Source organism: Halichoerus grypus, chromosome 10 (genome assembly GCF_964656455.1).
Source record: "Halichoerus grypus chromosome 10, mHalGry1.hap1.1, whole genome shotgun sequence".
Taxonomy (NCBI): Eukaryota; Metazoa; Chordata; class Mammalia; order Carnivora; family Phocidae; genus Halichoerus; species Halichoerus grypus.
In genome coordinates, this window is record NC_135721.1 from 113,808,298 (window position 1) to 113,950,271 (window position 141,974).

The 141,974-nt window shown below is 47.0% G+C and overlaps 4 protein-coding genes, 2 long non-coding RNA genes and 1 pseudogene across 13 annotated transcripts; 3 read left to right on the forward strand and 4 right to left on the reverse strand.

Annotated features, from left to right (window-relative positions):
- Positions 1-1,647: 1,647 nt before the first annotated feature.
- FKBP1A (FKBP prolyl isomerase 1A) lies at positions 1,648-23,550 on the reverse strand. Of its 4 annotated transcripts, none has more exons than XM_078057082.1 (5): positions 23,365-23,527; positions 23,218-23,265; positions 7,643-7,755; positions 4,627-4,799; positions 1,648-2,741 (listed from the first exon to the last, which is right to left on the reverse strand). In XM_078057082.1, the coding sequence occupies exons 1-4, from the start codon at positions 23,399-23,401 to the stop codon at positions 4,671-4,673; spliced, it is 327 nt and encodes a 108-aa protein (XP_077913208.1). In that variant the 5' UTR covers positions 23,402-23,527; the 3' UTR covers positions 1,648-2,741; positions 4,627-4,670. The 4 variants fall into 4 exon arrangements, with proteins under 4 accessions (XP_077913208.1, XP_035980388.1, XP_035980386.1 ...); XM_036124495.2 differs by having other exon boundaries at positions 4,635-4,799; positions 23,365-23,516; XM_036124494.2 differs by lacking the exon at positions 1,648-2,741 and adding an exon at positions 7,305-7,404 and having other exon boundaries at positions 4,665-4,799; positions 23,365-23,550.
- A 28-nt stretch (positions 23,551-23,578) lies between these two features.
- LOC118555968 (uncharacterized) lies at positions 23,579-42,067 on the forward strand. The gene is made up of 4 exons (XR_004927237.2): positions 23,579-23,929; positions 30,798-30,909; positions 38,145-38,261; positions 40,863-42,067. It is a non-coding gene; the product is annotated as an uncharacterized LOC118555968 (long non-coding RNA).
- Positions 42,068-42,069: 2 nt separating this feature from the next.
- NSFL1C (NSFL1 cofactor) lies at positions 42,070-64,598 on the reverse strand. 2 transcript variants are annotated; one of them, XM_036082398.2, is made up of 9 exons: positions 64,425-64,598; positions 61,931-62,028; positions 56,237-56,311; positions 53,608-53,773; positions 52,884-52,976; positions 51,734-51,843; positions 50,765-50,902; positions 44,844-45,008; positions 42,070-43,768 (listed from the first exon to the last, which is right to left on the reverse strand). In XM_036082398.2, the coding sequence occupies exons 1-9, from the start codon at positions 64,527-64,529 to the stop codon at positions 43,606-43,608; spliced, it is 1,113 nt and encodes a 370-aa protein (XP_035938291.1). In that variant the 5' UTR covers positions 64,530-64,598; the 3' UTR covers positions 42,070-43,605. The 2 variants fall into 2 exon arrangements, with proteins under 2 accessions (XP_035938291.1, XP_077913206.1); XM_078057080.1 differs by lacking the exon at positions 64,425-64,598 and adding an exon at positions 63,090-63,894.
- Positions 64,599-70,707: 6,109 nt separating this feature from the next.
- On the reverse strand, positions 70,708-73,043 carry SIRPB2 (signal regulatory protein beta 2). Its single transcript, XM_036082402.2, has 3 exons — positions 72,529-73,043; positions 71,926-71,991; positions 70,708-70,853 (listed from the first exon to the last, which is right to left on the reverse strand). Exons 1-3 carry the CDS (start codon positions 72,941-72,943, stop codon positions 70,708-70,710), a joined length of 627 nt encoding a protein of 208 aa, XP_035938295.1. The 5' UTR covers positions 72,944-73,043.
- Positions 73,044-78,366: 5,323 nt separating this feature from the next.
- LOC118529555 (signal-regulatory protein beta-1-like) lies at positions 78,367-113,896 on the reverse strand. 4 transcript variants are annotated; one of them, XM_078057084.1, is made up of 7 exons: positions 113,738-113,896; positions 111,994-112,347; positions 99,867-100,181; positions 95,286-95,597; positions 94,603-94,714; positions 81,121-81,251; positions 78,367-80,376 (listed from the first exon to the last, which is right to left on the reverse strand). In XM_078057084.1, exons 1-6 carry the CDS (start codon positions 113,808-113,810, stop codon positions 81,170-81,172), a joined length of 1,248 nt encoding a protein of 415 aa, XP_077913210.1. In that variant the 5' UTR covers positions 113,811-113,896; the 3' UTR covers positions 78,367-80,376; positions 81,121-81,169. The 4 variants fall into 4 exon arrangements, with proteins under 4 accessions (XP_077913210.1, XP_077913209.1, XP_077913212.1 ...); XM_078057083.1 differs by having other exon boundaries at positions 78,367-81,251; XM_078057086.1 differs by lacking the exons at positions 78,367-80,376; positions 81,121-81,251 and adding an exon at positions 83,636-84,129.
- Positions 113,897-113,978: 82 nt separating this feature from the next.
- LOC144379279 (uncharacterized) lies at positions 113,979-118,403 on the forward strand. Its single transcript, XR_013442005.1, has 2 exons — positions 113,979-114,129; positions 114,449-118,403. It is a non-coding gene; the product is annotated as an uncharacterized LOC144379279 (long non-coding RNA).
- A 5,926-nt stretch (positions 118,404-124,329) lies between these two features.
- LOC118529562 (ubiquitin-conjugating enzyme E2 D3-like) lies at positions 124,330-124,948 on the forward strand (annotated as a pseudogene).
- Positions 124,949-141,974: the final 17,026 nt, after the last annotated feature.

Genomic DNA, 141,974 nt, shown 5'->3' on the forward strand with positions numbered 1-141,974 from the left:
AATCTTACGCACGCTCCACGCTGAGCACAGAGCCCAATGCGGGGCTCAATCCCAGGACCCTAATAAGATCATGACCTGAGCTGAAATCAAGAGTCAGACGCTTAACCAACTGAGCCACCCAGGTGCCCCTTAAAAATCTTTAAAAAAAAAAAAAAGAAAAGAAACAAAGGCTCCCTATTAGTTTCCCCTTGTTGCTGTAACAAATTACCACAAAGTTAGTGGCTTAAAAACGACACACATTTATCATCTTAGTTCTGGAGATTGATTAGAAGTCCAAAATGGGTCTCACTGGGCCCCAGGGGAGAGAAGTTTCCTTGTGTTTTCCAGCTTTGAGAGGCCACCACAGTTCTTGGCTTCTAGTCTCTTCTTCCATCCTCAAAGCCAGCAAGCAAGGCATCTTCAGATGTTTTTCCTCGGACTCCTAAGGACTCTTGTGATTATACTGGACCCACCCACACAAACCACGATAATCTCCCCACCTCAGGGTTCATAGCATAATCCATCTGCAAAGTCCCTTTCACCTTGTAACTAGTCACAGTCCTAACTTTAAGTTCAGTGCGAACTAACAGCATCCCTGTGTTTCTGAATGAAGGTCTCATCACACTGAGTGCTGAATGCAAGAGCACCTAGTACAGGATCTCATTTAAATTTAATGCAGAAGTAACAGGCAATACTAGAGTAGGAAAATAAAACGAATGTTGCCTCTGGGGGTAGAGTGGGGACTGAGAAAGGGCATAAAGGACTTTTCTGAGATGGTGGTCACAGTGTGTATCTTGACAGTGTTGTCGGGTACAAGAGTATAAACAAATACGAAATTCTAGTATGTATTTAGAGGGAATTGCAGTGATGTCTGCCATTCTGAAATGTGATATAAAAGGATGGATTCATAGAGGGATGGATAAGTATGTGATAAATAGGTACAATAACATGTTTACGGTAGAATCTAGGTGGTGGGTATACAAGTGTTCACTATAAAAATCTTTCAATCGTTGTTTGACAATTTTTATACGGGAGTTTTGCAAAAAAACAAGCCATGACCCTGAAATATGGCTCCAGTGACTTAAATTAATAAAGGGATGGGCTGTGTTTCGACAGGTGCGGGAGTATTACTGATGGTCCCCATCACAAGGGAGGAGGGGAGTATTACTAGCACACACAGGGTGGGGGCCAGAGAAGCTACTGGAACCAACTAGCCTGCCCACACGACAAAGAACTTTTACACCAATGTCACCAAGGAACACTGATTTAAAACCCCAATCTTCCCTTCATAACCCTCCATCAATTTGCTGTAGCACCTCTCCAGCTGGGTGGTAGCTCATTTCCTGAGAGCCGCTTGCATCTCCCACTTCTTGGTAACTCCAGAGAACCCAGCAGAACGCTCTACCCAGAACACATATTTAAAAAAACATCTGATGATGGGGGGGCGGGGGGGCTCCTCGACAGTTCTTCCACCAGTGAAGATGCAAACCTACAACCCCCCCACCCCCCAGAGGGGCCCACAGGGAAGGATGTTCCTGCTACAGTTCTTTTGCCAAGCCGCAATCTCCAACATGACACCCCCACCGGCAGGGCCCCTACCCCACCCCCCTGTACCAAATGGCCCAGGAGGCACCTGAAAGTAATCACCATCACACGGAGCTGAGAAAAGCCAGCATAAAGCACTTTTATTGCAATAATAAAACTTGAAACTCATACGTAGTGCGGGGAGGTGGGGGTGGGGGGTAGGCAGCAAAAATCTCTCTCACCAAATCACTACACAGGACAGCAAAGGGGTGAGAGGGGGAGGAGAAAAAGCCAGGAAACTCCGGTAAGAGCAGGGGGAGCCGAACATCAAAAACCAGGAGATGCTGAAGCTGTGATGACCAGCATCATTTTCTCAAGACAACACTCAAGGGTTTGTCATGATGGCTGGGCTTTCATCGGGTGTTAAGTGTCTACAAACAGCACCTTCAATTTAAACTTTCGATTAAAATTCTTAAAATTTGGGAAGTGGAGCTTGGATAGCTATGCGATTACAAAAAGTCCTGAATATCCGTTAGAAAAACCACAGGATGGAAAAAAACCAACCAAAACGCCAGGCGGCGAAGAAGGCCTCGGAGGCCCCCGCCGGCCTGGGGACAGGTACCTGTAGTGTCCTACATCGCAGGGAGAGCGTCTGCTTTCGAAAGGCAGAGGCTTTAAGGGGAGGCTGAGGCGGGGCAGTGCAGGCAGAGGCTCTCCCCGCCCCGCTTCCGCTTCAGGCAGGGCTTTTAATTCAACCCAAGGACATCTCTCAGCTGGGAGAGTAATCCGGCCCCCGAGAGCACCTCAAACCTGCTATGGCTTTGCAGCGAAGCAGCGAGAATATTTAATATATCATAGATACAAATTTCATCCAAAAAAATAAAATAAAATAAAGATTCTTGCATCCCACCCCCCCCACACCAATTCCTATTCTAAAGTTAACCCATTACTTGTGCTGTTAATACTTGACTAATTCTTAAGTGGAAACCTAGATCCAAAAGACTGAAACTGAACCTTCACCCCAAAACAAAAACGAAATAAAATGAGTAACTTGAGGTTTATGGCATATAGTTTAGGTCAACACACATACGAGGAGAAAGGGAAAGAGCAAAGCCGGGTGACAGAACACATTCAGTCGGGGTCGATGTTTATACAAAGAGTGTAGTGGAACATCAGGAAAAGCTCCGTACGGATTCGCGCGTGCGCGTCTGGAGGCGCCACATCCCTCCATGGCACATCTGTGGGGAACAGAAAATCTGTCAGTCCCAGCAACATGGTCCTCTGTGTGTGCGGTGGGGGCAGACGCGGGCTGTCTGCCACATCAAGTCCCTTCCCCAGGAGCTGCAAGGTCTCACCTGGAACCAGCCACTTCTGCTCCAGCTGGGGAGAGCCTGCTGGGCTTGGGCTGGCTTCCCAGGTGAGCAGTCTCCTTCCTGCCTAAATTGGTAGTGTTTTTTTAAACCTAAGGTGACATCTACCTTGCTGAGGAGAGCCGGAACAGTTCCCCATTATCACTGGGTCTCCCAACTTGGCTGCACATAGGAATCGCTTGGGGGCTTTAGAAACGTGCCATGCTTGGCTCCCACTCCCAGTAATTGTGGTTAACTGGTCCAAGGTGTGGCCCGGGCATCAGGAGAGTCTTCGAATAGGCTTCCTATGTGACTTTCGTGTGCGCAGCACTAAGTTGGTACATCCCTCAGGTTGAAGAGATTTAGGAAGTGTCTGTGGTCTTTATTCATTTACTCAAACCTACAACTTTCTAGGTGTGCTCTTGGGCTTTCCTTTAAGACCTGTGCAAGAGCTCTGAGATGTTCTTTGGTGGTGTGGGGGGAGGCTTAGGCCAGGGTGACTCGTAGCCCTCTCTCCCTTCATCCTACCAGATTTACAGAAAGCCTGTACCCAAATCAGCGTAATTCCAAGGCTCCCTTCAAATACTTTTATGTCCGGAGGGTTCAGCTCTCAAAGAACAGGAAAGAGGGTTTGGACTAAGTGTAGACCTTCGGGCAGACAGAGGCTCTGTAAAATGTTAAGAGTTCCCTCTGGGTGAGAAGGACAAGTAGAGAAGCCAGGGTCGCCAAACCTGACCCAGGTATGTAGGGCTCAAACCACACAGAGAGAAAATAGCTAAGAATTTAAAAAGCCCTTGTACTTAAAGAAGTCCACAGCAGGACAAGGTTAGACCATAAGAGACAGGCTGGCAGCCACTTGTGACAGCTTTTGAACAAAAGCATTCTCACCTAGCTCCTGGCTGTGGTCCTCTGGTTCCAGGGCCAGGAGGGGGGCAAACCTAGAGCTCTGGGGCCAAGTGGAAAGAAGATGGTAGCATTCGTGTGTTTTATGATTCTGATACCCACATGAAAAGTTATGAGCCATTAAGACACTGAGTTTGGTTTCCTAGAGACGAGGGTAAATGGAAGGAAAACAAGTCCAGGAAGGAGAAGCAGGAGAGTCCTAGTCTGCCACTGCCTGGAAGTGACCCTGAGTAAGGTCCTTCTCTCTGGACCTCAGTTCCCTCACCTGTTACACAGGAAGGCTGATCAACTCCTCGGATCCCTTCTTAGGACTGAGAGCCCCGCTGTGCTTCACAAGCAGCCCCCGGCCTCACCTTTCCAGCCACAGAAAGTAAGCGGGCCTGTGTGCTCCAGTATCCCGGGCTTGGCCCCGAGGCAGCCAGCCCAGGGGGACAGTGCCTCTCTCACACCCCCTCCCGGGCAGTGGCCTCGCTCTACACGGCGAGGGGGCTGCACGCACTAGGACACGGTAAGCAGTCTTCAACAGTCTTCCTTCTAAAGAACTAAAATGCTGGCATTGTAATTTGGCCACATTTCTGGTTCCCAACTCAGTTTTAGTTTCTAAGTTAAATATAAAAGCATCCTTCATTTAAACAGCTACTATCAGCTGCCCCATCCCAATGAGTTTGTTGGAGAGCATATGCCATCCCTTTCCACAGGGTGACAAACTTTTGCATTCAAGGTGTATACTAATAACTAAAACTGAAATGCTACCCAATAGAGCAAGAATGTAGGGGGAGAAGAAACCCTGGCATTTTTGGTTCTGCTACCCACCAAGCACTGGGTGTAACATGGGAGGTACAAAGGCAGGAAAAGACCCTTCAGCACTCACTTCCTTACCCAAGAATGGGGAGCTCAGGGCGGAGGCCATTCCTGTCATTCCAGTTTCAGAAGCTCCACGTCAAAGACGAGAGTGGCATTGGGCGGGATGATGCCCGGGTGCCCGGTGGCACCATAGGCGTAGTCTGGGGAGATGGTTAGTTTGGCTCTCTGACCCACACTCATCTGTGAGAAGAACAAAAAGACAGACTCAAGCGGACGCACTCCCCAACGGTCTCTGTTAGCAGCAGGGCTGTTTACTGGGGTGTCCCTTAGCGAGCATCACGGGACTTGGACACACTAGGGACCATGTGGGGGCCCGGGGCCCGGGCACCTCCTGGTGCAGAACCTGGAGGATGGCCATCAGGCTGCACGATCCCTGCATCTGGCTCTGAGGGGCCCAATACAGATGACATGCACCTTTCTGCGCAGGCCTCGCTGACCTGACTCTGGGCAGCCAGCACTGTGCCAGGGCTGCCACTTGGGCCTTCACGTGGTGAGTGGCATCTATGCTCTTAAAAAAGGAGTACTTTGACCAAAACTCTGCTTTAAAAGAAAACACGTACACAGAAAGTAGTATTTGGGGTAGTCTGCTTTTCTGTACTTTCTGTATTTTATACTTAAACTCATATAGAAAAACTTTAACAAAGACATTTTACAAAGTAGCATGTATAGTAGGCAAAAGAGGGAAGTATTTGTATATTTGCACCTTACCTCTATGAACAGAAAACATCTTTGGAAGGACACAAATAATACCAGCATTTTTCCATGGGGAGAACAGAGTACAGTGGCCAGGGTGGAGGGAAATTTTTCACTTTTTAAAAATACGTTTGTACTTTTTCATTTCCTAATCAAATATATAAATAAGTTTCACTATATATTTTCGGAACGGTGAGCAGGCTCTCCGCTGTCTGTCCATCCGTTCGGCACTCTGTGCTCAGCCTCCCGGCAGGGGCTCCCAGCTCTCTGACCCGGCCCCAGACACAGCGCCTAAGATGAAGCCGCAGGCTGCGCTCAGACTCGAATGTGACTCAGAACCCGTGCTCCTCACGTCTCCTTTGGGAAACCGGGACATGCTGGACCAGGGTGGTAAGGGCAGTTAAAAGCATATGGCTTAATCTAATGAAATTCAAAACAGTCATGTCCTTTTACCCAGCAATTCCACTTCCAGAATCTTCTGCTAACAACCCAAATGCCCATTTGAAGGGGGGCGGTTTCACAGACCCATCCGCACCAGGGGTCAGCCACTAGAAAGAACACAGTGGCCTTAAGAGCACGGAAAGATGGTGAAGACACAGAGGGGAAAAAAGCAAGCTGCCCAAACAGTACCTGTGGCAGGCCCGCGTACTTGTAAACACGTTAAGAGCAAAACAACAATATCAAAAGAAAGGGAAAAGGGGCATAAGACAACCCCCCCCCCCCCACCCTTCTTCCTGTGCTTTTAACTCAAAGAAATATCCTGTGGAGTTTCAAAGATGCTCTGTGCAGGTCTCAGACCACCCAGACTTCTCACAAGTGACGGGCCTGTGACTGACCCCCAAGCACAGTGGGTCCGGGAGGAGACTGGGCATCTCCCCAACACCCAGTCAGGCCTCGCCAAGCCTGGAATGTCAAACAGGCTGATAACACTATCTCCGTGGCAGCCATGGCTCTTGGAACACAACACAGTTATTGTTCCAGTGCCGGAAGAGCCACAGAAGATGGCTGTGGTGTGGACAATGGCTGGCACGGTCGTGGGGGATGGGCTACGGACCCAGAGCCAGCCAGACACGGGCAGCAGGGACAGAGGTTTCCAAAGGGAAGTGAACCACAAGGATCCTCTCCTTCATTCTTGCACTGCCAACCCTGTACTCTGCAGGAACAGAAATCTAGACCCTTGGGGGTGGGATGGCTTAAAGTTTCTGCAAGTTGAGCAGTCACTTGGAGATAACTCGGTGATGGTTTCTAGAGGAAGTAGAGCAATGTGTATTCTGGAAAGAGAAAGACATCTTTCTCTCCACTTTGGTTACATCTCAATTCTCTTCCGTGAGAGGGAAACAGACAAATTACCCATCACGCAGAGCTGACTCTAAAGCTCCCTGAGTCTCAGGACGCTGGAACCTGGTTAGTGCCGGGAAAAAACCTGCTGAGCTTGATGGAAGGCTAGCACCCAACTGAAATTTGGCACCCCTGAGTCCCCTGTTGTCCACTGGGAATTCTGTCGTGTCGGCAGAACAAAAGCTGTTTACACAAATGGGGAGGGAGGGCTGAGGAAACAGACTCAAGACAAACAAAATGACTCCATGAGTATGACCTCTCAGAAGGGGTCTGACACAACATGGCCAATAATAAGACAAACGCAAATTAAAACCACACCAAGATAACGTTTTTCACTCATTGTATTGTCCTGAATCCAAAAGTTGAACGACACACTGCTGGCGGGGCTGGGAGGAGACAGGCACCCTCCCAGCCCACTGGTGGCGGCTCAGTGTAATCCCTACGGATGGCAACTTGGCACTAGGTCAAAATACAGTGCACACAGCCAGTGAACCACTCACCCCTCCTTCTGAGAATCTGCCTATGGCAACACTGACACAATGTAAAATTAAGTCCACACGAGATTAATCACTGCAGCATTGTTTATAATAGCACAATACTGGAAATGACCATCAACAGGGTACTGTACTGATGAAATAAATAAAATACACCCACCTAAGGGAATGTGGGAAGAGAGCTTCCTCCTCTTTTATGTCCGGATATATACAGTGTGAAAGATTAAATGAAAAAGCAAAGTGCAGAACACTGTGTGTGTCTACAGCAAAAAAAAGAGAAAAAGTATGTTTTCGTACAATGCTTAAGGAAACTCTACCAAAAAAAATACCATGAGTTGCTGGGGGTGAGGGGACTGGCAAGACGGGGTGGGATGGAAGTGAAATAAATTTTCCACTCACACCTTTTTTTTTGATTTTTGAACCATATGAATGTCCTACCCAGAAGCATCATTTAAAAGGTAGACACTAGGAAACAAAACAAAACAAACGAGAGCATACCTGGGCAACCCCTTCTTCCCAGCCTCGGATCACCTCCTGCTTGCCTAGCATAAACTTAAAGGGCTTGTTTCTGTCCCGGGAGGAATCAAATTTCTTTCCATCTTCAAGCATCCCTGTGAAAAAGGGCAGTGGTAACATGAGCAACAAGGAGTGATGACATGAGGCGAGTCAGAAACCGGCAGCAGAGTGCCCATCCCGGACGCCGGCGCTGAAGGGCCTGGTGGGGCTGCCGGGGGCCTGAGGAGGAAGTGTGGCATCCAGGGAGGATTTCCTGCATCCTCAGTGGGCCTCTACGGAGTTGGGATAGTCCCCTCCCCAGGGGCTGTGAATGTTCTTCCCAACTCCAAGCAGTAAGCTGACCACCAGAGGCAGGCAGCTGTCTGCCCTGGCCTGTGAATGGGAAAGTGTCCACGCTCCCGACATGAATTTCCATCATACGTGAACCTACTCAATCCTCCCCCAGCACTGCCCCCATTTCACAGAGGAAGGAAGTGAGGCAGAGGGAAGTGTGAAGCAACCTGCCAAAGCAGTCAATCCCAAAGCCATGTTCATTCAACTACTCCAGTGTCCCAGAAGCCAGACAAACCACAGTGGCAGCCTCTACCAAAAGGGGGACTTCCAGAGACGGAGAGGCCACGAGAGGAACAGATACCTGCCACTCCTCGTTCAAAAAGGACCATCGCAGTGGTTTCTCTGGAAGCCAGAGTCAGCCAATGAGATAGCCATCACTGAGGTCCTGAATTGTCAAACCACCATCCCAGACTGGAGGGGGTAAGCCAGCTGTTGACCTTCAACTAACGCAAGGCAGATTTCATTGGAGGCCGAGGGTGGGTGCCCATGATCGTTCTAAGTATCACTCAGAAGACCCAGCAAAACACAGAATGCTGTTGTGTTCGGATGTTTTCAGAGAAGGAGGGAAATCCTAACATAAACCCCAATGTAAAAAACAATGTCAACCCTTGTAAGTGGGATGGGGAAGCAGAGATCAATTGAGAGCTTTATCAGAGCCACCAGACTAGCTGAACTTTGACAAAATAGGAAATGGGCAATGGCGGGGACAGGAACTGCTGTCCTAACAGAGCAGGAAGGCAGATAGATGTCTTGAGCAGAGTGGGTGCTGCTGCCGCCTGAAGTCTGGAGCTGGGGGCTGAGGACTGAGAGGTAGATAGGAGGGTGGGGATCCACCCCTGCCAAGTCAGTGCAGGGCCAGGAACTGCGGCCCCAGAACTAGCAAGCTGGGGTGTCCACGGAGCCCATCTCTTCCCCAGAATACAATCATGGCTGATAGAAGAAATGACAAATGGCCGGACTTGAGTAGTTTCCTATAAATGAGCAGCTGGGAGAAAAATAGATGTCCGCCCTCCAGAACTCTCACGGTAGTCCGTCCCTTCTGAGCTCTACTGCACACACTGAACCCGACCTACTCGAACCCTGCATTAAGGGTGAGAGTAGGCAATGAGCAGTATGGAGTCTCAGAATCCTTTGACCAGGCAGAAAGCCCTTCCATCCACCCACCCGAGCCTGCTTAAAACAAAAATAAGGAAACCAACTCCAAGGCTTAGTTAACCTACCCATGGTCAGAGTCAGTGGGTAGTGGGGCCTGGCTCCAGAAAAGGCAAAAACAAAAAATAAAAAAGCACCAAATAAAACACAAAACAAAACCCCCACATAAAAAGAGAGCGAGAGGGGCGCCTGGGTGGCTCAGTCGTTAAGCGTCTGCCTTCGGCTCAGGTCATGATCCCAGGGTCCTGGGATCGAGCCCCGCATCGGGCTCCCTGCTCCGCGGGAAGCCTGCTTCTCCCTCTCCCACTCCCCCTGCTTGTGTTCCCTCTCTCGCTGTGTCTCTCTCTGTCAAATAAATAAATAAAATCTTAAAAAAAAAAAAAAAGAGAGCGAGAGACAGAGAAGCAACACAGACAATAGCTAAAATGTGGTTTTTAAAACACGGGACACAGCAATAAAGGAGAGTAATCCCTGAGGGGAAACTAACAAGGCAAACCCGTGGACTGCCCAGCTAATACCCTTGGGCGTTTCCAGGGAGAGGAACCTGGATGGAGCTCAAGGCAGCTCCGACTCCAAAGGACACAAACCAGGAAGGAGAGAGGTATAGAGTGAAATCCCTAGAGATTTGCAGAGGGTCCCTCTTGAGTCTTCAGCAGAATTCTAATCAGTGTGTGTGTTTGAGGAAACTACTTAAGGTCAGGAAAAGAACTACCCCAAATTGGAAAGAACAGTGCCCAGCGCTTACACAGAGGTGGCATCAATGACTGCTCCCCGAGGCAGACTGGAGAAAATCCTGGTTTATGAGGCACTGGGTAGGATACCCAGAAGTCTCATCTCAGTAGTGGGGAATAATCAGCCCCAAACTGAACACTGCTCCAGACCCCCGTAACAAATCATTAAAGCAAGACACAAAAGGATCAAACTGTTTCCAAGTAACTTAAGTGTTTCCCAGTACAAAGCTCAAGAAGATTTATAGGAATAAAAATATCCAACACCCCAAAAAGGTAAAATTCACAATGTCAAGCATCCACAATTACCAAGCCTGCAAACAGGAGGGAAAACACGACCCACAATGAGGAGATTGATCAATCAACTGAAACCACCCGAAACTGACAGAGATGTAAGGACAGTAAGAGTCAAACCAAACTTCCAGACATGAAAACTACATTGGGCTGGACCTGGATACCCACAGGCAAAAAGAAAAACCTTGGACCTATACTTCACATCATAACGAAATATCAACCCAAAATGGATAATAGACCTAAGCGTAAACCTAAACCTATAAAACTTCTAGAAGAAAACACAGGGAAATAATCTCTGTTACTGTGGGTTAGGCAAAGATTTTTTTTTTTTTTTTAAAGATTTTATTTATTTATTTGACAGAGAGAGACACAGCGAGAGAGGGAACACAAGCAGGGGGAGTGGGAGAGGGAGAAGCAGGCTTCCCACCGAGCAGGGAGCCCGATGTGGGGCTCGATCCCAGGACTCTGGGATCATGACCTGAGCTGAAGGCAGACGCTTAACGACTGAGCCACCCAGGCGCCCCTAGGCAAAGATTTCTTAAGATATGAGGCCAAAAAGCACAATCCATAAAAGGATAAACTGAACTTCATCAAAACTAAAAACTTCTGCCCTTTTTTTTAAGAGAATGAAAACTCAAACCACAGACTAGGAGAAAATCTTTGCAAAGCACATGTCTGATAAAGAACTTTGTATCCAGAATATATAAAGAGCTCACAAAACTCAACGATAAGAAAACAAATAGCTCAATTAAAAAAGGGCGAAAGATTTGAACAGACACTTCACTGAAAAAAAAAAATACAAGTGGCAAGTAAGCACGTGAAAAGATGCTCAACATGATTAGTCATTATAAAAACACGTATTAAAACCACGAGGAGATACAACTACTACTTATTAGAATGGCTACAACTAAAAAGACTGATCATATCATACACTGGGGTAAGGATGTGGAGGAACTGGAATTCTCACACACTGCTGAAGGGAATATAGAAAGGAACGGCCACTCTGGAAAACAGCTGGCCATCTAAGTTAAACATATACCTCCCATATGATCTGACCATTCCATTTATCCTGGATAAATACCCAGGAGAAACGACAGCCATACAAAAACACATATAAAGATGTTCATAGCAGACTCACTTGGAATAGCCAAAAACTGGAACAACCCAAACATCTGCCAACTGGTGAATGGATAAACAAGTACATCCATACAATAGGTAACTATTCAGCAATAAAAAAGAATGAACTACTGATAACACAGAACATAATAATCTCAATTATGCTGAGCAAAAGAAGCCAGACACTGGTCTATACACTGTACAATTCCATATATACAAAATTTTAGAAAATGTAAACTCTGCTGACAGAAAAGCAGGCCAGGGGGTTGCTGGGGATAGAAAGAGGAGGTTTCAAAGCATAACAAAGAAACATATCAAAACTTATGAAATTGTACCCATTAAACATGAGCGGCCTACTGGATGTCAATTATGCCTCTACAAAACTGGGTTTTTTTTAAAGGGAAAAAAGTGAGATTCACTAAAATCTTACATGTGTTCCCCTCCTACAGCCAACTTGGCAGCCAGTGGCGAGGTACTTCCTCCATAAAGGGAGGGAGCAAGTAAAGCAGGCGGCCCGTCAAGTCTCAGCCGCTGCTCCCATTTTAACTCTGGACATCTGTGTGCCGGGACCTGGAGCCCCTGAACAGCAAAACCACCTGCCAAGCTAGTGCCATAATTTCCTAGAATTTCCCAACAAAGCACGCTCTGATGAGAGAAGGCAACTGAGGTTACAGTTCAGACATGACAGCTGACACTCTGAGCTCCAGAGGCCACTCTTAGCAAAACCCATCCCTGGCACGGCCCTCTATTTGCAGCACTGACGGATTTCATTTCTGGCTGCACACAAACCTATGCCTCACGCCCCACAGACTGCCTGGGACAGCTCCGTATTCTCCATTTCGAGAATGACTTTTTTGTCTCTCCTGACTGAACACGGCTTGGGGTCACAAACGGGGCCTCAGAGTCCTACGTCCCTGCGGGGGTCAGCTCAGCCCCTGGCACCCGCCATGCTGGCAGCACTCGTGCCCACTTTAAGACTGGCTCTGCCTGCACAATTTTTAAGAACCAGCAGGACAAGCACAAGGCCTCCATATTTAGACCTCTTCCCTGTGTGGTAGGAAGAATTTGAGGGGTAATCCCAGAATGACAGTTTTTACTTTTAGCACCTTTAAATGACTAATCAGTGAGGGAAAAAAATGGGAAAACCTGGGGATCTCCAGCTAAAAGCACAAGGACCGTGAAAGGAGCAAAAGCTATGGTTGCATGAGGGACCGTGAAGCAGCCTCTGGCTGCTTGTCACCTTCATCTGAGCTGCCTCACAAACGATTCAGCTGTTCTTATGGGGAAGAATCAGACTCCAATCCTTGGAGAGGGAGCAGGAGGGCTTAAAAAAAAAAAAAAAAAAAAGATGTGGAGAAGAATCTCAAGTTCACCTCCCCCACAGCAGCCTGCTGGTTCCTGCTGCTCACCTGTTTCAGGGTGTGCTCGCTCAGAAGGAACCAGCAAAGGCTGACCTGGCCAGCAGCTGCTGAGCAAAGTGCCCTTGGACTATGCTCTTGGTACTTGGCCCAAGTCACAGAAGCAGTGGTGAAGACCCAGGGCCAGGATCTGGAGAGTCAAGAGGACCACGGGGTTATTATTTCACTAATAACGCAACAGCGCGTCATGGAAGGCAGAGCCCCCTGGCCCTCGCCAGGGTGGGGAGGGGGACCACCGAAGGACCTGAAGGGACGGCTTCACACCCGTGGCACTTAAGGCTCATGGCTCACCATGTGGTTCTCAGGGGCTGCTGGCCTCTTTGCAGGGGGTTTCATAGGCAGCATTTTACAGGGTTCAAACTAGAGAGTCTTAAAATTAAAGACGAAAAGCCCAAACCTAAATCCAACAATGATAACAACAAAACAGAACATCCCACACTCCAAACTTGCCAAACAAAATAAAGCTCTTGCCATTTACAGATGGAAGAGGAAGAAAGGACTTCTGCTTTCAACTCAACAGGTATTTTTTTTTTTTTAAGATTTTATTTATTTATTCATGAGAGACAGAGAGAGAGAGAGAGGCAGAGGGAGAAGCAGGCTCCCCAAAGTGCAGGAAGCCTGATTCAGGACTCGATTCCAAGACCCGGCGATCATGACCTGAGCCGAAGGCCATCGCTTAACCATCTGAGCCACCCAGGCGCCCTCAACAGATATTTTCTTAAGTACAAAAGTACAGTGGTTGAATGGAGGAGGGAAAACCAAAGTGAAAGTCACCAATTTTTCTGCAGATATGCATTTGAAGCCCCTTGGAACATTCCCAAATGGATGTACTGACCCAGGTGCAGACGGGCATACTGACCCAGGCTGGGCAGTTTCCCTTCCTCCTCATTACATACAGAAGCTCCCTCAACCGCCTTTCACCTAACTGCCTCGCCAAAGACTACAAACCACAGCTTGCACAGCCCCAGCACAGCCAAGGAGCCTTCAGCCACCAGTCTCTAGTCACCCCTCATTCTTCTTCCCCACGTGTGTTTTATGCTTATTACCAATGGCCCGTCAGCTATGTTTACTCTCAGGCTCATTTATGTCAGTTACACTTACTGAGTATAGAAAACAAACAGTATGCAAAGAAAAAAGAGTGGTCCTAGCTGACCCGTTGGAAAGACTCAACAAAGGCAACTCACAAAAAATACTGCTAGTGAATAAGTGAGTGTGAATGAGACTAACGTATGATTGAAGAAAGAAATCTTAAAAACCTAGAAAGCTTTTTGGGGCGCCTGGGTGGCTCAGTCGGTTGAGCGTCTGACTTGATTTCGGCTCTTAGAGTCCTGGGATTGAGCCCCACGTCAGGCTCCGTGCTCAGCAGGGAGTCTACCTGAGGATTTTCTCTCCCTCTCCCTCTTCCTCCGATCTCACTCTAAAGTAAATAAATAAATCTTAAAAAAAACAAAATCTAGGAAGGTTTGGCACTGATATGACCTCACAATAGTCCTCACTGTTCTGACTTTAAAAGAATCCAAAATTCAGATTTTTGTAAGAACTTTGATGGGAAACTCTACCAGAAGAGCCATCCTAAAAGAAAGATGTGGACCTTTAGCAAATGATTTATGTCTGGATTTGAAATAAAATGAAATAAAATGTTTAGAGAAGCCATGTCACTTTAATGATCGATCAGATATCCACTTGTCCCCGTCATGATGAGTGAAAAGAGATTCTCCACCCTGCGGTAGCTAAGAGGTATGAATCCAAAGCTTATGTCTTTGCTCCATTTCCAGGCCTCTGTGGTTGCATTCCCTGGGCAACCTTCCCGAATTGGGAGTTCTGAGAACTCCATGCACGTGGTATGATCAAAGGTCAAGTGCCTACCCAAAGAGGCAGCCAGCTTCTTCCTCCCCATCACACAAACCCAGTGCAAGAACGTATCCCATCTCTTATCTGGAAATGCTCCTAACCTTTTGCTAAATCTTTTTCGATTCTATGACCAAAAGTGTATTTTCAAAGGAGGTCCCATGATAGGAAGAACACATAGGATCTCAGAACACGAACCAGAATGCATGACCTTGTGGGCATGCCTTTCCATTGCCCACTTTATCACAATACAAATAAAAGGACTGCCACATTATATGTCATGGGGCTGGGGCGGGGCAGCGGGGAGACGCACAGAAGGAAAACAATACTTAACAGTGGCTATTTGGTAATGGTAGAAATATGTGTGATCTTTAGCTTTTCTTTTTTTCTGTTTTCCAGAAAACACAGAGGCGGGAAGCCGTAGGGTATAATGGGCAAAGGCATGAGTTCTGGGGCTTGGCTCCAGATGATTATAGTAATCCCCTACCCGGTGTCCCTGCTTCTGCCCTCTTTCTCCTACAGTTTAAACTTGGCACAGCAGCTAGAAGGACATTCTCCTAAAATACAAGTCAGACCCTATTACTCCTCTGCTCCAGACCCTTGCATGGCTCCACATCTTACTCAGAATAGAATCCAAAGTCCTAAAAATGGCCTAGAAGCCCTGCAAGGGCTGCCACCCCATGCTGGCATCCCGCTGACTTCATCTCTGATGACTCTCACGCTTTTCCACTCCAAGCACATGGGTTCCTTCTGTTCTCTCTAGACACCAGGGATACTCCCACCCCAGGGCCTTTGTCCCTGTTGCTCCCTCTGCCTAAAATGCTCTTACCGGACAGTCACATGGATTATTCCCTTACCTCCTTCAGGTCTTGTCTCAAATGTTAACTTTCTCATCGAAGTCTTCCCAGGTCTAGCTAAAATCTCAACCTTCTCTTGTCCCCTCCTTTGTGCTTACTGGCTAATGTACAATATATTTTTGCTTATTAATCATATTTGTTATGTCTTTCCTACTACAGCGTAAGACCTATGAGGACAGGGACTGTGTTATGTCTTCTTCATTTCTGTATTCTTGGTGCTTAGAACAGTGCCTTGCACAAAACATCTGTTTTGTCAGTAAGTACTTGTAGAAAAGTACTTTCCCCTTCCAGGCCTTTGCATTCACTTGGCCAGCTCTTTTCTCCTACCAGCCTGAGCCATACACGTCCAAGACCAGGGGCACTTCTACCCCAGGTGTGGGCTGCTAAGTCATCTCTCTTGTAAAAGTAGGCACAGGGGAAGGCACTCCCTCAAGATAAGCACCTCAAGGGCAAGGCCGAGGCTTTCCCCAGCTCCTAACACATTTGATGAATGACTGAGGGAAGGGCTTGCTGTGCTGACCTGTGTGTCGCAGGTGTGAGAGGAAGTAGTCACAATTTTATTAATCCACAGGAATGGGGCAAAGTCCAAAACATAATTTTCTCATTCTTATTCTAACTTAAAGGAAACAGAAATATTATACCAAACATAACAGGAATGTGGGCTTTGTTCACCTCTGCTAGAGTCCTAAATGACCGGAGTGACTCCATGCCAGGCACTGATGGGGAGAGACCCTGGAGACCACCACCAGTGTGGGTCTGGTCTCCTGAGGCCTGCAGTCCACTGGGGAAAGAGGGGAGGCAACTGTACACAGCCTGACTGTGAGCAAGGCCATGAAGGAGATGGACGGGCACTTTGCTGGAGAATCAGAGGCGCATGCTGTATGCATGTGTGAAGAACCACTTTAGCCAAGGGTCAGTCAGGGGAGACTCAATGAGGGGTGCCCCGTAAACTGTGATTGATAAGAGCCTGCCTGTGGCGGGGAGTGGTGGCAGTGTGGTGGCACCTAAGCGCAGGGCCAGAGAGCTCCCTGGACGGGACAGGCTTGGTGGGTCAGGAAGTGAAGGCAGGCCAGGGCTGTCTGAGCTCCTGGGAGGGGAGGAGTAAAGGCAGGGAGAGCAGAGATGGCAGCACCCAGGAGCGGATTATTTGTCCCTACGCCCCACTCCCTTTCCTCCTCCTCCTCCCCCTCCTCCTCAGTGTCTTTGCACTGCTAGAATTTATCCAGCTGAAGTTAAAGGGAGCTGGGGGAAGGAAGGAATACAAGGACTCAGTTGAGTTCTTCAGCAGGTAAAAGAACAGGAGAAGAAAAAGAGAAAAATGAACATCACCATGAGCACCAAAGGGAGAACTGCACAGTACACACCTAAGTTACCCAAAATACCCCTGGCCTTTTCCATGAGAAATAGCAGGTGACAAGACTATTTTTAGAGAAAATCCCAAGGCAGACAAGTGATCCCTAGTTTATAGATACAATGAACCCATCAGCACTTCATAAAATCAGTTTAAGTAGGCTCCACACCCAACATGGGACTTGAACTCACGACCCCAAGATCAAGTCACATGCTCTACTGCCACAAAATCAGTTTTTAACCACCAAAAACGTTCAAGTTAAAAAGCCTATGGATGAATGGGTAAATTTCATGGTACATAAATTATATCCAATAGAGCTGTTAATGGAAAAAAAAAAAAGTTTATGAGACCCACTGAAAGGAACCAGAGCTCTCTGGAGAGATGACTGAGGCCAGGACCAGAGAAGGGGAACCAAGGAAGTGATTAAGGAATAAGCGGAGCATATCAAAAAGGTACCGGGGAGGCAGCCCAAGGGGCTCCGACTGGCCAAATCTGGGACAATGTATCAAAAAGAATACTGAATATCAATGATTTTAAGCCCTGAGGAAATTTATGAGTCCACAGTATACTGACAACAAAAAAACAAGTCAATGGGGGTGGGGGGAGTCATTTGTCACCACTGGGGAAGATGACAAAACAAATGCCTCACTTTAAAATTTGGTAATTAAAGGAGAAGAATTAAGCTTTACCCTATTTTATGGAACGGCAGCTGATAAACGTAGAAGGTATAAAGGAATTTTAAAACTGCCACTCCATAAATGCCAATGAAATGCTGTCTTCCAGCAGGAATGATCAGCGGTGCAATGCCACAGGCAGAGGGTGGGTGAGGACCAGGCACAGGCAAGCTGCCCGAGAGCCCCAGAGATTGTCTGCCAACTGCAAAGGGGAAAATGTACCTTTACAGAAGAGATCAAATTCGGCAGCACAAGCAGGGGGGTGCCCCACGGTGTGCTGAGCATGGAGTACAGGGTGTCACGTGTGAAGTGATGGAAGACGGCCCCAGGCGGGGGCGGGAGTCGGACAACACCGGAGCAAACCGGGGACCGGCGCAGGGCATTCAGAAGGGAATAAGCCTGCTCTCTCTGAAAACCCAGGGTCATTAGGAAAAAAACCAGTGTGAGGACTCATCTAGGTTGAGACTAGACACAATATCCAACTGCAGTGAGTAAACCTTCAAAGAATTCTGGTTTCAAAAAACTAACACTTTAATGACATCTGGGGTGGTTTCAAGATGAATTTGGCTTTAGGTACATTTAAATCATTTTAAGTTTTCTTAGATGTGACCGGTAGGAGGATAAGGAGAATATTCTCATTCTTAGAGCACTCTTGAGTATTCAGAGGTGAAGTGCCGTGCTGTGTGCAGCTCAAGTGACTATGAACAACCCATAGATTACACATACATGTGTGTCTATTCTCTAAGGAGAGAGAAAACGGCAAACATGACGAAATGTCAACCATCACAGAATCTAGGTCGTGGGCACAGGGGTATTTATTTTGATTTTTCTCTATGTCTGAAAACTTCACAAATAAGAGTTACACATACACACAAGTATGCTACAGGGCCTTCAGCTCACTTAAGACAAGCGAGCCTTCTGCTCTTACCTGTGCAAGGAGAGAACAGGACACCTGCGTGACTGTGTATGCTGGTAATCACAATCCCAGAGGAAAGAAAATAATGCTTCCAGAGCAAGGTCTATTTCCAAAATGTTAAAACGCCATTACGTTCAGGAAATGTGAGGAGAAAACGAACGGACGCCCTCGGACGGCAGCTATGCCGGTGGAGGGCACAGCGTAATGCACAGACTTGCTGGACCGCTGGGCTGTACACCCGAAACCAACGAAATGTTGTGTATCAGCTATACTTCAACCAAAAAAAAAAAAAAAAAAAAAAGGACTGGCACCTTGAATTACACAGCCAGGCTGGTATAGCCCAACCCTGCCTCTCTTGTGTCCACCAAGAAACAAGGAAAGGGAAACAGAAGCTAACAACCTCCCTCGGTACGTACAATTAGCAGATCGGCTGCACTTTCTTAGCCAGTATGTTCTATTCGGTAGGTAATGTGTAGGCCTGTTTGAACATGAACCCTCACTCAGACCTGTCTCTCTGATCAGTGCCTACTTCCCTATGTGTAAAGGAATGGAGGCCGGGGTCTGGGCCACTCTGAGGGCTGACACCTCTCTCTCACTCTAGGCATGCCAGGTGGTGCTGGCTGGCTGAAGGAGCGGCGGGGATACATCACCCAGTGCCTGGGACACAGGCAGTCCCGTGAACTCGCCCCCAGCAGGCTATTACTCCCATTTACAGAGGGCACACGGAAGCTGACACAAGTGGGACAATTTGCCCACGCGCTCATAATATGTTACATGGCAGAGGCAAGGTCCGAAACCCAGCAAAGGACCTCACATCCCCTTTGGGGCTCACCGTCCACCTGGCACCACCTCTTCCCTCCTGCTCAGGCTGGCGCACGGCGCTCAGGATACAACCAGAACCCTGTTTCTGACCCTGCCCTCAAGAGTTCAATGCTCACACAGTAGCCAGAAGGGAGTGGGCCTGTTAAAATCCAAGTCAGCTCATGACCCTCTGATGGCAGCCACCTCACTCGGAGAGAAAGCCAACAAGGCCCCACCATCACCTCCTCCTCCCACCACCCAGTCCAGCCACACCGGTCTCCTTGCTGTTCCCCAAACACAGCAAGCATGCCCCAGCCTCAGGCCCTCTGCCTGGAAGACTCTAGCCCTGGGCAGCACTCTGCCAGCTCCCCAACCTCCTTTGGGTAAATACTAAAATGTCATTTTGTCCGAGGCCTTTGCCAACCACCCTCACCAAAAGCAGCACCCCCTCCCCAAGCCCGCACTCTGCCTTCATCTCTCCACAGTGCTTCTCGCCACCTGACATTGACACCGGCCTCGTCACCCCAGGGAAGGCCCACCAGATCAAGTCTTTGCCTATGTAGCTCACTGGCCATGTCCCCAGTGCCTGGCTTGCTGCCACTGCTCGATAAGCACCGGCTGCAGGAAGGAAAAGGGTCCTGTCGCAGCCCCCCTTAACAGTACAGCCCACCTGACTGAAGACACCATGCGGTGGGGGTGGTACCGGACCCGCCTGCGGAGCCTCTGGGGGTGAGCCTTCCTCCCAACATCAGAGCAACCAAGAAACACCAGTAGGCGGGTGGGTGGACGAAAGCAGAGAGAAGGGGGGAGGCAGAGGTGAAAGAAAAGCAATGGGCTGGAGGCAGGGCTGCAGGAGAGTGGCCACCTCAGCTGCCCTCCAAGTGGACCTTCTGAGGAGGTGGGGCTGAGGGACCCCTGGTTTTTCTCATTTAGAAAGCCAGGTTACTGACAACTTAAACCCAATCCCAAGGGTGAGATGTCAACTAGTTTTTAAGAGGATAAAAAAAGAATTCCTTCAATCCACTTGAGGTTGCTCTGACCATGGCAGGCATGTGGCTCACTGATACGAGCAAAAGGGACATAAGCCTAGCTGTGTGTCAGGACAAGCTCAACAATAAAGATGACGAAGCTATCGGAGGCAAGGAGGGCGCTGTGAGAATCCACTTGATCCTCAAGGCACATACTTGGCAGGTTATCCTTCCACCTCCTTCCTCCCACCTCAATGCCTGTCATGCCACTAGGAGGTGCTTGGCTGGTGACAGCAGAGTTTTCATTTTCCCTTCTGGCACCACAAAGAGGTGACGCAGGCTTTTCTTTGAAGCCATGTGCGTGCTGTGCTCTGCTAGAGGCCACAGAAGGCACCAGAGGGAGCCTTGAGAATGGCCTCAAGGCTAGGACTGGCAGCCACCAGCAGCACTTAGAATGTCCATGTGGTGAAAGTCAGTCTGTGCTCTGCCTATCTCCGGCGGCCGAGAGGGGAGTCTGGCCACCTTCCTTCCACTGCTGTTTCTCTGGACCTGCCCCCAGAATCAGCAGCAGCGGACAGCACGCCAGAGCAGGCTGGACCAAGTGTTTGCCTGACCCGAACCTGGGTCAGAGTCTCCTTCCTAGGAACTGTAATCACTGGAGTCACACAGCCAAGCAATGTGAGAAACTGGGCACGGGGGTGGAAGGGCACGCAGGGGACTTCCAGCATCCCCCACTTGGGAAAGGCGGAGAAAAAGAAATCTGACAAGGGAATACTGACGCAGCCAGGCAGAGAAAAACAGGGATGGAAACCAGGAGTATTATGCAAATTTCTTCTCCCTTCTTGAGGCCCAGTGGGCTTTCTGCCTTTGAAGACCCTCAAGTCCTTATGGTACTCCCCCACCCCCATCATGTTCCCTCAAGATGAATTCTGTTCCCATAGGCTTGAAAGCCTTTGCTGCTACAGATGAAATCTCAGAGCGCCTACCCATTCCTCTCACGCCCCCACAGGTCTCAAACAGGTTCTTCCTGGGAAGCTGGTGGCAAAGACCCGCAGGAACAAAGCTGCCTGCCCAAGAGCAGCCTATTCTGTGAGCAAGAGGCAGAGCTGGCTTCCCACTAAGGCGCCTTTGTAGAGCTTATCAAAAATGAAATGAAAAAGAAAGCTTTTGTCCCAATGCATGCCAGGGCCCTGCTGCTGTGCTGGGAGCGTGTGGGTGGGTGCCACCCTCAAGGAAAACACAGACTTGGAGAAGAGGCACTGGGAGCCCTGATGGTGTTCTGGGTCCCACGACCATCTGTTCTCTTAGGAAAGGCTCCAGACATGCTGTGTGGGGGCGTTTCACCAAAAGGCACAGTGAAACATGGTTCTGCCTACATGCTGTAGATCCAATCCTGCCATTAGCACCATAAGATGGGTAAGCCATGGCTGAGGGGCAGAGACTTGGGAGTGAGACAGATATAGCCAATCATCCTAATATGGCTACTTATCAAATGGGGGTGGGAGAAGTCACTTCATCACCTGAGTCCCAGTGTCTGCCCCAGTTGGCTGTGGGAACCGAATGAACTGCCCACTCACCCCAGCACTGTAAAACGCAATGCTTACTCTTTACATCCCACGGATCAAAAGCAACCAAACTGACAAGCTTTCCTCCATTAGAGCTCCTAGGCTCAGGTGCTGACCGTGGCCTACAAAGACAGCCATTTAAAATGTCAAAAGCACTTTCCAGTTTCATTTCACAGGCATGAGAAAGTTCCCTATGAAGATGGGTTTCAATACTTCCTCCTTGGGTGGCCTTTTAAAAGGTTCTAGTTCTTAACTCCCTCCACCCCCTGCCCCCATTTCTGCCCCTGGAGAAGGGCCAGAGAAACAAAACAGCCAAGTAAGTAAAAGGGCATGGGAAGGGAGATGTTAGGTGCCTTTCTCTTCCTTCCCTACAGAGAGTCATTTCCCTTAACAGAGGGCTCCCCCCATAATCTGGGAGAGAAGGGTAGAGCTCATCCCTGAGCAGCTTAGTCCTAACTGCCTACAGCCTACTACCCAGGAGGAGGAGGAGAAAGAGGAAAAGGGAGGGAAGGAGAAGAAACAGAGGAAGGGGGAGGAGAAACAGAGGAAAGGGTGGGAAGGGGGAGAAAGGGGAAGGAGGAGGGGGAGGGAAGGTTATTCATATCAACAACTGTGGCTACACCAATCACCTCCCCCCCCCACTCCAGCCCACAGCCATGGAGTCTCCGCCTGCTCAGCCTCCACCCCCCTCCCCAATACAACCCAGGAGGACCTTGTAAGGGCATGGAGTAAAAGATGGTCTCAAGGCATCCACTCTGAAGTCTGAATTCTGGCAGAGTCTAATTCTGGCTGAAGGTCTACAATCTCCGTCGGCTTACATTACTGTTTGTTACTCTAACTGGGCCTCAGTTTCCTTCTCTTTAAAATGGGGGGGAGAGAGTTTCTACTCCTAGGAGGGTTGGGAGTGGGGGGCTAAATTACACGTTCAGTCAGCCTGGGCCGTCGCTGCCACTGAGGCTTGGATTTCTAAGTGGCTCAAAAGTAAAAAGAGGAAAAGGACTGTGCGGATTAAGCTCCTCCAAGGCCAGGCTGAACCAAAGCAGCGCCTTAGGCACCCGGGCGCTTCTCCAGCCGTGGCGGAGGGATGAATCCCGACTTCGGAAGAGGCAGCTCCGAAGACTGGAAATTACCTCGCCCTTATCTCCATCCAAAGAAGGGCCGGAAGGGGAGGCAGGGTGTCACCCGGGACACAGATATGGTACAAATCCTTTCTGATGGTTCCTGGCCAGGGCGCTGCCCGTTCCGGAGCATATGACCTTGCGCCAGCAACTTCATCTCCCTCCCCAAGCCTCAGTTTCCTCATCCGTGCAGCGGGCACAGAATTGCTCTGGAAGCGCGAAAGCGCCGGCCCAGACCGTCCCGGGTTCGGCAGGCCAGAGGTCGCCCCCTCGGGGGCGCTGCCACCGCCTAGGCCTCCGCCTTGGGCCACGCGGGCCCCGCCGCCACCACGCCCCGGGCCTTTGCCCCCAAGCCGCCTTGGCCAGCCGCCCGGAGCCGAGACCCCTACCCCCCCACCCCGCGAGCCCGCCAACTCACCCGTGTAGTGCACCACGCATGTCTGGCCGCGCTTCGGGAAGGTGCGCCCTGAGGAGGGAGACAGACAGACAGACAGACAGACGGGAGCGGTGAGCGGATGCGCGCGGCAGCGGGGGCACTCCGGGCCCGCCGAGCGCGCCTACTCACCGTCTCCGGGGGAGATGGTTTCCACCTGCACTCCCATGGCGGCGGCGGCGGCGGCGGGGGACGCTGGGCGCGCGGGCGGGCGGGCGGCGCGGCGGGTGGCGTGGACCGACAGCGGACCTGGCGGCGATCCCCCGGCTCTGCCTCGGCCCTCGGAGGCTCGCCTGCGCAGGCGCGCGCCCCCGCACGCCCCGCCCTGCGTGCGCGCCCCACACGGCGCGCACGTCCCCGCAGCCCGGGCAGCGGGCTGGGGGACCGGAAGCTCGGCGGCCCCGAGGCCTCCGGATGCAGCCGTCTGGGGGGCCGTCCTGCTTCCCCCACCCTTCCTTTCCCGTGGTCCCGGCCGGGCGGGCGTCTCTTTCCCCAAGTTTCCGCATCTGGGAAATGGGAGTAATGACGGGGCCGGCCGCTTACCGGCTGGGTGACTGTGAGCAGGTTCACACTTTGAAGTACGCACTTGCTTAAGAAGGATGGTCGTGGGAGGTCAGCGCATATGTGCGTTCATGTTAGCGTTCACCAAATGGTTCAAGATTCTGAGCTCTGCTTTTCTTCGTTGGAAGAGGAGTCGGTATTTACACTGCCCTGCATGAAACCTGTCATGTCGTGTCGGGATTTCACTCATTCATTCGTTCATTCGTTCGTCCGTTCGTTCATTCGTTGCTTACAGACTAAGGTTCTTACTGAGCCCCTCCCATATGCGGTGCACTGTGCTAGGCGCTGGGGAAACAACAGCGAAGGAGACGGATTCAGTCCCTGACCTCGCAGAACTTAGAGTCTGGTGAGGGAGAGACCATCAAATTGCCACAGAGATAAATGTAAAGTTTCAGATTTGTTAGTACCGTGAGTGATACATGTTGTTATGCTCTGAGGCGCGTGTAACAGAGACGCCTAACTTAGTCTGGGGTGTGTGGATCGCTTCCCTGAGGTAGCCAGGTTTAGCCAAGGTCTGAAGGAGTTGACCCGCTGTGTGTATGCTGGTATAGAAGGAACACACAGAGGTACTGTGGCCCCAGGGAACACTGTGACACAGCGCAGGACCGGAGGGAGGCGGATGTGGATAATCCTTCTCTGGGTCTTCCTGTATGTGCTCTTGAGATATTTTAAACATGACCTCAAAGTTCTTGGACACTCTTCCCATCATCTATGTCCCCTTCCCTAGAACCTCAGGAAGAGGGATGCCTGGGTGGCTCAGTTGGTTAAGTGCCTGCCTTTGGCTCTGGTCATGATGCCACCATCGTGGGATTGAGTCCTGCGTCAGAGCCCGCTTCTCCCTCCGCCTTCCACTTCCCCTACTTGTGTGCTCTCTTTGATAAATAAGGTCTTTAAAAAAAGAAGAAGAAGAAGGAGAAGAAGAAGAAGAAGAATCATCATCTCAGGAAGCTTGTGACAGCTCTGGTATTTTTATATTATTTCGGATGCGGGCTGTAACAGAAACCAAAGTAACAGTGGCTGAAAGGAGACTGAAGTTGTTGTCTCTCTCTTAAAACAGTCCAGAGGCAGATAGGGCAGGCAGTTCGTCTTCACAGGCTGATCCTTCTACTTGTGCCTCTCCATCCCTAGGATCCTACTCTCCTGTGCATGACCCAAGTTGGCTCTCCAGAATGTTTGCATTCCCAACCAGCGGAAAGGGGGAAAGAGGGGATGTGAGGGCATATCTCCATCCCTGTAAGTGCATGACCTAGAAGTTGCATGCATCTCTTCCCCTCACATCTCATTCGCTACTACATAGTTGTGTGGCCAAATTGAGCCACACAGGAAGCTGGGATATATAGTCTTCATTCTGGATGTCCCTGTGCCCAACTAAAAATAGGGGTTCTGTGCCTACAGAAGAAGGGGAAATGGATATTAAGAGACAAAATTAGGGGCGCCTGGGTGGCTCAGTTGGTTAAGCACCGACTCTTGATCTCAGCTCAGGTCTTGATCTCAGGGTCCTGAGTTAAAGCCCTGTGTTGGGCTCCACCTACTTAAAAAAAAAGACAAAATTAAAAAGGGAGAGCTCCCCAGTGGGCAGGACTGCCACCCCACCCCATCCTGCCTCCTCCACCACCACCTGAGGAAAGTCAGACTGCAGAGTTCCTGGCCCAGCCCATCCTGTGGCTTCCCTCATTTTCATTCTGTGATCTGGTGGTTCTCTTATGGCTCTGGACTGGGCATCAGTTCAGAATATAGACGGGTGTTTGAAACAACGTCCATCCCGATCCACAGATATAAGATTTTGTTTACCTTTCCGTTGGGAGATTTGCCAAGAACCTCAGGTTTGCACCCCCTCTTCTTCACTGCTTTGGGGAATGGAAGCATGTGACTACATTTCGGCTATCAGTAGTGAGATGTAGGGCGGGCCTGAGATGAATTGGCCCCCAGGACGGATGTGCGCTCTATAACATGAGGGACACTTATTAGATATTTGTAAGACTTTTTAAGTAACTGGGAGAGTTCCTTTCCAACCTGGCTTTTTTTTTCTTTTTCATTGAAGTATAGTTGACATACAATGTTACTTGAGTTTCAGGTGTACAACATAGTGATTCGACCACATTATGCTGTGCTCACCCCAGGTGTAGCCACCCACTGGTCACCATACGACACTGTTACAGTACTGTTGTTTATATTCCCTATGCTGTAGCTGTCATCCCCATGACCTGTTCATTCCATAACTGGAAGCCTGTACCTCCCACTCCTCTTCACCCATTTTCCATTCTCCTGCTCCCCTCCCCTCTGGCAACAATCAGAATGTTCTCTGTATGGGACTATTGTCGCTGTTTTTTGTTTATTCATTTGTTTTGTTTTTTAGATTCCACAGTGAAATCATATGGTATTTGTCTTCCTCAATCTGACTTACATCACTCAGCATAATACCCTCTAGGTCCATCCATGTTGTCGCAAATGGCAAGATCTCATACTTTTTTATGGCTGAGTAATATTCCACCGTATATGTATATTGCATCTTCTTTATCCATTCATCTATTGATAGACACTTGCTTCTATATCTTGACTAGGGCATATAATGCTGCAATAAACATAAGGATACATATATATTTTCACATTAGTTTTTGGTTTTCTTTGGGTAAAAAAATACCCAGTAGTGGAATTACTGGATGGTATGGTATTTCTATTTTTAATTTTTTGAGGAACCTCCATACTGTTTTCCACAGTGGCTGCACCAATTTACATTCCCAACAAAAGCACAAGCTGGTTCCTTTTTCTCCACATTTTTGACAATACTTGTAATTTCTTGTCTTTTTTATTCTAGTCATTCTGACAGGTGTAAGATGATACCTCATTATGGTTTTATTTACAATTCCCTGATGACTACTGATATTGAGCATCTTTTCATGTGTCTATTGGATGTCTTCTTTGGAAAAATGTCTATTCATGTCATCTGCCTGTTTTTAATCAGATTTTTTTTTTGTGTGTGTTGAGTTCCAAGTTGGTTTTGGTTCTATGTTCATACATAGCCTAGTTATTAATTTTTTTTACAAAATTATTATTTATTTTCTTGTAAGACTTAATTGGTTAGCTTAAGACTAATTATTCATTGATAAAAATGTTGTGTTCAAATCTTTTATTTTTTTAATTTTTAAACAAGATTTATTTATTTATTTATTTATTTATTTATTTATTTATTTATTTTAGAGAGAGTTGGAAGGAGGGGCAGAGGGAGAGGGAGAGAGAGAGAATTTCTAGCAAACTCCCTGCTGAGCGCCAAGCCGAGCACGGGGCTTGATCCCATGACCCTGAGATCATGACCCGAGCCAAAATCAAGAATCAAATGCTTAACCAACTGAACCACCCAGGTGCCCCAGTGTTCGAATCTTTTAAAAATCAAACTTTAGCAACCAGAAGAACTTAAAACAGAAATAGTGAATGACTCTAAGAGAGGAGACAAGGAGAAAGGAAGATTAGACTTTTCATTTAATATCATTCTGAACTGATTGAATTTACTTTTACTCTCTGTGTGTATTATTTTCATGGTTTATAAAGGACACATGATGTCATTTGAGTCTCAAGTTAGAAGCATCCCTGATGACAGGGGAAGTGATTGCTTCCTTACAACTCCAAAATCTGAAAAATGGGGCTTAGATTTCTTTGGGTTTATCCTGTTTGTGTTTCATTCAGCTTCTTGAATGTGTATGTTTATATCTTTCACCACACATGGGAAGTTTTCAGCCATTAGTTTTTCAAATATTTTTTCTGCACCATTGTTTCTCCTGTTCTTCCCAGATTCTGATGACATAAACATTCATTCTTTTGGAATTGTCCCACCAGTTCCTGAAGTTCTGTTCATTTCCTCCAAATCTTTCTCTGTGTTGTTCAGATCGGATGATTTCTTTCTTTCTTTTGAGAGAAAGAGAGGGTGTGCACACACAAGCTGGAGGGAGGGGCAGAGGTAAAGGGAGAGGGAGAATCATAAATAGACTCCATGCCCAGTGTGGAGCCTGGCACGCGGCTTGATCTCATGACCCTGAGATCATGATCTGAGCTGAAATCAAGAGTAGGAAGCTTAACCAACTGAGCCACCCAGATGCCCCCAGATTGGATAATTTCTATTTTTCTATCTTCAAGATCACTGACTTGTTTCTCTGCCATCTCCATTCTGCTAGGCACCCATCCAAAGAGTTTTTAAGTTTTTGCTTATTTTATTTTTCAATTCTAAGATTTTCATTTTGTTCTTTATATGTTCTATTTATTTGCTTAAAATTTCTATCTGTCCATTTGTTTCTAGATGGCTTGCCCTTATTTGCTGGAGCATTTTTATAGTAGCTGCTTTATTTTTACTTTTTTTTTTTTAAAGATTTTATTTATTTGAGAGAAAGAGAGAGAGAGAGAGAGAGCGCGCACAAGCTGGGGGAGGGGCAGAAGGAGAAGCAGGCTCCCCACTAAGCAGGGAGCCTGACACAGGGCTTGATCCCAGGAACCCAGGATCAGGACCTGAGCCGAAGACAGATGTTTAACTGACTGAGCCACCGAGGCGCCCCTAGAGTAGCTGCTTTAAAGACTGTCAGATAGGGGGGCGCCTGGGTGGCTCAGTTGGTTAAGCAACTGCCTTCGGCTCAGGTCATGATCCTGGAGTCCCTGGATCGAGTCCCGCATCGGGCTCCCTGCTCGGCAGGGAGTCTGCTTCTCCCTCTGACCCTCCCCCTTCTCATGTACTCGCTCTCTCTCATTCTCTCTCTCTCAAATAAATAAATAAAATCTTTAAAAAAAAAAAAAATTGGGGCGCCTGGGTGGCTCAGTCGTTAAGCGTCTGCCTTCGGCTCAGGTCATGATCCCAGGGTCCTGGGATCGAGCCCCGCATTGGGCTCCCTGCTCAGCGGGAAGCCTGCTTCTCCCTCTCCCACTCCCCCTGCTTGGGTTCCCTCTCTCGCTGTGTCTCTCTCTGTCAAATAAATAAATAAAATCTTTAAAAAAAAAAAAAATAAAGACTGTCAGATAGGGGCGCCTGGGTGGCTCAGTCGTTAAGCGTCTGCCTTCGGTTCAGGTCATGATCCCAGGGTCCTGGAATCGAGCCCCACATTGGGCTCCTTGCTCAGTGGGGAATCTGCTTCTGCTTCTCCCTCTCCCTCTGCCTGCTGCTCTGCCTACCTGTGCTCTCTCTCTCTGTCAAATAAATAAATAAAATCTTTAAAAAAAAAAAAAAGACTGTCAGATAATTCCAACATCTGTGCCACCTCAACATTGGCATCTGTGGATTGTCTTCTCCCACGTGAGTTGAGATTTTCAGGTTTCTTCCTATGTCAGGTCATTTTGGAATGTATCTGGACATTCTGAATATCATAATACTCAGAGTCTTTTAAAAATCCTATGGAGAATGTTGATATTTTGTTCTAGCAGGCAATTGATCAGATTGGCTCAGGCTGTGAGTTCCAACCAGACTTCTGTGGGTTATGACTTCGAGGTCATTTCTATTTTCAAAGCCTCTCCCATGCCATTTGAATCCATCCTGTGTGTGCACCACTCAGTGATCTGTCTAGGACCTGGGGAGTAGTCAATCCTATAGTAAATTCTCAAAGTCTATGTCAACTGTTTAGTGTTTAATTTACCTATACGAAACAGGGTGTTGGGCCCAGAAGTTTATAAGCAACTTTTTAGGTTGCTCTCCTGAGCTCTTCCCTCTCTGTGATTGCCTCAATAAATTTCTGGTTTGCCAGTGCTCCTCTTTTTGGTCCTCCAATCAGAAATCTGGGAACTTATTTGCTTAATTCATACTTACATGTGGCCTCTCCGAAGGCTGTTTGGCTTCCTTACAGTGTGGTGGCTGGATTCCAATAGGGAGTGTCCCAAGACAACCAGGTGGAAGCTCTATCACAGTTTAGGACCTAATCTTGAAAGTCACATCACATTACTTATTCCATAGTTAGCCCCACCCCCACCCTAGGTTAAAGGAAAGGAAACTTAGGCCTCACTTCTCAGTGGGAGGAGGGTAAAAGTCAAATCACTGAGAAGAGTAGGTGGGATGGGAAACTTTGGTATAGCCATTTCTGGGACATACAATCCACCTCAAAGATCTCAGTGATTATTAAAATACTAAAATACCTCCAAAACAGTTACTAGACAGCAGTGCTCCCTGTCCCCTATTGCCTTTCTCCCTACTCGTCTCTGGGGCACCGCCTTCTCAGACCGCTCTGTGACCTAGCAATCGGAGAGCTGATAACCTGGCACAGCAGGGACCCCCAGGAACCTGTTCCAACCTAGGGCCAGTCTTGTGATCAGCATCATCCTGCCAGTTGTTAACTCTTTTGAGTATCACCTCTGGCACTGAGGTGCCCCACGCTAGCAGCTTCCCCAGCCTGATCTAGAAGTGTGGGGAACTTCAGGGAACTTTGTAAGCCTCACCTAAGACGTGGGGTTTTACCTTCGGGTGTGACCTTCTCCAGTACTTTTGACTTTCCCCTTATCCTAGCTAACTCTGCCTTTGGCAGGATTGTGCCCTCAGTGGGAAGCCAGAACACGGAGACTTCTACCCACCTGCCTCCCACCCTTTGTGACCCCATCCTTCTCCCATGGTGGAATCTTTTTTCCCATCTGGCAAGGCAACGGGTGGCTGACCTGAATATACGAAATGCAGTGATGGGTGTTTTGTATATAGTGGTTTATCGAACCCTCACCCCAACATCACTGTTACTAACACCCTTTTACAGAAAAGAAAGCTGAGGTGTAGTGACGTGGGGTAAGTTGTCTACACTTGGTAGACTGAAAAATGGTCTCCCAAAGAAGTCAGGTCCTAATCCCTGGGACCTGTAAATGTTACTTTACATGGGTATAGGACCTTTACAGATATGATTAAGTTGAGGATCTTGAGATGGGGAGATTATCCAGGATTATCAGGGGGCCCTAAATGCAATTGCATGTATATAAGAGGAAAGCCGAAGGAGATTTCTCTGTCTCTCTCTCCTTCTCCTTCTCCCTCTCCCCACCACCCCCCACGCCCCTGCCAAAAGAAAGTGATGTGACCACAGAGCTGAGACATTTGAAGATGCTGGCGTTAAAAACCAGAGTGATGTAGCCACAAACCAAGGAAAAAGAGATGACACCAGAAGCTGGAAGACTCAGGTAACAGTTTCTCCCCTAGAGCCCCCAGAAGGAGTGTGGTCCTGCCGACACCTCGGTGTGCCTAAGAGATACCGATTTTGGACTTCTGTCCCCCAGAACTGAGAGAGTAAATTCTGTTGTTTTAAGCCACCAAGTCTGTGGTAATTTGCCACAAGAGCCTTAGGAAACGAGTACCACATAAAACCAGAACTGTGCCCGGGTCCGTCTGGCTCAGGTAGGCAGCCCTGGATGGAAGGGAGCCTCAGGTGAGCCCAACAGCACTAAGAGTAAGCATGCGGAGCACTCACCTTCCCCACAGGGAGACCCGGGGCTGAGCAGGTGGAACAGGCAGGACGGACCCTGGCCAAACAAACAACCACAGTAGGTCTGATGCTTCCCTCCCTACCAAGAGACACAGGGCAGCCAGGCCTGGGGAAACCCCTTCCACCCTCCTGGGAGCTTGAGCAGCAGCCAGCAGGAGACCCAATAATACCAGATAAACCAAACTGACCAAAATCATATAGCAAAGGCTCTAAAAACTAAACTGTCATTGGAATCGCAGCCCACAAAAATGATCCAGGACCTGGATGTCAGACCTAAATAGGGTGCCTGCCTGCTAAAATATGCCGGAGTCCAGCTCCAGCCGGGGTGGGTCTCTCATAGGAAAGGACGGCGTCGGCGAATGAGGAGACACAGACACAGGGTCAGGGTGCAAGCATCTCCTCCTGACAGCCTCAGAGGAACTTTATTTATATGTTAGGATATTTTTGTTTTTCCAAATCTTAGATCATTTTCTGGATTACAGCCATAGCCTTCTTTCATTTTTCCTTTGTAATGATTAACATGACCTTTATTGATTTCTGCTTATTGGCTTTCGCTAAAACTAAAAAACAGTACGCAAAGAGAAAGGTGCTAGACAGAGCGTGACCGTCTTGTTATTTTGTTCTATAGAAACTAATTCTTCGTGGAATTAGTTTCATTATGATTGCTTAGATAGGCGTAACTAAGATGAGTAGTCACTTTATCATGAAACCCCAGAAATATTCCCACAATTATAAAGATTGCCATAAATAAAATGAAAAAGAATAGCAGGAGCCAGCCCAGAAATATTCCCACAATTATAAAGATTGCCATAAACAAAATGAAAGACAATAGCAGGAGCCAGCCGTGGAGTCTCCTGTTTTCAGGATCGTCCCCCATACTTGGACTTTGTCAAACAGCATGAGTAGCTTGGCTCACGCCAAAAATAAAGGGCTTAGGTAGGACCTGGCATTTCCAAACATGATAGACAAAATGCTCGGGATACAACTGAAAATCACCCATCCTAATAAGACCCAAGAAAATCACAACTCGAATGAGAAAAAAATCAACTGACTCCAGCATTGAGATGAATCTGATATTAGAATTATCCAAGGAGGTCTGAAAGCAGCCATCATAAAAATGCTTCGACAATCAATTACAAATTCCCAGGAAATGAAGGAAAAAAATAGATAATCTCAGCAATGAAATAGACATTATAAAAAAGAGCTGTAAAAAGAGCCATCAGTAAGAACTATGTTAAATTTAATATAGATACAGATGGTTACACACAGAAATATTTATGGATATGTGTATATTACAGATTAGTATACACACATATATTTCTTTGCTCTGTTGGCTGTCAGGGCCTAAAAGAAAGACATGCAAAGAGCAAGGAGCCCCCTTAGCACCCAGATCTCGGTTTCTAATACCATTCTCCAATAAAAGGAACCAGGGCTCCTTGAAGAAATACCCAGTCCAGGATTGGGGTAGGAAATATACAAGATGATCCTGGAGCATCTTGTAGTGATAGGAAGTAAGAAAGTGCTCAAAACCAACCTACTGGCCGGCTGACCGACTGACAGACTGACCAACCGACCAACCAACCAACTGACCGATCAAGGATCCTGCCAAGGAGTCTGGGAGGGGCAGGTACGTGAGAGCAGGGTCTCTGTGAGTGCTGAGGGGCCGGTGGACACTCTATGGAGGCTACTGGGAGGACAAGGGGCCAGAGCAGTGGCCATTGGCCTTGGCGGTGTGGAGATGTTGGAGGCCTTGACAGAGCAAAAAGGCAGGAGAAAAACAATTGTCACATCTGGGCTGCTCCCTCCGCACCAGGGCCAAGTGGCTCTGGCCAGGCTGGTCTCCGCTCTGCCAACCCTCCTGGGGTCTGGCCAAGTTCAGTGTAGGATTGAGCCTCACTTAAGTGTTCTGCTGACATTTCTTGTTTGTCTGGGTGTCCCCACAGTCTCGTGCTTACAGTCCCTGGGGCATGAGACCACTCCCACCCTCTTAAACCCATTAGCCGCCTTACCTGCTTCCTGCTTCCTTACCAGGCTGTCCCTTGACCCCCAGAACTGGCAACAGAGGGCGCCCAGCCAGCATGCGTGCTCTCCGAGAGGGAACAAAAACAGAGAAGCACACTTAGCCCCTGTGCTCAGTCCCACCTCCCTACCTCTGTGCAGTGAGTCCTACCTGGACAGCCTTCTCTCCCCAACTCCCACCTCTCCAAATCCCACCCGTTCTTTGAGTCCTGGCTCCAGGCCTGCTTCCTCTTTCAGGCCTTCTCTGCCTCCCACTGATCTCTGTCTGCTCTGAGAAACTTTGGGGCCGTGGGGTCATTGTGGAAAGAGTGACCACTTCTGCCTCCCTACGGGACCTAATGATGACAATCACAACCATAATAATAAGTGCTAATAATTACTGAACAGTCGCTATTAGGTTAGCTCATTTCAATTTAAAAAAATGAATCTCTACACTCAACATGGGGCTCAAACTCGAACTTGAGATCAAGAGTCTGATGCTCTACCGACTGAGCCAGCCAGGCGCCCCTAGCTCATTTCATTTTTCCAAGAGCCCACATGGTGGGCTCTATGATCAGCCCAGTTTTACAGATGGGAGGAGGACCGAGGCTCAGAAAGGTTAAGGACTGAGCCACAGAGCTCATAAATGGAGCCAGGATATAGGCCAGCTGTTAGGAGTCAATGGAATAAAGTCTGTTTCCCCGAGGATGTCGGTTCCGTGAGGGTGGAGCTCGCGTCTCTTTTCCTTGCTGCAGCCCCAGTACTCAGAACAGTACCGGGCACACCCGAGGGCCTTGCTAAATATGTGCTGAGTTGGGTGAATGAATATGGCTGGTAGTAAAAATCGTCATGAAGCAAAAAAAGCTGGTTGAAGGGGGTGGGGGGTCAGGGGAGGCCTTCAAGGAGGGGCATTTAATCAGACACCTGCATTTAGTGTGTGTGTGTGTGGTTGGGCCATGTAAAGATCTGGAAGTGTGTTCCAGGTAGACGGAAAAGCACGTGCAAAGGCGGGGAGGTGGGGCGTGCCAGGCAGGCCTGAGGACCAGCAAGGAGCCCCATGTGGGGAGAAGGGTGGGAGATGAGGGAGCAGGACAACTCATCTTACTCTCCGTGCCTCGGTTTCTTCACCTGTAAAATGGAGGAAAAATGATACACGCTTCATAAGGTTGTTTTGAGAATTACATTTATAATTCTGTCGTGGAAAGTTTTCACTCGAAGCGCTCGAAACTGTGTTTGGCAGGAAGTAAGCACTCGGTGAGTCTTAACTGTCATCCTAGAAGAGAAGTCAGGAAGGCTCGGCATTCGGTGACGTCGTTATCTTGGGTGGTGATGGTGGATCATGGAGGACAGTAACTTTTGTTGGTTTAGATGTTTCAAATCATCAGGTATAACCAGAAAAAATTACTGTTAATAGCTTTCCTTTAAAAAAAAAAATGTTTCGGGGCGCCTGGGTGGCTCAGTCGTTAAAGCGTCTGCCTTCGGCTCGGGTCATGATCCCAGGGTCCTGGGATCGAGCCCCGCATCTGGCTCCCTGCTCAGCGGGAAGCCTGCTTCTCCCCCTCCCACTCCCCCTGCTTGTGTTCCCTCTCTCGCTGTGTCTCTCTCTGTCAAATAAATAAATAAAATCTTTAAAAAAAAAAAAAGTTTCCCTGTGCAGTGTGGGCCTTCTCAGATAGCTTGAGTTTGGAAGAAGCAGGGGTGAAGGTCCTAGAGATGGAGAGACTGGAGGGGGAGGAGGAGGGGGGCACAGAGGCAAGGAAGCCCATGCTGCTGGAATTGGTGGTGGAGACTGCAGCGGTGGGCGTGGAGGGGCAGGACGTAGAGGGCGGGTAACTGTGGGCACGTGCAGGGGCAGGAGGTGGAGGAGTGGATGCTAGGGCAGTGGGGGGTAGAACAGCAGAGAGATGGTGGAGGAGAGGGGGTGCGGGCAGTCTGGCACGTGGTTAGGTGCATTGCATCTCGTGCCCCTGGGGAACAGACACCTTGTTATGGGAACCTCTGACTAAGAAGGGAGCATATTTGAGGCTCTGTAATAAGACTACATGAAGCTTCTTTGTGAAACTTCAGTTTCCTTGTGTCCACCACCTTGAGTATGGCACAGACCAGCCCCAGTGACCTTCACTGGGACCACCTGGCAGTGGCCAGTGGACTTACTGTTAACTCAGCCCGTGACCTATCTCCCCCTCAGGCTCAGGCCTTGGGGAACATCTACTCCACCCCTTCTCATTCACTGAGCTTCCTGAGCACCTGGCCCCAGAGCCCTGGCCTCCCCTCGGACCCCAAGCAGCTAGACCTGCCAGCTTCCCTCAAGGCCCCAGGGCTCTGGGGATAAAGCTTAGAGGGAACAAAGCTGTTTTTCCTGACCAGATAGGTTCCCAGTGAGTAGGATTCCTCCTGGAAGGAGCTCCAAGTTGGACTTTGCAAAATCAAAGATTCTAGATCTTTCGTCTGAACCCAGACACAGCCAAGCATTTCTTGTAATGCCATCTGTCTGGCACATCCCCCAGGCACCACAAAAGCCACGCTCCTCATACTCCCGCAGGCCTGTGCCTACTCCCAGATCTCTCTGGCTGCACCATAAGCAGCCGGCCAGAAGCGGGGCGCCCTCCTGGCTTCTCAGGCTTCCTCACTGCCCCTCTCCTCAGCCCCCTCTCCACCCCACCGTAGCTCCAGACAGGGCCCGGCTCTCTCATCTCTCACCTTGACAGTTGCAAATGCCTCCCGGCTACTTTTTCATTCTTGAAGCCTTTATTCATGGGTGACATACATACAGATAATTCAAAGTCAAAAGTGTGATCTTGATGACTTCTCACGGACTGAACACACTTGAGAAACCATCATCCGATTCAAGGACCAGTCCCCGAGAAGTCCCACTGAGCCCTTCCATTTGCTCCTTTCCCCTCTCCCGGATGGTACCCTTGATCCTGACTTCTGACACCACAGATTCGTTTTGTATCAATGGAATCAGGTGGTATGTGCTTATTTTTGTGTCTGGATTCTTTGGATGAACATTATGTCAGTGAAATTCATCAGTGTGTTTGTGCAGTGGTCCCCTGTTCGTTTGCCTTGCGGTGTGGTAGTCCACTGTGTAACTAGACACATTGATTTGTATATTCAACCATTCATGGGAACTTCAGTTGTTTCTCGTTTGGGGCTATATTGAAATGCCTCTTTTGGACATAGGCACTCATTTCACTTGGGTTTACATCTAGGAAAATTCATTTTCCAAGTTGGTCCTAGCAAGTTGCACTCCCATACAAAGCATATGTGTTGTGAATCCATCCTCTTCCCCCAGTCAGCAGGATCTTTAATAGGCATTAAAAGTGCATGATACAAAATTCTAAAGCAAAAAAAAAAAAAGGCAGTGTAAAATAATCCCCGTCCCACGCCATCCCTCAGCCCCCCAGATGCCCCAGCTCCTGGCACCCACAATTACTGTTTGGTGTGTCTTTCCAGAGTGGAGGGGTCTCTATAGATATAATCAAGTACGTATTTATAACCATTTTATTTTATATGAATGGAAGTGAAGGAAACCAGAATATGTCATCCCAAAATATGCCTCTTTGACATAGAAATTATTTTGAGCTGAAGGCAATTAAGAAGTAGCAAGCCCAGAAAAAGCTCCCTCTTTTCTGCCTCAAGGCAGGATATAAATTCTCCTTTTATTGGAGACAGATATAAATCTAGAGATGACACTGGAGGAATTTGCAAACAAACCTCCCTCCGTTCGTTCTCTCCCGTGTACTTACCTTTCCACAGTCTGCTGCCCTCAGAAGCCTTAAGTCATTTCGCTTTGTCCTGTCATTTTTCTGCAAATGTGTTGTTCTTTGTAGAAGATATTGCACTGTCTAGGTTGGAATTCTAAGCTGCTATTTTGAGTTGCTTTTCATTAGGTTTCTCCGAGTAATGTGCGCGGCGTGAATTAATACAAGTGTTTTCTCTTGTTAATCTGATTTTTGTTAGAGTCCCAGGTGAAAACCTAAGATGGGTAGCGGGGACATTTTGCCTTCCCTACAGAAGCAAACTACACAAGTCTGAAGGAGGGAGGGAACATGGTCCAGCATAGATGCTGGATGCAGGCCCCAAGTTCAAATTCTGCCTCCCCCACCTGCTGGCTGAGTGACTTGGCACAAGGAACCTACGTTCCATGTTTCTCTTTTCTTTCTCCCGAGGGGGGCTGGTGTGAGGATCACGAGTTAAGTTTCATCAAGTGCTTAGAACAGTGTCTGGCACATGGTGAGCCCTATTCCTGGAAATGACTTATCAGGTATCTTGGAGAACATCCATTTTCATGCAGGGAGAAACTCATTCTTTACAAATGGCTGCGCTGTATTTACTATGTGACTGTATCCAGAATTTACTTAACCATCTGGGTGGATGGACATTTAAAATTCATTTGGAAAGGTCTTATATTACAAAGAGTGATCCAAAGCTATTCATTCATTCATTCATTTATGTGTGCATGTCTCACTCCCAGAATGCACCACACCCTCTTGAGCTAACCGGCCTTTGTGCCTTCTGTCCTTCCTCCCACAACATTTTCCACCTACTCTCTGACCACCTGGTAGATATCTGTGCAACATCCAGTTCTCGGCTCCAAAGTCCCCTCCTTGGAGAAGGCTCCCTGGCCCCCTGACAGGCCACATCCACCTGTGACAAGCTCCCGGGGTCGGTCTCTCCCCCACCATCCTCACTGTCCTTTAGCTACCACCCTTCTCTGCAGACTGGACATGGGGTGGGACCCTGGATGAACCTGGCGGCTCACCATGAACCCTGGGGCCTTGGCTCACCATGAACCCTGGGGCCTTGCACCAAGCAGGTGTTTACCAACTCTTGTTGGCTGATGGATACCATGGGCTACATTTCTTTCACTTGTTTTAATTTTTTTTAATTTTGATTTATTTTTAAAAAAGATTTTATCTATTTATTTGACAGAGACAGAGAGAGTATAAGCAGGGGGAGCAGCGAGCAGAAAGAGAGGGAGAAGCCAAGCAGGGGGCCCGATGCGGGGCTCGATCCCAGGACCCAGAGATCATGGGAACCGAGCCGGAGGTAGGTGCTTAACCAACTGAGCCACCCAGGCGCCCCCCTCTCACTTGTTTTAATATTTAACTCTTCGAGAGGCCTGGATTTTAGAAAGTGCATTTTCTTGTGCTCAAGATCTCAGCTGCCCCTGTGAAAACAGAGGGCTCTTAGCAAGCTCACTGGTCTACCTCTTGCCCTGGCCAAGTAACACTGGATGCTCAAGTGTGAGCCTCTATGGGTTATCTCACTGAATTCTCACAGTAACCATCTGAGGAAGTTATAATCACGTCTTCCTTTAGAAATGAGGGCATTAAGGCTCAGAGAAGGGAGCAGCTGGTCCAAGGACACACAGCCAGTTAAGGGGTGGGGTGAAATTCAAATCCAGGTCCAGCTCAGGGCCCTGGGAAAATTGCCTCTTGGTTACTTCCACCTGAGCCCTTGGGGCTTCAAGGACTTAGTTTAGATAATTGTCAGGCCTTCGTGATAACTCTTATCCCCAGGAACTCCCCCCGCCCCCCCCCGCCCGACCCCACTACAGATCTCTGTCATCTGGCTGGAGAGCTGAGAGTGTTCAGAGTTCAAAGTCTCTCTCGAAATCTGGCCACCACTGGGGATTTGGGCACCTGTCTGGTCTGCCTGGAGGGGAAGCTGTCTCATTTATTGGGTTTGAGGATCATTGATAAGCCACCTGTTCAGAGCCTTCTGGGTCTCAGCTGATTGGGACCTTGACTTTCAGGTTCTTGGCTGAAAAATCAAGCCAGAAAGGAGAGACCCTGGACCCAGGGAGAGATGGTGCAAGAGTCACTCAAGCTGACCAGCCACCTTATCAGTCTGAAATCTTCTGATAAACCCTATCACCCGTGGGGAATTAGTTGTCCCAAATCTGCCCTGGAGGCTGGAGCGTGGTTTTCCAAATCAACAGTACTGGCTGATCTGGGGACACAGGAACTCAGAGGTTTGGGAAACAGTGTTACTGACAACTCGGGTCACTGGGCTAAGAGCATTAGGTGTGTTGATTCCTTTAATTCTGCAGACGAACCACTCTAAAAATGGGAAAACTGCAGAGCAGAGAGAGGGGAGTTGAGGAGAAAGGGCTTGGGCCCCAGCTTCTGGGGTCCATCTTGGTTTCATCAGTTTGCTCTCATCTCACAAGTCTGACTGGGGACTTACTCTTGTCCCTCAGTAGGGAACCAGATGCTGTCCCTGGCACTGGACCCCTCTCAGAGCCCAAAGGTCAGCCAGAGCTGCCTGCCCCACACCTTCACACATCCTTTGGGTTGGTCTCCGAAGGAAGGGAAATCTTTTTGCCTCTTTGTCAAAGAACCAACCCTCCAGCTCGAGGGTGCCCTCTTCTGAGAAGCCCTCCCTGATTTCCCCCGCCCCAGTCACCTCTGCTGCCTCTGTCCTTGGGCCTTGCCTTTTTCACAGCAATAGTTTGGTGGTCAAGGGCTGTGGCTCTGGGCAGGCAGCTGGGATTCAAACGTTGGTTCTGCCTCTTTCTCAGGGTGGGACTTCAGGTTAGTCCCTTTACCATGCTAAGACTCAGGGTCTTCCTCCATTAAATGAGCTAACCATAGTGCCTCTGGTTTCTGTCAGACTACGTGAGGTCAGGTACATGCAGGGCCTGGCACAAAGTATTGGATGCAGCTGTTATCATCAGTCGTAGCTAAAGACCTGGTCTTGACATCGAAGGTCTCAGGTGCTCAATATGGAGGGTAATTGGCCCTTAATAAACGTCCTAGTCCAGCTCAGGCAGGGCAGGGAAAGGGCGAGGGGGCATTCCCTTCACACCCTGCTCCCCCTCCCTAATACACCAGTTTTTAGCTCCACCTTCTTAGTGTCTTTGCTGGAAGCAACAGGTGCCCTTTGGGATGATGCCCCCCTGTGGCTGAATGAGAACCTGCTCTGGGGAGAAGGGAGGGGCTGCAGTTACCGAAGCACGACCATAGGGGGCATGCCGGACAGCGCAGTCGTCCCCCTTGAGCTGAGAGAGGGAAGTCTTTCTCCCAGGTTCATCCAACCAGTTATTTGTTGAGGACCTGCTATGCTCAGGGTGCACGAGTGAAGAACACAAAAGCCCTGCCTTCATGGAGCTTATCATCTAGCGGAGGGATGAAGGAAACAAACACATAGATAGAATACATAATGCACCAGAGGGAGGTCAGAGAAGGAAAATAAAGGACACAGGAATATCAGTGACGGGCAGGGGCCAGAGCTCTCCAGGCCTCAGTGAGCAGTTTCCAGCGATAAGCAGGGCAGGGGCGGGGGGCGGGGGGCCACGGGATAACGCATGAGGGCTTTGAAGGAAGCGATGGGTGTGGTGCCTGTTTGTGAACAGACTGCCAGGGCAAGGGCAGAAGCAGGGATCAGTGAGGTCAGTGCAGTTGTCGCCAGCGAGACGATGGAGGCTGGGCTGGGAGACCCCAGGGGAGGGACAATGGCTTGATCTGGGATGCACGTGCAGCTGAGCCCAGAGGACTTGCTGATGGACTGGATGTGGGGTGAGGCTCGGGGCCATGGGGGGGGCGGAGAGACAGAGAGAGAGAGGTCACAGGTGCATGAGCTGCTCAGCCGGGGAACAGGTTGGACAGCAGAAGTCAACAGCGTGGTATCTGCTCTGCTTCCCAGCCCTGGCCCGAGAAGAGTGGACCCAGCAAGAAGGCGAGGAGGCCACAGCTACCATCCGGGAACAGGAGCAAAACGCATTTAAAGAAGACCTGCCTTTACTTGGCCCTGGGAGGGAGAAGTCCTGAAGCAGTCCCCTCTGAACATGCTGGTGCAAAGCAGTGAACCCACCTTTCTGCACCAGCTGCTTTCCCCAGTGAGCTCCAAGTCAGCTTTAAGGGGCTCCTTTAAGGTGGGCATGGAAAGGGGCGCTGTTGGCCTGGAGGGCACTTTGGCAATGCCATCCAAAGCCATAGAGCTATGCCCGGCTTCCGCCCCACATGCTTGCTTCCTCCCGTGGTCACCTCCTGAGGAAGCGACCAGATGTATCCCAAACTGTACCTACAGGGTTTGGCATGGTGGAGTTTGCAAGACCAACTAAAACAATACACATGCTGCACGGTAGAGAACAGTTTAAACTGAACTTGATGAGGCATCATCATCACAGTTAACTTGTGTTTTTCACTCAGCGCTGAATTTTAAATATCGTTCCATCAGGACAGGTCCCATGTTTTGCAATATTTCCCTGGCCCATGCAATGCCAGGAGGTTCCCTTACCAACCAACCAATTTGGGGGATGACTCAAATTCCTCCCCCCAGATGAATGGAATGTCTAGTTGAGAACAACTGCCCTGAATTCAGAAGCCCCAGAAGCAGTGGTTGTAATTTTTTTAAAAACCTGTGATGGACCTTTCATCTGAGCCACCCAGGACAGAAAGCTAGGGCCCAAAACATCCTGGCCTGGCCTGGATCCAGACCAGTGTGATCTCTGGCTCGGTGGCTGGCAATCCCTCTGACCTGGGGCTAGACATCCAGTCCGTCTGAACTGCGGTGGGTGCGGCAGTTAGATCAGGGCCTCACCCACCTCCCCGGGCTAGGTGGGAACGTGGAGAGCCCTTTGTGAATTCTTCCAGATGATGCAGGTTCTAAGTGGTGTTTTTATGCTCTCTCTGGGTGTGTACTAATTAACGTAAGCAGAGCGTACGCACACAGGGCCGGGGGCTGGGGTGTATACAGCTACAAGGCACAGCGGTGAAGGGCACGAGCCTTGGAAGCAGACAGACAGTACCGTGCCACTTACCAGCTGTGACCTGGGCTTTAGGTTTTGCACTGTAGTAACTACTGTTATTACAGTCCTTCAGAACAACCCATTAAAAAGTACAAAACTCTGTTGTCCTCATTCTGGTTTTTAATGGTCAAGGTGACAACAATTTACAAAGTTTTTCCAGACCCGCATTTAGTTTCCATGGTCACCTCTGCCTGCCCGACACACCGTGGACCCTGCCCTGGCAGGCCCCCGCCAGTTGGGGATCAGACACCCCAAGCCACATCCCTTTCTCGGGATGGGTACCGGGTGAAAGCCCAAGCCCTTCCCTAGCTCTGGGGGAAGCAATATTCTTGTCTCGCCGCACGGGTGAAGCAGGAAAGACAAAGTGTGTGGTGAGGAGTGCCTGGGAAGAGGGCTGAGGCACATTATTATGATTCAAAACCAGGAGACTGAGTCAGTGCTGATTTGCAGTCTGTGGTTCAGCTGATAGGGTGGTGGAAGGACTTCTATCCAAGACCCCTGTGATCCTCCTCTGCCAAACTCGCATAGGAAGCACACTTCTGGGGGGAGGCCACTATCAGGGGGAGCTCCTGCCGGGGCTGCTGCCAGTCAGAAGGCAGCAGGGCAGAGAACTGCGCACAGGACCTGCACACTAGAGCCGTGGACACCGCACTCGCCCTCAAAACGGACTCAGCAGGAGCCTCTTGCAAACGCTCACACAGTGGAAGCGGCTTGTGGCTCAGGGAACCCACCTCCTCTTCACCATTTGATTTGCCCCACACCGTGAGTGGACAGCTCAGGGACACCTCAATTCCGTTCCTCTTCTCGGCCAAGATGCCCTACTCTGCCCTAATTTGGGCTGGCAGGAGCTGTCTGTCTCCCAGGTACAGATCTCTGCACGTGGAGTAAATAAGGCAATGGCAGAGCGGCTGAGAAGATCAGGGTGCAAGTAGCCCAGATGAGGGAGGAAAGGGCTGGGGCAGGCGGGTGTCATCAGAACCCCAACTGACCCAGGCCCAGGGAGCTCGAATTTCCCAGAGTTTGAGTGAAAGGAGCACAGGGAAGTATTTACTTTCACTTGAAGGGCTCGTGTGCATCTAGATCTGACCTCACACTTCAGGCACTCCTGCTGCTGCCATCTGATCCAGTCAAGAGGTTTGTTCTTGTGGGAGGAGGTGGCTACAAAGCCTCTTTCTTCAAGTGCCTGACTCCCTTCCCAACAAAGGGGGAAACCCTCCACTAGTCATCTCAGGGATGGTGGGTGGACACTAGTGGATGGGTGTTGTGGGCCACAAGCAAGTTTTAAGCAGAGATGATGGAAGGGAGGCTCCTCCCCACACACCCTGGAAATTAATGTGATTTTAAAGCAATCAAAGCCGGCTTCAGTGGGAGAGGTTCCGTACAACATGCTGGTGATAGTCCTTCAATTTTTTTTGGTTATTTTTATTTTTTTCTTTAAAGTCCATTGATCGTCACAAAAACCCAGGAAATGCAACTAAGGAGAAAACAAATGTCCAACCAAGATCTAAGAACCCAGAGCTACGGAGACGTGGCACTGGACTGCTGGGTGTGAGGGAGGGGGCGGGAGGGGTGGTCCCCACGGGGCAGCTGGCCATGGGAGACGCAGGAGGGAGATGAGGCTGCCGGCCAGGCGGGCGGTTATGTTAATCGCTGCACGATGACGGCGTTGAGCAGGTTGGCTTCCTTCAGGGTCTGACTCTCGTCAGCCAGCTCTTTGTTCGGGAAGGTAGTCATGAGGACAAAGCTGGTGGCAGCCATGGCCGGCCGGGCGTCCACGATGAAGAGTCGGATGTCGCTGATCCTGGTGGAGTGGGGGTGAGTGGGGAGGTGGGTGAGCAGGGCCCTTCTCTGCTGTCCACGACCCCTGGCCATCCTTCTCCACAGGGCAGCCAAAACACTCATTTGGAAGCACATCAGATCTTGTCACTCCCTTGCCTAAAAACCTTCAGGGCTGCTCGCCGTCTCTTGGGATAAACACCAACCGCCTGACTGTGATCCCAAGCCCTACCTACTTTGACACCACCCTCCTTCCCATTGTTCTCTATCTTCCTCCTCCTAGATTTTCGTCATGCTGGGCTTTCTGCCCACACCGGGGTCCCTCCTCCTAGAGGCTCCCCTGCCTGACCCATCTCCTGTAATCCTAATCACACTCGTTTCACAACTTAGCCCGTATGACACCCCTGTCAGCACTCAAGGACTGTCAAGCCATTCCCTAGGCCCCACATGCGCTTCCAGTTTAGTTGGCCTGTGACTGATGAAATTTAGATACTGCTATTCTAGAAAAAGGAGTTGCCAAATACCTATAATACCAGTAACAGTCCTCCCCTGCTAATCTCTTCAATCTCTCTGTGCCTCAGTTTCCCCATCTTTAAAATGGGGTTGGCACAGTTAGCTTTGATCCAGCCCAGATGATCTGAAACAGTAGAGCAGGTATTCTAGTATTCTCAAAGGGCAGATCTAGAAGAGACTTTCACAGCCCAGTGGTTTTCAAAGACCCCCTGGAGGGCGCTGGGTGGAGGAAGCCAGTTGGAGGGGATGCCGGCACTGTGCCCCCCTCCCCCTCCATCAAGCACGGCAGTTCAGATTTTATTCTGCTGCACCTGGGCTTTACCATGAAAGTTCCTGTGAACAAATACTGGGGGTGCTAAAAAGACCCTGAGAATTCCAATCCCCTAATTTTACAGGTGAGAAACGAGACCCAGAGCAGGGAAGCGAGCAGTTACTGGCCACACTTAATGCAAGAGCAGGGACTAGAACCAAAGGCTTCAGACCTGCAGACCTTCCCCTCCCACTGCCTCCTTCGGGGACAGCATGGCGTGCCTGCTGGTGTTTAGGGGGCCCTCCCAGAATAAGCGAGGCCAGACGGCGCAAGGCACCTGTGGCTGTGGTTGAATTTCTGCACCAGCCTCCCGCCGTCGGCGAGCCGAATCTGGATGTTTGTGGTGGGCTGGGACTCGTCGATTGAGACGGAAGAGCTGGCTTTGGCTTCGTTTTCCGCCTGCTGCGCTGGAGAGCTGGTATTCAACACCTGGGGGGCCGTGCTGAGGAGAGAGAGCACGTCAGGCCGCACAGAGGAACAAGGGCCCTGCAGGAGGGCAGTCCCGCCTCGGAGTCAGCCTGAGCACTCGCTGTGTCCGGGACTACGTGTGCCGTTGCCGCCACAGGGAGCGACCGAGACAAGCCCTGCCCTTGTGGCACCTACCTACGGGCCCAGCAGAATGCGCTCAGGCCCTGAGCTGCTGCTAGCTTCCTCACTCCTGAGCAACCTGGGGCAAGTGACTCACCCCCATCTTCCTGGGTGTCCTCACCTGAACAAAGGCTGAAAGGGAGGAAAGCAGCATGCATGACAGCCTGCAGCGGGACCAGACCAGGCTGAGTTTTAGCCTCAACGAGAGAGGGCAGTCCAAGTCTGTAGCCGAGGAGGGCCCGACACAGCCTGGCAGGTGACCGCCGAGACGCAGGGACCAGTCCAGACTCCTTTCCTGTCACAGAATCTTCAGGCCTGCACTCCCTAGTGCAACCGTACTCATGTGCACATTTATTCTCCTACGTCAACTATCAGAAGGGGGCAGAGATTTCCCACAGGCCAACCAAGTACCCGGCACCGTAGGGATCATTTACACAGTAGGAACAGGACATGGTGTCTGCTGCACTGTTTAGAGCTCAGACCTTAGATCAGATGGACCGGGGTCTAAATTCACCCACTAGCTCTGTGGTGCTGGGCAAGTTACTCAAAACGACCTTAGTTTCAACAAGAGTAGTAACGAGGATCTTGAACAAGGGTTAAGGCTATGGTGCCTTACTCAGTTTCTATGAGAGATAAAGGAGAGAGCTACATACAGCACTGACGTATACAAAATGAACCCCCAATTCTCGGGGTGCCTTGGCTGGCTCAGTCAGTTCAGTGTCCTACTCCTGATTTCTGCTCTGGTCATGATCTCAGGGTTCTGGGATTGAGCCCCACATGGGGCTCTGTGCTCAGCGTGGAGTCTTCTTGTCCCTCTCCCTTTGTCCCTCCCTGCTAGTGCACACGCTCGCTCTCAAATAAATAAAGTCTTAAAACAAAAACAAAAATTCCCAATTCTCCACAACTGTTGGGAGGTTTCATTCCTCTCCTGTAAACGCCCATGCATCTCACTCCCAGCCTTTCTCTTAGCAGACACCTGAGCCCAGACCCATGCAGAGAAAAGGCCATGAGATGCCAGCTTGTTTGCTTCCGAAGCCTCTAATTACATCAGTTCTTAAACCTCTCCCTTCCCCCTGGATCTTTACAAGCTAAAAACGGTACCTGTAGCAAATCCAACAGAAAGTGCTTTCCCAAGTCTGTTTTCTGGGACCCTAGTCCCTCCACAACCCAGGAAGGTTGTGGAAATGCCACATAACAAACTGGAAGCATCAGAAGCCACTTGCATATTAAACGTCTTGAGAGACTGTGCAGTTAAGGCAAACTTATTTAACCACCACATCCTTTTTTCATGGGACACTTGTTAATCCTCCTGCACACAGTGTGCATGTGAAACACTGCCCCAGAACACACAACTAGCTTATTCTGTTCTGTAAATGTGCAAATGAGGACTCAGAGAATCACCAAGTAGAATTCAGGAGAGAAGCCTGGCCACACTTACCAGCCGTGAGAGGAGCTGCTTCTACGCATCAGCCTCCCAGCACGTGGGCCAGGGCACACAGAGAAATCACAATACCACAGACTCCAAGAGATGCTCAGGAACAGTGGGAAGTCCAACGTCACGCCTATAAATGCCTAAGACTGACTCTGTTTTGCTCAGGAGTTTCATGGGCATTAGGTCAATTGTCTAATTAGACTGTAGGTGGCCTGTCCCTCGTGGGACTCAAACGTGGGCCAGGGCACACAGAGAAATCACAACACCACAGACTTCAAGAGATGCTCAGGAACAGTGGGAAGTCCAACGTTACCCCTGTAAATGCCTAAGACTGACTCTGTTTTGCTCAGGAGTTTCATGGGCGTTAGGTCAACCGTCTAATTAGACTGTAGGTGGCCTGTTCTTCAACTGTTTTATGTAACATTTCCAAGGACGGAACAGGTACTCAGTGAAGCTACTGCCTGCCAGAAAGGGAACTCTCACATCTTCGGTCAGGCCTACAATGAGAAAGAAGCTATTCCAAGAGAGCCCAGAGTATCCCTTTGGGCAAGGGTGGGGAAGGCAGGGACACGGGAACGGCGTTCATTTTGCTCACGCACTGTCTGGGGGGGTTTGATAGCCGCAGCCTCATGACTCATCACAACCGTCCTTTGAGATGGGTATGGTCTCCATTTGATGGATGAGAAAATAGCAGTGCATGTTGTAGGGCAGTTTCTCAATTTTTAAGAACTTACGTGACGAACAAGCTTTCTCCCTCTACATTCTGTGTGTTCCTACCAGCCAGGACTTTGTCAAGCTTCACAGTCTATGGTTTACTTTAAGAACAAAAATCCTTTCTCAAACTCGTCCCCTGCTCCCAGAAAATCTGATATACCCCTCACTCATGAGCTGGGTGACCCTCAGCTAGTTAGTGAACATCTGGGCTTCTCAATTTCCTTTTCTGTAAAAGGGGAACACTATCCCTATCCCACCTCTATACCCCTTAGTGCAGGCAGTCCACTACATGGCAGCCATTCCTCTGAAGGAGAGTCAGTGTGATGGCTGGGGAAACAGCACAGGACCGGCCATCACCAAGCTGGGCCCCAGGCTGAGTATTTCACGCGCAGTGGTTCATTTAATCCTCAACGGCATGTGAGGTAGGAATTCATCATTTCTACTTTATAGGTGAGGAAACTGAGGCACAGTGGGATTAAGCAATGTACCCAAGATCTCAGTGTTGGTTTGAGGTGAAGCCAGGACACAATCCAAGCTGCCTGGCTCTTGTCCTGTGCTCTAACCCCTGCCATACTCTCCTGCCAAGCCTTGGAGTCAGGCAGACCTAGACCTGGACTTACGGAACACTGCCCCCAAGACACAGTTTGCTCTCCATAAAATGGGAGTTAAATGAAATTTCTGGTTGAGATAATAGCTAAAAATAATGCACCGTATCCAGCATATACTAGGAACACAAACAAATGCCTATGTGGCTATGTAAGAACATCCCAGATGCAATGCACCATGGCAGGTAAGAGCAGAGACTGGAGGGAACCTATCTCTGCAATGACCAGCAGTGTGACCTTGGGTGTGACCTGACCTCTTCAAGGCTCAGAGTCTTTATTTGTAGACTAGGGATTGAAACAGGATTAAAGGTGATAACACATATGAAATGCTTACTCCAGTGCTTCGCTAACAGCAGAAAAACACTCTAAAAGCTAATTACTATCATTCCTCAAGGTCTTGCCCCACTTATATTATCTATATTCTGGACCCAAATCAGCTGGAGAGGTTACTGCCTAGCCATGGGCTGCAACTGGAAGGTCACCTAAGGGGTACTCCCAACCTACACAGCCCTCAAGGAGGGTGAGGACTGGAGTAGGAGGAACCTCTATACCAGATTTTATGGTTCTTATTTGTAGCAAGACACTCAAAAACTAGTAGGTCCAAATTGCTCTAGTTGTGCATGGTAGCCACGTGCATTGGTTCAAGGGAACTCAGCCTTGGGTCTGGTGTTTCCGGAGAGCTAACACTTGAGCCATTCCTCGCAAGGAGCGGCTGAGTCATCTGAGGCAGTGAAGGCACTTCACCCAGGAACAGGAATGGTCAGATCAGACATCCAAAAGTTTCTTTACTATCTTACTGCAAATATCATCCAACTCACAGGGCAACAGAGCCTCATCCAGATCAAGAGCCGGAATCACCCAATTGCTCATTTCCTTTGTAGTCGGGAATTAACTGGGCACTAAGGTGCTTTGTTGTCACAACTGTTAAGTGCTGACACCTTGCCATCTCTTTACAAAATGACCACTGCAGAAAGCATGGTGAGCAGCCAAAACTCAATCCAGGTAGCAGCAAACCCACACCCCCCAGGGCGTTCTTGGTGTTTGCTACTCATAATCAAATAAATGCAGTCTTTCTGGACCTTCAAATTAGTTCCCATCCAAACAGATGTAAAACCTAAAACAACAAAGTTTAATACAACCCTAAGAATTTTCTCAAATTTTTGAACTGGTAACAGTTTATTCATTCAGATAATTGGAGGAAAAAAACCCAGGACTGACTGATTTTTGAGGCAAACCTGAGAACATTTTCTTAAACTTTTGGCTCTTGATCATTTTAGTTGACAAGATGACAATGGAAAATGTTGCAAAATTTATGGGAAAAACTAGAAAACGCTGCCCATCTGGTTTAGACTGAAAAGCTAAAACCTTACTTAACTTATAAAATCTCATTTAGCTGTATAAAACATGTCTTTTGTTCATTTTTCATGGAAAGCCAAACTGAAATAAAATGAAAGTGGCACTGGCAAAGAATATTTAGCCAGCAAAATCAAGCTCGTCAAGCACCTGATTAACAAGATTTGTCTCAACTTGTTGGATTCATCCTCCACAGCCGCAGAGAGGACCACTCTGAGGACAGCTGTCTTGGGACTAACCCGCAGGCCCAATGCGGTAGACGAAATGAGAGCAGGCTAGACTTACTATTTGGGTCCTGGGAAATCAGTCTATTGGTCTCTCTAATGTCCCGAGCTATTATTTTGCTCCTGATAAGGCATGAATGGCCAACAGGGAGGTCAGGGATTCCAGGAGGGCCCGGCTGAAGCTCAAAGGGCACAGCTGCTGGCAGACTACACTCTGATCCTTGCAGATGGTGGTGAGGTGAGCATGGGCAGTGCCTAGCTCCAGAGCTGCCAGATCTAGGTCAGAGAGGGCGCTTGCTGTGTAGGTGTGGGAAGAAATGCCAGTCAGAAGGCCTGGGTTCCAATCCTGGTTCCACCACATACCAGTCATGCACCCAAGCATGACCCTGAGAGTCCAACAATCTCAGTGTTCCTTCTGGAAAATGATTGTACCAGCAGGGAGGGTCACGATTCCCTGAGTGCCTCTTCTGTGCACAGTTCTCCCTGAAGAATACTGACCAAGTGACCCCATGGACAGAGCTGAGTGGGCCTCTGAGAGAAGGGAGCCTGAGTATGGGCTGGCCAAGGTCTGGTGGGAGAACTCTGCCTATCAAAGGCAAGAGTGACTTCGACCAATCAGATCATACCAGGGGTCTGAACGCAAGATGGAGGCAGCGGCAGAGGACACAGGCAGAAAAAGTCACAGGAAGTGACAATGAGTGTCAGGCAGGGCCAAAAGAGGAGAGATAAGCGCCACCATAACGGTGGAGCATCAACCTGCACAGGGCAATAATGTCCCTGAGCTTCCCTGGATCCTGAACAAAGCTGCTGTGAGGCTGGGTTGGGTGACAGAGTCCAAGATTTCTCATCCCTCCAAACCCCCATTTCAGGTGACCCAGGAAAATGTGTCTGTTTCAGCCATAAGCCATGAAGGAGACTACTGCCATGAACATGCTAGATTACGGAATCTAAGCAGCAATGTATGACCCTTCCTGCTCACAGTGACTAACTGCTCACTGTGGGGCAGCACTCTGTGCTCCTCACAGTGACTAAGGAGGGAAGCACTCATTTTATCAGTCACATTTTAGCACTCGAAGGTCATATGGCTAGAAAGTGAAGAAGAAATTTTAAACTCAGGTCTTTTAACACCAAAGTCCACGTTCTCCACACTCTTCCTCCCATACAAATGAAATATGCAGTACTCTGTAACAGTGACGAGCTACATGTCAAGTGAGTGAGATACAGGGTCTGCGGGTCTGGTAGAGGTACCAGCATGTCCCGCTTCCGCCCGTGCTGCTCCTACCTGCCCAGTTTCTGACCCTCTCCAGTGAAGGCTTTGAAGGCTCCCTTGGGTTTCACAAAATCCTCATCCCGATGGTCTTCCATGTCCAAATTCACCTGCCCACCGTGAGCTAACCTCCGTAGCTCGGCTGGCACCTCCCTGCAGAAGAAAAGACAACGCTGGGGTCCACACAGAGCAGCACAGGAATGGCAGTGATGGGGGCAAAGGGAGGAGAAACGTCCCAGTTCCAAATGTGAAAATCGCTGGGCCTCCATAGGAAGCGGCTACTTTAGTGGCTACTGTCTGCCTCCCACTTGTCTCTCGCCTGTTCAAAGTCACAGTTGAGACCTCTATCTTAGTCGGTCACTTGCTTCTGTCCCAGGCCCAGAAGGGAAAAACAGACACACAAGGTTTTAGATCTGTGACTCTGTATTTCAACTGTGTTAAATCTGCTTAAAATTTTTTACTTCTTGGGGCGCCTGGGTGGCTCAGTCAGTTGAGTATCCAACTCTTGATTTTGGCTCAGATCATGATCTCAGGGTCCTAAGACTGAATCTTGTGTCGGGCTTTGCATGGGCGTGAACCTGCTTGATAGTCTCTCTCTCCCTCTGCCTCTCCCCATGCTCACGTATGCGTACACGTGTGTTCTCTCAAAATAAATAAATAAAATTTTTAAAAAATGGGGGCGGGGGGCAGTGTGCCTGGGTGGCAGAGCCAGTTAAGCATCCAAGTCTTGGTTTTGGCTTGAGTCATGATCTAAGGGTCATGGGATGGAGCCCTGCGTCAGGCTTCGTGCTCAGTACAGAGTCTGCTTGAGATTCTCCCTGTCCCTCTGCCCCCCCGCCTGTACTCTCCCGCTCTAAAATAAATAAATAAATCTTAATTTTTTTTTAAAACTTCTTAAATAATAAACATTTCAATCAGCCTCTTCTTTTCCATCTGCCATTCCATTCACTGACATGGAACCCAGAGGAAGGCTTCTCTGCTCACCCTCTGCGAATCGACTCCAGAAACTGGGCATTGGATGGGTCTTGGTAGCTTCTGAGTTCACCATTGTCCAGGCTGAACCCACTCTTCCAGAGCTTCAACACTACATGAACCTGTGACAGTAAGAGGTAGCAGTCCATACATTGTCAGGAAACTGGCAAGCACACCAATGTGACCCTGTAAATTAGCAGGTTCTTACTATTTTCTTGTGTCATTATCAAAACACAGACAGACACACCACACACACACATGCACGCGGAAATCTATCAACCACCAAGTATTAATTTAAATAAGGTGATATGGCAAGAGGTTAAGAGCATGGACTTAGATTTAAGCAGACCTGGGTCTACATCTCAATTTTGCACTCACCAGACTAAGTGGCTCTGAGCAAGTGACCAAGTCAAAGCTGTGGCTTATCTGTAGGGTTGCCAGTGTGCTTGGCATGTAGCTCGTGCTCAACCAAGCTGCCATGGCAAATTTACTCATGGGACTATTTTGCAGTCATTACAAATGCTATCTACAATCTCTGTTAACTCCCCATACATATTCACAGGAAAGGGTTGAGGCTACAAACCAACATATTAGCAGCTGCTGCCTCAGGTGCATAGTTTTTATTTTCTTCTTGTTTGACTTTATTTTGGAATAAAACCCAAAATGATTAAAAACAAATACATAATAGAAACTAATGGTCACAAGGCCAAACATTTGTTTATGACACAATATTAAATTCACAAACTTCACAATTATCGATATAATATGAGACACTTATTGGTGAGGGGACCCTATACAGAGAAAAAAGGACTGAACAATAGTAAGGAAAATTTTTTCAAAGTTGTGTTTTAGGTCTCCTTGGATGGACTGAAGACTAAGTTCTTTAACCATGTCCGCAGCACCAGAAAACCCCAGAATCATGATCCCTCTGCACAAGCTTCGTGGAATGCTCAGACAACGCCTTCATTTGTCCATCTCCTCTGCTCAGCCCTTCTTACGAGTACCCCGCCCAGTCAGGTAAATCCTCTCCATCCAAGGACCACAGTAAGGTGGCCTCTTCCCTCTCAGAGGCTGCTGGTGCACACGTAACATGTGACCAATCGCCTCTGAAAAACGGCAGAACAGTCTATGAGCTTCCCAAAGAATGGAGACGCACACTCACATCCTGGCCGGAATGCCGCCTCCTTTCTCCTGCCACGTAAGCAGACTCTTCTTCTGGTGCTGCCCCAAGGCGATAGCCACCCCCTGCAAACGGCTATAAAACACAAGTTCATAAACACTGAGGAGACAGGCAATGGTGGTGGGTCACTCAGATACAATGACATACCTCAAGCTTGTTACCTACTAGGTGCACTTGCTCTGGTACTGAACTCGGAGCCACAGAGCCAGGCAGTATGGGAGATGAATGAAGTGACCTGGACTGGTGAAAACTGGTGGGGGGGGGGGGGCAGGCAGAGGGCACTGCTTGGCTAAAGGGAAGAGCTGCTACTAAGCTCTAGTTAATTATGGTCATGCAGGAATCTGAGGGCAAGATAATACCAAAGACTTTGACTTTCCCAAAAATGACAGAAATCTAGAATTTATGTAACACAGGTGGCTACTAATTTAATTAAAACAAAATAAAGTAAAACACTGAGTAAATAAAGTTGGCCAAATACAACATGTGTATAGGACCTGTTCCAACCCACAGGCCTAGATTTGAAAACTGCCTCAAATCTTGATTTCATGTTAAAAGGTGAAACAAACCGCATTGCTCTTGCACCTATAAGAACAAGTGAGCAATGAAAGACAAAACAAATTCAGTCACTACTAGGGTGAGAAAGGGCTCCCCCCAGCCCCCAAAAACCAGAGTCCAGTGGCCACAGACAACAACCCCCTATGCTTACTCTCGGTTTACTGGCTTCTCCAGGGCTCTTGGTCACTCGCTCCACAGCTACAGCTCCATGTTCCTTGGCACCTTTAAAGAGATCATCCACCAGCTCGTTGGGACTTTTCTTCCTGGGAGGGCCGACAATCTGCTGTCCACTTCTCTCTGAGCCCCCGGCATAAAACCTGTACAGAAAACATGTGTCTTACGCTAAACGCACTTGGAAAACATGAATACAGCATGTGCCAGGCTCTGGGCTAGGTGCTAGGAACACTGAGGTAAAGGGCGCAATGCCCATCTTTAAGGAATTTACTGTCTAACCGGGGAAACAGGTTAAGTAGGCAGGCAGGCATAATGCAGTGTGAACAGCAATGGAGGTCAGTAAGGGGTACTCTGGAGCACTGAGCTGGGGAGGATCTTCTGGGCTGAGTCTTGAGGATGAGGGTATGTTTATCATGTGAAGAAACCAGGGAAGGGCATTCCAGGCATGCATGACAACATGCCAGCTCCAGAAAGAGTCCCAACTGGGAATTATCCATCCGCTGGCCAGCACCCTTCTCGGAGATGGCAACTATGGTCACGGTCAGAAGCAGCTGCGACTAGCAGCTCTAGGTTAATAGTGGCAGCGGTGTGGTTAGTACAAGCAGCTAGGCTCCAGTGTTGGCTCTGCCGCTGAGTGACCCTGGGCAAACTGGTGCAGTGCCCTGTATCTCATTTTCCTTATCTTTAAAATGGGAGAGAAGGACCACATGCCCTACCTACCTGCTCCTTAAGTCAGGGCCATGAGGTTCAAATCAGCGGATGTATGCAAAAGAACAAGCACAGAGTAATGCACACATGTAAGGTGGTGTGATAAAGCACAGAGAGCTCACTCAAGCTTCACCTCACCTTGCTATTCTGGTGATATCCACTGGGGGCAATGAGAAGATGGTACTGAAGGAGGTCAGGGAAAGCCAAATACAAGCCCCAAGATACCCACACCAGGCTCTGCAATGGGCCACGTATGGCTTGAGATTAAGTTAGCAGTTTTTAACCTGGTTCTGAAAACCAGTACTCACGTAGCCTGGCTAGCCACCTGCTTGTCGCTCCTATTCACTGCTAGGTCAATGGCATGTCTCTCAGTGGGGAGAGTTGAGAACCTATAAAATTAGTCTCAGCCTTCTATTTCCCGACATTCCACTGAATGCAAGGCAAGCCACAGGCCTAGACAAGGACAACAGCACCAATGTCATCAGGTCTGAAATGCTGAGGGGCTGAGGATGTAATCAGGATGTGAAATAAAGGAAGGTCATCACCTGGAGGATGTGACAGGACAGGAAAAGGAGGCAGCGGCCATTTAGAAGTTGGGCATTCACATACTTGATGGCATTGCCTTTCACTCAAGGAGTGTAAAACTCTGAACCTGGAATGTATCTAAAAAGAAGGCTGTGAGGCAGCGTAAAGGTCACTATATGGATGAAAACAGAGAATAGAACACATGTAATTTCTCAGCCCGCTTCCCAAAGAGTGACCATGATGAGATAATTATATTTCCCTAAGAGTTACTATAATGATCGTTAAGAACGTCTCACAGACCGAGGCAGGGCCCATGGGGAACTAAAACCCGTGAAATGAGGCTGCAGATGAAGTTCTGCTCAGTGGACTGAAAGGTCTTTATTATGGAATCTCAAAGCCTTGGCTTGTGAACTAAGAGCCTGTGATCAAGTGCTTAAGAATATTCATTCCTTTCACCTGCACTTTCATTTCTACAAACTACCGTAAGAAAATAACCTGAAATGTAGCCAAAGATTAATATACAGAGATGGTCACAGCACTGATATTTACGATAGTAAAAAAACTGTCAAAAACCTAAATATTGGACAATCCATATGATGAATTATTATTATAGTTGTTGAAAGGAAACACTAATGAATCTTAATGGCATGGAGAAGTACTGAAGAAATAGCATTAATCCAATAAAAACAAGAAACAAAATTATCTGACCGTCACCATGTAAAATATAATACCAAACAAAATACATTTATATACAGAGCAAAGACTGAATAAAAATATGCCAAAACATTAACTCTAGTTACCAAGGGGTGCATGAGTGTTACATTTTTTCAGTATACTATTCTGTATCTTCCACAATGGACACTATTTTTATTACAGTATTCCTAGCTGTTAAAAACAAACAGACAAACAGTATGTATATGTGTGTATATTGGGGGAATACGCACTGATAAGCTTTTTATTTTGTTTATTATGTAATGTATTGTCTTTTTAATTAAAAAGAAAAACCTGGAAAGAGAAACACCCAAAATATTGATACCTGGTGACCACTGGGTGACCAGGTATTATGAATAACTTTCTTTTCCTTCTTATTGGTTCCCTTCCCCTAACACTCCTTAACAAATACATATTCTTTTAATAATTAAAAAAAGAAAAACCCAGAATACCCCAAAAGAAAAAAATAGTAACAGAGGAAAGGGATGACTTCTAAGCTACAGGGAGTGGGAGACTGTTTCTAGAATATAACCACCCAGACTAGCCCACAGTAGTAATGGCTAATGATAACCGAGCACGTTATCCTTCTAGGTCCTTCTAGATGGTTTACACATTATCATGGACTTTCCTGTGGACTGTATACCCCACCAACAAAGACTCACCTCTGGCCCTCTTCCTCCTCTTCCTCCTCATCTTGGTCATGAATGAGGTCTCTGAAGGATGTCACCCTATTATCGCTGGAGACACAGAAAGGAGCAAAATGATATCGGGGAGAGTTAAACAAAAGTAACCCCCATTATCAGCTGCTAAGGAGTTGAGGACATAGGGGTTAGATTTTTTTCTTTTTTTGGTGGATCTACGTGAAAGAGGGTTAGCCTTTCTATCAAAATAATGTGGCATTTTTCTTCACGGTAACGCAGGACTGCAAACAAATCAGGAAGGACTATTGTGAAATAAGATGGAGTCCAATTTCAGCTCTCCTAGAGGGAGAAGAGGGAACAGTATGGGGTGTATGGAGATATGGGGTATGTACTACTTTAAAAACTTACAACTGGATAGCTGTTTTTAACATTTAATTCTTATTACTTTTTTTAACAGATTTTTATTATTTTTAAATAATTTCCACACCCAACGTGGGGCTCGAACCTACAACCCCGAGAGCAAGAGTCACATGCTCCATTGACTGAGCCAGTCAGGCACCCCTCATCATTTAATTTTAAATACTGAACTGGAGGGGCGCCTGGGTGGCTCAGTTGGTTAAGCGACTGCCTTCGGCTCAGGTCATGATCCTGGAGTCCCTGGATCGAGTCCCACATCGGGCTCCCTGCTCAGCAAGGAGCCTGCTTCTCCCTCTGACCCTCCCCTCTCATGTGCTCTCTCTCTCTCATTCTCTCTGTCTCAAATAAATAAATAAAATCTTTAAAAAATAAATAAATAAATAAATAAATAAATACTGAACTGGATACTAGGTCTACAAAGATGATCAGACACAGTTCTTATTCTTGAGTTGCTTATAGGCTCATGGCCCCTGAGCCGGGAAACCATCTGTTATATACTGTGCGGTATGGGCTGTGGCAGAGGGAAGCACACGGGACACGTGGGTACAAAACGTCTTGCCCCTCGTGGGGTGGGGATGGGGGAATACCAAGAAAGGTTTCCTTGGAAAATGCAACATTTGGACTGTGTGCCAAAGAATGAATGGACCATCAGTCAGGTGAATAGAGGGCAGGAGGCTGGTGGGGGAGGGAGGCACGCAGGGCAGTGGTACATGCACATATACAAAGTACCACGTTCCAGGAAGGACAAGCTATCAGGAAGTGAAAAGGAAATGAGTATGTGGCTCAGGACACCTCTGCTTCTGCTGCAGGTTAGTCAAGAGAAAGTCTTTATTGGTGTTTAGGAAAAAAGCAGAGCTGTCTGTGGGGCTGGAGAGGGCACAATAAAAATGGGTGTGAGAAGAGTCACCTTCCTCCTCTGACTTTGTTTTACACTGTCACTTTTTCTCTAGTTTAGAGTGTCCTCAAGGAACTTAGGAATCATGAGACACATTTTATAAAAACATTTTCTGTATTTCTTAGGGCAACAGGTAAGTTTTATAAAATGGTGGGGGGGGATAACACAGGTTTACTGAGGCTAGACTGAGAAGCCTCAAGGAGTTATTTTCTAGGGAGAAAGCTCCAGTTCAATCTTGAAGATTTATATCAAGGAGACAATCAGAGGACAGAACAGGCTTTGAAGTGCCATCAACTAGAAAGGAGAGAACAAAGACCAATTAATGTAGCAAATGCAGTCCCTGCTTGAGTTAGCTGAGAGCAACCTCCTGGGCATTCCTGGATGCTCTATATGACATAGTTCAAAAGGATCCAAGTGATAGATGTGCCCTATGGCCCTGAAAGGCTAATTTCACTCATTAATCTTCCCAGGGGGTTTTCCACAGATGTTCAGGCTAGCATCCATGGGAAAAAAGCCCTCTCTCTGTTGTTAAACACCTTCAAATACCACATGTACACGTGCTTGAGCAAACCACTTACTCTGGCAGCAGGTTTCATTCTTTCTCCGAAAGTTCTCACATCCAGACTCTGACACTATCTGACACAGACTCTGGTGTCCATATACCTGCTTCTAATCCCAAGTGAGCCCACCTGGGGATCTGGGGCATGCTAATGAAGTTCTCGAAGTCTTCGTGTTCTCATGTGCCAACAGGGCCAATCACAGCACCAACCCCTTGGGCTTTCTGTGAGCTGTCAGGGCACTGAGCCTGGTGCAGCACATTGCAAGTGCCCCTCTCAAGCAGTGGTTCTCAAAGTGCTGGTCCTTAGACTGAGAGCATCAGCAGTATCTGTGAGACTGTGAGAAATGCCAGTCCCCAGGCCTGCCTCAGAGCTCGAGTCAGAAACTTTGGGAGGAGTGCCCAGCACCCTGCATTTGAGAAGCTCTCCAAGTAATTGTGACACACGCTTAGAGCTGAGAGCTGCTCTGGGGTAGTGTTCTGAGAGTTACCTCAGGCATGGACGTCCAGGGGACACCATCAATTTTAGAACACTTTGTCCTTTGTCCTCCACAAAGTGGCAAAATGTCTCAGAAATTTCAATTTTTCAGCATCAAAGCTCTATCTCCCAGGTACCCTGGCACCCTGAGTACACAAAAGTCCTTTGTCAGATCCATTTTTCATAGTGATGGAAATGTTGTACCTATGCTGTCCAGTACGGAAGTCAAAGTCACATGTGACTACTGAGTATGTGAAATGTGATCAGTATGGATAACTGAATGTTTGTTTTATTTAATTTTAACTAATGTAAACAGCCACATGAGGCTATAGGTTCCTACACTGGATAGTATAATTTTAGAGAATCAGAAAATGGCAGTCCCTGGCATCCTAAGCAAGTATAGGTAAGTTGGATGAAAGAAAAAAAGGAAGAAACTCACCGCTACCTCTTGCTCTACCCTGTGCTAGGTACAGGGGTGGGAGGTGCTGGACAAGGAGGTAGTATGTGGCAGAAGCAGCTCCGTATATACACAGACTTGGACTTGAATCTGCCATAACAGCAGCTGTGAGTTACTCAATCTTTCTAAGACCCAGCACCTTACCTACTTCCAAAGTTGTTGAGGCATAACAACATAGGTTAAGACTATCTGGCAGAGCTGGACAGATGGTGGCTGCTCCTGAAATCCTAGCCCTCCCACTTCCAGGAACTTAAAATTTACTGAGAGAGAAAAAGCGAAGTTAAAGATCAGGAGAAGAGTTCAAGACGACCCACAAGAGGTGTCACCAAGAAGTACCTGGATATGGGTCAAGAAGCGAATGAATTATAGGTGACTGGATTTCTGAGTAACAAGACCATGGCATGCTGCCTATAGGTTGGGGATAATGCACTCAAAAGAGAAGGTAGGGACAAAGCTAAACTTGGAAGGACCCATGGGAGCTGGACAGGAAAGGGAGCAGGTATGTCCAGTTAGGTGAAGGCTCAAACAAAAGCAGGAGAGCAAAAATGAGGCAAAATTGAGATACCAATGAAATCAGTTTGGTTGGAATAAAGATTCGAGAAACAAAGAAAAGGCGGTAAGATTAGGATGGTAGGTTCAGGGCCAGCTCTGGAGGACCCTGAATGTCCATGAAGGGAGGCAGTACATCATTCTGGCTGAGAGCTGAAAACCGGAAACACAAACAGATCTGCATTTAAATCCCTGTTTTACTAACTGTGCATCTTGGGAAGACACCCAGCTTCAGTATCTTCATCTGTAAAATGGGTAGAGTAATAGTACCCATACATAGGGTTGTAGTGAGGACTGAAGAGATGTACATGTAAAGGCTTAACCTAGGGCCTGGCACCTGGCAAGTGCTCAATAAATGACAGCTGTTATTACTGAGGAGTTTAGACTATCTTATAGCAATGGTTACCGTTTTTATGTCCCAAAGATCTTGGAAAATCTGTTAGAAGCTATGGATTTTCTTGCCAGAAAAGATAAAACATACACACAAAATTCTGCCTGTAACTTCAGGTCATTTATAAACCTTCTCGCATCCATTCCAGATTCTAGAATCAAAGGAGGACCTCACTAACGGAGTGCTGCCCCACAGCAACAGCGAGGACATGAGAGAGTAGTCGAGGAGAGAACGGCAGGGGCGGGGCGAGCCAGCAGCAGGCTAAGTGTCCTGCAACAGTCTGGTCCCTCGGGGTGGGGGCAGAGGCAGGTCGCACACACAACTCCTCAAAGGTGCTAGTACAAGCGTGGCTTCTCCGGTCCTTCCGGACAAGGACAATGACATAACAGACTGTGTCCTCCCTCTCCGTTTGTCTTGGCTTCACCCAACTGAGTACCATGTTTGAGGCTTACCCGAAGCAACAAAGCAAGGCCTTTAGGCCTGCACATGTGTTCAGTCCCCCTTGGTCTTAACATTGAACTCTGTTTCTTTGATTCTTTTACTTAATAGATCTATTTTTTATCTTTGTGGAAAGAGAAAGGGGACACATAGAAAAAGAATGGGGATGATGAAAACCAATGCTGATGATGATAATAATAAAAGGACAATGGCTAACATGTACTGTGTTCTACATGCTTCGTAAGTTAAAAACTCATTTAATCTTCCACGTGGTAGGCACTGCTACCATGTCCATTTGACAGGCAAGGAAAACCGAGGCACTGAGATGTTCAGTAAACTGTCAAGGTCACAAAGCTCCCAAGTAGCAGAGTTGGGATCTGAATGTAGGGAGTTGGGCTTGTAGGCTTCTGCTCCAATAAACCACTGCCTTGATATGACTTTAAGGCTACTAGAGGAGAGAGGTACGAACATGTGACTGATACCAGAGGCTACATTTCAACTTCTCCCCCTGTGTGTCTGACACGCCAACATCCCAACAGTAACCTGGGGTACCCGTGAAAGACTCACACGCAGGAAATCAGCCGTCTCCCTAACAACCATGTTCCAGATAGTAACATCCAGATGAGCCATCACCCATACCTCTGGACATGGGAGATAGGGAAAGAAGTTGAGGAGGAACAAAATCTGGGGTTAGAGCTCCTTCTTCAAAGGGAGGAAATGTAATTTAAAGCTTGGATGCCCTTAGAGAGAAACACAATTTACCACTCCACTGGCAAAGAAACATTCTATCTGTATTCTGGGGTTGATTTAAAAACCAAACAAATTTTTCTGGTGAAAACATATACCAGAGAGTAGAAACAAATCAGGCTAGAGCACAGAGGGGAGCTGTAGTTCAGACACCTTTGTAGGAAGAGGCCCTGCTTGTCTCCTGGAGGACCAGCACTGTCTCGCTCTGCAGATCACAGCAGTGATCTGCCATGGGAACCTTGGAGTTAGGTGGCTGGGACAGGGGATGCAAATGGGATCATAAAGGTTAACTCTGTTTCACCTAATCAATCTGGGAAGGAGTGGGTTACACAGGTTTATTTTCTCTTAGACTTCTAAATAGGGTAATGGGCATCCTAAAATATCAAAAGAGCCTTTCTAAAGTCATCTAGTCTAATCTTTTACATCTACAGCCCCCAGAAAGGAAGTCGTTTGGTTTCTACTTAAAAACTTCCAGAGATGAAGAGATCACTCCTCACATTCATAAATAAAAGACCCTCAAACAACTTAAAAGTAGGTTCTGTGGTTTCCCCCAGGACTGGGCCATAAACCACACTCAGGTAAGAGTCTCCACCTGAGTGTGTTGTGCCTCTCTCTACAGGAAAGGAACATGTCATGCGAGGAACTAGTATCCACCAATTAATCTAACTTTCTTACTCCAACCCACTGGTCCGTATGTCCAGGCCTGAATCCTCCATTAAGTCAGGAAATTGCTCTTCATCACTGTTGGAAGTGCACCCAAGTAGCAATAATTGAAGTTGGCCCTTACCTGGGGGCTGTGCCTCTGGACACTGAACTGGGGGTTGCCTGCGAAATGGTCACAATGTCTTCGTCCCCTCCATCCTCATAAAAGCTCGCTAGGGCGATCTGAAACAGAGAGGCAGTAACTTGGGATTCTTAAACAGGCCTTCATCTAACACATATTTCCTTTGAGTGCAAAAAAGCAAAATCACAAAGATATGGCCCACACTTATAAGGTGGTCTCTATCTGGGGACCACAGAAAATGAGATGAAAAGATAGCAAGCAGACCAACTGTTTCTCTTCATATCACCTGAAACAAATTCCACCCACTAAGGTGAATAGAAGGCAAGAAGGAAGGCTGGGATGGAGTCACTCCTCATTCTCATTTTACTAGGAAACGTGCTCCAGTAAAAGCAGTGTACATTTATTGAGCATTTATTTATGTGCCACGTTGTTCTGAGCATAACTCTACATGTGTTAACTCATTTAATCCTCAAAGAACCATATGTAATTGGTGTTACTGTCGTCTCATTCTATAGTTGATACAGAAACATTGAGAAATTAAGAATATTGCCCAAAGTTAAGCAGTTGGTAAGGAGTAGAGCCAGGTCCCATCCCAGGCAGTCTGCTCAGGCCCTTACTCTCAGCTTTTATGTGACAGCCAGGAGTCAGGAACAGAGAGACTGGTCCAGATTGCTAGGTTTACTTTCTCACTAAGGCCCAGTTTCATCATCTATGCAATGTAGACACTTGTCCCACCAACCCCACACAATGAATGAGAGGAGCCATCAACACTCCTGCACAGTCATGCCTTAGCTCTCTATATCCAGAAGGTATACGGGAGTCTTTTGGCCGTTTGTGTTTGGTTGTTTCTCTCACTGACTTAACGGTTAGGTATTTACTAACCACATACTTTGCACAAAGAAATAAGAAAGAGCACTGAGGTCTACGGAGATGAAAAAGATATGGTTCCTGTCCTCAAAATCACCAGCTTTATAGTAGGCAGTGAGCCCGTGTGGGACGTAATCAGCCTGTTAGGAGTGTGCCTTCATGGGATATAACCAGTCCCCTGGAGGCAGTGTGCTGTCATAGGACACACACTGAACTGGTATTGAGGGGGCCCTACATTCAAGTCCTGGCCCTGCCAGGCAAGTCATGTTTCAAGCACGAGCCTCAGTTTCCCTACCTGTAGTGTGAGGAGACTGGGACTGATGACCTGGCAACTGTGTAACATTGGGAGCTTCTAGGTTTTCCAGGCCGTGGCTGCATTTTGTCTCTCTGCCCTGCACAGGGGCTTCACAGTGTGTGTGTGTACAGGCGTGATGCTATACCTCTTTTACTCTGTGGAAGCAATTTAAATGGTGGAGTCAGCAGACCCAGTTCAAATCCCAACCTCACTATTTAATGGCTGTGGGATCTGACATGTATCACTTGCCTTCTGACCTTCCAACTGCTCACCTATACAGTGGAGCTAAGTCTTCTTTACCTCAGTGTTGCTAGGATTAAACAAATCATCACCTGTAAAGTGCCTGGCACTTGGTGGTTCAGAGCCTGGGCTCTGGAATCAGACAGAACTGAGTTCTAAAGCTATCTTTTCCACTTGGTAACTAGTGATGCCTTGAGCAAGTTACCTAACCTCCCTAAACCTCAGCTGCAAAATGCAAAGATTAAGTAATTTAAGACACGTAAAGCAATTAGAACAGCACCTGGCTCATGGCAGGGAATCAAGAACTACTAATCTTCGTCATCCACCCAAGACGCAGGCTAACCAAGACCATTTACGCAATTCTTTCTACAATTAATTACTCGAGTGCCCATTATAAGCCAGGAGCAGTTCCAGGTACGGGGGATTCAACAATTTACAAAAATCCCTCCCTCGTGTAGCTCATCTTAATGCCTTAATTAACAACTATTTAATGAATACGTAATATGTGCCAGTACACTAGACGATAAATTCCACGAGACTCCCATTTTACAGATGACTTAACTAGGAAAGACGAATAGGCTCCAAGGTTGCGCCACCACCCTGGAGATATTCTCCCAGGAACTGGGTAGGAGGGGGCGTGGGCCAACTCCTGGGCCGGGCTGCTCCCTCCACCTGCGGCACGGGCGGCGTAAAGGGAAATAAACGATCACCTCGTCGCCGGCGCAGCTCCACCCCGGACCGAGTCATTCCCGCCGGCCCGGCTCCAGTCGAGCCTCGGCGCGGCCGCCACGCCCCCAGGCTCCCCTCTCCACGCGGGTCGCGGCAGTGCCCAAAGTCTCGCTGACCCCACCAGCGGGCGAGGCGGAGCGGGGAACCGAGGCCCGGCAGAGCAGGGCCGGGCCGCGGCTGGCCCGCGTTTCCCCACGCCCAACCGAGCTGGCGACGCGTGGCAAGCGGCCTCAGAACTCTGAGGCCTGGGTCGGGCCGCAGCCCGGCGGGATGACTGTGCGCTTCGGCCACCGCGGGCTTGATGCGCCAGACGCCCGCCTCCCGCAGCCCCTGGCCGGCCCGACGCAGCCGGCTCCGCGCCGCTACCTGCAGGTCCCAGCCGGCCGACTCGAGGAAGAAGCGGGCCCGGTCCTCCTCGGCCCCAGTCACCGCCACGAACTCCCTCACCGCGTCCTGTCGCTCCGCCGCCATCTTCGCCCTGTGCGCCGCCTGAACCGCTCCGGCCGCCGCCGCACAGCCTCAGCCCCGCAGCCGCGTTCCGCCCGCTGGTCGACCCGGCCCAGCCGAGCGGCGCCCGCCCGCAGGCCCCGCCCCATGCGGTGCCTCACGCAAAGCCCTCCGTGCGGGAAACGCTCCCTGCTCCGCGCCCTCTGGCGGCCGCGGCGCGGACCCCCAGCCTTAGGGCGGGGGTGGAAGCCGGGCGGAGGAGGAGAGGCGGGGCAGATCGTCCCCGCACCTGTAGGATGAAGAATCTCTGAAGGAGTCAGATCCACAGTTCTTCATTGATTCGTTCCTTCATTTCATTCATTTATTTATTCGTTCATTCACTTCCTTGTTCACATATTTACTGAATGCGATCAAAGGGCCTGGTGCTCTTCCAGGGATGGGGACAGGTAAAGAGCAAAACAAAGTCCCTGCCCTCACATTCTAGGGGAAATAAAAGAGACCTGGAACAACAGGTCCCTCCTCCGCTCCCAACACGAACGTGCCTCCCGGTCTCACACCGCGTAGCAGACAAAATCTCCTGGCCTGCAAGACCGGTGTGAAATACGCCAGCCCGTCCCTCTCATCTCCTAGGCTTCCCACTAAGTTCCTCTGCCCCAGGCACACTCCCTTCTTGCTGCCAGGCGCGCATTTGCTTCAGAGCCTTGCCAGCGGCGGCGATTCCCTTTTCCTTTACTGGTGGGCAAGGTGTTCCCCCACTTTCTTCAGGCTCCTGCTCCAAGGGCACCTTCTGAGACCCAATCCCGTCTTTTAGGTCCTCAGCTTCTTTGCCCTCTTGTCTCTTGCCATCCTGCCTGGGATTCTCTTCTCTTCCTCTTTCCTTTGTCAGCTTCTGCACACCTCCTCCCCTCAGTTTAGGTATTCCCTCTTCAAGGAGGCCTTCCTACGTCCCTGGGCTCTCTATCAGACATCCTTGTGCATGCCCTGTGACACCTTAAGTGTTAGCCTTCCCCAAGGGCCACCATCCTTGTGACAGAAGAGGCTGTGGCTGTCTCTGGCACAATATGGCTTATCAGCACTCACTCTGGACTCAGCCTGGGGTTGAAGCCCAGACATTACTGCTTGTAGGATCTTGAGTGGATTACCTCTAGCTTCAGGGTCCTGATGGGTAAATGGGGCTCCTTACAGTACTTCAGAGGGATGTGTGAGGATCCAGCGTGAACTGCTCTGCTTGACACTTACTAAGCCCTCTGCAAATGTTAGGGGTCATTTTATCTCCTGGGACCTGCAGTCACTGGTATTAAATAGCCACTTGATGATCCTTTGCTGAATTAATGAAGGAATGAATGAATGAAACCAAGTGTCTGAGCATCCAGAGGAGAAATTCAAGGTCAGAATCTGAGGACAAGGATGCAGGGCAGGTACCTGGACCCTTGATGAGTGGTGAGCTGACTCTGGGATGTGATCCAATTTCAATAAATACAACTTTTCCTTTTCCATAAAACAGATGGTGGGGAGAAGTGGCCTGAGCCCTCCGACCCATAAATGTGCCTTTCCCAAGTGAGGTTGCTGCAAAGACATTGCCCTCAGTATTCATCATGGCTGCAGGCTGGACTCTCAGGGACAAGCTGGGTGGTGAGGGCAGGCCTCAAAGGCGTTGGAACACAACTTGGCAAACCTAGTGGAGCTGAAGAATCATGAAACCTAGATCCCCTGCCAAATCCACCTGTGGGTGTTCACCCCACGTAAATGCTGGCCTGCGCACACCAGGAGACACGACGACATTGTTTCTGTGGGTGATAGTGAGAGAATAGAACAACTCAGGTCTCCAACCTCAAGAGAATCACAAATGTGATGTTTTGCTACAGTGGAATACCATATAGCCGTGAAGATGCATGACTTAGACCTACAGGTAACCAACCTGGATAAATCTCGAATGTGGAGCCAAAAAAGCAAGGTTGGGAATGGCGTGTGGAGTAAAGTGCCATTATATAGTACCATCTAGATAGTTTAGAAACATGTAACACCATGCTTGGCTAGGCCTGGCACCCCCTACCGCCCCACTCCCAGCCCAGGGACCCAGATGCACTCTGAGCTGTGTGTGTGTGTGTCTTATGGGCGGTAGTGGGGTATACTTGACCAGGCCAGGCACCCCCTCTTGCCCCACTCCAGCACAGAACCCTCAAGGCTGTCATCCTCAGGGTGGCAGGATGCAGGAAACCTCTGTCTGTCCTCCTCTTCCTCTGGCTCTAGGCCTTCTCTGCAGGAGCAAGTGGGAAGCCTTAGAGGCCCAAGGAGAATAATGTGAACAGACCCATCTCTCTCATTAGGAGCTGCCATGGAGGCCAGGCCTGGGCAGGCTTGATAGGGGTTTTCTGGGAAACACAGAGGAGAGGGCAAGAACTATCAGTGGGGAAGGAAGGAAAGAAAGAAGAGGAGCAGGAAAGGAGAAAACAGAATAGGTGGGAAGAAACCGATGCTTTGATTCAGGGAGACTTGGAGGACAACCACTGACCTCAAGAGGTCTAGATCCTGACGCTCAAGCAGGATGAGCCTCTGGTGGGAGCTGTGGACCTGGGGCCCACCCCCTTCTCTGTCTTTGGTCGGTCATCTTGCCTGTGTAGGGCTCCAGGCCTCAAAGCGGGGGCTGGGGGGAGAGGGCTGAGCAGCTCTGACTCCAGTTCCTTCCCCACTCTTTCAATCTGTCAACTGCAGGTTTTCCTGAGTGCCCACGAAGGGCCCTGAGTTATCCATGGTTTGTTTTATTTGCCAGCACCCTCTCCACCCCTTCTGGGGACTGCTCCTGCCCACAAATCCACTGGGCCTGGCACAATTAATGCCTTACGTGCACCAATGCATTTCAGCCTCAAAATGACCTAAGAAGGGAGATGCTGATGTCATTACCAGTTTATGGATAAGGAAACCGAGACACTCTGAGAGAACTCACCCAAGAGATGAATAGGAGAACTGGAATTTGAATCTGGGTTGATTCCCAAGACTGTGGATTTTACCTCTACCTATACCCCCTCAGATGTTACGGGGGTCTAACATGTGCCAAGCACCTGCTTGGTGCTCATGATTCCTGTGCCATGTCAAGCACACTCCTGCCTCAGGGCCTTTGCCCTTGCTGTTCCTTATCCTATTACGCTTTCCCCTCAGATATCTATAAGGCTCTCTACCCACTCCCTTCAGGTCTTTGCTCAATTGTCACTTTACCTGTAAGGACCCTTCCAACCACCCTAAATAAAATGTATCTCCTCTCCCTTGCTCTGGTACCCCCCTCCCCCGCTTCTGCCTTATTATTCCTTTAGCACTCACCACCATGTGACATGTTGCTTACCTACATTTACTTGCTCATTGTCTGTCTTCCCCCAGTAGTAGGTATGCCCTGAGAGAACAGACTTTTCTCTTTAATTCTCAGCACACTGATGGGTGCCTGGCTCATTGTTGGCCTTCAACCACTCTTTACGACTGAGTGGCAGGGGCTACAATGGTGAAAAGTGAGGCCCCTGCCCTCAGTAAGCTCAAATTCTAGAGGAGACAACTGGCCCTCCTAAAGGAAATACACACACGTTTGTTTCAGGCAGCAGTAAGTGCCCTGAAAGACACATCCACTGCATGAGGGCAATGAGAGGGATGGAGATGTCCTGGTGGACGGAGCCGTCTGGGAGCCCTCATGAAGGAAACAGTTGAGCAGGGAGACTTGGATGAGTTACCGAATGTGGCATGGCTAACGCCCAGGGGGGGTGTCAGGGCGGAGTCAGTTTAGGGGGTGGTGGTGGGAGATGCGACTGGGGAGGGGGGTGGTTTGCAGGGACCGGATGGTGCAGGGCCCAGCAAGTCCCGGAGGTTTCGGGAGCAGAGCAGTTCTTCCAGAGGCTCGGTTCCATGCTTCCTTCCCTGCTGTTATTTTCTGGGGCTGCTGTGACAAATGACCACAAACCTGGTGCTTTCGAACAACAGAAATTTATTGTTTCATCGTTCTGAAGGCCAGAAGTCTGAAAGCAGCATCACTGGGCAGGAGTCAAGGTGTCAGTGGGCCCTGCTCCCTCTGGAGGCTCTGGGAGAGAAGCTGTTCTGGCTTCTTCCAGCTTCTGGGTATTCCCGGCATTCTTTAACTTGTGGCCACATCACTCCAATCTCCGCCTCTGTGGTCACATTGCTGTCTTCTCCTCGGTGTCAAATCTCCCTCCGTCTCTCCCTCGTCAGGACACTCGTGAAAGCATTTAGGGCCCACCTGGATAATCTAACTCCCATCTCAAGATCTTTAATTCCAGCTGCAAAGTCCCTTTTTGGCCATGTGAGGTCGTAGTCATGGGTTCCAGAGATTAGGACGTGGATCATCTGGCAGGCGGCTATTATTCTGATGTCTGGTCACTCAATGATTTATGCAATTCTCAGGCTACACTAGTGTCCCCTGCTGTTTTTCTGTTGTCATAATGAAAAACAGCCAGGCTAATACACTTCCCCATAGAGTGGGTGCTAGTAAGTGTTCACGTGGAAAGCAAAAAGGGAGCTCACAGGTACTGAGTGTCCCCGGAGCACACAGCATATAGGAAGCCCTCAATAAATGAATCCAATTAGTTCTTAGACAACGCAGAGAAGTCCATGTTATGATCTGTGTCCACATTATTATCCATGAGGGTCCAAGAGATGAAGCGACTGATTAGTCACTAAAGGCATACGGGGAGGGAGTGGGGGCTTCGGGATTGCAAGCCAGGCATGTCACACTTTCCCCTACATTGGGCTTCTCAGCCCCAGCACCACTGATGCTTTGGACCAGAAAATTCTTTGTTGTGGGGGCTGCCCCTGTGCATTTTAGGATGTTTAGCGGCATCCCTGACCTCTACTCACTAGACGGTGATAGGCAGTTGTGACAACCCCAAGTTGTGACAACCAAAAGTGTCTCTAGACATTGCCAAATGTACACTGGGGGAGAAAACCTCCTCTTCTTGAGAACTACTGCTCTCGATTATACTCCCTAGTGGAGGTGGTGGTACAAAGAGGTGCTGTTTCAGCTGGGAATTGAACTCAGAGCGAGGAAACAGCTTCTCCTTGCCACCGAGGTAGACATTACTGGTTATCTACTGACATTTGCCTTCTGGTTCTTTTAGTGAAAAATTATAGCTGGGCACACTGCTGCCAGAATAAAGACTACATTTCCCAGCCTTCCTTACAGCGAGGTGTGACCATGTGACCACATTCCAGCCAATTAGAGGTGATGTGGGCCAGTTCCCAGCTGTGCCCTTGAAGGGGAGGGTCATACTTCCCTTCACTTTTGCCTTCTTCCCTAGTCTTACTCCCTGGGATGTGGATGCGGCAGCAACAAGATGAAGGAATCCCCTATTGCCTGGCCTGCTTATGCTCGGTTATTACTAGAGAAATCAATTTTCTTCTGGCTTAAGCCACTGTGATTTAAGAGTTTTGTTAGGGGCGCCTGGGTGGCTCAGTCGTTAAGCGTCTGCCTTCGGCTCAGGTCATGATCCCAGGGTCCTGGGATCGAGCCCCGCATCAGGCTCTCTGCTCAGCGGGAAACCTGCTTCTCCCTCTCCGACTCCCCCTGCTTGTGTTCCCTCTCTTGCTGTGTCTCTCTCTGTCAAATAACTAAATAAAATCTAAAAAAAGAAAGAGAGAGTTTTGTTAAAGTTGCCAAACCTGCATTTACCTATTACAGCCACCCAAGCCAGCCATGGTGGGGAAGGAAATAAGGCGGGAAATGGGGAGGGAAGGATGTAAATGGAGGGACCTGGGCAGTCTGGCTCTGCAAGCTCAGAGATGCTTGGAAAACATTCCGGAAGGGAAACCTTCCAGAAAGGACTCTGAGTTGGATTTTGAAGGATGAGAAAATGTGGAGAGTGGAGGAAGGGAGCAGCACTCCAGACGGGGCTGTAGCAGGAACAAGGGCCCCAAGAAGAGAGCCGGGCCAAGCCCTGAAGGACCAGGAGGGCTTGCACGGGCTGTGAGGGGAGAGCACGCACGGCACACCAGAAGGGAGCCCAGTCAGTGCCCGGTGGGGAACTTCACCGGGTGAGTGGAAACCAGGTATGGGGATCCCGGAGTTTGGCACAAGGCCTGGGGAACATCTGGAGGTTGAGATCAGAGGCAGAGAAGTGGCTGGGGAGCCCTGGTCTCTCTCCGACTCAGAGGACCAACTCTGGGGCTCACCCCTCACCCATGCCCCATGCCCCATGCTCTATGCCCAATGCTAAGGGGGGCCCAGTCCTGCTGGGCCTGGGGTCTTGATGTCTTCTTGCTGACGCCTCCTCCAGTATGCAGCCAGGGCCAGCAGGAGTGCGGCCAAGGTCATTGTCTTCAGCCCCAGGACCACAAGTGTGAACACAGACAGGAGGTCTGGAGGACACAGGGGAGAGCTCAGGAAGGACCCTGGGTGATTCCCCAATAGTCCCAGACCTCAGTGTCCCCACAAGGAAGATGGCCCAGTGGCTGTAAACCTCTGGAGCCACATTCTTTCTACGCTGAGAGAGGAGATCTAAGACCTCCCCTCCCTCTGTCCTGGGCCTGAAGAGGCTTTGCCCAATATCCTACCTGTACGTTTTGTCATCTTGGCAGCATTCCTGACAGCTGACAGTAATAGAAAACTGTGTTCATTTATGGGCTGCTCAGCTCCTCTGCCCCAGACCTTGAGCTAAGCACTTCCTAATTGCCTAATATAGTCCTTAAACTTATCTTGCAAGGTAGGATAATAATGCAATTGGTACAGATGAGGAGGCAGACTCCGAGAGGGGGCATGATTTGCTCAGGGACATGTATGTCAGAGAAGTGATGGGACCACGTGGTCTGGCTCCCAAGAATGGCAGGGACAGGGCTGAGCAACAGGGAGCATCTGGGGTTGCTACCCCAAGTCTTACCCCCAACCCCACCCCAGTCCCAAGCACCCCTGAGGTGATGTGGCATGCACAGTTCTGGGCACTTGGCACGCGTAAATCTTATCGGATCTACATCCAACTTCATGAGGTAGGCTCTCCGATTCTTATCTCTTCTCCCCTCTAGTTCACAGAGCAGGACAACAGCCATTTAAGGAGCAAGGCTACCTGCCCGCAATCACACAGCTAGAAGGGGGCTCAATCCAGGATGCCTGGCTACAAAGCCATGTTCTCCAGCGCCGTGATGTACAGTTTCATGGGTGTGTCCTTGCACTGGCTCATGGGGAGCTCACTACCTCTCAAGCAAGACTGCCCACTGAACAGTCAGCACCGGCTGTTAGAGAGTCCTTTCTCTGATTGAGCTTCAACATGGTTCTCTGGCTTCAACATGGTTCTGCAGTTGAGATGAAGTCCGGGGGACTTTCTTGGTGGCAGATGGCCCTAGAAGTCAGAAACTGCTCCCTTCCCATGGCCAAGCCATGTTTGGCCGCCCTTGCCTGTGGGGACTGGGTACCTTCACAGGAGGTAAGTACACTCACCTGATGGAAAGAGCCTGTCTACATGTTCATTGGTGAATTCTGTCTCCTGGGGAGAAGTGCGGTTTGCTGCAAGGAAGAGAGACAGTCTCACATTCCCCTTTTCTTTCTGTCCTGCCACTTCCCGAGCCCCTGTGCTAGCACCTGGGGTCATCGAGATGGGTCTGCCTGGGATGGGGGCTAGAAGTCAAACTCTGCAACTAAGAGGGACTAGCTAGACCTGTGGGAGCATCTCTGGGGTAGGGACAATGTCTGATTCATTGCAGTATCTACAGCACCTAGTGTAATGCAAGGCAGTAAACAGGCACTCAACAGACGCTGTTAAATCATTGATGGTCTATACAAGGTTCTGTGGAGCCCAGAATGGGGAGAAATTAACTCTGCCTGGGAAAAACGGAAGGTTTCACAGAGGAGGAGCTATTTGTGCTGGGCCTTGAAGGACGAGTAGGAGTTCTCCAGAGAGAAGGAAAAAGAATTCCAGGCAGAGGGAACGGCCTGTGGAAAGGCTGGAGGCTGAGAACAGCTGGTTTATTTGGGACACGATGGAAAGTTCCTTGTAGACCACCTCCCTCTCGCCCTCAATGCCTCCTAGACCACCTGTCTCACCTTTTACTCTCAGCCTGGTGCCCGGTCCGGACAGGTATTGTCTGTTGAGTTTCCTCTGAAACTTGACACAGTAGTAGTAGGTGCCTGCCCACTCAGCAGAGGCACCTTGCAGAAGAATGCTAAAATCCCCGCTGGAGGCCCGGGCTGCTGTCACGTTGGGATGGGAGATGCCTTCAAAGTTGTAAATGGCCTCCCAGCTCAGACCAGCCCCCCGAAACCACCTCCTGGGGCCTGAGGGACCATCTCCAAGCACTGTGCAGTTCAGGAATACAGTGTCTCCGGTGGTTGCCAATACCAACTCCTGGGGCTGGATGATCCAGAGGTCTGGCTCTGGGTCCCCAGCTCCTGAAGCCAAAGAGAGGGGCCTTGGTGTATTCCGTTTCTTCCTCCGCTGTCTGCTCATGAGCTCCCTCATATCCTCCCTGCCTCCCCTCTTCCCTGATTTCTCTACTCAGCGACTCGCTCTGCATCCCCAGTATTCACTCAGTAAAGAAGTTCTCAGTCCCTACTATGTGCTGATGTTAAGATTGGGAAAAATGAAGCTCAGCAAGACACACAGATGTCCCTGGGCTGGGAGAAAGTTCTCAGTCTGGTGGTGGAGATGGCCCAGAAAATCCCCCTGAGGTTGGAAACCCAGAGGACTGTAGGACCAAGAGAAGGTCCCTGTCACAGCTTGGAAGGAGCCCGAGAAGCCTTTCTGACATGCTTGCGTCAAGTTAAAATGAGCCCTTCCTCCTGCCCCCAGTCACCTGCCACAGATATTCTGCCTGTCAACAGTCTACAGGGTGGTTCCACAAACATCCATTCTTCTATTTCATCACCCAAATGACCCTCAAAGTAGGAATCATGTCACTTATTCTACAAGTTAAGCACTTGAACTATATAGAGCTGAAGTGACTGATTTAAGAACACACTCTTACTGATTGGCAGACCCAGGATTTCAGTACCCAGGTCACTGCGGCTAGACTTACAGATAGCATGACTGATGACATGGGGAGTGCGGTAGATGAAATTATCAGCCCTAGTTCTTGACTCTCCTGGTAGTATGGTACATCCCTACTCTTGCCATGGCCTCGACGTGGGAGGGTACACATCACGGTCTCTCGACCTTGAGCTTAGCCACGTGACTTGCTTTAGCCAATGGGCTGTTAGCAGACATTACGTGATTAGAAGCTAGAAATGTGCTTGGGGGCATTGGGACGTGTCCTCTTTGCTTCTGCCGTCTCCACGACACAGATGTACTGTGGGTAGCTGCGATAAGACATGGCCCTGGAACGAGGCACATGGGGCAGAACCACTCCAGCTGCCTGTACGTGTGTGAGTGAGACACACTTATTTTGTGCGCCACTGGGATCTGTGTGCACAGCACGGCTGTGGGTAGAGGCGGTTGACGCAGGGACGCAGCTCAGAGCCGTGTGCTTAGACCCGCAGAGCCTGATACTCACCATTCACAAGCACGGAGGTACCCTCCTCCAGGGTCTTTTCTGATTTCCCACTCAAGTCACTAAACCCCACACAGGAAGAGAAGTTTTGTGCCGAGCAGAAAGGCCCTGGAGCCCTCAGAGCTGAGCTTGACCAAATCTAGTCATTAGCCGGCCAAGAATAATTGCTCAGAATGCTGGAGGGATGTTTTGGCAGAGGAAGTGCAAAAGATGGGGAGGTTGGCTCGAGAGGCAGGGCAGAGCTATTGGATGGAGAACTTACAAATTATAGATGGCGCTTAAGTGCCCACCATGTCCCAAGCCCTGTATGTATTACCATTTATTCTTCCCAACCCTCCTGTGACATGGGCGGCCTTATTCCTATCCTCACAGAAGACACCGAGAGCCTGGACAATTAGGTAAGTTTCCCAAGATCACTATTTATGGGCTGAATTGTGTCTCCCTGGCCAAATTCATATATTGGAGTCTTAACCCCCAGTACCTCTGAATGTGGCTGCATTTGGAGACGGGGTCTTTAAAGAGGCAATTCAGTTAAAATGAGAGCGTGAGGGTGGACCCTAATCCAATATGACTGGCATCCTTATAAGAAAAGAACATTAGGACACAGACTCACATAGAGGGAGGCCCACGTGGAGGCAGGAGGAGAAGGCGGCCATCTGCAAGCCAAGGAAAGAGGCCTCAGAAGAAACCAACACAGCTGATACCTTCACCTAGACTTCTAGCCTCCAGAAGTAAGAGAAAATACATTTCTGCTGTTTAAACCACCAGTTTGTGGCACTTTGTTATGGCCACCTAAACTAATACCTCATCCAATAAGAATGTGACAGTCTGTTTCCGGAGCCCCTGCTCTTAGCCCTCAAATGTATCACACAAAGTGTGTGTGCCGTGGTGTTCAGTGTGAACATCCTCCCTGTTTCCTGTGAATTCTTTTTAAAATTTTTAAATTTTTAAAAATAAATTTTTTTTATTTTTAAGTAATCTCTATGCCCAACATGGGGTTTGCACTCACAACCCTGAGATCAAGACTCACATTCTCTACCAACTGAGCTATCCAGGGGCCCCCCTGTGAATTCTTTTTTTAAAACACTACTTTATTGAGGCATTATTTACATATAGCAAATACCAGAAATTTTATGTACTGTATACAATTGTATAACTTTAAAAACGTTTTTTTTTTATTTGAAGTAGAGTTGACACGTAATATTATATTATTTTCAGGTGTCTTGTGTGAATTCTTTGCCAAACTGCAATGCTTATTGGTGTGTTGGGAAGTGGGTCTATTTTGGGGGTTGAACTGCTGAGTTTGGCCTCAAAATGGGCACGGAGAAAGACGGCTGAGTCTCCCATGCAAGTTCTTTCACACCTGGGTTATGAACATCATCTCAGGTGCTCCCCTCAAGAACACCCCGAGGTAGGTATTATTGTTACCTCCATTTTTCAGATGAGAAAACTGAAAAGGGAAGGAACATGAAGGGACCATATATTCAGACAGCATCATGACCCGGATTTGGACTCAGGTCAGATGACTTAAGGTTCTGCTCAACATAGGTCATCAGCTTTGTACCCCAACTTTCCCCTGGTGTATGTGACCATCAGGCCTGGTGGATAACTCCGTCTCACTCCAAGACCTAAGTTTGCAGGATACCATGGTGTTTCTCAGTTGCAAGTGAGGCGTGGGAATAGGGAGGTGAGGCAGACGTTCCCTTCTAAGAGGATCTGGGGAGGGGATGTGGAATTCTAAATTCCTTTCCTGCCCGTCCTTGGCTAGGCATGTGATAGTAGCCTCACCGTTGTGACTACGTGATACCTCATGTTCAGTCCTAGGGACTGCTTTTGTCCTTAGTTCCGAGAAGTTCAGCAGCATCCACCCTCACACACCACGATGTGAGCCAGTCAGATCTGTTCTCTCTAATCCTTTCTGTTGGTTTGTTCCCTGGCCTTGGGTAGTTTCCTCGCACCTCACACACGTGCACTGAAAGATGCCCTCCACTCACACAGGGCTGAGAATAGTGCCTGTTGCCACCAGCCAAACCGGAAAACCTCATGATTGACAGAGCAATGGGTAGAACACACAGAAGAGAGTACTCAGAAAGGTGCTCTGGTCCCATCTAGCATATCTGAACGGCAAGGCCCTGAAATGATAAAAACAAATAACATTCTATTGTGAGGCTTTGACACGTGTTTAAGTAAAGTTCTGACAACAACAGAATAAAGACTGGGAGGGGGGAAACACTAGGATACCTTCAAAAGTTTCCTATACTGTATGCTAAATGGTATGCTGTCATTTAAAGGTAGATGGTGTTAAATTACAGATGTATACTATAAACCTTCAAGCAACCACTAAACAGCAAAATGAAGAGTTATAGCTAATAAGCCAATGAAGGAGACAAAATAGCATTATAAAAATATTCTACAATCAAAAGAAGACAGAAAAAGGGAAAAAAGGGAACAAAGAACAAATAAGACAAATAGGAAAGTAATAAGATCTAAACCTAATCCTATAAAAAGTCACTTTGAATGTAAATGGTCTAAATACCCCATGTAAAAATTAGAGATTGTTGGATTGGATAAAAAAGTAAGACCTGACTATCTGTTGCCTACAAGAAAGCACTTTATTTTTTTTTTTCAAGATTTTATTTATTTATTTGACAGAGAGAGAGAGAGGGAACACAAGCAGGGGGAGTGGGAGAGGGAGCAGCAGGCTCTCCACTGAGCAGGGAGCCCAATGCGGGCCCGATCCCAGCACCTTGGGATCATGACCTGAGCGGGAGGCAGACACTTAACGACTGAGCCTCCCAGGCGCCCAAGAAAGCACTTTAAATATTAAAGGTGCGCGTATGTTAAAAGGAAAACAATGGAAAAAGATAGAGCATATGAACACTAATCAAAGGAAAGCTGGAGTGGCTATATTAGTATCAAGTAAAGTAGATTTCAGAGCAAAGAATATCTCTAGGAAGAAAGAATGTTACTTCATAATGATAAAGGAGCAAATTAATCAAGAAGACATATAAATCCCAAACATTTGTGCACCAGATAACAGGACTTCAAAGTATATGAGGCAAAACCCAGTAGAATGGCAGGGAGAAACAGACAAATCCACAGCTATGCTTTGAGATTTCAATATCCTTCTTTTCATAGTTGATAGAACATGTAGGCAGAAAGTCAAAAAGAATACAGAAGACTTGAAAAGCACTATCAACTAACTTAGCCTAATAGACATTTATAGAACTCTATGACCCCCAAATAGCAGGATATACGGTTCTTTTCAAGTGCACAAAGAACATTTGCCAAGATCGAGCATATCCTGAGTCATAAAAATAGTCTCAACAAGTTAAGAAGAATTCAAACATAATCTTTGACCACAGTGGAATTAAATTAGAATCAATAACAGACAGATGCCTAGGAAACCCTGAGATATTCACAAGCTGAATGACATACTTTCCAATAACACATGAATTAAAGACAGAATGAAAAGGAAATTAGAAGACATTTTTATCCAAATGAAAACGAAAACACAATATTAAAATTTGTGGGATGTGTAGGGAAATTTATAGTATGCGTCAGGCTCTGCGCTCAGTGTGGGGCTTGCTTGGGATTCTCTCTGTCCCTCTTGCTCTGCCCCTCCCCCACTGCTCGTGCTCCCTTTTTGTCTTAAAAAAAAAAAGAAAATAATAAAAAAGGGGAAGAAACAAGGAAAAAGAGCAAATTAAACTCAAAGTAGAAGAAAGGAAACCACAAATACCTGAGTGAAAATCAACAAAGTAAAAAAGAGAAAACAATAGAGAAAAGTCAACAAAAATGAAATCTTTGAGATCATTATAATTGATAAACCTATAGCCGTACTGAAGAGAGAGAGAGAGAAAGACATTCAGATTATTAATCAGGCATGAGAGAGGTGACACCAGTACAGACTTTACAGATAAAACCACAATGAGCTATTTCTACACACCTGTGAGAATGACTAAAATGAAAAAGATTGACCATACCAAGTGTTGACGAGCATGTAGAGGAAATATCATCTTCATACATTGCTGATGAGAATGCAAAATGGTCCAACCTCCTTGGAAAACAGTTTAGAAGTGTCTTAAAAGTTAAATACATATTTGGGGCGCCTGGGTGGGTCAGTCATTGAGCGTCTGCCTTTGGCTTGGGTCATGATTCCAGGGTCCTGGGATCGAGTCCCGCATTGGGCTCCCTGCTCCGCGGGAAGCCTGCTTCCCCCTCTCCCACTTCCCCTGCTTGTGTTCCCTCTCTCGCTGTGTCTCTCTCTGTCAAATAAATAAATAAAATCTTTTTTAAAAAGTTAAATACATATCTATCATATGATCCAGTCATTTTATTCTTAGGTATTTTCCCAAGAGAAATGAAAGCATAAATCCATACAAAGACTTGTACGTGAATGTGTATAAATGCTTTATTTGTGACAGCCCCATACTGCAAACCAGCCAAATGTCTGTCAACAAGTGAATGGAAAAAGAAGCTGTGGGTTATCCACACAGAGGGTAGAAATGAAGACATGCGTGAACTCTTGATACGTGCAACAACATGAACGAAGCTCAAAATACTTATGCTGAGTAAAAGAAGTTGGGCAAAAAGGAGTACATACTGCATGATCTTGTAAAAAGTTTTAGAAAATGCAAACTAATCTATAATGACAGCAAACAGATAAGTGGTTGCCTGGGGAGGAGAAGTGGAAAGGATGAATCACAAGGACACTTTTGTGGGTGTTACGTATGTTCATGATAATGATTTTGGTGATGAGTTCACAGGAGTGAAGTATATCCAATGCCCAACAAAACTTATCAAAGTGTACATGTTAAATATGTGTAATTTGTTGTATGTTATTTGTACCTCAATGAGAGAAGGCCTGTGCCCTTCACCTCTTCCTGCTGTCCCCTTCTTGGTTCTCCTTCCATGTCATTGCATGGACTTTGGGAAATGTCCTGGGTACGTGTCTGCAGGGCTGGAGCAGCTCACTATCCACAGCTCTGGGATTCCTTCCTACCTATTTTCTGCCCTGCCTTTCACAGCGCGTGATGAGGGGTTCCCTTTTGGAAGCCTGGTATAAAACCTGTTTTTTTCTAAAATATTTGATCCTGGGTAGTTTAGACATCTGACTTTCTAGCCTAGCGCCTAACCCTTAGTGGATACTCAGAGGTATTTGTGGAATGAGCATCTAGGAATTACAATTTACATTTTACAGTCGGGGAAACCAGCTCAGAGAAGCAAAGTGGTGCCCCAAATCACAGCCACGGAGTGAGGGAGCAGCCAGGTCTGGCCCCAGATCTGAGCCCACGAGGGCCTCTCCAGGGGTGACCATCCTGGAGGACCCAAGGTGAGACGAGCAGGATCTGGGTCTTAGTAGGAGCTGGGACAGGGGCCCAGATGGACAGGAGATGGAATGAGCCTACTGAGAGCCAAGCATGTTGCCTGCTGGATCAGAGGGTTCTGGGCTCAGAGGCTGGGCTGGACCCAAGAGCCCCAGGACTCAAGAGCTAAATCAGCCTGATCCTGACTTAGAGGAGATGAACATAGGATAATAACAGCCAACAGTTATTAAATCTTAACATTATGCCAGGTACTTACTTAGAGGTATTATCTCGTTGGATCTTCCAAATAAAGTCATGAGGTGGGTCCCATGATTAGCCCCATTTCACAGAGGGGGAAGCTGAGGCCCAGAGAGAAGTTACTTAAATCAATCAGTGGTGAGGTTTGAGCCTAGATTTCTCAGGCTGGGCCCATGCTGGCTCATGGTGTTCAATTTGTGTGGTCACACAGGGCTCCATGCTTAGAAGGGCCCCACACTTGTGAATGCTCTGCTGTAGCTGTCATAAAGTTCTCAACACTTTTTTAAAAAATTTAATTTTATTTTATTATGTTATGTTAAGTCTCAACACTTCTTGAATCTATGTTTACATTTTGCACTGGGTCCGGCAAACTATGTCACTGATCCTGGGCTGAGCCTCATCATTTTTATACTAAATACTCACAGCACCCCATTAGCAGCTCTGTTTGCAGAAGAGGACAGCAAAGTGGCATGTGACATGGGCACATGGATGTCCGAGCCAGAGCCCAGCCAGCGAGGACCCAGAGCCTGGGAGCTTAACCTCACTGGGCTGCAGAACTTCTTGGGACACTGGATCTGCACTCTGCCGGGATCAGGAAATCTCTCAGCTACCCATTCCCTCTTGGTGGGGTCGAGCCCCTCCAGGCATGCCAGAGCACCTGGTGCCCCTCTCTGGGACCAGCCAGGTCCTGTTCTGTCCCAGATTCCACTCACCAGAGAGGACCAGGAGCAGGCAGGGGTGTGGGCCAGGTGTGTAGGGGTGATCATTGCAAGGGGCACACGTGCCTCCTGCAGTTCCCAAGACTGGCCGCCGTTCTTCAATCTGGTGGGTGTTGGAGCCTGAAATGGAGCCAGTGGGCAAGGCTGTTTCTGCTTCTTGTAGCCAAGGCTGCTTGGGGAAGTGTTTTTACTATGGCATGATAAGGCTGCTGGTGCAAGACGAAGGAGCTGTTTGGAGGGGTTTCCAGGTTCTGTGTTTGGGCAGCGAGTGGTTCCTGTAATTGCTCTGTCAAAACCTTACTGACCCCTTGCCATAGGCCCCGTGCTGGGAACCCTGGAAGGAAGATGAGCATGCCCGTCCTAGCATGCGTCCGAGTTGGCCAGACTTGGGGATCAAGTATTGGGGTCTGCCTCTTCTGGGCTGTGTGACCTTTCAAACTCCCTTGCCACCTCTGAGCCTTTGTTTCTTCATCTGCAGAATGGGGACGGTAGTAATCCCCTCCTCAGAAAGGTGTTGCGAGGATTATAAGACTATGTGGGTGAGGGCTCTGCACAATGGAAATGCTGAACACACCAGCCATCATCATTCATGATATGCAGGAAATAGAGAAGGTGGCATTTGCTTAAGAAGAAGGATTTATTATAAAGCAAGACCCATGAGGCCTCCTTTTGGCAATGTGGTGAAGGCACAGACCCCATTCCTAAAAGTATAAGAGTGGGCAACTCTTAAAACCTCTATTTCCTGGGGTCCAAATGTAACACACCTAGAGCATATAAAAATTTGTGTTTGTGGCATCTTAATTTTCTGTAACTTCCTTGGGATCCCCTATCATCCTGGCTATCAGAAAGGAAAAGCTTACTTACGTTTGCCAATTAAAGCAATCCCAGGCTCTTCCAGGTTCTGTCAGTCTCTTTAGCAGCACCGTCTGGGCTCAAATCTTGGCTTTATCCAATCATGACTATCATTTGAGTACTTTGTGCCTCGGTTTCCTAATCTGTAAAACCAGAATAAAAATATGGTTGCACGTATGAGGTAGAGTGAGCATTGTATATGGTGCAATCACTCTCTTTTAGGTTAACTCAGTTTTTTTCCAAAAACAAACAAACAAACAAACAAACAAAAAAACCCAAAACAAAACCCAAAAATGCTCAAGCTTTCAATGCTCCCCTCCCTCCTTCCTATTTCAGGTGGTCCTGGGTGCAGAGGAGGCTGAAGTTTCTTTCCCGGCAGGATGGTGGGCCTTTGTCCTGAGTCCTGTCTCAGGGACTGGTGTGTGCCATGGGGAGGTTGGTCTGGCCTGGTCCCTGAACACTTTGTACTGGGTCTGCTGAGGTGTGGCTGGCCCTGTCTTCTAAATCCCATTGCTCCTTCTACTTGTTCTCCTGTTTAGGAGACTCGTATTTTGGAGCCTCTTTGAACTGACCACAGGCCTAGAAAATTCTGCCAGACCCCCAACCCCTCCCTGTCATCCTCCCAGGGGAACTTCTTTTTAATAATTTTTTTAAAAGATTTTATTTATTTATTTGACAGAGACAGAGATAGCAAGAGCAGGAACACAAGCAGGGGGAGTGGGAGAGGGAGAAGCAGGCTTCCCGCTGAGCAGGGAGCCTGATGCGGGGCTCGATCCCAGAACCCTGGGATCATGACCTGAGCTGAAGGCAGACGCTTAACTACTGAGCCACCCAGGTGCCCCCTCCCAGGGGAACTTCTAAATCACCTGCACACACATCTGCCTGGATTCCTTTCTCAGCTATTTCTTTTCTTCTCAAGAGCTACTTAAAATGAATTTTATTTATTTTAATAGGTAAGGTATTGTATTGGTTAGCTATTGCTGTGTAACAAACACCCCCCCCCAATGTAATGGTTTAAAACAATCACCATTTATTTAACTGGTGATTCTGTGGGTTGACAATTCTGCCTGGGCTCAGCTACATGGTTCTTCTCATCTCAGTTGGTTTTGGCTGGGATTGCTCCTGCATTTGAGATCAGCAGCAGGCTGGCTAGGGGACTCTGCTGCTGGGGTCGACTGACTGTCGCCTGGACCACCTCCACCCTCTTCCACACGGTCTCTCGTTCTCCAGGAGGCTGGTCTGGCTTGTTCACATGTGAGAGGGGCAGTGTGGAGAAAGAGCAGAAGTTGCAAGGTCACAGAAGTGTCACTTCTGCTGCAGTCTTTTGGTTGAAGCAAGTCACAGACCAGACCAGACCAGATTGAAGGGATGGAAAACAGACTGCACCTCTTGATCGGAGGAATATTGCCAAGGATGTGGAAGTAGGGAGGGGGGAAAGAATTGTGGACATTCTGGTAATTTATCTCCCACGGGCATCCACAGGGAGCAGAATTCACAGGATTCAAAATCTCCTCTATAGGGCTATACCACCTTCCTTAGGGTTGACCATAGTTACCACTTCTGGAGATATTCAATTCCTGCACTCTTGTTGATCCATTTCTCAGAAGCCAGGTTGGACATGGCCCCTGTGGTCCCCTGGACACCCTAGGAGGCCAAGCCATGGTCCTTTCTGCTCTAAGAATCTCTAAACATACCTGGGATATCTATACTCCATTCCCGCCCTAGCCCAGAGTTTTGATCCCAGGGCATGGGGGTGCTAGGCCCCTGGCATCTCAACTCCTGCCCTTCTCCCTCTTTTTCTTACCACCCCTCACTAGAGTCATAAGGGAAGGCATTCCGCTTCTTTTCTTCTGCAGGGACTTTCCTAACCTCAGCCCTCTCCTGAACACATTATCTTCTTTGTTCCAGCGGGATTCCCTCCAGCCCCCTGCCCAAAGCAGCAAACCTTAGGCTCCAGCTTTGGTAAGGGGCAGCTGAACCAGAACTAGACTACTGGGAGAGGGAAAAACGCACAAGAGAGTGCTTCAAAAATATTAGCCCTGTCCCCACTTATCTGTAACATGGACCCATGCACAGGTGGGGCACTGGCTCCCAGTAAGGGCTCAGTAAGGGTCAGTGTGCGGGGCTGTCGCAGGCAGTGACTATAACTAGCTGGAGGAGTTAGCCCAACATATATATATTTTTAAAGATTTTATTTATTTGACAGCGAGAAAGAGAGAGAGAGAGAGAGAGAGAATGAGCAGGGGGAGGAGCAAGGGGAGAGGGAGAAGCAGGCTCTCCGCTGAGCAGGGAGCCTGATGCGGGACTCGATCCCAGGATCCAGGATCATGACCTGAGCTGAAGGCAGATGCTTAACCGACTGAACCACCCAGGCGTCCAGCCCAACATATTTTCAACAGGGGCTTCTGAGGTATGAGTACAACATGTCTACACTTAACATTGCCTTTTATTTTTCTCCCTACCAAAAAAAAAAAAAGAAACTTTTAAACTTTTTAAAACAGCTTTTTCATTGTTTACTGCCAAATGGAAAACACAGGAAGCAAGTCTAGGGAAAACATTCAATCTCATCAGCAACCAAATAAACACCAATTTTAAAAAATAGCAATACTGGTGTTTTTGCAATCAGGCTTTATCTCCATTCCTTTCTCTCTTCTCTTTATCGGAGGGCTGAAAGTCTGGGAACCACATTTTCCAGAGCTCCTTGCCGGTGTTGCTCTGGATTAGGTTCTCCAAGGAGAGCTGCTTGCATTAGATTTGGAAGGTGGACGAGGGAAGGCATGGTTTCTCCTCTGGAAATGGAGAGAGGCAGATCCGGGGGCATCGGCAGGTGGTGAACGTGAGGGTTGCAGCGGTCCCCAGGCTTGCCTCCGTAAGCCACCTGTAGACCACGGGAAGCTGTCATTACTGGTGGCGATCCTGTGGGTCTTGCAGATTCCTGATTCCCCAGGAGCTCGCAGTGAACGTGGGAGCTAAGGCAGTGAGGATTTCCAGTGGTCTGTAAGCACCAAATCCCACAATTCCCTGGGGAACAAAGCAGGGATGCGTGGCTTTTTACAGCCTGACCTTGGAAGTCAACTAGCATCATTTTTGCCATTCTCTTCATTTAGGAGGATTTGACATCTCATTATTCCTGAAGCCTCTGAGGTCCTTGATCCTGACTTTCTGCTGTTTGCAATGGGTCCTGTCCTATGGCTTGGTTGGCCTTTCTCGTTTCGTTTTCCTGTTTTATGTCAAATCCCATGATGTGCTTGTTGGTGTCGTTTGAAGGTTTTTTTTTTTTAAAGATTTTATTTATTTATTTGACAGAGAGAGACACAGCGAGAGAGGGAACACAAGCAGGGGGAGTGGGAGAGGGAGAAGCAGGCTTCCCGCGGAGCAGGGAGCCCGATGCGGGGCTCGATCCCAGGACCCCGGGATCATGACCTGAGCCAAAGGCAGACGCTTTTTTTTTTTTTTTATTGTTATGTTAATCCCCATACATTACATCATTAGTTTTAGATATAGTGTTCCATGATTCATTGTTTGTGCATAACACCCAGTGCTCCATGCAGAACGTGCCCTCCTCAATACCCATCACCAGGCTAACCCATCCTCCCAACCCCCTCCCCTCTAGAACCCTCAGTTTGTTTTTCAGAGTCCATTGTCTCTCATAGTTCTTCTCCCCCTCCGATTTCCCCCCCTTCATTCTTCCCCTCCTGCTACATTCTTCTTCTTCTTTTTTTCTTTCTTAACATATATTGCATTATTTGTTTCAGAGGTACAGATCTGAGATTCAACAGTCTTGCACAATTCACAGCGCTTACCAGAACACATACCCTCCCCAGTGTCCATCACCCAGTCACCCCATCCCTCCCACCCCACCCCCCACTCCAGCAACCCTCAGTTTGTTTCCTGAGATTAAGAATTCCTCATATCAGTGAGGTCATATGATACATGTCTTTCTCTGTTTGACTTATTTCGCTCAGCATAATACCCTCCAGTTCCATCCACGTCGTTGCAAATGGCAAGATCTCGTTCCTTTTGATGGCTGCATAATATTCCATTGTTATATATATACCACATCTTCTTTATCCATTCATCTGTTGATGGACATCTTGGCTCTTTCCACAGTTTGGCTATTGTGGACACTGCTGCTATAAACATCGGGGTGCACGTAGCCTTTCGGGTCCCTACTTTTGTATCTTTGGGGTAAATACCCAGTAGTGTAATTGCTGGATCATAGGGTAGCTCTATTTTCAACTTTTTGAGGAACCTCCATACTGTTTTCCAGAGTGGCTGCACCAGCTTGCATTCCCACCAACAGTGTAGGAGGGTTCCCCTTTCTCCGCATCCCCGCCAACATCTGTCATTTCCTGACTTGTTAATTTTAGCCATTCTGACTGGTGTGAGGTGGTATCTCATTGAGGTTTTGATTTGGATTTCCCTGATGCCGAGCGATATTGAACACTTTTTCATGTGTCTGTTGGCCATTTGGATGTCTTCTTTGGAAAAATGTCTGTTCATGTCTTCTGCCCATTTCTTGATTGGATTCTTTGTTCTTTTGGTGTTGAGTTTGATGAGTTCTTTATAGATTTTGGATACTAGCCCTTTATCTGATATGTCATTTGCAAATATCTTCTCCCATTCTGTCAGTTGTCTTTTGGTTTTGTTGACTGTTTCCAAAGGCAGACGCTTAACCATCTGAGCCACCCAGGTGCCCCAATTGTTTGAAGGTTTTATTGAGGTAGGACACACATAGTACTGTATGCAAGTGCACAAGTATTACCCGGGGTTCACTGAGTTTTTAGACTTTTTATATCTGTATACACCTGTGTAATCACCACCACGAGCCATAGAAGGGTCCTTCTTGTTCCTTCCCATTCAATCTCTGTGTAAGGCCTCGCCCGTTTGAAGGGGAAGCAAACTATGTCCTGCCTCTTCTTACAAGAGCACTAATCCCATTCCAGAGGACCACCCCCCCCATGACCTAGTCACCTCCCAAAGGCCCCACCTCCTAACACCATCACACTGGGAGGCAGGCTTCAACAGAAGAATCTGAGGGGGACACAAACATTCTGTCCACAGCCAGCGCAGTTGGGGGTGGGAGCCGCCCAAGCAGACAGCAGCTGTGTGTTTCCAGGATGTTGGGGAAGGTCATCGAAAAGATGTGGCTGCCCATTGACCCGCGAGCTGAACCTGGGCACTGGGAAGCTCCACACCTCCTCCCATCCTTGGAATATGGGCCCCAGTTGCCGTTCTGCTCCCAGAGGCTGCTCCAAGGACGTAGCCTGAGATAGCGATGTGGTGTTAACATTTGTATGGCGTATGTGAGGGAACCCAGTTAAGGCCACTATAGAAACGTTTAGGATTTGGCAGTGGGGGGCGGGGATCCATTCGTCTTGCTGCCACCCAAGGCAAGCCTTGTATGTAAGTTCCTTTTGCTTAGCGCTGGGCGTGGAGCCTGCTTAAGATTCTCACTCCCTCTGCCCCCCCTGCCCCGCCGCCTTTTGTGCTCTCTCTAAATAAATAAATAAACAAATAAATAAATACACAAGTAAAACTGCTGTCTATCAGACTGGAGTGGCCTGCCTGTTTTCTTTGGTCTCTCCCAGCCCTTAGCCCTCAGTGCCATTGCCGGCCAGTTTCAGATCACACCCAGGAAGTTCCCCCAGAGGGTTGTGAACTGACAGTTGTTACTTTTTTTCTTTTTTTCTTTTGTAATGCAAGTGCCTGACTTAAGCTTTGATTGCCAAGGCATCCATTTCATGGAGGCACCCACTTCTCAAATAAACACCAGGCCAGCCCCAAGGCTGGATAAAGAGCCAGGCCGCCTCCACCCACTGGCTCCTTTGTTTTAGAGATCTTGGTTAATTTCTGTAACTGACCATTTGGTCCTCTTGCCTTTTCTGTTCCCACGCTTTAAATTCCTGCTATCCTGTTTTTAAATTCAGCAATAGTGAGCCCACCAATCCCTAGCCCCCTACCTCTGACTCCAATAAAAACAGAACCCCATGCCCTTGCACACTTGCTCTCTTCCTGTGACCCTGTGACCTTGCTGTGTGGCTCCGGGTTTCCTGTGTAATTTCCAGGTCTTGTAAGTAATAAACCTTTATTTCTTTTGTAAAGTTTCCTGATGGTTGTTGCTGAAGGGCATCTTGCAATCATAAGAACCACAAGGGCCAGTCCAACCGTAACAGTGGTTATTAATAGGCCCAGACAGGCACTCAACGCTCTGGCCCCATAGGTTAAAACTGCTTTACAAGAGGTGCTGAAGACTGCCCTCATCCACGATGGCCTAGCACGTGGAATTTGCGAAGCTGCCAAAGCCTTAGACAAGCACCAAGCCCATCTTTGTGTGCTTGCATCCAACTGTGATGAGCCTATGTATGTCAAGTTGGTGGAGGCCCTTGGTGCTGAACACCAAATTAACCTAATCAAGGTTGATGACAACAAGAAACTAGGGGAATGGGTAGGCCTCTGTAAAACTGACAGAGAGGGAAAACCCCATAAAGTGGTTGGTTGCAGTTGTGTGGTGGTTAAGGACTATGGCAAAGAGTCTCAGGCGAAGGATGTCATCGAGGAATACTTCAAATGCAAGAAATGAACACATAAACTTGGTTCTTGTTCCACACACACACAAAAAAAAAACACAAACAAACCAACAACAACAAAAAAACCCATCAGATTTCTATTACTGTAGATTGGTTTTGCTCTTTCTTGAATTTCATATAAATAAAGTCATACAGTGACTGGTGGTATCTGGCTTCTTTCATTCATCTCAAAGCTTTGTATGTGTATATGTGTTCTTTTTTCTTTATCGTGGTAAAGAAAACAACCCATAATATTAAATTTACTTTCTTAACCATTTTTAAGCGTACAGGTCAGTAGTGTTAAGCGTATTTACCTTGTGGTGCAATAGATGACTAGAACTTTTTCATCTTGCAAAACTGAAATTCTATACCCACTAAACACTAATTCCCCCTCCTTTCTTCCCTCAGCCCTTGGCAAAGATCTTTCCACTGTCTGTCTCTATGATTTTGACTACTTTAGATACTTAATATGAATGGAATCATACAGTATTTGTCCGTTTGTGGCTGGTTTATTTTGCTTAGCGTGATTTCCTCGAGGTTCATGCATATTGTAGCATGTGATGGGATTTCCTTATTTTTAAAGGCTGAATGGGACGCCCGGGTGGCCCAGCTGGTTAAGCGTCCGACTCTTTTTTTTTTTTTTTAAGATTTTATTTATTTGACAGAGAGAGAGAGCACAAGCAGGGGTACTGGCAGGCAGAGGGAGAAGCAGGCTCCCCACTGAGCAAGGAGCCCGATGCGGGACTCAATCCCAGGAGTCTGGGATCATGAACTGAGCCGAAGGCAGATGTTTAACCTACTGAGCCACCCAGGCATCCCTCTCTCTCTTTTTTTTTTTTTTTAGGAGAGAGAGAATGCTCACCGAGCAGGGGGAGGGACAGAAGGAGAAGGAGAGAGAGAATTTTAAGTAGGCTCCACGCTCACCGTGGCACCCTATGCAGGACTCCATCTCAGGACCCTGAGATCTTGACCTGAGCCGAAATCAGGAGTTGGAAACTTAACTGACTGAGCCACCCAGGTGCCCCAGCATCTGACTCTTGATTTCCCATTTCTCCTTGGAGAGGTTGACCATCTATTTTCATATGCGTGGCTATTTCATATGTTGGCTATTTGTATGTCTTCTTTGGAGAGGTGTTTGTTTATTCAAATCCTTGCCCATTTTTGATCAGGTTATTTTTGTTGTTGTTGATTTGTGGAAGTTTCTTATATGTTCTAGATATTAACCCCTTATAGATACATGATTTGCAAATATTTTCTCCCATTCCATAGGCTGCTTTTTCTTCGTGTTGATGTTTTCTTTGATGCACAGTTTTTTTTTTAATTAAAAAAATTTTTTTAAGTAATTTCTACACCCAACATGGGGCTCGAATTCACGACCCTGAGGTCAAGAGTCGCATGCTCCACTGACTGAGCCAGCCAGGTGCCCTGATGCACAGAAGTCTTAAAATCTGATGTAGTCCCATTTGCCTATTTTGGCTTTGTTGTCTTGGCTTTGGTGTCATCCAAAAATCATGGCCAAACCTCATGAAGCTCTTCCCCATATGTTTTTCTCTAGAAGTTTCTAGTTTTAGGTCGTATAGTTAGGTCTTATATCTATTTTTTGGTTAATTTTTGTCATATATTCCTGATGATTTGGTTCTTCTATCACTATATAATGATCTTCTTTGTTTCTTGTGACTTTTTTTTTCTGAAAGTCTATTTTATCTGATATAAGTATGGCCACCCTTACTCTCTTTAGGTTCACATTTGCATGGAATATCTTTTTCCACCTTTCACTTTCAGCCTACATATATCCTTAGAATTAAAGTAAGGGTTTTTTAGATGACATATAGTTGGATGGGGGGCATGTGAGGGGAGACAGGCAATATATAATAAATAAAGTAAATAAGTAAATCATGCAGTATGTTAGAAAAGTGATCATTTTTATGGAAAAAACATAGAGTGACAAAAGGGGGATGAGGAGAGGGGGTGATAAGAAGCCATGGGGGCCAAGGTAAGTACTTTGGGTTTACTCTCAGTGATATGAGCAGCTATTACAAGGTTTTGGAGTAGAAGAAGGACAAGATCTAACTATTGTTTTAAAGGGATCCTCTGCTGGCTATATCGAGAATGGATGAGAGAGGCAAGGGCAGAAGCAGGGAGACCAGTGAGGAGCTAATTGCAGCAATGCAGGAAAGAGGAGGGTGAATTCAGGCAGTGGAGATGGAGAGATGTGGTCGGTTTCTGGATACATTTTAAGGCAGTTAACACTTCTGACATGTAGTTATAAAATGCGCCTGTTGGTGTCACCGCAGAGCTCTGCAGCCCAGTTTTTACCCATGCCTTTCTCTCAGTGTCCTGTGCTTTATCGTGGTCAAGTTAGGGAGCAGATAAATGTAATGCATCTATCTCGAGGGAGACTGTCATTGCAGAAATAGAGTATAAATGCATCTTTGAGTTTTCAAAGGCTGAGCTCCAGATGAAAGATGCGAAAGTTTGGAAAAACAGTCTCCTGCAGAGGTAGTCTCTCCCTCCGTCCCCCCCGTCCCCCCACAAGCCGCCCGCCCATCTCCTTACACACGCTTCGGAGACTAAGGCAATATTGCCCCATCTGTGGGCGAGCGGAGGGGAGCTGGAGGGAACCGACACTGGTGGGGCCCTGAGGAGGGTCCTGCAACTTGCTCCTCCTGCAAAACCCAGCTCCAGTTTGGAGAGATTGGAGAGTCAGGACTAGTGCCTTCCTTCTTGGTGACATGGCTGGTGGAGCTCCTGCTCCCAGTATGGCCTGGCAAAAGAGCAGATCTGGATATGTGCTCTGCCTGGGTGGAGAGGACCCGAGACAGCCCTGCAGAGTTTCCTGGGGTCCCAGAGTAGCCAGATTTTCCAATGTGTTTAGGAGGATTGTGGGCAAAGCCGAAAGTGAGCGGATGTAGGGAAGCCCTGAGATCAGGAGGAAGTTAATTCTAGCACCACTCGTGTGGATCTGTAGTTAAAGGCAGCACAGGGTGATGGACGTGCTAGCGCATGCCTGCAGAGATTGATGTCGTAGGGGGAACTTAGACACTCCTGGGGATGGAGAGACTGGGGGAGCCCTGATCTGATTGTCTCCCGTCCATCTCTTCGGCATTTTTCCATGTCCCATTACTCTTCAATGCCAGCCCCACTGGCCCCCTTCCTCTTCCCTGAAGGTTCCAAATTCCTTCAGACCTTAGGTCTTGGTGCAATGGGTTCCCGTAACAGGAGTGTCTTTCCCCAGGCTCTTGCAACTTTCAGATAGCAGCTCAAATAGTCCCTTTTCCGAAAGGCTTTCTCTACTGTTCTTTCTAGATAGCTGCCATTTAATTCCTGATTCCGTGGAGCTCTCGGTCATTGCAATCTGCAATATCTTGTGCACCCTTTTATTTTCTTCAGGACACGTATCACTTTCTTCTTTCTTCCCTCCTACTTTCTCCCTTCCTTCCTCCCTCCCTCCCTGTCTCCTTCCCTCTCTTCTTTCTTTTGTATCTGTCCTCATCAGACTGTAAACTCCACAAAGGTAAGAACCATCCCTACCAGTGTCTACCAGTGTTTCCTCGGTGTCTAAACAGTGCCTGTTACATAGTATAATCTCAGTGATATTTGCGGAATAAATGAAGGCATTACCTTCTTTGCAATGAGCCATTATTTGTGTGGAAGCTATGGGCTTGCTCAGGACATGAGCCTTCTCCTAAGGGGATGAGGCATCTTCATGTCCAAGCTGGGACTCTTATGACTGCTTCATTTTCCCTCTGGTATCAAGGTATGGGACACCTGGGGTATTCGCTATCACCTTCTCGAGGTATGACTTAGGGACTGAGGAACTATCTGAAGGTTTTTTTTTTTAAATGTATTTTTATTAAATTGAAGTGTTGGGCAAATGTTTGGAAAAGACCATTCTGAGGTCTGTGTAGTGTATGGATTAGTGAACTCCAGAGTGCAAATTGTGAGGAGGCTATTAGTGTGATCGAGGTACATGCCGATCAGGGTCTGAGCAACCATGAAGATGAACAGGAGGGAGCAGAAGTCATGGGACTTGGACATCTAGGGCATCTAGGACACAGAATATGACGTGGCAAGTCCTTGCTGTCCTTGCTCAACCCAGAGAGAGTGTCTCTCTAAATTTTGCTCCCTAGGCACTTTGCTGGCCTCATCCTTCTCCTGGCCCTGCTTCTGGGGGGAGGTGTGGGGGAGGGAGGCCAGGGCATCCCAAGGCTCCCAGCATGGGAGGCCGGGGATGGGGATGTTGAAGTGTAAGCCGCTCTACTGGGAGTAGAAAATGTTGAAGAGGAGATTCATGTCTGAGGGGGGAATGGAGGTTGGGCTCAGCACCCCCGTCTTTGTGTCTACAAAGGTTCAAGGCCACAGTGAAACAAACACAGTAGGACGCCTGTTTCCGCTGGGCATATTTATCCTTCTACAGAGAGCCTTTCTCCAGAACTTGGCCTACACTGCCTCCCCCCAGGTCTTTATCAGGGCTATTTTGGGGCTCAGGACTAATCCTAGATCTACTTCACGACTGGAAAAGTGCACGTGTTCTTCCCTTCTGCTCCCCACTCAGAGGCACGGGGTGGGCTTTCGTGTAGAACAGCAGGCCCGGGACATTGGGAAGCAGTAGAATGAGGACGAGTCAAAGTCTCCCCATCTGTCCACAGACAGTAGGCAGTGTGGCTCCCTGGAAAGCACTGAGCAGAGCTGGGTTTGAATCTGGATTTTTTGGTTTCACCACTTGTTATCTGAGTAACACTGAGTAGGTTCCTTCAGGTTCCTCACCGCAAAGTGGGGAATGGTGCTCACCTTGTGGGATTGGTATGAGGATGAAATAAGATCCTGCTTGCGAAGTGCTGGACCCGTGGTGACACCCATCGACTATGCTTTCCTCCTAATGTGGATTTGTAAATGTCATAATAGGAAGGGAACTTGGGGTTCTTTAGGTATTGTCCTTCTATTTATTTTTCCTTTGGATCTTAAGTACGTAGAATTGTACCTATCATCATTCTTGCTTCATCACACCTTATCATTGATCCATTAATGACCCTCATTTATTAATCTACTTATCCATTCATCCATCCATCCATCCATCCATCTTCCCTCCCTCCCTCCTTTCTTTCCTTCCAATAACCTGCCTGTCTTCTACCTATTGACATACCTATTTATCAATCTTATATTGTTTTTCTATTTTAAATTTATAATGATATAAACATTCATGAAGCCACCCCCCAGCATGGAAGCTAGAATCCTGATATTAACTTCCATCTACCTATGCATACCCACCCTTTTCATCCTTTTCCCTGCCCCCACCTCAGGTAACTACTATTTAAAATCTTGAGTTCAGCCTTTTGGAAAAAATATGGGTTTATCATTTTTATATGTATCCCTAAAAACCATTTGTTAGATGTTTTTAGCTTTATAAACATAGTATCATGCTGTATGAAATCTTTTGGGGCGTACTCACCCCTAATATTTTTTTGCTAAGATTTATCCATATTATTGTGTGTAGCTATAGTTCATTCATTTTTATTGCTGTATAACATTCCATTCTGGGATTGTACTACATTATTTGCCCGTCATCCTGTGGATGTGCGTTTGTATGGTTCTCTCAGGTTTTTCTAATTTGAAACCATGCTACCATGCATATACTTGAATATTCATCTCCTGGAGCACAGGTGAAGAGTTTCTTTAGGGTATGTATATAACTCAAAGGCGGAAATAGCAGGTTATCAAGAATGCAAATGTCCAAGTTCAAATATTCCTAACTGTTTTCCAAAGTAGTTGTGCTGATTTACATACGTATCAGCAACATAAAAAGGAGCCAGTTGCTTCTTTATTTTTTCTCCTGGAATAGGGAGAAAATGGTTTTGCTTTGGCTTTTCCTGATTACTAATGAGATTGGACATCTCTTCATATGTTTATTGGCCATAAATGTTTCTTTTAATCCCATTTTAATGATGGAGCTGTAAAGATTTCATGCCAGTTTGGGTGCCCACCATGGGCTTTCCTCGAGGAGTCGGGGAGGGGCCTTCAGAATTGCAGGTCTGTGTTTCTCCCTGGGTAGGAGCTTGTTTTGCCTCTGCTGGGTTTCTTGCTCAGGGTCATGAACTTCATGACCAGAATCCCCGGAGAAGCTTCTTTCCTTCATAGGATGTGAGAGCCTACCTCTCACTACTGACCCTCCCGGTCCAGGCTCTCACTTTCTCTGGGGCCTGCAGGAGACAGCGAGGGACAGCCAGCGCAGGACAGGTCTCAGAAGGCTGGTGAGGCAGGAGAAGCTTTGGTAGTGGTTGCAGACTTCATGGCCAGTGCCTCTCCTGGATCAGTCCTCCTAAATAAAACAGGAGGGGACTGAGGGCCCTGTGTCCCTGAGGAGGGCCTTGTGGCACCTGTGACCTGCAGGGGAAGTAGGGAGCTGGGGCAAAGCCCTTGTTCTCAGACTTCTCACAGACCATCTCAGGAGTGTTGTCTCCATATCAACTCTCCCTCCTTCAATGCTCCCCCTGCCCAGACCAGGGGAGCCTGCATCTCTGTGCACCTTCAGACTGGAGCTGTGAGGGGCAGAGGGGAAGGTTGAAGGGATTGGGGTGTGGCTCTTATAGGGACGCTCTGGATTCCACATGCCTTCAAGGTCAGTGTGAAATGGGAGTGCTGATGAGGCGCCTGGGTGGCTTGGTTAAGCAGCTGCCTTCGGCTCGAGTCATGATCCCAGGGTCCTGGGTTCGAGCCCTGCATCGGGCTCCCTGCTCAGCGGGGAGCCTGCTTCTCCCTCTCCCACTCCCCCTGCTTGTGCTCTCTCTGTCAAATAAATAAATAAAATCTTTAAAAAAAAAAAAGAAAGAAATGGGAGTGCTGTGTGGCTTCTCCTTACAGTGCTCCCTGTTGGCCTGGAGTCTCCCGGCCCCCGGGAAGCCCAACCCCTATCTGAGGTCCCCCTTACTTGGAAGGGAATCTCCTCTTGAGGACATAGATGATGCAAAGTGCAGTCAAGGGAAACAGCTTCCAGCCAAGCAGGATGAGGGTCCCAGAGAGGGAGCTGGACGCCCTGGCATCTGGAAAGATACTAGGATGAACATGGCTTCTGGCTCCCACCATTCAACCCCTAGGCAGGCCCAGCCTCACCCCTGACTCAGGTTCCAAGACAACACCTTGGACTGAGAGGGAATCCCCTCACCTCTCTAAGCCTCAGTTTCCTAGTCTTTAAAATGGGGATGATAACGTATACCTTAGAATGTTCCTGTATCAGAGAACACCAAACAGAATACCTAATAGGCACTCAGTAATTGTTGAACCTGAATGGCTTTTGAGAGGGTGGGTGGAAATGGGGGACGATAATTCGTATGAACCTATTCACTGGAAGAGCCAGTGCCGTGGCTGCGTGGTCAGGATCCCGCTGTGTGACGAAAGCGGTGCTTACAGCTCTTTGGTCCCTAAGGCAGCACACTCTGCGGAGGTTGCTCTAATTGCTGTCCCATTTTATAGATGAAGGAACTGAGGTACCGAAAGGTGAAGTGACTTCTTCAAGGTCACACATGACAAACATGGCAGAGCCAGCATGTGAACCTGGCCTGTCTGTGTCCAGGTCTGAACCTTTAACTGCTGGGTTCTTCCACCCCTACTCACCCAAACGCGCTGGCTGGTCTCTGGACTCACTCAGCCGCACGCGGGCCTGGATCGGTGGCTGGGCCTCTTGCCGCACTTCGCAGGTGAACAGCTCTTTGTCCTCTGAGGTGTGAACCAGGATATGACTGTCTTGGTTGAATACGCCGTCCGGGTTCTTGGTGGGGGTGGGAGCCTCACAGGCCTTCAAGCGTCTGTTCACCTCCAGCCAGGTGATTTGTATGACTTCAGGGTAGAACCTTTGCACGTGGCAGGTGAGGATGGCCACCTGGAGGCTTGGGACCCGGTGGGCCGAAAGAGTCACTGTGGGTATAACTGAAACAAGAGCCCTTCCTTTGTTCCTTCCTTCCCGAGCAAAAGAAGCTCAAGGAGCATCCTTACCTTTCTAGGCACTGCCCTTGGTTCCTGAGATATAGCAGTAAGTAAGACAGACACACACAGAGCTCCTGCTCCGGTGGGGAGAACAGGGAAGAAGAAAAGCAGTCACGTGAGCCTCAGAGGGGTTTTGAGAACCTACACGGGGGCACCTGACCTGGTCTGGAGGTGGGGCAGGTTAGGGAAGAGTTTCTGGAAGAAGTGACCTTTCAGCAGAGGTATGAAAAATGAATAGGAGTTAACTACGTGTGGCAAATTGTATTTTCCAAAAATGGCCACAGCAAATTCCCAGCTGTCTTCCGGAACCTTGCCACTCCCCACCGGAAGGGGAGTCTACTTCTGCCCTGGAAGCTGGGTGGGACTTTGTGACTGCCTGATGAAGAGAGTATAGCGGAGGTGACACTGTAACTTCCAAGGGTTGGTCATCAAAGTTGATGTTACTTTCCCTTGGGACTCTTGTGACCTTCACTTTTGGAACACAGCCATCAAGCTCCAAGGATGCTCTAACTAGCCCGCATGGAAAGATGATCAGGAGAGGCCGATGCCAAGGAGAAGTGAAGCCCGTAGCCCATGGCCAGCACCAATGGCCAGACGTGTTAGTGAGGCAGCTTGGTGATAATCTCAGCTGTGGAGTCATTCAGGTGAGGTCCCAGACATCATGGGGCAGAGAGAGGCCATCCCTGCCAGGCCCCCTCCAAATTCCTGCCCTACAGAATATGTGAGCATCATAATTTGGGAGATCTGGAGTGAGTTTAGAGCACTGGAATATGTTTGGGGAAAATTTGTTATGCAGTCTTGGTAACTGGAACATTAGGCCAAAGGGGCTGGTGGAGGGCCAGAGGAAGGAAGGCTCTGGGCGAGGGTAGGTGTGGGAAAGTGCATCTCAGGCAGAGGGTAGGGCGTGGGCAGAGGCCCTGAGGTGAAGCCTAGTGTGTCCAAGGACAGAAAGATGATCAGAGTGAGTGAGGGGGAGCATGGGCAAGATGACCAGTGACCATAAAGACTGTCTGCGTTTACTGGTGCTATACTTACCCCTGAGAGCACATAACGACATCCTAAGGAGTCCATACATTGGTTGTTTAATACAATTAATTTCCGAATCATATGATTCTTTCCTGAAATTGATCTGCCTGAGAATGCCTACTCCTGTCTCCTGTTCCTCAGGCCTTCTCCCAACATTACAGAGGGAAGGCCTTCCTCCCACACGTCCCGAATCTAGCTGTGGTGCAGTGCCCTTGGTGTAAAGACTCTGGGACATAAAATAAAAGGACAGTTCAAAAATCCTGCTGGCCGGAAAGCCTACTTTAATCAAAGCATCATAATCTCCCCCATCTAGCTCACTGAACTGCTTTTCTGATAACATTTTAATGGTTATTTTAATAACTTTATCAGAATTTGTTGGATATTTAGATTGTTTTGATCAATCATGTAATTCAATCCAGAAGAATTTTTTAACACTTAGAGCCTATGGTCATAAGAAAAAGTTTTAAAAATTCAATTTATATATATAATGAATATTATATATAATAAGTTATATGTAATTTGTTATATATAAAATTCAATATGTATGTATTTATGGTAGTCCTCTGTTTTCTCAGAGTTCTCTATGATATGTGTGATGATGTTGTCAATAAGGACTTTCAAATATAAAATATATTTACAGTAGGATAAAGTTCTCCCCAGGAATTAGAATGGAAATACAAATTTAGGAGGAAAAAGGAATGTTATAAAATTTCTGATTATTAAAGAGCTTGTTTATGTCTGTTGTAATGGATGATGATGGAAATCAAATCAGTATGGCTTTATTTTTCCGTTGAACATTTCAGAGAGATGTAACATTTGTAATATCCCAGGGGTTCTGGCCCGTGCAACTATTTAAGTCTGTGATGAACAATTCTGGATGTTAACTTTAAAATATACGAGGAACTACATAGTTCTTCACAATTACCCTCAGGGGTATATGAATAAAAATGTTTGAGGATTGCTGTTGAACGCCCTGATAAGGATTTTATTTTGTTTTATTTTTGTAAGAGGTGTGGTGAGCCACCGAACGGTTTTAAGGAAAGGAGGGACAAGACTTGGCTTCCTTTATAAAATGTCTTTGACTGCTGGGGATTTGGGGGCTGCACTGTTGAGGGTAATGGTGGATATGAGAGAATGGGGCTGTGGTGTCCAGGTTGCCTTGAACTTGGGGATGAACCTGGTCAGTGACAGTAGAAAGAAATGGATGGGGTCAGAGAGATGTGAGAAGTGAATTTGGTAGAACTTGGTGATGGGTTGGGTAAAACAGGTCTCTGGCTTGGATGATTGGGTTGATGGCGTGTCTCTTCATTGGTATGGGGAAGGAGGAGGAACCAGGGGTTTGGAGAGAGTGCAGAGAGCAGCACAATGCCCATCTCTTAGCTGACCATGACCGAAGCACCTTCCCTGGGGAAGGGGGACTCTGCCTTGCTCTGGTATCTCTGCATGGGGACTTCTTACAGGAGGGAGGTCTGACGTGATCATCCAAGAGGTGTATTACTGGGTTCAAATTCCAGCTCACAAACTTAAGAGCCATGTGACCTTGGACAAGTCATTTCATTTCTCTGAGCCTTGATTTCCTCATCTGCATGAAGCAGGGACACATAGCTTCTTTGGGATGCTCTAGGTGGAGGCTAGAATTCCATTTCCAAGCTGGAACCCTCTTGTGGTATCTTTTGGCTAAGCAAGGGCAGACTACTATTTAGGGAGGGAGGCATTTCCAAAATGACGAGCTAAACTCTTTACCTTGGTACCACAAATTATCTCCAGTGGTGAGGGGGCTTGTTGTGGAGATTGTGATGCTGTTAATGGGTTTTCTCTTTGCTTTGCTCTGGCTGGAGCAGACGGAGAAGGAGCATTGGGACTCTGGAGCCCTGGAAAGGATGTGCCCATTTGCAGGAAGTGAGTGGGTCTCTGCCCTCTGAGGTTGCTGGGAGGTGGTGGCTGAAGAGAGTGCAGACCCCTTGGGGACACCCTTGCCCAGGCCAGGCTGTGGACTTCCAGAGCAGAAAGGGTGATTTCCTTCCTTTACTTTCCTTCCATATTGAACACTGCAGTAATGGCCTCAATCCTTATGAAGTCAGAGCAAGGGGGGCGGGGGTGTAGTCTTGCACTGCCTCCTGCATTGTCCCCTCCCCTGATGCGGGGGTGGGTTTAAGAAGTGTGTTTCAAATACAACGACTGGCAGCAAAGCGTGGTGGCTTGCACAATGGTGTTAAGAGTTCACGTGGACAGTGCAAGAGGGAGAAACTTCCTTGCTGTGGCTTGAAGCCCTGTGTGGTCTTGTTCCTGCTCCTCTCTCTCCAGCCTCTTCCTTCCCCGTGCACCCTTCTTCTCACTAAGCCCTGACCACATGGACCTCTTCCTCCTCTCTACTGTTCAAACATGTCTCGCTCCCCACCCGTCACAGGGCCTTTGCACCCGCTGTTTCTTCTGCCTGGAACACTCCACTTTTTCCTTGGCTGACCCCCTTTCATCTTTCATGCCGTGATTCAAACATCACTTCTCCAAAAAGGCATTTCCTCAGTATACTACATTTCTCCTGTTTTCATCTATTTTAATACTCAGTTCTTTTCTCTCATAGCACATGTTATAAGTTAGAAGCGTGTGGGGCGGCTGGGTGGCTCAGTCGGTTAAGCGTCCGACTCTTGGTTTTGGCTCACGTCATGACCTCAGGGTTGTGAGATTGAGCCCCGCACTGGGCTCCATGCTCAGCGGGGAGTCTGCTTGGGATCTCTCTCTCCCTCTCCCTCTGCTCCTCCTCCCAGCACTCTCTCTCTCAAATAAATAAATCTTAAAAAAAAAGAACTGTATAGTTTTTGCATCTTGTTGATGGGGCTCATGTGATTGTGAGCTTAGTGGAGTAGAACTAGGTCTGGTCTGTTTACCACGGACTCTGCAGCACGTAGAATAATACTGCCACATCGCAGATGCTCAATAAACTTGTTGAATGAATGAATGAGCTTCCACTTCCCAAATACAAGAGAGCGAAGGGAGCTCTGAAAGAGAAGGACCCAACCATGGCATCTCGTAAGAAGAGGATGGTCGGATAAGATAGGGAACCTCGTACCCATCTTACGTGGGGTTTGGTGAAGAATAAATGGGAGGATGCAGGTGAAGTGCTCCAAACAGGGAACCGGTGGTGGTCACCAAGGGTTGGCCATTTGGGTGGGGGGTGGGGGCCCTTACCTTGGAGGAATTTGGACATGTTCACGTGCCTACTGAGGGGGCTCTGCAATGTACTGTGAGCCACTTGGCAGGTGAGCTGGGAGTGGAGTGAGGATAAGTCAAGGGTCACCAGCACCGTGCTGACGATGGTGTAGGATCCAGCATCTCTAGGCAGGAAGACCAGGGTCTGAAATGCCGGAAGCTCCACATCATTTTCAAGCCATTTCAGCTGTATATTTTTGGGAAAGAAGCCAGTTGATGTGCAGGTGAGATTCACTCTCTGGCCTGGGCTGTCCCTGTTGGAGGGGCCAGAAACCTCTGGAAGAGAGGGCTTAGCTTCCGTCAAGGCAAAGTTGAGAGAGAAGAGAGAAACATAAAGATGGCAAGTTACCTTCTAGTGCGATACCCGCCCTTACGGTTCGCCCAGCTAGACTCACCTCAATCTCTCATCTCCAGTTTTCTCCTCTGTGTAATTTTTATTATGACACTTCTTACTGTAATAGCTTTGCCAACTGGCCTCACTGACCGCTCCTTGATCCTTGCCACGTGCACTTGACAGACCTTGGTGATCATGTTAAAATACAGATCAGATCTTGTCATTTCCCTCCCTCTCTCCCCTCCTTCCTGAAGTACGTTGTCCAAAACGTCATATAAGGTAGAGAACTAAAAACATCAGATCCTCTTGCTTCCTCTCCTAGAAAAAAAATTACAGGCCAACCACTTTTAACTATTATAGCTGATTCTTTGGACATTTCTCACTGTGTTGAGCAGGGAGGGGCAGAGGGAGAAGGAGAGAGAGAATCTCAAGCAGGCTCCACACACAGCACGGAGCCTGACACGGGGTTTGATCCCATGACCCTGAGATCATGACCTGAGCTGAAATCAAGAATTGGACGCTTAACCAACTGAGCTACCCAGGTGCCCTCTCTCTGTGTTTCTAAATAAGATGCTTATACAATTATTTCTCTTTTTTTCAGTTTTATATATTATGAATATATCTACTACTATGGAAGATGATGGTTTAGCTCTCACATCTCCCTCCACCCGCCATTCACACTTCCTTTCCTTACACCCTCTTATCATAGACACATCAAAATCTTTTATTTTATCAGTATTCAGCATTTATATTATTATGACCAAAGGAGCATTGTTCACAACTGGGCCACGTAATATATCATGATTATATTTCCTTTCTTGTACAGCTTCCCCCCCCAATTTTTAATTGTCTCTCTCTCTTTTTAAAGTTTTTATTTATTTAAGTAATCTCTACACCCAATGTGGGGCTTGAAGTCATGACCCTGAGATCAAGAGTCGCATGCTCTTTCGACTGAGCCAGCCAGGTGCCCCTAGTTGTCTTATTCTTTTTATTTGCTTAGTTTTTATGAGCCTATAACAAATTCATCCCTAAACTTTCTGCCAGATAGGTATAACTCCTCCCAGATCGTTTGATACTGCCAAGTACTGTAGTGAACTTCAGTTTAGGGTACATGAAACCCCAGGAGTGCACAAAGACTTTTCAGGGAGTATACAGGTTTGGGTTAAAAAAAAAAAAACGTTTATAACACACCTTAAAAATACAAAGTACATGGGTGCCTGGGTGGCTCAGTCAGTTAAGTGTCCAACTCTTGATTTTGGCTCAGGTCATGATCTCAGGGTCATGCGATCAAGCCCTAAGTCGGGCTCCATGCTGGGTGTGAAACCTGTTTAAAATTCTCTTCTCCCCACCCCTACCCTCCCCCGCTGCTCACACATGCTTGCTCTCTCTCTCAAAAGAAAAATACAGAGTACTCATCCTGGGACTTTAACAATTATCAACCAATGTTTCATTTATACTTCTACCATCCACTGCATTATTTTATTTTATTTTTTTTTAAGATTTTATTTATTTATTTGACAGAGAGAGACACAGTGAGAGAGGGAACACAAGCAGGGGGAGTGGGAGAGGGAGAAGCAGGCTCCCCGCAGAGCAGGGAGCCGATGCAGGGCTCGATCCCAGGACCTCGGGATCATGACCTGAGTTGAAGTCAGATACTTAACAACTGAGCCACCCAGGCGCCCCATCCACTGCGTTATTTTAAAGCAAAACTAGACACTGTCATTTCATTCACAACTACCTCAGCATGTATACTTAAGAATTAAGAATTATTTTTTAAACATAATCAAGGGGTGCCTGGGTGACTCAGCTGCTTAAACATCCAACTCTTGATTTCGACTCAGGTCATGATCTCAGGGTTGTGAGATCGAGCCCCACGTTGGGCTCCGTGCTGGGCTGAGCCTGCTTAAGATTCTCTCTCTCCCTCTCCCTCTGCCCACTGTCCCCCGCTTGTGCTCTCTCTCTTTCTTCTCTTAAAAAAATTATTTTTAAACATAATCAAAATCTCATTATCATACTTAAAATTTTTTTTTCTTTTTTAATTTTATTATGTTACGTTAGTCACCATACAATACATCATTGGTTTTTGATGTGGTGATCCATGATCCACTGTTATCATACTTAAAATTTAATAATAATTCTTTTAATATTATCTAATACTTGTCAGTATTCAAATTTTCCTGCTTGTCTCACAAATATCATCTTATAATTGGTTTGTTTGAATAAGGATGTAAACAAGATCCATATGTTACATTTTGTTGCTATGTCTTTTTTTTTTTTTTTTTTTTTTTTTTTTTTAAGTAGGCTCCATGCCCAATGTGGGGCTTGAACTCAGGACCTTGAGATCAAGAGTTGAATGCTCTACTGACTGAGCTAGCCAGGCACCCCTTGCTATTTCTTTTACATCTCCTTTTCTAAAAGAGTTTCCCTTTCCTCTTATTTTTCTTAATATTTATTTGTTGAAAAAACCCAAGTCTGCCGGAAAAACCTGCAGAATTTTCCATATTCTTGCATATATTCCTGTTGTATCATTTGAAATGATACTCTTTCCCCTATATTGCCTGCAGCTGGATCTAAAGGATCTAGTTGGTTAGAACCAGGTTCATAATTTTCATATGGTGTTTCATATGGTGTTCATAATCAACACCAAGAATACTTCATAGGTGTTGCCAACAACTTCCTAATGCATTACATTAGGAGGCATGTAATATCTAGCTATTTCTTTTTATGGTGTTACGATTGACTACTGGCTTTAGGTGTTGTCAGCTTGATCTATCTGCTGTGAAGTTCTCTACCAGCCTTTAGCCCAAATCTTTAACAAATGTAGATAATAATGTCTAGACCCATCATTCCACCAGGGGTTATACACTGGTGACTACTAATGTTACTATTCCTTCTGTCTGTATCAGTTGAAATTATTTTTTCCTTCCAACTATTTTTGGTTATTTTGACATACAGTTCATAAAGGAAAGGCAGGGTAAAAATGTCTTTGCTTACTCTCCTTTAGATTTTAGAACAATGAGTTGGTGCCTTAGTAGCCCCCAGAGGTGACCAATGAAGTTTCTTTTATTTTTGTATCATTATAAAATTACGGTTTTTAACATGGATTGATAGATGTCAATCCATTTTTATTTTTATACTTTTTAATGCTCAAATCATCTCCTCTTTTTTTTTTTTTTTTTTATAAAGATTTTATTTATTTGACAGAGAGAGAGAGAGCGAGAGCAGGAACACAAGCAGGGGGAGTGGGAGAGGGAGAAGCAGGCCTCCCGCCGAGCAGGGAGCCCGATGTGGGACTCGATCCCGGGACCCCGGGATCATGACCTGAGCCGAAGGCAGACGCTTAACGACTGAGCCACCCAGGCGCCCAAATCATCTCCTCTTTAGCCAGTGGAAGTCTCCTTGAAATTAGTTCCTGAGTTTTTTTATATAATTTCAGTAAACATCGATAGCTTCCTTGCTTTTCACACAACAAAATATTCCATGCTCATTTTGCACATTTCCTGTCCGAGATCCGGAATCTGTCATTGCCCTATGCAGCCCTGGTTGTTTTTTGTGGAAGTGCTATTAAGAGACCATAATCTGTGTTTTAGTGGTGCTCATTACTACTAGGTCGTCACTGCTTCCAGGTCCTTTTTGGGGGACAGGACAGGGCTATGAAGTAAGTATTTTTTAAGGAGGGAGACAATTAAACAGGTTAATACTGATAGTTATAATCCAATTTTAAGAATGCAGTTTTTAGGGCACTTGGGTGGCTCATTTGGTTAAGTGCCTGCCTTCAGCTCAGGTCATGATCCCAGGGTCCTGGGATCGAGTCCTGCATCAGGCTCCTTGCTTGGCCGGAAGTCTATTTCTCCCTCTACCCCTCCCCTCTGCTTGAGTGCACACGTGTGCTCTCTTGCTCTCTCTCAAATAAATAAATAAAATCTTAAAAAAAAAAAAAAGAAAAAAGAATGCAGTTGTTAAACTTAACGTCTTTGTTTCTGCTCTGTATCTTTCTCTCATCCTGAAAATTCCAGTTCCTAAGGACATCAACACATTTTTTTGCTTTAACCTACAACACATATATAATACTTATAAACACCAACACCAAATATTATTACCAAATTATTGAATAGAGTTTTGGATTTCTTCATGCTTCTCGTTGTTCTTAGGATACGTTTCATTGGGGATATAGATACAAATTATTATGTATAACGTACACTCTCCAAGGCACACCCAGATTCCTTGAGCTTGACCACTCCAGTGCACTCAGGACTACTTCCAAATGCCTGTATATGCATGTTTTCTCCTGAAAGCTTTTTCAGAAGGTTGCTTTTATGGAAGGTTGTCTGTGCACATGGAACACTGAAAATACGTGGCATCTAACACCCTCTGAGAACAGCTCTCAGTCAATGACTGAGAGTGAGTTGGTATGTAATTAGCCCAAACTTCTTTCCTTTCAAGAGGGATACATCTGATACATGTTCTGTATCATTTCCCATAGTTTCTCATCTGATTAAGATCCATTTGCCCACAGTGGTGGTGGGCTTGATGACACACCCTTCACTAACTGTCTGACTTCACCCCTTCCCTACTGGGGTTCCTGGCACTCAAATATTTGTCTCAGATCTGCTTGGTGAATCTAAGCTAAAACCCTATGTTTCAAAGTCTCTTGAAATAATTTCTCTTTATCTGGGTAAGCCATCAATATATGGTTAGATTAATTAGTTAAATTTTAGATTTCATAGTCTAGATATTAATGAATTTTTTAATTTTTAATTTATTAATTATTTAAAATGTGCATATGTTTGTAGAATCAAAACCTCAGGCAAAGGACAGTCAGAGAAGTCTAACTTTCATCCCTGTCCCTTCTACCCTGTTGCCTTCTTCCCTGATAGGTAAATTTTTTTCCTATTTTTTATTTATTTAAATTCAATTAGCTGACATATAGTACATCATTAGTTTTTGATGTAGTGTTCAGTGATTCATTAGTTGCATGTAACACCCAGTGCTCATCACGTCACGGGCCTTCCTTAATGCCCATCACCCAGTTACACCATCCCCCCACCCACCTTCCTTTCCGTAACCCTCAGTTTGTTTCCCAGAGTCAAGAGTCTCTTATGGTTTGTCTCCCTCTCTGATTTCTTCCCATTCAGTTTTCCCTCCCTTCCCCTATGATCCTCTTCACTTTTATTCCTCTTTTAAAAGAATATAACCAAATATGGATATGCTTGTGTTTCCCACCCTTCTTAACATAAAAGATGGTGTGCTCTGCTTCTTGTTTAACGATATCCTGTGGGTCATGCTGAAGCAAAGTGCTGACTTCTTCTCATGCCTTTTTAAAGTTATAGTACTCCATTTTGTGACTCTACCATAATTTATTTAGCAGCTTGTCTTTTATTCTGACACATAGTGTTGTAATCAAGAGCCTAACCATAAATAATCTTGCACTTATGTTAGTATATCTTTGGGATAAGTTTCTAGAAGTAAGATTGTTAAGTCACAGGGTAATGTATATATGTATACGTAACATGTAATTTTGCTAAATATTGCCAAATCCACTTCCTTATGACTTACGTGATTTTGAATTTCTACATACAAAATATGGAAGTATCAGTTTTCCCATAGCTCCTCCAACAGAGTGTGTTGTCAAACTTTTGGATTTTTGGCCAAGCAGATAGGTGAGAAGTTGTGTCCCAATGTAGTTTTAAATGGCATATCCTTTCATGTGAGGGTGATTGAACAAACTCTTATATATTTAGGAGATATTTCTATTTCACTTTCTATAAATTGTCTTCTCATATTTATTGCCCATAATTCTATAAAGTTGCTTGTTGTAAAATTTTAGAAGTTCTCTATATACATTAGGGGTGATTCTTTGTATTATAAGTTGCAAAATAGTGTGTGCGCACACACTTCCATACACAAGTTTCTTTTTGTACAGTATGATCATTGTCATTTTTTTCTCTTTTTGTTTCTGCATTTTGAATTATAGTTGGGAAGGTTTTCCCCATTTCCAGATTACAAAAGAATCCAGACATGATTGCTTCTCATACTTGCACAGTTTCATTAGTTAAATATCTGATCCATGTGGAATTAATTTCGGCTTGTGGTGGAAGGAACTGTTCTGGATTTTTTATTCTGTTCCACTGGTTTGCTTACTAATTTTCCAATCGATCCACCACTATTGTTGCAGGCTTCTTTCCTCATGAAATTGCCTTCACTTTTTTTTTTAAAGAAATCAATTGACCGTATGTATGGTATTGTTTCTGGAATGTATTCTTTTTCATTGATCTATTTGTCTATCTTTTGTTTAAGTTTGTTTATTTTTAGTAATCTCTACACCCAATGTGGGGCTCAAACTCATGACCCCAAGATCAAGAGCTGCATGCTCTTCTGACTGAGCTAGCTAGGCACCCCATCTACTTGTCTATCTTGATGCCAATACTACAGTGAATGATTTTTGTAGCTTTATAATAATTCTATGTTCATGAGGGTATTGGCCTCAAGTTTTCTTTATTTGGTTTTAGTATCACAGTAATGCTGGTTTTAAGGATTGATTGGGAAGCATCACTCTCTCTCCAATTTTCTGGAAGAATTGGTGTAGAATTGTTAGCATTTCTTTCTTCAGTGTTTGGTAGAGTTCCTCAGTGAAGTCATCTGGGCCTGGACTGTTGTTTGTGGGAGGCTTTTGAAACTACAAATTCAATTTCTTTAATAAATACAGAAATAATCAGGCTATTGACTTCTTCTGGAGTGAGCTTTAGTAGCCCGTGTCTTCTGAAGAATTTGTGCATTTCATCTAAGTTGTTGAGTTTATAGGTATAACATTTTTCATAAAGTTTCCTTATAATCTTTTTAGTATCTGTGGAAACCATAGGGATGTTACCTCTCTCATTCTTTTTTTTTTTAAGTTTATTTATTTATTTATTTTTTTAGTAATCTCTACACACCCAAGGTGGGGCTTAACGTCATGATCCTGAGATCAACAGTCACATGCTCTTCCAACTGAGCCAGCCTAGCGCCCCATCTCTCAGTCTTGATACTGGTAATTTGTGTACTCTCTCTTTTTTCTTGACTGACTGTGTGGCTAAGAGTTTATAAATTTTACTGATTTTCCAAAGAACCAGCTTTCGGTTTTATTGGTTTTCTCCTAGTTTTCCATTTTCTATTTTTGATTTCTGCTCTGTTCTTTACTTTTTCCTTTCTTCTGGTTGCTTTGGGTTTCCCTCGTTCTTCTTGTTCTAATTTTTAAGATCACTGATTGAAACTTCTCTTCTGTCCTAATATAAGCATTTTAGTGCTATAAATTTCCCCCTAAGCACTGTTTTGGCTGCATCCACAAATTCTGTATGTTGTGCTTTCATGTTCATTCAGTTTAGAATACTCTCTCATTTTCCTTTTACTTCTTCTTTGATAACATGTTATTCAGAAGTGTATCCTTTTGTTTCCAAATATTTGGGCTTTTCCAGACATCATTTTGTTATTATCAATATAATTCCAGTAAGAACACATTTTGTATGACTTGACTAATTTTAAATTTACTGAGACAGTTTATAGCCCAGGTTATGATGCATCTTGGTAAGTGTTCCCTTTGCATTTGAAAAGAATGTGTATCCTGCTGTTTTGGGATGGAGTGTTCTATAAATGTCAGTTAACTCAGATTGTTTTATAATGCCGTTCAGTCTTCTACATACTTAGTGATGTTCTGCCTACTTGTCTTACCAGTTATTGAAAGAGGAGTGTTGAAATCTGAAACTATAGCTGTGGACTTGTCTCTCCATCCTTACTATTTTATGAGTTTTTGTGTCATGTATTTTAAAGCTCTCTTATTGGGTGAATAAACATTTAGGATTGTTATATTATCTCATTTAAAAATGCTTTGAAGATGTTTCTCCACTATCTTTTGGCTTACATAATTTTTCAATGGGAAATCTGCTGTCAAATTTATCTTCCTTTATATCTAATATTTCCCTTTTCTTCTGGTTGTTTTTAAGATCTTTTCTTTATTACTGATTTTATGCAATTGGAATATGATGCACTTTGGTGTAGTTTTCTTCATGTTTCTTGTGCTTGGGGTTCACTGAGATTTTTGGATCCATAGGTTCATAGTTTTCATCATATTTGGAAAAATGCAACCATTATTTCTTCAAATACTCTTTCTGTCCCCTACTTCCTTTAGAGTCTCTAACACATATTTAGTAGGCCACTTGAGGTTTTCCCATAGCTGATTGATGCTGTTTATCTTTTCTCAGTCTTTTACATTTTTGTGTATAATTTTGGATAGTTTCTGTTGCTGTATATTAAGTTCTTTAATTTTTTTCAGTGTCTTACCTGCCATGAATCCCATCCAGTCTACATTTTTCATCCTAGACATTGCAGTTTTCATCTCTAAAAGTTCAACACGGATCTTTGAAAGTATTTTTCATGCTTCTACTTCACACATTCAGTCTTTCCTCTATTTGACCACATAGTGGAGTTATACTAACTTTACTATCCTTGTGTACTAATCCTGTCATCTGTCATTTCTGGTTAGGTTTCAAATGGTTGATTCACATTATAAATGGTGTTTTCCTGCTTCTTTCATGCTTGGTAATTTTTTTTTAAATTTTTTTATTGTTATGTTAATCCCCATACATTACATCATTAGTTTTAGATATAGTGTTCCATGATTCATTGTTTGTGCATAACACCCAGTGCTCCATGCAGAACGTGCCCTCCTCAATACCCATCACCAGGCTAACCCATCCTCCCAACCCCCTCCCCTCTAGAACCCTCAGTTTGTTTTTCAGAGTCCATTGTCTCTCATGGTTCGTCTCCCCCTCCGATTTCCCCCCCTTCATTCTTCCCCTCCTGCTACATTCTTCTTCTTCTTTTTTTCTTTCTTAACATATATTGCATTATTTGTTTCAGAGGTACAGATCTGAGATTCAACAGTCTTGCACAATTCACAGCGCTTACCAGAACACATACCCTCCCCAGTGCATGCTTGGTAATTTTAAAAATTTTATTGAAATACAGTTGAGATACAGTGTTATATTAGTTTCAGGTGTATAACACAGTGATCCCATAGTTCTATATATTATTCTGTGCTCACCACGATAGCTGTAGTTACTATCTGTCAGCTTGGTAGTTTTTTATTGCAGGCCAGAAGTTGTGAATTTTACTTTGTTTAGTATTGGATATTTTGTGATCTTATAAATATGCTTGAATTTGTTTTGGGACCTGGTTAAATTACCTGGAAACAGTTTGATGTTTTCATGTGTTGTATTTAAGCTTTGCGATGCAGGACCATAGCATCATTTGGTCTAGGGCTAATTTTTTCTCCCTTTTTTACCTCTTACTGAGGCAGAACCCTTCTGCATACTGTACCAGATGCTCCATGAATTATGAGGTTTTTTACTCAGGTTGGTGGGAACAGGCACCGTTCTTGGCCTTGTGTGAGCTCCAGGGATATTTTCTCTTGAAGCCATGTACATATACTCGTGTACATGTATTTCCTCATGAACATACTCTTCAGTACTCAGCCAAATACTCAAGATCTTTGGAGTTCTTTCTCTGTGTAGTTTCTCATCTTTGGTGCTCTCCTCTGAAAACTCCAGCCACTTTGCCCTCCTTAGACTTCTAGCTCCTTCTCAACTTGAGGAGGCCTCCATGCTCCATCGGAGTACTTTCCTACTGCATGGTGGCATGGAAGCTTTCTCAGAGAGTAAGCTGGAGGCAACCTTGGGTTCCGTGTCATTTGTCTCTCATCTCTCAGGGATTACTGTCCTTTGTTGCCTGTTGTCCAATGTCTTGTCAACCATTGTTCCATGTAGTTTGCCCAGATTTTTCGTGGGCAAGTAAATCCAGTCCCTATTACTGTTTTGATAGAAGGTGCCCAAAGTATTAAATTTGCTATTGTGTATGTGGTCATCTATTCCATTATATCTTCTAACTGGTTTTTGTTTGCTTATATGAAGGTCATTGATTTCTATTTATTGATTTTATAACTTGCCACATTACTAAAGTATCTTATAGTTTGTAATAGCTTAACCTTGAGTCCATTAAGTTTTCCAGATACCATATCATTTACAGAGATAGTTTTTCTACTTCCTTTATAATTTGTATGCTTTCTATTGTTTTCTCCTTTCTGAAAGCATTGGCTAATATTTCAATATAATCTTAAATAATATTAGAAATGGTAGGCATGAGTTGGAAGACTAATGTCCTAGTGATTCAATCTTTTTGAGATGCCCTCTTAAAGCCCTCAGTCCTCCTGTTCTGGAATGGCCTAGTGGTTATTCCTTTTTTTTTTTTTTAAGATTTTTTTTTTAAATTTATTTATTTGAGAGAGAGAATGAGAGAGAGAGAGAGAGCACATGAGAGGGAAGAGGGTCAGAGGGAGAAGCAGACTCCCTGCCGAACTGGGAGCCCGATGCGGGACTTGATTCAGGGACTCCAGGATCATGACCTGAGCCGAAGGCAGTCGCTTAACCAACTGAGCCACCCAGGCGCCCCCTAGTGGTTATTCCTATGCCTCCTGCACAGCTCTTATCTTGGAGTCTCCAGTCCCCTTTTCTGGTTCCCATTCTTACTTTTCTTTGCTTAACTTTTATCTTGGTTAAAACAGAAAGGTTACACTGAAAGGTAGCTCTTGGTGATGTCACAAATTCAACAGATTAGCTGGGTCTAGAATTTTAAGTTGGACATCATTTTCCTTAAGAATTTTGAAGGCACCACTCCTTGTGTTCTAGCATCTAATGCTGCCTGTATACATCTCACGCTGATCTCGTTCAAATGGTTCTCATACAACTTGCTTTTTATTTTAAATTCTTGAAAATCATATGACCTTCTCTTTGTCTCAGAAGACTGCCTACCAGTTCCCTTCGCTTTTCTGTGGCCCGGAGGCACTAAAATTTTAATTCAAAAATTCTGTTGATGTATGTTTCTATTCTGTTCTGTTTGAGTAAGTTACCACACTCATTTTTTTACAGAGAAAACAACATGATCATTAAGTCATCAGTATGAACAGGCCTGAACTAACTGCTCTGCTTCCCAGGCTTTCCTGTATGGATGCTATTTAGAGTCTTGTGGGCTTTGTCTTCAGCCATGATTTTATCAGCCAGGACCAAATCCAAAAATATACAGGTCTTAAAGAAGCAAGGGCAAATTTTGAGAAATATAAGGATTACATATTCCACATCCCCAAATGCGATTTTTATAATTTTCTGCCTCAGTAATTCTTTCATTCCTTGTTTCTGTGAATCTGTGGTTTCATGCCTTTAAGATTATGTTTTTAGGTCTAATTGGTTTTAATATCCTGAATAGTGACAATATACACTAATACAGTAATTAGGTTACAGGTGCTCTTCTAAGTGTTTTACATTTATAAACTCATTTACGTTTGTACTCCTCATAACAAATCTACGAGGTGAGTACAATTATTATTCCTATCTTACAGATGAGAAAATGGAGGCACAGAGAATTTAAGAAAGTCACTAAAGTCACACAGCTTGAAAATGGCAGAGTTAGAAGTTGAATCCAGGCCGTTTGGCCCTGGTGCCTATAATTTTACCCACTCTGCTTTCCGGTCTATTTTGTGGCCTTTGAAAATGTAAGATTCTAACTCTCTTGCTAGGGGCCCTGGGATTCTATTCCACTCTGCTCCCGTGCTGTGATTTCTCACTACCCCATCTTCTATCCTCAGCTTAACAGAAGGGCTGACAAAAGGAGGAGCCTTGGGCTGAGAGCCTGGAGCTTGTAATCTGTCTTTAGAACAACCAGGCTGGGTTTTCAGGGATCTGGACTTACCACGTACAAACATCCTGGTGCCTGGTCCAGACTTAAACTCCACGTCAGGGGTCCCTTTCTGGAACTTCACACAGTAGTAGGTTCCGGCGTCTGCTGGGGTGATATTACTGATGCGGATGGAAAAGTCCGTGCTGTTTCTCCTTGTGGTATCTGCAACATTTGTCACTCGGGGGTAGTGGCCTCCTCTGAAACTGAAGATTAACTCCCGGGCTGGCCCTGATCCCCTGAACCACTCAACCGGCCCAAGGGGGAGCAGGGAGATCAGGGTGCAGCGCAGAGTGGCTGTCTGTCCGGCTGCGACAGACACTGACTCCTCAGGCTGGATCACCTGCAGCTCCGCCTCACCTGCCACACCTGGAGGGAAACACAAGTCAGCTCCACGTGTCCCCTGCCTGGCCCAGGGGACTTCTCTTAACGGCTTTGTTGTGAGACTGAAACTGGAAGCCGTTGAAAAACACTCAGGATTGTGCCTGAAGGGCCTGGAATGTGTGGACCTGGAGTCAGGCTGATGTGGGCTCAAGGCCCGACTCCAGCTCAGACAAGCCTGCTGCTGTTTGGGGGAAGTCCCTCCCTCCCTCCTCTGCTTTCGGTGGTTTCCTCTGTCAAGCAGGATGGATCAAGCCTTTCCCCATCAGTGCTGTGAGTTTTCAAGGAAGACATTGGTTGTCAAGGACATGCAGTGAGTGCTGTAATGGCCAGACTCAGCAGGACCGTTTTTTAGGTGTTCGTATTTGCATTCACTAAACCCTAGTAGGATTCGACAGGGAGTTTCCATAGACACTTGACCAGACATCACTCTAAGCACTTAAATACATTAACTGACTCATTCAATTCCCACCACTGCTCTGTGAGAAAGGCATTATTATTATTAATCTCTGTTTCCAGACAAGAAAATGGAGGCACAGAGAAATTCATAACTTGTTCTAAGCCAAATAGGGTATAAATGATGAACTTGGATTTGAACTCTGGCAGATCTGTTTCAAAAAATATCTGTGCTTTTAACCGCTTTCCTGGACAGTCTCGCAACTGAGATGTCAACCCACTGGGGAGGAGAAGGGGGAATTCACCTGTCTGCGGGGTTTGGGGTCAGCTCTGGGGAGAAGGGAGCAGACAGGCAGGACTAACTCCCAATCAAGAATAATAATAATAATAAGACTATGATTTTAGAATGCTGAGATTTTGGGAGACTTAATAGTCTACAAAGTACCACTTACCAGTTTTCTAATCGCTCTGCATGGCATGTGGAGTACTTGTGATCTATCTACCTATTTACCTACCTATCATCATCTCCATCTTAATTAGGGCGGCTCTGACTCCCAGGTTCTAGGGTTTTCAGCAGGAGTCAGATGCTGCACCCCCACCTCTTCCCTCAGGGTGGCCCCAGGTCCTGCAGGTCAAGCCACAGGGGATCATGGAGGCTTCACAGGGTGACAGGAGTGTGGGAAGTGTAGCGGGGCTGGGAAGACCCTGTCACTGAGAAATGCCTGGTGGGGTTAATCCTGTCTGGACCTGAGTGGGAGAGGAAAGGAGCCCTCCGACTAATAAGCCTTCTGGGGGCATTTGTTTGGGAGGGCCTTGTTGTAAAAGAAAACATTTAGAGAAATGTCTTCAAGAGGAAGCCACGGTGAAGAAAGAGGGCCTGGAACCGAGATCCATCCACCCCACTGCCAACGGGGAAGCCGTGCGTCGGCCGCCACACTCAGGTGAGCATCCTTGCGCCGTGCTCCCCGAGGGCGGCACTCACCTGTGAGGCCCAGCAGCAGAGGCAGCAGCAGGGATGGCCGAGGCAGGCGGGGTGGGGAGGCAGGTGCGGGCATCGTGGTGGCCTGGAGCCTGCTCTGTCTGAATGTCGCCCCGGAGAGGTCTCGGGGACTCCACTCTGTGATGCGAGGGGAAGCCTGGTGTCCCTCACGGAAGAGGAAGTGACTGTGATGGGTGGAACGAGCTGTGGGGTTTTCAGTTTCTGCTTCTGGATTGTGAAATAGGAATCAGACCCAGCCACGAAATGACCGAGCGAAGGCCCCCAAGATGCCTGGAGGGTTGCGGCAGTCCCCCTTAAGGCCCGGGCTGTGTCCCTGGGCCCCTTGGCTCCAGGTCAGAGGCCCCGCTGGCCCTTGCTCATCCCGGCGCACAAAGGTACACGGTCCCACAGAGTGGAGGGTGTGTTCCGTGTTTGGGAACGTGCAACACGCTGGGCTCAGGCAACTGCCCCGCTGTCCGGGAGGAAGGCTCCTGGGAATAGGACCGGGGGGCCGGGGGGGTGCTGTTCTGCCCACTCCAGAGGGGTCAGTGGTAAAAATGAGCCGTGTCTGACGGGCGCCCCTGGCTTTGAGGGTGCACTTTCGGGGAAGGGGCTTCCAGTGAGCCAAGAACTTTGGAGGGGGACGATGACTCCTGTTTTAGAGGGTGGAGGAGGCCTGCGTGGAGAAAGGACGTTAGCATGTTCATCCTGCAGGGACAACAACACACCCCACACCCAGGAGGAAGAAGAGGGGTGCCTCTTCTGTTTCTCCGGCTCTGGGGCCAGCTCTGGGCAGAGGGAGTGCTTGAGGAGGAGAAACCACCACATCAAAAATGCACCCCCTCTTCACCTGAACAGCAAGAGCCAGCACACAAGATGGCGTCCAGAGCCTGAGAAGCTGTGAGCTCTTCGCTTCTGTGGGACCCTGCCTTCTGTGACTTGGTTTCCCCACTGTTCCCGGCCCTGGCCTCCATCCCAGCAGCTGACTATATGTTGGCGATGCGAAGTAGCCGAACCGAAGAGGGAGTCAGAGATGGGTTTAGATTGTTCTGTTGTAGAACATGTTTCCGCTTCCCTTGAGATACTGTTATTATTCTAGCTTTTTATTTTTTCCTCCCTGAGAGAGCTTGACTCTGGGACCCTTCACAAGGCAGAGTGTTCCCTGTGGCCCCATTATTCCAACCCACTTCCTCTTTTCAATGGTGACAGATTGTATTTTCCAGAGCTGACTGCAACAATATTTTTCCTCATGCTCTTGAACTTGCCTCCCATTGAGAAGTGGGTAAATATTCCTTCCCCGTGGGCAGGCTTGTGCACATGATGTGACGTCACTTCCAAGGCTAGACCATAAAACTTCCCTGTACTTCTACCCTGCTGTCTTGGGCTGCTCCTTTTCGGAATCTTGCCACCAGGCTAGGAGGAAGCCCAAACTAGCACACACACAGAGACCACACCGTAGGAATGCAGGTAGGAGTTCTAGCTGAAAGCCCAGTGAAGGGTCCAGCCGGTAGCCAGCATCAGTCATTAGACATGTAAAATGAAGAAGCATCTGGATGGTTCCAGACCCTAGAAGTTGTCACCCTTAGCTGAGGCCCTAGATATCATACAGAGGAGACAAGCCATTCTTGTGCCCTGTCTCAATGTCTGATCGCGGTATCACTGATCATAATGAAATGGTTGTTGGGGCGCCTGGGTGGCTCAGTCAGTTAAGTGTCTGCCTTTGGCTCTGGTCATGATCTCAGGGTCCTGGGATGGAGCCCCACGTCGGGGCTCCCTGCTCAGCAGAGAGCCTGCTTCTCTCTTTCTCTCTCCCTCTGTCTCTCCCTCTGCTCGTGCTCTCTCTCAAATAAATAAATACTTTAAAAAATAATGAAATGGTTGTTTACTACCCCTAAGTTTTGGGGTGTTTTGTTACACGGCAAGAGTGACTCCAACACTGCCCTTGGCAACCTTGTTCCCCTCCCCACTCATTAGTGTCTACCTCTTTTACTGGCCTTGGTCCTTGCTGGCAGGGACCATTGAACCTGGCCTTAGGAGACAGGCTTAGGGGCCCAAAGGACCTTGGTTGGAATCCTGGACCCACCTGGTCCCTGCATGATCGTGGCCAAGTCATCCACGTGCCTGTATCGTACTGTCTGCTTAGCACCTGCAAACCATTCTCATCACTCACCTCCCCATCAGGCTCTCCATCTGTGTCCCCATTTCAGTGTCTGACACCCCCAGTGAGCCACTTAGTCCAGCCGGAGATGTTGGTGTCATTTTTGATGACCCCCCCTCCCCCGACATCCTTTCATCTAAACACATCTTAAATCCTCCTGTGTCTGTCTCTCCACTGTCACATCTGCTTGGCTAGCCTGTCAGTTCGCCTCCCCCTCTGTTCCCCTGTTGCATGCGGTCTTCTCATCACACTGGGGCCAGAGTGCGATTTTTAAATGAGACTTCTGATCTTGTCATTCTCTTTAAAAGGCTTCTTAGGGCTCTTATGGTCACATGGGATTCCCCTCATGTGCCTGACTGATCTAACTGCTCTGTCAGACTCACCCCCTAGCTCTTCCCTCATGTTTGGGCTCAGCTGCACTGGCCTTTCACAGTGACTCAGGCCCCATACTCCTCCCTCTGTTCGGTGTACTGGGGATGTCCACCCACTTCTCCTCTTCATTATAGATAAACCCAGAGCACCCTTAATTACCTGTCAGAACTTGTAATCATGTATTTATTTTCACTGTTTGTCTTGCCCACTAGAGCATATGCCTCCGAGAGAGCGGGGGTTGGGTCCGCTCTGTCTCCCACTGAGAATACCCAACAGGTGTTGTTAAACTCAGGAGGGAATGGTGGATTCATGGTACGTATGTGTGCCGTGACGCCAGGTGTCGGCCTCTGGTCTGGTTCTTCCCAGAAGCACTAGGGCCACAGGATCCTTACCTTCTCTGGTATCTCAGAGCAGCTTTCTCCTCCCTTTGTTCCTTCTTGGGCTCCTCCATCCCTGGAAACCCTTTGGAGCCTGACACTCACTGTCAGTGATGGCTTCACAGCCGCCTCATTCTTGACCCCCCTGGTCAGGGCTGGGCTCTCCTTTTGGTGTTGGAAGCTCCCCTGGGTGGATGTTATCAGGGAACAAAAAGGCAGACTTCCTGGGTCTCTACTTTGGTGCCTAGCTCTCCTGGTAGGTATCACAGAAAGGAAAGGGGGTAAGCCTTATGCCTGTGGGGTGGGATAAATCTTGGGGTATTAACACAGAAGACCCCCACCAAAAATTTCCACGCAACATATATACAGACCATTCCCCAAGCCCCCATGAGGATTAGCCCATGAGACTCAGGCACCATTAGTAAGGGTGAAGTTGGCACAGGTGAGAACAAAAAGGTGGTTGAGTTCCTGGGTGGGTTTTTTAAGCTCAAAGCCAAGGCAGTAGAATGTACAGCTAAGGCTTTTGAATGTGACAAACAAGTGACTTGTGGAGAACAGTTTTTGATTTCTAACCATTTTACATCGAAAAAAGTAACCAAAGTTCTTTGAAAAAAAATTTTTTTTATTTTTAAAGATTTTGTTTATTTATTTGACAGAGAGACACAACAAGAAAGGGAACACAAGAAGGGGGAGTGGGAGAGGGAGAAGCAGACTTCCCTCGGAGCAGGGAGCCTGATGCGGGGCTCGATCCCAGGACCCCGGAATCATGACCTGAGCCGAAGGTAGACGCTTAACAACTGAGCCACCCAGGTGCCCCAGGAGCCATTTTAGAAACTGTCCACCACATACGTCAAAATTCTTGGAATGATTCTTGATCTTCTTTTCCCTCATACCTCATGTCCAAGTCACACTCCATGTCTTATTATCTCTATGTTCACAACAGACCCGGAATCCAGTGACTCCCCACCACCTCCAAGGTACCGCCTTGGTCCCTGTCAGTGTCTACTCACCTGGATTACTGCTATAGTCTCCTAACTCTGGTCTCCCTGCTCCCACCCGTGCACACCTCAGCCTCTTCCCCTCAGAGCAGCGAAGGATCCCATTACTCTGCAAACCCGTCAGTGCCTGCCGATCTCAAGGAAAGCCAAGGGGAGTCCATGATGCCCTACCAGCCCCTGTCCGAGCTGCCCCGCCCCCATCTCCAGTCATGTTCCCACTTACACACTGGGCTCTCGCCACTGTGGACCCTTGACCTTCACAGTTCCCCTCAGGAACTCTGCCTTTGCTCTCCTCTCTTCATGGAACACTCTTCTCCAGGCAGCTTCATAACCACTCCTTCACTTCTTTCAAATATCTCCCCAACATCATGTTATTTTTAAAAGATTATGACTGTCTTAGGCACACCTGGCTGGCTCAGTCAGTGGAGCATGCAGCCCTTGATCTCGGGTTTGTGATTTCAAGCCCCATGTTGGGTGTAGAGTAATAATAATTAAAAAAAAAAAGACTCTGACTGCCCTGTATAAACCATCTTCTCGCAAGTTGAGCATCCCCCTCCCCGATACACAGTCATATACTTCGTGTAGCACTCTTACTATCAGACAGTCTATGTATTCACTTGGTGGTTACTACATGACACGCTCACATGCATGTGAGCTCCGTGGGGACAAGGGTGTTGCCTTTGTTCTTTCGCACTGTTATATCCCCATTGCCTAGAGCAGTGGCTAGACCCAACAAGATGCTCAATAAAGACTTGTTGCATGAATGATTGGATGCTTCCTTAAGAACTTTGGTTATCTTTTTCGGGGGGCGGTTTCCTGCCTGGCTCTGTCAATAGAAGATGTTACTCTTGGTCTCAGGACTGTGAGTTTTGAGCCCCACGTTGGGGGTAGAGTTTACTTAATTAAAAAAATTTTTTTCCGGGCGCCTGGGTGGCTCAGTTGTTAAGCGTCTGCCTTCGGGTCAGGTCATGATCCCAGGGCGCTGGAATCGAGCCCCACATCGGGTTGTGGGGTAATTTTTTTATGCAGCAATGGAAAACTAATATAGCATGCTAGAGCATTTATACTTAGAAAGTTAGAAAGAATGCAGCATGCTATAAAATGTTTCCTTTTATAACCCCCCTCCCCGCCAAGGTGGAGAAATTGGAGCTGGGCTGAAAAGGAAATGAACAGAGCTCAAGAGAATTTAGACAGGAGAGTGGGACTCAGGACCCCTCGTTCTCCCTCCCTAAGGAGGTGGGATGAGTGCCCCCCCAAGGTCTCCTATTCAGCTGCTCCAGTTCTTGTCCTGAGACCCCTTCGTGGGGGCTGTGGTGTGGACAGGTGCATGGAGGGCAGGTGCCCAGTGAGTGGAGCCATATAGAGCTCCTCAGACCTCCACGACTCCTCTCAGGCCAAGTTCCTCTGGAGGGGGGGTGGGGGACAACAGAGACTGAAGTTCCCACAGTGCCAGAAAGGGAGCAGCTGTGGGAAGCATGTCCATGGATCTGTTCAGTCAGTCAGTGCAGGTTTTCCAAGCGTCTACTCGTGCCAGCATATGTGCTCTGCCTGGGGTGGAGTAGGGGGCGTCGATATTCAGCCCTGTGAGATCAGACACTACCCTCTCCCTGGGCCCTGATTACATATTTGTGTATGTGTATGTGAGAGAGAGAGGGAGGGAGAGAAGGAACAGGTTTTACTTTTATAATTTAAAATTTCATGATTTAGGAAAGATAGTTTTTTTTTATCTTATTATGTTATGTTAGTCACCATACAATACATCATTAGTTTTTGATGTAGTGTTCCATGATTCATTGTTTTCGTAAAACACCCAGTGCTCCATGCAGTACGTGCCCTCCTTAATACCCATTATTGAGCTAACCCATCCCCCCACCCCCTCCCCTCTAAAACCCTGTTTGTTTCTCAGAGTCCATAGTCTCTCATGGTTTGTCTCCCCCTCCGATTCCCGCCCCCCGCGTTCATTTTTCCCTTCCTTCTCCTAATGTGCTCCATGCTATTCCTTATGTTCCACAAATAAGTGAAACCATATGATAATTGACTTTCTCTGCTTGACTTATTTCACTTAGCATAATCTCCTCCAGTCCCATCCATGTTGATGAAGAAGTTGGGTATTCATCCTTTCTGATCGCTGAGTAATATGCCATTGTATATATGGACCACATCTTCTTTATCCATTCATCTGTTGAAGGGCATCTTGGCTCTTTCCACAGTTTGGCTATTGCGGACATGGCTGCTATGAACATTGGGGTGCATATGGCCCTTCTTTTCACTACATCTGTGTCTTTGGGGTAAATACCCAGTAGTGCAATTGCTGGGTCATAGGGTAGCTCTATTTTTAAAATTTTGAGGAACCTCCACACTGTTTTCCAAAGTGGCTGTACCAACTTGCATTCCCACCAACAGTGTAAGAGGGTTCCCCTTTCTCCACAACCTCTCCAACATTTGTTGTTTCTTTTCCTGTCCATTTTGGCCATTCTAACTGGTGTAAGGTGGTATCTCAGTGTGGTTTTGATTTGAATTTCCCTGATGGTTAATGATGATGAACATTTCTTCATGTGAAAGAAACTCCCTGAGACCCCTTCGTGGGGGCTGTGGTGTGGACAGGTGCATGGAGGGCAGGTGCCCAGTGAGTGGAGCCATATGGAGCTCCTCAGACCTCCACGGCTCCTCTCAGGCCAAGTTCCTCTGGAGGGGGGGGTGGGGGACAACAGAGACAACAGGGACTCCCTCCCTCTCTCTCTCACATACACATACACAAATAATCCAGAAATTATATAAATATATATTAGAAGCTAAATATCTGTTAGAAATGAAGTACATCCAAGCCAACTCCCTAGGGAGATCTCCTGCTTATGATGTGCTGCACTTCCTCTTAGGTCTCATCTTTCCACAAAGTGGATTTCAGGACCTGGGTGGTGGGAGGACGAGGTAATGTCTGAGATCCTTAAGCCAGGGGGGGTCCATGTTCCCTTGAATGACCTCTTCATTGAATGGCTTCTTGCCAGGGATGTTTTAGGATTTCTTCAGATTCTGTTGAACCCAAATCCTGTGCTGAGCAGTGCAGGTTAATGATGATGAACATTTCTTCATGTGAAAGACAGTTTTAAGGAAAGATGATGGTGCCTTCTTCAGTAAGGTCTTGCCATTGGCTACTTCTCAAACTTATCCAGGTGAGCGGAAACCAAAAATGTCATTTTTGCAGTGGCCTCCTGCCTCCCATCTTGTTCTACGTGACAGGTGAGCACAGTGTCCTGTTGGTTAGTTCTGTCCACCAGGGTTGAGCTCTGCACAGTGTACAGTCCATCTCTGCTCATGGTGGGGGTCAGGGTCCTATCTATCTGCGAGACATTTCCATTCTTCAGCCAGGTCAGCTGTATTCCCCCGGGGCAGAACTTCTTTGTCTTGCAGGTGACATTTATCTTGTTCTTTGGGATGGGGTGTTCAAAAACAGACATGTTGGGTGGAACTGAAATAGCCCAGAACAAAGGTTCAGACTCCATGAAACAATCAGATCCACCTTGCTTATTACTCGGCAGCCATTTACTTAGCACCTACATAGCATGTGGCAATCCCTTGCACATAGTAGGTGCTTAATAACTGGAAGATCCTATTATTATTTAGGCCTGTTCACCAAAGTAAATCTGGGGAGAACTGTTCTCCAAAGTTAGGTCAAAGCCTGGCCATGTGTGGTGTCATCTACCTAGTATAGTCTTAGACAAATCAGCATTCTTTTGAAGAGGATAATGTAGGCTTAGGTGATTCACATCGGAGGTGACATAAGAGGAGAAGTCCTGTAGAGTCAGGACCATCTCAGTGGTACTGGAGATTTTGTAGGTATTGCTGTTCTTCATCTGTACCGTGTGGGTCTGGAGGGATGAGATTTCCTTCCCATTTTTGAACCACTGCAGGGTGATTTCTTTGGGAAAGAAGCCATAGGACATGCAGCTGAAATTCACAATTTGCCCAATTAGGGCCCTCTCCAAGGGGCCTAATACCACAGGCAGAGAGGGTGGGGCTACAAGAAGGAAGGATAATATACAGTTAATGTTGGCAAGCTAGGCAGTATTACATGCACTTTATATAATTTTAATTCTGACAACTCTGTGATTAGGTATCATAATATTCATTCTATACACAAGGATATGGAGGCTGAAAAAGGCAAGGAACATACTAGCAATTGGCAGAGCTAGAATGCCGGTTTCTCTGATCACATAGCTTGTCCTCTTTCCTCAGGCCACAGTTTCTCCGTTCACAAGCCACATTGCTATATCTTTCTCACTTTTGGTATTGATTAGTCCTATGACTCATTCTCATTTAATAAAATTTAGACAACTATGAATAGAAGGGAAATTTCTTAACTGATATGTATCTACCAAAATCTTAAAACAGCATATCATATCTAATGTGTAACTTTACAAAAATGTCCTTTAGATTGAGCAACAGGACACCTACTCTTACTGCATCTGTTCAACAGTGTACTGGCCACCGTCGCCAATACAATGAGACAAGAAAAAATAATGAGTAAATAATAATTGGGAAGGAAGAAAAAATGTAAACAGAGACTACAAGTCAGTTTGTTGACATAAAGCTAATGGATTGGAAAACCCACATATACATGGGAATTTGGGGATCAGTGAAAAAAGTGAACCAGGCAACATGTGGTGTTGGGGAAGTTATCTTTTTATAATTCTCACTGAACACAGAAATAAATTCCAAACAGATTAAATTCTTACATCTAAAACTTGATAAAACTATTAGAGGAAAAAATAAAAGAATGTCTTTGGGAAGAGAAAGAACTTTAAGATCCTAAAAAAGCCCTCACAGATTTGTTAAGTCAACTTTAAAGGTTTATAAAGGTGACTGTAACAATGATGAAAATTATACATGATGAGAAACACCATAAGCAAAATTTAAAGGCAAGCAATAAATAGGGAAGAGAAAGGAAATAAAAAGTGTAAGAGTAGAAGTTAATGTAACAGAAAACAAGCATAAAAGAGAGATGTTTGACAAAACCAAAAGTTAATTCTTTGAAAGTTATAATCACCTGGTGAAGATAAGAAAGGGAGAGAGAGGAGTGAGGTAAGGGAGAGTGAGGAAGGAAGAGAGAGAGGGAGGGAGGGGAATGCAGTCAATACCAGAGTGAAAGGGGGCATTACTATAGATCATGCAGATATTAAAATGATGAAAAGAGGATATCATGAACAGCTTTGCCAATATAAGGTGTAAAATTTAGAAGAAATGGAAACTACCTGGAAAATGTAACCTATCAAAACTGAATAAAAGGCACGTGGGTGGCTCATTCGGTTAAGTCCAACTCTTGGACCCTGACGATCTCAGGGTCTTGGGGTCAAGCCCTGCATTGGGCTCCATGCTCAATGGGGACTCTGCTTGAAGATTTTCTCTCTCCCTCTCCCTTTGCCCTTTCCCCAGCTTGTGTGCTCTCTCTTATCTCTCTCTAAAATAGATAAATAAAATATTTTTAAAAACTGAATAAGAATAGGACACGAGGAGACCCCAAACCATTAAAGATACTGAATTAATAATTTTAAAAAATCTGCCTATAATGAAAACTTTAGATCTAGATGATTTCAGAGTCAATATCTGCCAGAAATTCAACTGATATAATTTCAATCTTACACAAGCTTTTCTAGAGACTAGGAAAAGAAGGTACGCTTCCCAACTCATTTTTGGAAGCTAGCGTAACCTCAAATACAGAACTCCAGCAAGGATAATATGAAGAAGGAAAATTCTAGATCATTCTCATTTATGAATATAGATATAAAAGTCCCAAACAAAACTTTGGCAAATGAAATAGTGCACTATCACCAAGTTAGTTTTATTCCAGGAATGGGGCATTAAATTAATATTAGAAAATCAAATCATATAATTCATCGCATTTGCAAATTGAAAGACAAAAGAAACCATATGACCATCTTGATAGATATAGGAAAAACATTAAAATATCAATATTCATCTTTAAAAATTCTTAACAAACTGAAAATAGAAGCAAATTATTTAATCTGATAATCTATTAGATCGAACCATATGCTATTATTATTTTTGTCCAATGCAAAATGGTGGAATATTGGCACTATCAAATGGTTCATCCTAGTTTTAAAAAAATACAGCAAACATCATACTCAGTGTGAACCACTGGAAGCTTTGCATCAATATAATCATGCTTGCTACCACAACTTCAATTTACTCTTTTATCAGAGATTTTAGATTGCTTATTAAGTCACAAGGATATATAAAAGGTATAAGGTTAGGATGGAATACACTAAACTATTATTATATTACTGTATTCCATCATTATGCATCGAGAAAGTAAAAAAGAATCTATAAGACATTTTTAGAAATAATATGAATATTTAGCAAGCTAGCTAAATGCAAAATCAATACACACAAATTAATTGTAACAAACATTAGAAGATGAAAAAACTTTCAAGTGATACCATTTTGTAATAGCTTCCAATATATTATATAGGAATCAATCTCACAAGAACTGTGGGTGTCCTGCAATGAGACCCTTAGGGCTGGGGAAGCACCAACTGTGTAGGGAAGAGGCCTCTACACCTGTGTTTGGCAGAACTGGTGTGAGACGAGAGACAATCCTGCCTGCTGCTGAGATAATCAACTTTGAGCACACACCCAGTGAAAGTGAGGGGCCAGAATGCACAGACTATAGCATTGGAATAGATTAATAAGGAACTTTGTGATTTGGCCCCTGACCAACACAATGTTCTGCAGGTCAAGCTAGGGATGATATGTTTCATTGGCCACAGTTATGGGGCCTAATGACAGCCCATATCAAGGAGGTATGTTCTTTTTTAAATTAAATTTAACTTATTTATTTGAGAGAGAGAGTTAAGAGAGAGCGCAAGTGGGGCAGGGGGTAGGGGAGAGGGGCAGAGGGAGAGGGAGAAGCAGACTCCCTGTTGAGCAGGGAGCCTGACAAGGCTCCATCCCAGGACCCTGAGCCGAAGGCAGACATTTAACTGACTGAACCTCCCAGGTCCCCAAGGTGGTATGTTCTTTTGACAATTCATTTTCCTACATACTACCTCTTGAAACCACCTAATGTTGCATTTACAAGAATTTATCATCTGAATGGTAATAGTAATGATAGCATTTGTCTCGATACTCTAAGATCAAAATTCTTACTTTTATCCATGTGTTCACTGCTATGTGATTGATCCAAACCCAGATGACCCCTAGTGCCAGAGATCGCACAGATCTATAAAATGGACAGAGAGAAGTACAACAACAGAGAGTATCTCGGGAATGGATTCAGATGTATGCCATGTGATGCTACCTGCATTATAGCTGGAGCTGCTACATCACTGTCCCTTTTTTAATTTTCTTACCTGGCTGCTTCTTTCTCAGACCTCACTTTTTAAATTTTTGTTTTTGTTTACCTCCCTCTATTCATTCACATGCTCATCTGAGAAGACTTAAGATTCTTCCAGCTTTGGACAATAACTGCTTTTAGAAAGCGTAAAGTAGTGACAAGAACACAGGATTCAGAATTGTTTTAAAAATAGAGCATGTGTATTATGTGACCAATGTCTTCACACTAACTTGGTTATGAGACTAAAACCATTCCTCAGGACTTTCACATGCTGAAGGAACCATCTGAGGGGGAGGGAGGGGCTCACTCGGTGTCACATCAAAGGAAGCAGCATTTTTCTAGCATCAATTCTTGTTTAAGCCTTCCACCGTTAGAGATTTAAAGTTACATGATATACTTTATGCTCACAACTGATGTGGCTGGAGAATTGGTATTGAATTTTATAGCATCAGCAGAACAGAAAGTGTGATGTATTTTATGCATGTCAATAAAAGAATGATCTGTTGTTGTTCTACAGAGAATGGAAATTGGAAGTCAGACACCTTTTCCAAAATAAGGTCTCAAACATTTTGTAATTTTCATTTAAATTGTTAGAAGGCTTGGAGCTATGAGTTCATCTTCCAATATGCTGTTTAATATAGCACTGAGTAAGTGGTACAAGCTGTCAGTGGGTTAGTGGTTGACTAATAGCCCTGCTAGTAACTGATTTACTTTTCTTCAATCAAGTTACACCCCCCCAAGCCACACCCCACACCCAAAAGAGTGTGCCTTGTCTACAGGGAAAACGACCAAACTTTATTAAATGACATTATAGAAGACCTAAATGAATGAAAAATAATCTTGCTCATTTATGGAAAGATGATATTGTAGAGATATGTATGATATTGCAAAGAGATATATATTTAGACATATATCAAGATATAAACATTACAGTTCCTAATTGATAGTGCAATTCCAATGAAAATTCTAGAAGGTGTGTGTGTGCTGAACATAACAAAGCTATTCTACACTTTTCATGTGAATGAAAAAGGCCAAGCATAGCCAAGAAGAGAATAAGTTGGGATCACTTGTTTTATCACGTAAAATTTATAATAGAGCTATAGTTCTCAAGATAGTGGTTATTAGTGGAGAGATAAACAAAAAACCCAAAACACTGGAACAAATTACAAAGCCTCTAACCAGACCCACTCATATATGGAAGCTTGATTTTTAACAAGTTTGTACCACAGAGCACTGAGCACAAGGGCATTTCACCCCCCCCCCAATAAACGAGGGTGGGACAATTACATATTGATATGGAAAAAATAAAATTGGACTCCTGTATCACATCAGAAACGTGTATTACAGACTAAATGTGAAGGGCACAACCATAAGGCCTTAATAAGTTACATAAGGGTGTATCTTTGAGGGTAAGGAAAGATGTCTTAAACAAGCACTAAAAGCTACAACCAATAAAGGAAAAGATTGACAAATTTGATCACATTGAAATTAAAACCTTTGTCTTTATAGTGATTAATTCATAAAATCCATCTATGAAAAACCCACAGTGAATATCATCCTCAATGGCGAAAAGTAGGCAGCCTTTCCCTTAAGATCAGGAACATGTCAAGGATGCCCACTCTCGCCACTGTTGTTAACATAGTACTAGAAGTCCTAGCAACAACAGACAACAAAAAGAAATAAAAGGTATTCAAACTGGCAAAGAAGAAGTCAAACTCTCTCTTTTTGCAGACGACATGATACTTTATGTGGAAAACCCAAAAGACTCCACCCCCAAATTACTAGAACTCAAACAGCATTTCAGTAATGTGGCAAGATACAAAATCAATGCACAGAAATCAGCTGCTTTCTTATACACTAACAACGCAACTGTAGAAAGAGAAATTAGAGAAACGATTCCATTTACAATAGCACCAAAAACCATAAGATACCTCAGAATAAACCTAACCAAAGAGGGAAAGGATCTATACTCTAGGAACTACAAAACACTCATGAAAGAAATTGAAGAAGACACAAAAAGATGGAAAAATATTCCATGCTCATGGATCAGAAGAATAAACATTGTTAAAATGTCTATGCTACCCAGAGCAATCTATACCTTCAGTGCCATCCCGATCAAAATTCCAATGACATTTTTCAAAGTGCTGGAACAAACAATCCTAAAATTTGTATGGAATCAGAAAAGACCCCGAATCGCCAAGGAAATGTTGAAAAAGAAAAACAAAGCTGGGGGCATCACGTTGCCCGATTTCGAGCTATATTACAAAGCTGTGATCACCAAGACAGCATGGTACTGGCACAAAAACAGACATATAGACCAATGGAACAGAATAGAGAACCCAGATATGGACCCTCAACTCTATGGTCAAGTAATCTTTGACAAAGCAGGAAAAAATATGCAATGGAAAAAAGACATTCTCTTCAATAAATGGTGCTGGGAAAATTGGGACAGCCACATGCAGAAGAATGAAACTCGACCATTCTCTAACACCATTCACAAAGATAAACTCAAAGTGGATGAAAGACCTCAATGTGAGACAGGAATCCATCAAAATCCTAGAGGAGAACATAGGCAGTAACCTCTTCGACATCATCCACAGCAACTTCTTTCAAGATACATCTCCAAAAGCTAGTGAAACAAAAGCAAAAATGAACTTTTGGGACTTCATCAAGATAAAAAGCTTCTGCACAGCAAAGGCAACAGTCAACAAAACAAAGAGGCAACCCACAGAATGGGAGAAGATATTTGCAAATGACATTACAGATAAAGGGCTGGTATCCAAGATCTATAAAGAACTTCTCAAATTCAACACCCAAAAACCAAATAATCAAGTCAAAAAGTGGGCAGAAGATATGAAAAGACACTTCTCTGAAGAAGACATACAAATGGCTAACAGACACATGAAAAAATGTTCATCATCATTAGCCATCAGGGAAATCCAAATCAAAACCACATTGAGATACCACCTTACACCAGTTAGAATGGCCAAAATGGACAGGAAAAGAAACAACAAATGTTGGAGAGGTTGTGGAGAAAGGGGAACGCTCTTACACTGTTGGTGGGAATGCGAGTTGGTACAGCCACTTTGGAAAACAGTGTGGAGGTTCCTCAAAAATTTAAAAATAGAGCTACCCTATGACCCAGCAATTGCACTCCTGGGTATTTACCCCAAAGACACAGATGTAGTGAAAAGAAGGGCCATATGCACCCCAATGTTCATAGCAGCAATGTCCACAATAGCCAAATTTCTGTGGAAAGAGCCGAGATGCCCTTCAACAGATGAATGGATAAAGAAGATGTGGTCCATATATACAATGGAATATTACTCAGCCATCAGAAAAGATGAATACCCAACTTTTACATCAACATGCATGGGACTGGAGGAGATTATGCTAAGTGAATAAGTCAAGCAGAGAAAGTCAATTATATGGTTTCACTTATTTGTGGAACATAAGGAATAACATGGAGGACATTAGGAGAAGGAAGGGAAAATGGGGGGGAATTGGAGGGAGAGATGAACCATGAGAGACTATGGACTCTGAGAAACAGGGTTTTAGAGGGGAGGGGGGAGGGGGGATTGGTTAGCCCAGTGATGGGTATTAAGGAGGGCACGTACTGCATGGAGCACTGGGTGTTATAGGAAAACAATGGATCGTGGATCACCACATCAAAAACCAATGATGTATTGTATGGTGACTAACATAACATAATAAAATTAAAAAAAAAAAGACTTTCCCAATAAATGGCATTTGGTTAAAATTAAAAAAAAAGAATATACAATGGGGAGTAGGGGAGTAGTCTTGTCAATAAATGGTGTCGGGAGAAATAGATACCCACATGCAAAAGAATAAAACTGAACTATTGTTGGGGCACCTGGGTGGCTCAGTCAGTTAAGCATCCAACTCTTGATCTCAGCTCAGACCTCGATCTCAGGGTCATGAGTTCAAGCCCTGCACTGAGCTCCACACTGGGCACAGAGCCTACCTAAACAAACAAACAAAAAACAACAGCAAAACTTGAAGTATTCTCTTACACCATACATAAAAATCAACTCAAAATAGATTAAACACTTGAACATAAGACCTAAAGCCATAAAATTACGGGAAAAAAAAAATAGGGAAGAAACTCCTTGGCATCAGTCTTAGCAATGTTTTGTTGGATTTGATACTAAAGCAAACGCAACAAAAGTAAAAATAGACTAGTGGGACTGAATCAAATGGAAAAGCTTTGCATAGCAAAGGGAACCATCAATGGAATGAAAAGGTAACCTATCAATGAGAGAAAATATTTGCAAATCATAAATCTGGTAAGGGGTTAATACCCAAAATATAAAAGGAGCTCAATAGCAAAGAAACCCAAAACAATAACAAAAACCCCAAACAATACAATTAAAAAATTGGTAGAGGAACTGAATGGATATTTTTTCTCAAAGAAGACATTTAAATGGCCAGCAGGTCCTTGAAAAGATATTCAACATCACTAATAATCAGGGAAATGCAAATCAGAATCACAATGAGACACCACTTTACACCTGTTAGAATGGCTGTCAAAAGACCTTGCCTTTGTCAAAAGACAAGAGATAACAAGTGTTGGTGAGGATGTGGAGAAAAGGAATTCCTTGTCCATCATTTGTGGGAACGTAAATTGGTGCAGCCACTAAGGAAAACAGTATGGAGGGTCCTCAAAAAATTAAAAATATGACTATCATATAATCCAGCACCATATATATCTTATCATATATCATATGTTATACTACCATATAATCTAGCAATTCCACTTCAGGGCCTATATCCAAAGAAAAGGAAGCCGCTATCTTGAAGTGGTGTCTGCACGCTCATGTTCCTTGTAGCGTTATGTACAATAGCCAAGACATGAAAACAACTTAAGTGTCCATCAATCGATGAATGGGTAACAAAAATGTGATATATATCACCATATATAATGGATATTAATCAGCCAAAAAATGGAATACCTGCCAGTTGCAACAACATGGGTGGATCTGGAGGTCATTATGCTGAGATAAGTCAGACACAGAGAGGCAAATACTGTATGATCTCACTTGTACGTGGAATCTAAAAAAACCCAAACTCACAGATACAGAAAACAGATCAGTGATTGCCAGAGGTGGGGGTTGGGGGGGGGGGAAATAGGTAAGGGTGGTCAAAAGTTTCAAACTTCCAGTTATGAGATAACCAAGTTCTGGAGATACAATGTACAGCATGGTGACTATAGTTAACAACACTGTAGTGTATATTTGAAAGTTGCTAAGAAAGTAGATCTTAAAAGATTTTAACACAAAAAAAATTTGTGACTATGGGAGGTGATAGATGGTCACTAAACTTGTGATCATTTTGATAGATAGATAGATAGATAGATAGATGATAGATGATAAATAAAATTGCCTTTGAGGCTGGTGATTCCTAGGAAAGACTCTGTTTCTGTTATTTATTACTGCATCACAGACCACTCCCAAACTTAATGGCTTAAAAAACCCAACAATTTATTATTTATCATGCTTCTGTGGGTTAATTGGGCTGTTCTTCTGTCACAAGTGTTAAGTGCAAGGTTCAGTGTTGAGCCTGAGGTCTTCCCTTCCACCTGATCACTTGTTTGGCATCTCTCATGCATCCCAAGAGAAGGTTGGCTCCTGCCAGCGTCGTTCTATAGAGCCTGTTTGTCCCAGGCCATCTACACTGAGTCCTGCCAGTCTCCGCTTGAGCCTGGGTCCCATCTGGGGGTGGAGTGCCAAGACCCGATCATCAATCCTAAGGAGGGGCACTCCCCACTTAAGCAGATGGTTCTGACCTAGAAGCATTGTGAAGGGGATCCTAGTCCCTAAGGGCACTAGACCACTCCTCAGCCCCCAGGCTGAGCCCATCTGGTCTGCACTGTGCAGCCTTGGCCTTTCTCTCAGAATCTGAGAGAGTAAGTCCTTTGAATCGACAAATGGGAACCACCACCATCATCAAGGCCATCACCATAGTAACAGCCACTTATTGAGCACTTACTGTGTGCTGGGTACTGTGCTGAGTACTTACAACTACCTTCATGCCAACATGATCACTCATCCTTCCCATTACACAGATGAGGCAACTGAGGCTCTGAGAAGCTAAGTTCCCACTGTCCTACAGTGTGCAGGTGGTAGTGCCGGGGTTCTTTCCTAGGCCAATGACACTCTGAAGCTGGTGCCCTGTTGTCAAATGAAGACCCCCAAAACTGACACATGGGATCGTCATGAAGTTTACATTGGTGTAGCCATCTAATCTATCATCCAAACTGGGACAGTTTTTTTTTTAAGATTTTATTTATTTGAAAGAGAGAGTGTGAGCACAAGGGAGGAGTGGCAGAGGGGGAAGCAGACTCCCCACTGAGCACAGAGCCCGACTCAGGACTCGATCACAGGACCCTGAGATCAATGATCTGAGCTGAAGTCAGACACTTAACCAACTGAGCCACCCAGGTGCCCCTCAAACTGGGACAGTTTTGTGAGTGGAAAGGGGCACTAAGAATACTTACCTTGGACAACAAGCATAAGCTGGGACTGTTCTTTGCAGAAGGGACGTAATATCACCCTAGTAAACACGCACCAAGTGGATACCCGGTCCTGAGCCAGGCACAGAGAGGACATTCATTTAACCTATAGCTCGTTACTCCCAAACATGACCAGAATCCCACATCCGCCAGCCACCTCCTGCCACCCCATCACGAGTCTTTATTTGGGGGAGAATAGTGTCAACATTGGTTCTATGTCATCGATCATGTGTGTAATGGGAAGCATTATTCTGAGGAGCAGTTTAAGGACCTTTGGTTAATCGAACATGATTGTTTTAGGATCTGCCAATATTAGAGATGTTGTACATCCCTAGGCAAGATGATGCTTGGATTCCTTTTTATCACAATCAGATGAATTTACAGGACCCTGGGAGACAGAAGCCAGCTAGGGAGATTTATGGACTTTTACTCCCCACTAAATATGGTGCCAGGAAAACTCAGGTGTTATTTACAAGACTCTTGCCTTTTGCCTAAAGCCAGTATCCTCAACATTTGAGATGTCAGAACCTACTCAGTTCACCTAGATTTGGGGGAAGATGAGAGCCGCTATTGGCCACTGCACTTGGCCTCAGCCAGCTGGACGGAGGGAGGAGGTGCTCTGATACCTTCAGTTGAGTTCCTCAGAGCAGAACCCGTGGCCTGTGGTGACAGCCCATCCACCTCTCTGAACTCATTTAGGACATTAAGAGGCACAGTGGGGCTCCTGGTCTTCATTAGAAACGTTGAAATCTGACAAGCAGAACTCCCGGACAGACAAAGATGTTCCGTAGGGCACGTGTGCACGTCCCACGTTCTCCTTCCTTGTCTCTGACACAGAGAGGCGTTTATCCCATGGGGCCAGCATGGCCTGGAGCAGGGCTGCCTGGTCTAATCCTGCCATCCACTGCTGTGTGACACAGGCAGGTGCCTTAACCTCTCCACGGCACTGTAAGGGTTAAGTGAGTGACTGTGGAGAAAGTGCTCAGAACCGTGCTAAGTGCCACACGAGTTTTGCTGGTTTATTATCCGGGAGAGGGGTGCCTGGACAATTACAGGAGTGCCATACGGACAGGAGGCTGGTCCCACGGCTTCCCAGAGCTTCTAGCTGGTGGCGTGTGGTCATGGGCGTGGTGGTGACAGCTGGGGTAGCAGTGGTGGTGGTGGTCTTATGAGGGGTGACAAGCAGTTGGCAGAACAACAAAAAGGCTGAAAGAGGCCAGGGACAGAGATTGAGAGACAGACCCCGTGCGTGCTTTTCTGTGTGTTGGCTTTGCCTGGAGGTGGTGGTCATCTCTGTTGTCCAGCGGTCCATTCAGTGGGACACCCATGTTGGGTCCCCTGGAAGGGCTGCTCGCAAGATGATGATGTCATCTGAAAAGCAACAAACCGCATGAGGAGCCACACTCCCTGGCCTGTGGCCCGTGGCTCCCACCCTCCCCACTGCGGGTGCAGTTCTGCTCTGAGTGTGGCCCTCCCCTGTGCCAGGACCATCCCCACTCAGAGAGCCTCTTCTTTGAATACAAACTCCCGAGACCCCTTCTGCCCTGTCTATCCCCACACTTCTGGTCCTGGTCTTCTCAAAGCCATTTGGGAATCTCTAAGAAGGCAGCACCCAGAGCCCCACATTGTTCCTTCTGGTGTTATCGGGTTGGTCTTTGGGTCGGGCAAAGCATGGAAGGGAGAAATGACATTCTAAGTTTACACCCAGTAAGGCAGGTCAGGTTTGACAAAGGGAGAAGGATGGAAGGAGAAGGAGTCATAATTTATTAAATGTCTAGCAAGTTCTAGGAGCAGGGACAGGCATTTCCTACCCATTATCTTGCAAAAATCCTTGGTGGATTTTTGGGGGTGGGTGGGGGGAAGGGTATTATCTTCACTTCACAGATGAGGATGTGATACTCGGAGAGGTTAAGTGACTTGTCCAAGTTCACACAGCAAATGAGCAGAGGAACTGGAACATGGCCCACGTTTGCCTTCACCACAGACAGCAGAGGCACAGAAGGAGGAAAGCCCAGAGAACCTGGGGAATAGAAAAAAGACTAGTCTGATCAGAGCAGATGATCAGTAAAAGATGGGGCTGGTGAGTGGCCCTGGAAGTTTGGCTAAAGAGTTTGGATTTCCTCCTGTGGGCAGTGGGGAGCCATGGAAGGTTCTTGAGGTGAAGAGGAACCTAATGTTGATGTTTGCCATGCTGAGATGGACAAGGTAGACCATAGCAGGAAAGGCTGGAGTCTCAGTCAGGGCCTTGGAGGAAGACAGGAGACCATCGGTAGAGGCCTGGTTAATGCGACATTGGCATTTCATTTTCCTAGGACCTCCCTGTGTGAAAAGGATGAACCCAGTCTGAGGCCTGGACCCCTGAGGTGTCCCTACTGCTGAGCCCTGAGGTCTGAGCTTAGGCACAAGGGCTACCCCATGCCCCCAGCTATCGCTACCACACTGAGGCCCTCTGACTGGACACGGGACTCCACAAATGTCACTAAGCCTTGCTCTCAAATGATTCAACTTTTCACTTTGCACACAATTCTGGGGTAGAGTCAATGTCTGCAATTCAATGACCCATCAGCCTAAAATTCCCAGTGTGGGGTTCTGGGTACCTGGCAGGTGCTCAAGAAATGCACACCCCCACCCTCTCGCAGATCATTAAGGATAGCATTTTTTATTTTGGAGATGGGGAAACTGAGGCCCAGGGATGCAAAGAGACTAGCCCAGAGCCACATGCCAGTAGTATAGCAGGGTCAGGACCAAGTCTCCCGAGTTCACACCAAAGGTCCTTCCACTTCATCACTGTGAAAATCACTATCTCAAATCCTGACGAACATGGAATCCCCAGGGCAGCATGTACAAATGTGGGTCTCCAGGCCCCCATTCCTCAGCACTGCTGACTCAGTAACTTCAAAATGGGGAACTGGAATCTGAGTTTAATAAGTTCCACAGGCGGACTGGGGGAAAGACCTGGAGAAACATTGTTTTAGTCGGCTCTCTCAATTGTGCAATCAGGGAAACTGAGGCTGGGAGAGAGCAAGGGGCACATAGCAAGCAGGTGACAGAGTTGATTTCAGGACCCAGGTATTTGATGCCCAGCCCTGAACCCAACTGGGCCTGACTTACTGGATGGAGGGCGTTTCAAGCGATCCCCCAAACCCTGTGAGTCTGCCCCTCTCCCCTGCACAGAGGTGACTGTGACAGAGAATCCGCTCAGCTGTCAGCTCCTCGCCCCAGTAGCTTTCCAGGCAAGAGGTGACTCGGAAAAGGGCAAATGCAGAAACTGGCATTGCCTGGGCTTGATAAAAACAAGTCAGGCAGTTGCCCTCGGGGCCGCAGGGCTCAGCTCTAAGGAGCCCTTGTTCTCAGAGCTGAGCTGACCCTCCTGGCCCTGCGGCCTGCGCCCCATCTCCCTGTGGGCCGGCGCCATTCACCTGCCCCCCTGGGGAATTCTGCATCTCCCCCACCCAGTCTGGCAGGCTGCACCCTCAGAGGTCTCTCTGTCTTCCCTCTACCCACCCTCCTCCCTCCTCCTAGACTTGCCACAAGCTCTCTTCAAGTTGCCCGGATCATTCAAACTGCTCGTTGTCCCTGTCCTGGTTCAGGACTTCGTTTCCTGGTTTCTGCGCCAGAAAAGTGTCCCAGCTCCTGTCCCTGCCCAGATCTACCCTAGCAAGGGCCACCCATTTGATTCTTCATCTAACGATCATTCATTGAGCAACTACTATGTTCCAGGATACAGGATGAGTAAGACAGCCTCCCCTCCCTACTGTCCTTTGAATTTCTGTGCTATTTGGGGGACCACGTTTGAGCTTGGAAATCTGTGCCAGGGCTGCGAGTGCTGGGACCTTGGCCCCTACACAGCCTCTAAATGCTGGGGTCCTATCATCTCTCCACGGCCCTGCCAAAGAGCCAGGTGCTGGCCCCAGTGCCCCTTCCCAGACTTGGGCAGACCCTCCCCAACTGGAGGTTACAAAGCATGCTGTCTTTGTGATTTCATTTGACCCTCATCCGGGGGCTGTGAGGCAAAGCAGGGGCTGGTATTCCCATTTCACAGATGGGAGACTGAGGCATGGGAACAGTGTGACTTACCAAGGCCACCTGGGAGGAAAAGGCAGGGCTTGGTGATAGCCCAGGTCTCCTGATGTCACCTACAAGGCTCCTCGCCCTCATCCTAACGGCAACCGTGGCTCAGGCTTACTTGGTGCCTGGCATCATGATGAGCTCTTGGCAGGCGATTCACCCAGCCATCGCAACAGCCCTTCACAGCGGGGACATACCGTGACTCCACCTGACAGATGAGGACACGGAGACTCAGAGACGTAGCTTGAGGTTACCCCGTGCGTGAAGAGCAGAGCTAAGATTCAACAGCAGCTTGTCCTGATTTCAGAGCATGTGCTTCTAACCTAAGCCACAGAGATTATGGGATGACATTTAAACCCAGCCAAACATGGGGTCATGCAAAGTGCCCAGAGGAGGAGGCTGTGAGGCTGGGAATCAGCAGTCCACGTCTTACCAGAGTGTTCAAACTAAGCTCTTGGCTCAAATGAGAGCCTCCAGGCAGCCTGATAGAAAAACAGCTTTTGGGGTTGGGGTGTGCTTGGGTTGGCCCTGCCCCTCTAGCCCCTCTCACTCCCAAGATAGCCTCTAACTTATGAGGATAACAGTGGTAACAATAGTGATAAAGTACTACTATTTTCACAAAAGCAGCGAAGATTCTCTGAGCACTTGCTATGTGTGGGCTGCCATATGGCCAAACCATTCATTATTTCCTTATTCTTGTTCCCATTTACAGGTGAAGAAAGTGAGGCTTAGTTGAGTTAGTTAACCAATATGAGAACACACTGATAATGAAGGGAAGATTCAGGATTTAAGTCCAGAGCCCACAGATGCACTTCCACACCGAGTCCAGTGGGATGGAGCAGGGACACAAGAGAACTTTCCATGGGTTCATCTGTAGGACTCTTTCCTGGACTCCTTTTTCCTCATTTCCTGATTCCCAGTGTTTCTGTGTTCTCTGTCCCAAGAACCTTCCTCTCAAGAGTGGCTTCTCACAAAGCTCCCCACCTTCCCTTTACAAACATTCCTTCTCCCTCTTTATGAAAGATAGTTCCCTCTTTGTCCCCAGTCCCTACTCAAGGGCATGGCTCTGAACACAAGGGCTCTGATGACCCACCGATGTCTGGGAAGCAAGCCAGGTGGTTTTCAGTTTGCTTTCAACAAAAGAGTGTTATTACTGCTACCAGTCTTAATCTACTTAGAATCATTGAGAAACAATCTCTGATCACACACCATCTTGTGATTTTTGGCATAAATATTGGAAGCAGTTCCAAGAATTGAGCAACACTGCCTTAATAAAAATTCCCCATGTCCACCCATCTGCCAAACAAATAAACACCCATTTTTTTGTATCACTTAGTTCTCCAAAATTGAAAATTAGGTCTCTGCTGGGTTGCTGAATCCTGCCTCCTTCTTCGCAGTGACTAAGTTAATTCACAGATAAAAGAACAAATTGAGAAAAAGTTCTGTTCGTTGCCTTAAAATATCCATTTCCAAATCAATATTACTTTGTGGATAATTATTATTAATTTAATCGACTATACATGAATGTTAGTTGGAATGATAACAATGTAAAATATTCTTTTAAATACTTAGTGCCTTATTGTAAAAAAATTTTGAAAACCTTTTAATCAAGATACGTATTTTTGATGTGGAGAAGTGCACTTCCCTCTTTGCCTGAAACCCCATCCCCTGTTCTTTTCCCGCTTGTTAGCTTTGCAACGGCTTTGCTAACCTCCTAACTATTCCTCGAACACACTAGCACCTTTCCCACCCTAGGGCCTTTGCACATGCTGTCCCCCCTGCCCAGATTGCTCATCTCCTAGGTATAATTATGGCCTCGTTCTCACCTCCTGCAGTCTTTGCTCTAAGTCACCTTCTCAGTGAGGCCTTTTCTGACCCCGTATCAAAAATGTCTCCCTCTTCCTCTCAACCCTTCACACTCCCTTGCCTTGCCTTTTTCCCTCTTAGCACCAATCTCCTTATAAGGACACCAGTCAGATTGGATTAGGGCTAATCCTCATGACCCATTTTAACTTAATTACCTCTTTAAAAGGTAATTTTAAAGAATTGCATTCTCTCCAAATGCAGTCACATTCTGAGGTACTGGGAGCTGGGATTTCAACATATCAATTTGGGAGGTGGACACAAGTCAACCCATAACACATGGGAAGCTTCACTTTATACTAATTCCTCCAGCTCTGTGCTTATGATTTGTGTGTTTTATGTATGTATGTTCTGCTTCAATAAGATGTGAGAGGCACATCATTTTTTATTCTGTTAGTATAAACAAAAAGATTTGGAGTCTGCTCAGGGGAGGTTGCTCTGACTAAAAATCATAGTGTGTCTTCCATGGTTCTAGGGTGACACCCCACATAAATCCCCAAGGTTGTGAATAGACAGAGAAAGGGACAGCCCACCAGGGTCCACATCCAGACTCTGGGAAAGGGCCGGCTACAGGGTGGGGGTGAAGCCGGCCCAGCTGGTTTGCCCCATCCTCAGCAGATAAACCCCCTCCTTATATGCCTATTTTACAGATGGTACAAACTGAAGCCTCAGGAGAAGGGCCACTCTGGCTCTTTGGTTCTGAGAGCCCTCAGCCCTGACTGCACCTTGCCACGCTGTCCTGTCCCTCAGGCCTGGCCTCGTCCCACCATTATCTTCCTCCTGCTGAGTGGGGTGTGAAATGGGCAAAGAGCCTGCAGGAGGGTGGGAGTCCAGCCAGTTCTTGCCAGTCAGCCTGCCCAGCCCAAGCGTCCTCTGGCCTGGCTACCCTGTGACTGACTCCAGATTCCCCCACCAGTGGCACCCTGAGGGCCCTGGGGACAGCCTGGGTGCCTGGGAGGGATGAGGAAGTGGGATTAAGAGAGGCCTGTGGGGATCGGGGGACCTGGGTCCCTTCTATATGCAGCGCTGACTTGCTGTGTGACCTTGCTGAGCCCCTTTGCCACTCTGGGCCGCAGCCTCCTCTCTGACATTCCTCTCACCCCAAGAGGGGCCCAGGAGAAACACGCGGAGGATGATGGAATGGCAACAGCAAGACCCCCACCCATCCTCATGGCCAAACAGTCCTTCAATGGCACCACCTTTTAGAGTGTGCAGGTCCCCCTTCCTGACCTTCAGGGAAGCACTAAGGCCAACGCCTAGGGGACTCTGAGACCCGGGGATGGGAAGTGACACATTCCCCAAGAATTCAAGTGTCCTTTCAGAAATGTGAGTTTCCTTATGAATTTTGAGATTTCTGACACCCACGGGAGGGCTGATAGTCTTCCCCAAATCAGTGATTTTCCTCAAGAAAACTAAGACTCCACACAGGAAGTTGCCTTAAAATAGGAGCTAACTTCTGGAGCGCTTAGGATGCCTCAGGGCATCAGGTAAAAGCTGAGGCCTCCCCCCAGAACGCTGCAGTTTTACACACTGGGCCATGGACGCACGCAGAGAGCCCCTCCAGACACACACACACTCAGATACACACGCTGGGATTCATGGCAGGTTCAGGAAGTGACAACTCCCCACCCAAGTGGCCGGCCCAGATGGCCTCTTGACCTCATCCTCCTCAGGCCACCTGGGCTGAGAGCCTTTGCCCCGCTCTCCTCCCCGCAGCCCCCCTTCTGGTATCAGCCAGCAGTGGCCATTCTTCCAAGAGCCCTGCTCAGGTCCCCCAGGGCATCCTCCTGCTCCCTCCACCCGCCTGCTACTTAAGCTCCTCTCCACGCCTGGCTTTCACTCCAGGGGCAGGCGGCGGAGACCCGAAGGTCCTAGGTGACGGGAGCCATAACCCAGGTAAGGGCCCCACATTCCCCGCTCTCAGAGGCCTGGAGAGCAGCCAGGTGGTGGTGAGAAGGAGCTGGAGCCCTGGGTTCTGGTCCTAGCTCTTGACATCGACCTGCCAGGTGACCCCAAGGCCTCAGTTTCCAGATCTGCAAAATGGGGGCCCTCCACCTTTGGTAGATGATGTCTGTCAAATAGCCAACACCACACCTACCGAAAATCCAAACCCCACTTGTCCAAAGACCAAAAACGTGTCGGCTTATGGACATGCTGTGTTGACCTTGCTCATTTGTGGTAAATATGAAGGATTCAGAGCACTCCCCACCCAGGAGGAGGGGACACAGAAATGATGCGAGATGAGTGCTGAGTGCGGGGCCTGGCATCCGGAAGCCCCTGGCACATTGAAGTTGCTGTCATTGTCATTGTTCTGGGGCCCCACGGTTAGCCCCAAAGAGAACAGGTGCTCTGCATTGGGGGCTGTTTGGCTGCCTCCCCATGGGCCCCAGTGAGAAGGGGGACTGAGCTCCTGCAGGGGCTCCGAAGGAGTGGCGGAGTGAGGACTGTTAGTTGGGTGTCTGCAAACAACAATCATAACTGGCGTTGTTCCATTTCTCTGTCCAATTTGTGGGACATAATTCCCACCTCTGTCATCTGCAGAGTGCTCAGAGGGGGCTCCCAGGGCCCCACGGACTGCGGGACCCCACGCCTTTGTATGCACTACCAAGAAAGCAGACACGCTGTGAATTAAGCACATTGATTATAAGATGCCTCCTGATTTCGGAGACAGTCATGGGAGAAAAACATCTGCCTCAGAGCCACTGAAATGTGGTAGTAAAAACCACAATGGCGTAACAGATAGGACAAGCCTCTCAGCCCTGGAGGGGCTGCCCGCCGTCCTTCTATCTTTTTTCTTCCACATGTTGTAAGTTGAGGTGTAAGTCTCATGCAGTAAAGCATACAGCTTGATGACTTTACTTGTACACCCATGTAAGCACCACCCCATCCAGAGACACAGCATTTCTGTTACCCAAATGCTCCCTTATGCCCCATCCTGGTCAGACCTGCCCCCCAGAGGGGATTCCTCTTCTGATCTCTAACACCACGTGTGAGTTTTGTCTCGGCTGTTTTTGAGTTCCATGTAAGCGGAATCAGACTGGCTGCTTCCGTTCGACGTAATGCCTGTAAGATCCACTCACTCATCTTGCTGCATCTGTCAGCTCTCTCACACATCCCCGTTCTTCTCAATCAAACGAAATCCAATTCAGGAAGCCTGTCTCCTCCTTTCTCCTACCCTCCCCTCCCTGGGGTGCACTCAGGCCCCAAACTAGTCCTCCCCGTCCGTCCGTGTGTTGGCCTGGCCTGCTGCCCCTCACCCAGGCTGCAGAGCGGCCCTGGGAGGTCCTGCTGGTGACTCGACCTCTCAGCCTCCTGGTCAACCTGAGGCCTGGAGGAACGCCACAGGCCATTCTTTCCAGCATTTCTCACTTGTGCCCAGGCCTTCGTGAGCATCCATCAGGTGAGAGCCCCGACCCAACATTCTGTGTCTGTCCCCTCGTACCCAGGGCAGGTGAGGTCTGCCCTACCCCAGTGACGTCCAATCCCGAGCTCCTTGGGTCTGTTTTTCCCCCATCCAGCTCAGTTAGCTGTACTTTTGGGCTTGAGTTCACAAACTGGCAGTCTCAGGGATAGATCCACAGATGTGTGTGTGTGTGTGTGTATTCCACAAAGTATATTTGAATAATTTTAAAAATCTGACTTAGTTGCCAGTATCTTAACATCAAGAGCTTCAATTCATCCTCTTGACAAATTGTTTGAGATGTCTGTGATGAGCCAGGCCCTTCTGTGGAAGCTGGGAATACAACAGTGAACAAAACAAGGACCTTGCCAAAAAGGACCTTACCTTTTACAGGCACTTGCATAAGAATTTAAAAAAAAAAAATCTAATCCCTGCTTTTCTTGAAAATTCTAGATTCTAGCCAGAAGGGGTTCACATTTCCCATGTGGTATGAGTTGGCTGGTGTCTTTTAAGAGCTGTACATTTTAAAAAGCACTTGCCCTCCAGTGCCTGGCAGCCCCCTTCCCACATTTGAGCTGCTCGCCTGGCTCCTGAAGGCATTTGAATTCTTTACCTCCTGGTCTAGACTTCTGGAAGGCAACTATTGTCAATCCTGGTCTACAAGAAAGACTGTTAAGGACCCTTCCCCGCCTTCTCCCCTCCGCACTCTGCTCACACTGTCTGCTCCCCACCTCCAACATGCACAGAAAAAGCCCAGGTCTAGGGTTAAGGGGAGGGGACATTCCTTCCCAGTTTCTACAGTATGAAAAATAAATTTCAGGTGATTCTCAAGAGGCCACTAGCTCCATTAGATTATTAAGAAATGACCTTTTGGGGCACCTGGGTGGCTCAGTCGGTTAAGCGTCTGCCTTCGGCTCAGGTCATGATCCCAGGGTCCTGGGATAGAGCCCCACATAAGCCTCCCTGCTCAGCGGGAAGCCTACTTCTCCCTCTCCCACTCCCACTGCTTGTGTTCTCTCTCTCACTGTGTCTCTCTCTGTCAAATAAATAAATAAAATCTTAAAAAAAAAAAAAAAGAAATTACCTTTCCATGGTCATTGCCATCCGCTGAGGGTTTCTCA

Coding starts and splice junctions, on each gene's coding strand:
- SIRPB2 (XM_036082402.2), bottom strand. CDS start 72,943: ATGAGGGAGCTCATGAGCAGACAGCGGAGGAAGAAACGGAATACACCA. Junction 71,992..72,528: donor CACCAGGCTGAGAGTAAAAG/GTGAGACAGGTG, acceptor TCTTCCTTGCAG/CAAACCGCACTTCTCCCCAG. Junction 70,854..71,925: donor AGACAGGCTCTTTCCATCAG/GTGAGTGTACTT, acceptor TGTGTCCTCCAG/ACCTCCTGTCTGTGTTCACA.
- FKBP1A (XM_078057082.1), bottom strand. CDS start 23,401: ATGGGAGTGCAGGTGGAAACCATCTCCCCCGGAGACG. Junction 23,266..23,364: donor AACCATCTCCCCCGGAGACG/GTGAGTAGGCGC, acceptor CTCCCTCCTCAG/GGCGCACCTTCCCGAAGCGC. Junction 4,800..7,642: donor GGGAAGAAGGGGTTGCCCAG/GTATGCTCTCGT, acceptor TTCTTCTCACAG/ATGAGTGTGGGTCAGAGAGC.
- LOC118529555 (XM_078057084.1), bottom strand. CDS start 113,810: ATGCCCGCACCTGCCTCCCCACCCCGCCTGCCTCGGCCATCCCTGCTG. Junction 112,348..113,737: donor TCTGCTGCTGGGCCTCACAG/GTGAGTGCCGCC, acceptor GTTTCCCTCCAG/GTGTGGCAGGTGAGGCGGAG. Junction 100,182..111,993: donor CACCAGGATGTTTGTACGTG/GTAAGTCCAGAT, acceptor CCTTGACGGAAG/CTAAGCCCTCTCTTCCAGAG.
- NSFL1C (XM_036082398.2), bottom strand. CDS start 64,529: ATGGCGGCGGAGCGACAGGACGCGGTGAGGGAGTTCGTGGCGGTGACT. Junction 53,774..56,236: donor GAGGAGGAAGAGGGCCAGAG/GTGAGTCTTTGT, acceptor TTTTCTGTACAG/GTTTTATGCCGGGGGCTCAG. Junction 52,977..53,607: donor GAGAAGCCAGTAAACCGAGA/GTAAGCATAGGG, acceptor TGTGTTTTATAG/CCGTTTGCAGGGGGTGGCTA.